The 117,231-nt window shown below is 37.5% G+C and overlaps 3 protein-coding genes across 3 annotated transcripts; 2 read left to right on the plus strand and 1 right to left on the minus strand.

Moving 5' to 3' along the window:
* The first annotated feature begins 9,741 nt into the window (after positions 1–9,741).
* Positions 9,742–67,141, plus strand: LOC135782605 (poliovirus receptor). Its single transcript, XM_065292983.1, has 8 exons — positions 9,742–9,934; positions 38,920–39,261; positions 39,521–39,823; positions 52,894–52,999; positions 53,903–54,045; positions 60,701–60,788; positions 60,871–60,904; positions 60,991–67,141. Exons 1-8 carry the CDS (start codon positions 9,886–9,888, stop codon positions 61,036–61,038), a joined length of 1,113 nt encoding a protein of 370 aa, XP_065149055.1. The 5' UTR covers positions 9,742–9,885; the 3' UTR covers positions 61,039–67,141.
* Positions 67,142–73,533: 6,392 nt separating this feature from the next.
* Positions 73,534–103,341, minus strand: pdxka (pyridoxal (pyridoxine, vitamin B6) kinase a). Its single transcript, XM_065292984.2, has 11 exons — positions 102,808–103,341; positions 102,639–102,693; positions 93,159–93,263; positions 88,934–89,017; positions 88,007–88,041; positions 83,883–83,968; positions 83,724–83,769; positions 82,265–82,376; positions 78,324–78,460; positions 75,055–75,121; positions 73,534–74,330 (listed from the first exon to the last, which is right to left on the minus strand). The coding sequence occupies exons 1-11, from the start codon at positions 102,898–102,900 to the stop codon at positions 74,218–74,220; spliced, it is 933 nt and encodes a 310-aa protein (XP_065149056.1). The 5' UTR covers positions 102,901–103,341; the 3' UTR covers positions 73,534–74,217.
* Positions 103,342–104,656: 1,315 nt separating this feature from the next.
* fgf9 (fibroblast growth factor 9) lies at positions 104,657–110,131 on the plus strand. The gene is made up of 4 exons (XM_065292985.2): positions 104,657–106,909; positions 108,751–108,870; positions 109,011–109,114; positions 109,316–110,131. The coding sequence occupies exons 1-4, from the start codon at positions 106,750–106,752 to the stop codon at positions 109,496–109,498; spliced, it is 567 nt and encodes a 188-aa protein (XP_065149057.1). The 5' UTR covers positions 104,657–106,749; the 3' UTR covers positions 109,499–110,131.
* The last annotated feature ends 7,100 nt before the right edge of the window (positions 110,132–117,231 follow it).

Consider the following 117,231-nt stretch of genomic DNA (forward strand, 5'->3'; position numbering starts at 1 on the left):
TGAGAAAAAAAATTGGGAAACCAATACACAAAATGACACAAAAAGATGCGCCGTATTAAGTGAACGGGAAGGACTGGCATTTCATATGCATGCAAAATTGGAATTTGGTGTATGTATTGCATGACTTTTCACACTGCTATTTATAAGCAAATCATGAGAATAGGCTGATATTTTTGTATGAAACTGATTGAAAACTGGTATGAAATCCATAAATCCTGCTTGAGGGATAAGATAAAAGATCTTTTTTGACTCTTTTGTTTGTCTCAGAAAACAGATCAGAATCTCTAAAACCGATATAACACCTCTACATTATCATCTCATGTACTGCAGTTATTATCATCTGTCTGATCATCAGTATCTGGATTAACAGGTAAGAGATCAACACATCATGAACAATGTCGACTGTTAAAAGTGAAATTATTTAAAACTTTTATCACAAAATATTAAAGCATTTAACAACATTATCTTAAAAACAAATTAAAACAGAAAGACCTGTGATGTGCTCAGGTTTGCATCTCATCGCATTTATTTGGTTTCTCTATGATCTCGTGGCAATTCACATGTATTTCAAGAAGCGTCCAATTCGTACAACAAAATTTGTACATTTTGTATTACTTTCATTTCTGTAACATTGGATTTAGGGGTGGGGTTGGGGTGAAATATCATTTGTGGATGATTTGTGTGCAAATTTGTAGGAATTCATTCAAATTAGCTGACTTGTACAATTTCCCATGAGATAAGGTTATAGAAATCAAATGAATGTGATGCATACCATTGTGACTCGAGTGATCGCTTCTTTAATACATGGACGATGAAATGATGATCCAGCACACATCCTTAATTTCTCAGCACTGTTGCACTTTAAACACTTTTTTCTGTGCCCGAAACTTTATAAACTTCTCCCGAACCGGTAGCGGTGTGCGCCGGGTCCTTCATGGCGAGTTCGGCGTCGTAACGCGTCTTTTGTTTTTTACATATGCATATCATTTTCTTCAGTCCGAAGTACAAACATAGCAGGCATCTTCCGTTAAACAGTAAATTACTGGTGATCCCGATTATTTTTAAAGTTTTAAATCTGCAGACAGATGGATGCGCATCTTGCCAGAGACTCAGATAAACTCCGCCTTTGACCTTTACCACTCCCCTAGCCCCGAGAAGCCCGCTCTGGCCCAAGGAATTCGGCGGGCCAGAAAAGCCGGGCCTTAAGCCCCAACGAAGCACCAGTGAAGCACGATCATGCCCCGGAAGTGACAATGCAAATGCCACAGACCTCGGCAGGCACTGGCACACCCGCTTGAAGCCCGATAGTGCAAACACGGCTAATGATTTCAACCTAAAATGGCCGCCCTTAACCTCTGAATCAGCCAATAGAAAGCCGGCAATGTTATAAAGTCACAGCAGCATGTGACACCATACATTGGTCTTCATGAATCATGAAGACATTCAAATTATATTAGTATTTAGGTATTTTAATTTAAATTTGCTTAAAATTTTTTTAACAATATTACAAATAACCATTTTGCACCATTTTGATTAAGTTTTTAACATGTTAATGAAATAGACAAACATAATGTTATTTAAAAAATTAAGATGATTAATCACATTATTTTAACTTCACTCACAAGCTGTTTATAAAGAAAAGACTAAAAAATACTTTGATGATCAAGCCTGAACAAGATGATCAAGTTAAGTTGGATTTCTCCACTTAAACACAATTGTAATATTTGCCATCTTTGTCACTTTCACCTTTGGCTTGCTCACTGCTAACATTGCTAATATTATGTTTTGGGTCAGGGTTTTATACTCTAATATCACTTTACATGTAATGATGTCACTGCAATCTTGTACTTCACATTTTTTATTGTAGATTTTATTTACATTTTATGGTATTTTATTTACCTATCATAAACTGTAAGATGTAAAAGTGGCTCTACTTAAAAAACTTATTTCAATTGTTAACACCTAATATTTAAACATTTTTAACTTTAATTATTTCACTTAAACTGAGAAATTTAAGTTGAAAAAACATTACATTTTAGGCATTATCAATAATTTGATCCAACTTTAACTTTTTACAGTGTATATTATTCAAATTTATATACCATTGCTGTCTTGATAATCCCATAAAAATTATTGGTACTGTGCAAGCACTTGAATGTGCTTTTTTTACTAATATACATCTTATACTGTATATTATATTGTGTAATATAATATACATTGTATAAAAACCCTATACTCTTTATATTTCATAATGTTATATTAATTCCTGTCTACTGTCTTTATACTACTAACATGTATTTATTGTACATTTTCTGCTCTGCAACAATGCAACAATAATTGTTTTCAAAAGTGCTATAGAAATACATTTGAATTAAAGTCATTCTAACACAGTCTTTGTTGTAAAGTGAATGATCCTCCGCCTCTCTGCTGCCCTCTTGTTACTCTTAACTAGTTTAAGAGACCTCTCCAGCTCTCTTAAATAATTTAGGAGCTGAGACCTAGTCTTAACACTTAGGAAGCTTTATAAATCAAACTTATTCTTAAGTCTAGGAATAAGAGTTAAATGACGTCATTCTTAGAATTTTGACACACTTAAGACTAAAATTTTACTCTGAGCGGCTTTATACATACGGGCCCAGGTCAGTATTTAAAAGTAAATTCTTAATTTTACGCAAAATCCAATACCCGATGTGTTATTCTGTCATCTTTTCTCCCTTTTTCCCAAAACGCAATAAATGGCACTCCTCCTTTTCTACAGAATGCAATAAATCCGCTCCACAAATTACAGCGCACCATTCCACGCATTGTAAACAAACAATGGCGGCGCGTTGAGTACACGGAGTCCTAGTTTTCCTGTTCTACTCTGTACTTCGTGATCAACAAACAAACAAATGCAAAATAATACTTTAATAGCATTTATAAAACGTTTTGTTCCAATCCTTGATTCTGATTGGTCAATAGGTGTGCTTTATTCACGAAAAAACGGCTATGACCGCTTCACCCAACAGTTCTGTTTATCACTGCGCCCTTAGCAACACCCTTAGCAACCACATGTATTGGTTTGTTGTTTTTATTTGAGCTTTCATGCATATTACACATTGGAACACATTTTTGTTCATGGTCAGGGACAATTTTTTCTAGCTGAAGGAATGCTTTTTATTGATTTAACTTCATGAAAGTTGCTCTTAGATTTTTTTTTACTTTAATATTGTGTGGTAAGCGTTTTATAAAAGCAATAAGGTACTTGAGGCAAGTGCTGTATCGTGAATAAGTAACGGCTGAAGGGGTTGCACCATGCCTACCAACGCCCTTCAGCCGTTACTTATTCACGATACTGCACAGCCTCTCGTACCTTATTGCTTACTGATAAACCTGTGGTGGTTTTCTGTGACGGAAAAGAAATGTAAGCCATCAACATCTTATAATTACTGCGAGAGGCACTCGGGAGACGGGTGCTTGTTCTCCCGACAGCATCCAGTTTCTGTCATGCTAACACATTGACCCCAGGGGATCTTATGAAAAACTTTCCATTATTTAATTCAAAGTCAACGAAAATCGAGCAGGACCAAAACATTTTACAGCTGCGTCACAGGTCAGAGCGGACCCGAGATAGCTAAAAGGTCATGCCCCTTTCCTAGGTTCCACCTCGAGGAGGTTCCCAAAGTCACCCCAATGACCAGACACACAAGGTAAGAATAATATTAAAATACACTTTATTTAAATTATTTAAAAGATAAATAGGGAAGGGAAAAAGGGGAACTTAAAATAACGGCCTCTTCAGGTTCGCTTTCTCTTCTTTTACAGGCAGTCATTTCCCTGATAAGCGTTCAGGGTTCTCTCTCCACAGGCTGCTGGCTCTCCAACTTGGGACGACGTACAGTAAGTACGGTGCAGGAAAAGTTTTCCTCGTTCTCTTTCTCTCTCTCCACAGGCTGCTGACTGGGACACAGAAGATCAGTTATTTATAACTGCTGGTTTCTCTCACCTCTCCAAACTTGGGATGACGTACAGTAAGTACGGTGCAGGTAAAGTTTTCCTCGTGCTCTTTCTCTCTCTCCACAGGCTGCTGACCGGGAAACAGAAGATCAGTTATTTATACTGCTGGTTTCTCTCACCACGGTAATGCTCACATCAGGGGCTCGCCCACAGCATATGTCAAGCACTATAACGACTGGTACCGGCAGTCTTTTCGTGCTCCCACGACGAAGGGGTGGAGGCGGGGGTTTCTTCTGACAATACACACACAGCAAGAGACACTGCACCACTTCAAAGTGTATTCTTCACAGTAAACACAGACTCACCCACCGCACTCAAGTGAACACTTAGGACGCCCCGTCTTCCTCCACTTCACCGGGACCCGTTAGGCGTTGTTAGCACGGCCCAGTCAACATTCGTCCTCCTCCGGCTCTCCCACCACACTGTTCAGGGGTAGGGCCGTCCTCCTTTTCCTGGAGTCGTTCGCTACGGAATAGGTTAGTGCACAGCATGTCCCAAAATCAATGTTTCATACTCACAATCCTGTATGATCTCTCTCTGATGCTCTCCTCTTTAGTACACACAGGCGATTATTTCCAGCCACACAGAACGAAGCGTTTCTTCCCCCAACAGAGTTACACAGCGATTTCACTAATGTCACAATTTCCTCATATAGCAAACACTCACGCTAACTCCGCTTCTCCTTCTGTTTTGTTTCAGTTTCCAGTAATCTCCAGTCGTCTTCCAGCCACTACGATCCGCTCTGTCCCACACAGCCACGCCAGCTACAGCCTGCAAGGATACCAGCCACAACAAGTACACAACAACAGCACCAAAACTCGAACCTTCTTCGGAGTGCTCCTTTAAATAATCCACGGCATGCCTTTCTTTCGCCTCCTGTGGCTCTGTCCTCTTTCCGCTCGCTTCCCAGCGATGCCCGGATCAATAGAGCCTTCAGGATCTTCAAAAGGTGCGTGTCTTCAATCTGCCCTTGGCAAAAAGGAGCTTTCCCCGTGTCAATCGCCGCTCTCCTTGTGTTCCTGCAGAGCTATTTATGTGTCTCATCCTCACACAGCCTCCAATCACAATTTGCTTGCTTAATTCGTTGCACCTGTGGCTCGTAAGGTCCCGATTGTGTTGCCCTGGAAACCAGGAAGTACTGGTGTGTCGTCAACTGCGGCCTGGGCGGAAACCCCATCTTCAGGCGGAACCAATCTCTGTCACTTTTGGTTTCGCCCTCCAATAGTCACCCTGTGACAGCTGATCACTGTGAAAAATGTTATGCGACGACGTCAAGTATAACCGCAGCAATGACAGTGTTCTTAAAGCAACACTATGTAATTTCCATGTAAAAATTACTTACAGCTCCCCCATGTGGTTGAAAAGCGCAACAGTGCCTGGTATCAGACACTCTTCTGCAGGCAGGGGTGCTCTACCCTTCACCGCCATTTTCAGAGTGTGCTTGTAGGAGCTAGGAGGCTGCTCAGGTTGCAGCAACAGTACAATTTGTCCAGTTATAAGTTGTTCTATCACTGAAATAATTACTGACATTATTTAAAGGTAAAAAAACTACATAGTGTTACTTTAATATGACAAAGTAAGTGTCTTGATTAATGCCATTAATGTTTATTTTTTTAATCAGTGTGTACAACTGTTCAACTAAATGAATATAAAATGGAAAAGATGAATGCACATTTATACATTGATTGAATAGATTTATAGAATTTTGAAAAATAATAATTTTTAAAAAATATTTGTTTTGATAAAAAATCTTTAAAAAATAAAGTTATGGATTTGAATGTTTCATGTTTTGTATATAAATGTAAACAAGGATCAGATATACGCTTCTTCACAAATGTGTGTGTTCACAGGCGCCGATTTCTTTTTCCGCCGCCAAGCAATGCTTAGGTTACTTAGCAACGACAGATGCTCTGGAGGCCCACGTGCTTTGAAAAGAAGGAATGCGGGATCGGCTCCTATGTGCGTGCTGTATCACGTCCAACATGAACACACAGTTCAAGTGAGAAATCTTTTTGGGGTTACAATGTTTCCAGTCAAGCTGAAAACACATTCTGATGGTGAACTTGTAGCACAGATTGAGACTTTTTTGCAACATTGAGTGACCAAGAAAGAATATCTTGGCTTATTGTTCCTCCCCCAAGCACCGGCTCATCACTGATATCAGTTCAGCCTCCCCTTGCAAATAGCGGAACAACTCTGCTGTCTGTTTGCTTTCACAATTTCTATTTTTCGTAATTTATATTTTTATTTTTTTTGTGATGTGGTCCCACTTTACCACTGTGGGTCGCATTTCACCACCGCGGTTGTGCGGTTTGATTTGGTTAGGACAAATGTTCCAGCCCTAGTCACAGCACACTCAATGTGTACTCAAACTATGTTTACAATTTGAGGTCACGGTACACTCACAGTGAGCTCATACTATGGTCAATATGTGAGGTCATGGCACATTCGTTGTGCACTCATACCTTGAACTCAACATTCTGAATTCACAATTAGCTTGCATATTACTCACAACATGACAATTGAGCATGGTGTGCCGTCACTGTGACCCTCCAGTATCCACCTTTTCCTAGTAAGATAAAGTAAGTAGAATGCCCTGCTTGTGACCTATTGCCTCATCTTAACCTGCTCAACATTTGAAATTACAATGAGCTTACCGAAGAGTTGGTAGCTGCTTACCTCTGCCCTTCATGAGCCAGTGGTTGGGGAGCAAAGCTGAACCACACAGTATCCGCTTTGCACATTATGTGCAGCAGGTTTGCACATTTGTTGCAGCAGGTTTACCAAGCTAAGCTCCTCCGAGATATGGACGAATCAGGACCTGCGTGCAACGTAGATTGCCACCCAAGCTGTCGGCTGTCCTATGGCTAGCCTCGTGGTCTTGAAGCGGCACCTCGCATAGGCAGAGCAGCATTGTGCAATGATTTAAATTTAATTCAAGATCCAGAGAAGAAGGAGAAACAATGTTGGATTACGTGGAAGTGCTGAGGAAATTAGCACATGACTGTAATTATGGAGATAAATTAACTGAAATGCCTCGTGATAGACTGGTATGTGGCATAAATGATGATCATATCCAACGTAGACTATTGTCAGAAGTGGATTTAATATATAAGGGTTAATATTAGTGTTATACATAACGGTGATTGATAGCTACTGTAATTTCTGGTTGTCTTACTGTTGTGTTTCATTGTAAATGGGTAATTAACTATTGTGTGGTATTATGCTTAGGCTACTTGGTTGTGTAGTTGGGAATAATTTAAATAGACTGGTTATTGTTATTGGGAAGAATTATTGTAAACTTAAGGGGATGAGAAGCAGCAGCAGCAGCAGAAAGACACAAATAGCAAGTCACGCTGATGGATGTTTTCAGGTGGACTCGCTCGTTCATGGTTTAAATGTCGGTAAGTTTCAATACCTTCGTATTTTTTATATAGGTTTCTCATTTTCTGTATTTGTTTGCAACAATAAAGGCTATTTGAATAGGTGATACATTTTTTAGGAAAATATCTATATGCATAATAGTAATAGGACACCCACACCCCCTTTTAATATGGATGTGTTATAGAGTGAGATTGTATGAGCTGCTGCAAGTATTCCTGTAGGGGGCAGTCTAGTGCTGTTCCATGGAAGTTTTAAAAGCAGCAAAGAAGTACTCATTAGCGTAAAATTCCACCTGTTATGCCTGTCTGTGATTTTCAGGATAAATCAACAGAAACTAATGTTACAGGTCACTTGGGTTCCAGTGCACACAGGTATTGAGGGTAATGAGAGGGCAGACAAGTTGGCAAAAGAAGCACTCAAAGCAGAACAAGTAGAAGTACAGGTTCGACTCAGCAAATCAGAAATGAAAATAATAATTAAAGATGGTATTCATAAACTCTGGCAAGATAAATGGGATAAAGGAGAAAAAGGTAGGCATTCAGAATGTAACAGTTAAAATGATCAGCTCACTTTCATGACAGGAGGAAACCTGGCTCACAAGGCTAAGGTTAAGACATACATGACAATAGGGAAACATGAGACAGGAATGTGCCCATATTGTACGGAAATAGAAACCGTGAAGCATGTACTTCTGATATGTAGGCAGTATTTTGAAGAGAGAGAAAAATTGAAGAGGGTAATAAAGAACTCTTTGACTTTAACCTGTTGAATCTATCTGGAACACAGTCTATTAGCAAAGCAGTGATAGAGTATCTAAAAGAAACACAACTAGCAAGACGACTTTAGCACAAGTTAATTATTATAATTTATTTATGTAAATTTTTTATATATACATTTATTTTTGATTTACCAATGTGATCACACCTCAGTAGATGGCGGTAATGCACAAGATTGTAAACTGCAAATAAAATTCAAAGAAGAAGAAGAAGAATGCCTGTTTGTGTTGTTGCTTAGAGACATTAAAGGACTTATCTTGATTCCTCTGTGGTATTCCGCTTAAGTTATTACAGATGTTTTACTACGTTTATTTCCGTGGGTAGAAATCTTGATGCTATATAAGACATTTTAGTGAGTTCTGCCTCTATTTTTTTTTTAGCAAAAATCTATTCCAACATTACAATGCTTCCGTGTTTAAGGTAATAATTAGTATAATGAAATAATACTTCTTGTGAGAAATTTGCAACTGGTGGAATGTTAATTATTTCTCTCATAATGTTTCATGAAAAACGTCTCTCAGGCATAAAGGTAGCCAAAGTGCCAGTAATGAAGACACATACAACTTAAATAATGTTTCATTGTGTTTGCTAAAGCACACCTGGCTTGAACTCCTTTCGCTTTAGCAAAAACAAAGTTGTGATTTGTGCCAACCATTTTTTTTCTCCTGTCAGTATCTTTGGGAAAGCCATACATCAGAATCTCTTTCTCAGAGTAATTGGTGCATTCAAATGCCACACAGTAAACCAGAGTAAGACAGAACTATAAAAGTGTTTTAAACACAAATAATACAGACTTTGTATGTTTGATACTCTACATTGTATTTGTTTATTCACATAATTCACATTACAAGTTAATATTTACTGAAAATAGCTGAAAATAGTTGTTGATGATGTTCTAAAGTGATAGTTTGCCCGAAATGAAAATTCTGTCATTGTTTACTCTAGGACATGTTGTTCAAAGCCTGTATAAATGTATTTGTTTTGATAAACAAATACATAAAATTATTGTAAATGTAGACTCATTTCAGACAGTATATTTAATATTTATGTATAAACCACCAATCTATATAAATGATCAGTGGTATAGACATATATATTAATTTTACAGCACTTTTAAGAATGTCTTTATTTTAATGTAGTAAGGATAACTTTAACTCAAGTACGTATTTAACTTTATTTTATTAAATATTTGGGGTTTTTAATGCACTTGATTATTTGATAACAGATAATAAACGTTATAAAGAGAGTAAGAAAAGAGGATATCATTTCACTTAATACTTCGTCTCCTCTGTCCTCGTGTCTTTCCTCGCTTGTATCTTAGAAGGGTGGAACTAAGACGCGAGGAAAGGAAGCAAGTAAAGGAAACGAGGATATGCACAAATAAGAATTGAGAAGCCCCCTTTGTATTGCGAGAGGCTGCCTCCTTCTCATTTTCATCAGGTTAATTAGCTGTACAGCTGTACATCCAGCTTTTCGGCATTATTCTGTTTTTGTTATAAGCCAGAAATGACAAGGAGGCAGACTCTCGCAATACAAAGTCAATGCAGACGGATGGATTGTTGCCCGTTGCCCCCCCCCGGTGGGTGTGCTTTCAGGTTATGACGAGGCTTTGCACAGTCAGTACCACTTTTGCGCGGAAGAAGAGACAAAATACATGGATATTACATACGCAACCTTGGTACAATATTCTTGAATATGTTTATTTTTGTTGAAAAGGAGCTTCCAAAACATGTTTCTGGGTGTATTTTTGATTTTCCAGTGCTTCATTAAAATAACAAGTAAGTAGGCGGATACTTCATCACAGTAGTCCTTTGTGCTCTATATTTTGTCTTTGATACATTACGTTGTGTCTAGGGTATACTATCGCACACCGTAGTCACGGAGTGCGCGTACCCTCGTAGAACATGGTATGTTCACATTTATGTGAACTGCGCTTCTCTTGCGGTGCTACATTATGAGAGCAGGTCTACATCAATGCAAAATGCAGTTGAATACTGTTGCTTTTGCTGATGATCGTGTTGCACGCACGCAGTGGTTAAATTGGGCCGGAGCTCACCGGAGCGCAGTTCCGCCTCCTCAGGTCCACAACACACCCTGCCGGAGCTCAGCTCCGTCTCCTTCAGCAACAGGGTTAAATTGGGCCGGGCCAAATATTTGTAATGACATTCGGGTGGCGGTCGGTCGGGTTGAAATAAAGATGCCATTTAAACCTTTGTAATTTTGGACGGGATTCGTTTTACAGGGGGACCTCTGAGAAAATCATGCTCCGAATCGGTCATGTCTGTGTTTTTCTTTGCAACCTCTGTAAAAATTCCAGAGGAATTTACTTGCTGTTTTTCGCCAAACTTAGAGGTCTTTTGATAAATGTAATCCCGCCCGGATGCAAATATCTGTGTCTGCTCGCAACAGGCACGTGCACACATAGACATCAAAGGGGGCTTGAGCACCTGCCCTTTTTATTCCTGGAGAGAAAGTGCCCTTTTTTTCTGGGGTGCTTTAAAAAAAAAAAATATGATCTTTATTCATGTAACAACTGATGTCTGTCTGTTTCTTGTGTTTTTTACTTGTTGCTTATTTAATTTAACATGAATGTATTCAGGAATCATTTAAATGAGATTTAAACTCTTATATAAAGAAAAATAACGCTATTTGTGGCACACAAACGGTTAACAGATGAGTCCCGCCTCCAAAATTCACATCGCTAATATGATTGGCTTTACCTTTCCTTAGTCCCGCCTCTCTAACTTATTTCGCTTTATGATTGGTTTGTCTACACTCGTGCTGCATCATTCGCGCTTCAAGCGCCGAAAGCTCAGCCTGAACGAGACGCGATCATGTGCATGATTATGCAGGCAGTCTATCGCTAAGTGTGTGAGGAAGAAAACATTCTTATATTAACAGTTTTATGCACAAAATATTGGACAGGTTGTTACACATAACGATTCAGGGACATTGTTTCCCATGGCAATCCCATATTAACCTGAAGAGTTGCAAACTTGTATCCGTATAGTGTATGTAGTTTAAACAGACTGCTCATAAAATAATAAAGCACAAACAATAAAATAATTGCTAACTGCAGTAGTAAGCTTTTTTGTTTGCGTTTTTTATAATGGCTGTTAAATAAGTATAATGTGTTATATAGTGGAGTGCTGGAGTAGATTGGGAAGAAATCTGATGGTTCAGTATTTTACTTGCCCAGTCTGAATTTTCACTGACATCACAAAAAAGTAAAATATAAAGACATTTGTCATTTTAATTAAATGGTCTATTTTTGCCCTATTTGAAAGTGTCATGAATAATAATGTTGAGCTCTGCTCTGCTCTGATTGCTCTGCTCTGAGGCTCATGCCAGCTCACATTAGTAAACAGACCTTATATTTTGAGCCCTTATTAGAAAAACAAAAAATACATTTTGACAAAAATACATTTTGAGTAACAACTAACAACTAATCAGCTATATAGCATTTATTGGAATGTAGCGCTAACTCAGCAGTCACAACTTTGTTTTTAGCATTTTAACAAATTTGTAATTAATGTGTAATTTTGTTTTTAGCATTTTAACAAATTTGTTATTAATGTGTAATTTAATGTTTTCAAAACATGCACATTGGCTTCCTTTGCTGCTGTATAAACCTACTACTAAGGAGACCATGGTGTCTGTGTGAACTGATTATTTTGTAGACATATTTTAAAAAGTAAACAATTGCGTGAGTTTGAGGAAGATAAAATTAATTAACTTTTTTAATCTTTTTTTTAAAAAGGAAGTCAGAATTGCGTTAATATATACTTTTTGTTTAAAAAAAAAGAAAAATATATACATAATTATGAGAAGTGCCCTTTATTTCACTTGAGCCCCTGCCCCTCAAAATGTCTGTGCACGTCCCTGGCTCGCAATATCTTTTGAAAAAGCGGTTCTTTTGGTGTTTTGGCCAACACAATCTGCCGTATAGGTCTTGAGTCCTATTCAGATATGGATGTTTTTTTTTTCATTTGGCGGAATTAAATAATTAAATCAAGACGAGCTGAATATCATCCACTGTTAAGACTAAACACTGTAATATCAGTAACGTTATAAGGTATAAACTCAACCTTATTTTGTTTCAATCTGGAATGGTAATGTTAATTAATAAAGATAATAAATTGTTACTAATCATTATTCTTTGTAATTCTTTATAATTTCTTAATTTATTTGGTTTTTTATAAGCAGCCAGTTATATAACACACGGCTACTTTATATGATTTGTATAAGTAATTTGATTTGTTAAAATTAAATTAATAAATGACATGTTCTGTAGGCTAATAATTTTACATTTAAAGCAAAAAATAAAACTTTAGGCTGCAAGCACGCGATCTTCTGCAACGCCAAAACGCATGAAACAGACGCTCCTATCTCAGGAATAGCATGAGATTTTTTATCCCGGCCGAATCGGCCAAAATCACAGACGTCTTTTTTGCGGTCCAAGTTGCGTGCGGGTGCCGGTTGTTTACATTGACCTGCGCATCACTGGTACGCAGCCCCGCGTCTCACTCAGATCCTCAAGAATGCGCATTCTCACAGGATGACATTAGACATTGTAGAGATGCAGATAGAGAGGTAAGAGTGGAGCACACGTCGAGAAAACTTAATAGAAGTCTAGAAACAAATGATTAAAGTATGTATAGCCATATCACTCATCTCATTACAATATGTTAAAAGATAACACTGAATTTATTGTATAGTTTAATAAAACAATGTATTTTGATTATACAAATCAATTAGTACAACATAACTAAAGTGATTGTTTTACTGACCAGCTTATCTCTATGGCTAATTTATAAGACATATTGATGCTGATTCAGGATGTCGTTTTTCTTGTTAATTTAATCTTTTGGGTTATCTTATGCTTAGAATTAGTCAAGGAGGTTGAGTCTTATACCTTCTTTCAAAGTTTGATCAATTGTGCATAATAACATGTGCAACAAATGCATATAGGGTGTCAGACTCATAGACTAGCATAATTTAAAGTTTAGGTTTTAAAGTTTGGATCAACCTCTGACACAGCTTTAAAGCTGAAACTTGTAAGTGAATTGTAAAGTATTTATCTTTGTTTGAATAACTACTCAACCTTACCTTACACATCAATACTGGAAAAGAGCCCCTTTAGTGTAAAACACATTACAGTTTTTTTACAATCACTTTGCTACTATTTTCAGAACCTTGATGTCATTTTTCACAACTCTAGATACAAAACTCAAAACGGTAATCACTTGTAACACAGGCTGTCTAGTGTTCAAAACATTGCATTGTGCATTCACATCTTTAAAGACATCTTGCACTTGCACAATCATTGTTTCAAAACACAAATTTACTGTGAAATACCATGGAAACATAACTATAGATCACCCACACACAAGCAACTGATAGTTTCACTAAGTCATTGTTTGTACAATCATTAAGTATTGTAGAACAAAATTGGTGATACAGATTTCATTATGGTACATGTAGAGCAAATACATATCTGTAAAAGTTCTGCAGTAGTAGAGAGAATACGACAGACACATTGGAATCATTGAACAAAGTTTGTAATGTATTGATGAAAACACTACAGTACAATCACAACATAGGTCACATCATTTCACAATCTGCACTCAATCATCAGTAACAAGTTGCTAGAATATGCTAGCAATTACAAGGGCCTGCATCTATACAGTACAGTGATAATTGGTTCATGCTCCATGCTTATTGGTTACAATGAACCTCATTATCTTGAAACTTTCATGATTTTCAGTAAACATGGAAGATTCTTTGTCTGTTTCCATACAACTATTACGAATAATGCAACTGTTACTTATCATTTTGGGCAGTTGTATTGATTGATAGTTAGATCATTGTAAGAAAATGAATAGACACTTATTTGAAATGTGATGTGTGAATAGCCTTTTGAAACAGTAGTACTTTGATGTTAAGTTGTGTCATATTGAACATGTGATTTTGGTTGAATGAACAAATGATCCAAGTTTTATGTGTATTGTATCCAAGCAATTGAGAAAAGAGTTAAGAGTTTTGAAAAATTTGCATTTTGATCTTTGGTTGTGAGTTTTGTGTCTAGAGTTGTGAAAAATGACATCAAGGTTCTGAAAATAGTAGCAAAGTGATTGTAAAAAACTGTAAGTAATTTTACGGTGTGATTTTGAATGATGACTATTTACCGTAAATAAGGGCTCCCCCTCCCTACAAAGCCAATTTAACCACTGCACGCACGTAATTTTCTCTGATATCCCAGCAGATGTATAATAAAGCTTTGTTTATACTCGCGCTGGTCCGCAACGCAAGCCTCCGCGGATCGCGCGCGCGTCTCACCAAACGGACGAGGCGTTTATATATAACTATATACAACTAAGTTGACGCGCTCGCTGTTGCACTATTTTTGAACCACCAGGGGGCGACGCGAGCAATAAAGTCAAAAACAAACATAAAGAAGAGGATAGAAGAAGTCGTCCGCTGGAACAACCCTGGGCCGGGTTTCCCAAAAGCATCGTAAGGCTAAGTTGATCGTTAAAACGATCGTACGAATCATTTTAGAATTACGGGCCGTTTCCCAAAAAGCTTCGTAGCTTAAGTAGCACTTGAAAATCATCGTAGATCTACGAGTGGTCTGGAGTAATCGTTCATTCATAAGTGCATCGTAAGACAGCAGTGTTACAAGGTCACCTGCAGGACAACCAGCAAATTGCACTCCTGCAATAACGATAATGTAATGTTTTAAATGTAGGCTATATTTATTTATTGGGGTTTTCTTTGTTTATTTGTTTAAATTACTTTAATATCATATATTTAAAATTAAAACGAGAAATCAAATTTAATTGACTAAACATAAATTAATAAAGAAGGAAAACATATTTGGTACAATTTTGGTAAAAGTTGGTACTAGCAAATTGATAAATGGTTCCTACCAATTGCTGCTATAATTCCTCTAGGCTACAGTAAAAAAAAAAATGTTTTTAAGGGTATGGCATCTGATTAAAGAAACCAAATAAATATTTACGGTACAATGCAATAATCCCTAATAATAAATATAACATATTACAAATAATAATAATAATTCTAAACTATAAGATAAAATGCAGGAGGCATTTTGCAGTGGGACGAGTCCTAACTAAATATGTAAAAGAATATTTCATTATGAACAATTTTAAAACATTTAAAAGGTCATTGAACAATAATAAAAAATATTATAAAAATATTAGTGCACATCGGCTAATGATCATTAGCCTAAACAAGCTTCTGCTACAAATTCGAGTCATTCTATTGGTGACATTTCAGCACTTGACAAACGGATAGCGACTCGTAAGTAGCACTTAAAACCCAGCTGCGAACGATCGTTATACGTGCATCTTTGGGAAACGCACGTGAATGAACAACGAATGTTCGTTAAGTAGCTCGTAGAAAGCGCTCTTAAGTGCTAAGTTTAATCGTTATCGGGAAACCCAGCTCTGATGCTTTTAACATCAGAGTTTGAAATATAAATATGAGAAAATGAATAAAACAACAATCTTTTAAATATGTCTTTATTAAACATTATCATTTCATTAACGTTTTTTACTAAACAAACAGTACAGATATCTTAAGGTTTGTATTTTATTCCTCGTCTAGTGGTTCATTGAATACAAATATAAGCCAAACATTCTGAATCAAAGAATTCGTGTTTTAAACTGCAAAGTTTCCATACTTTATACTTACAGAGTGTCAGATAAATATATTGTTTTGCTTGGATTGATCAAAGAGATACGTCACAGGCTTGCCTGCTTGGACAGAATCGCCTCGAGTTCGGTCATTTTCGGATGCGGAGCCGAGCGGAAAGTTACAAAAAATGCTGTGCACACCGCCACGCGAAATGGGGTCTCGCGCACCCAACGCGCACGACCGCCCACTCCGCGTTGACGTCATTTTTGCCGTGCTCACCAACGCGCCCTTGCGGACGCGGCGAGCATAAACATAGCTTTATTAGACGGCGGCTTCGATTATCCAAGGACCCCTGATGAAAACCTTTATTAGACCACTTACATTTTGTTATCATTATTTCACTCTGTGTCCTTTTTATGCCAAGAAGCAAGTGATTTATTTAAAAAATAAAACATTCGAGTAAATTCACTTTAGAACAAACCAAATGCATCTTATCTCTATATGCTGCCCAGTCTATGCACAGTTTGAACACGCCTGCTCTAATGCAAAAACCTCCAAAAGTGTTGACTAACTTTCATATAATCGGAATAATGACATATTGGTATCATATTTCCATCTAAAACGGCGTGTTTTATTTATTTAAGTTTTAATAAATGACTTGTTTAATTGTGTCATTAATGCATTTTGCACAACAACTGCATAATCGTGTAAAATTAATTTGTTTTTTTGCCATCTTTACTCGAATTTATGCAAAAAAGAACATCAAACAAGAAAATAAATTCAAGTATACAAATCACACAAAACATAAAATCATAATAATTAACAAATTATTCTATTTTTTTTAACTATATTCAATGTCATTTACCTATTCGAAAAGGAGTGAGAAGAAAAAAAAAACTTATTTAATCCCACCCCTTCTCCACAACTCAAAGCTTACAATAAACGACCCTCATTCCAAATATTCATACATCTTGCTTCTTATACCTCAAAACAATACAAAAAAGTAAAAGCACATCAATTATATAAACCAAAAAGAAATCTAAAATTATTTACTATGAAAAAATGACCATGGCCCGGTTCCCCAAAACGTTCTTATCACTAAGTAGTTCTTAACCTATTCCTTAACCTCTCTCTTAACTCTATGGCACGATTCCCAAAACGTTCGTACGCTAAGTATATCTTCGGTAAGTCACACTTTCGTAAGGTTGGTCTGGACCATTCGTAAGCTCTCTCTTAGCGTTGTTTGAGCGCAAAACACTATCTTTAGAAATCAGCGCAGCGCAGTACAAGTCAAACTATGTTATGCTGACAGTGATTTTATGTTATGGACATTTTTAAGACTTATAATAAAATATGTTTGCAATGGATACAGGACTATTAATGCAGTTGACTTTATTTGGTATCAGAACTAATGAATCAAAGACGGCGCCTCATTGAAGTCTGTTCCCTCTATGTTTATAGCATTTTCATCACGTTACATTTATAATTTATTTAGAAAGATTAAAGATTTCAATTGGTTATACTAAAAAGCAATAATATCATGTATTCTATTAAACAATTTATTAAATATTTCATATTTGACAGTTTTATGTCTTTTATATATAGCCTGTCTTTTTCTTTTCTTTTTTTTCTCTACTGTTTGTTTTAAAACTGTTATGTTTCCAAACATAATAAATATATATTATACATATAATATGATTCATACTGTAAAAATAATTGACTTACAATCAAGAACAGTCAAGATACATTACATAAATGCACACATATACATCTCAGTAGCCATTAAAACTTTCAATGTATATAAAGAATAAACGTATAATGTGATAAAAATGCTATAAAAACACTACACTAAAGGGAAACATAGGGGGACAGACTTCCACACAACACCGGCCGCGTAACTGTTTAGTCCATGCCAATTTTTTTATTCGTCAACCCTTAAACCTTTTGACATTTTGCCTGATGTGGCTAAATAAAAAAATCGCCTTCCAAGACAACTCATTATGGAGCTGCTAGATCTTCTCAGACCATATTCTTTATCTAACTAGGTTGCTTTTTATTGAAAACATTAATGGTAAGCAATACCGCATTAAACAGAAATACTGCAGCTGCTTGCCAATCAATTCTGATTGTTAAGTACCTAAACATTCGTATAAAAGTGTGTTACATATTTTTTTAAAGTCAAAACCCATGTCAAGAAGCGGCACAAGTGGCACACAGGATAAGGAGGGTGGATAAATAGCGAGGGATACCCTGTTCGTCTACCCGTTAGCCTACTGACAATTTGATAATTTAATTAATAGTTTATATTTTACGGATAACTTAAACTATGTTAAAATAAATGTGACTGGAATAATTTGAGTAATGTTCCATTTGTATATAACGTGTTGTCTTTCTTAACGTCGTAATGCACCTTCGCGTGAAGTGGAAAATCGATCCCTGAGTGATCGATCGCAAATAATTCAGCACCTTCACTTGGGACAGCGCCATTGTACGTCGAACTTAGAGGCAGCGTGTTAAGAAGCTTCCTAAGAGACACTTCGGGGAACACACTTAGGAACATAAACAACTTTGGTAAGATATATCTTTTTGAGTCTTCTTAGCACGCTAAGAGTGAACGTTATCGGGGAACCGGGCCCATATCTTTATACCTAAATTTAAACTGATTTATTTTTGGGCATTGTTTTAATTCCTTGTTAAAACTATTCCATATCCTTACTCCAGAGCTTGAGATACAAAAACTTTTTCTCGTTGTCCAAATTCTGTTTATTTTAAAATTATCCCCTTAAATTATAACCTCCATCTCTTGCCCTAATAATATTTGAATATTTAATAGATTATTTTTAGCTTTAAACATTTTTTGGGCTGTCTGATACTTCACAATATCTATACATTTTTATATTTTTGATTGTAAGAATGAGTATGATCCCTATACCCAGCGTTGTGAATAATTCTTATTGCTCTTTTTTGGAAAAAAACTATTGATTGTTATGAACTTTTATAATTGTTGTGACCCCAAATCTCAGCACAGTAATTAATATAGGGTGAAACTAGTGAATAATACAACATGTGGAGTGATTTAAAATGCAAAACCTGATTTACCAACCCAGTCTCACCCCATGTCGTCAATATTTGACGACACTTGACCATTCGTCAATATGTGACACGGAGGGTATACCTTTCGCGTCATTTTTTGACGAACTGGGGACTTCAATACTATTACGTCCGTTGCATTCTCTTCTCCTATTTTCTTACCAATTTCGCGTCGGTTTAGGGTTAGATTTACATAATGACATCCCTACCCAAACCTAACTCTAACCCCAACGCCAGGTGACAACTGTTTCTAACCCCAACGCCAGGTGACAACTGTTTAATTTCGCGTACACTGTTTAATTTCGCGTACACTGTTTAATTTTGCGTAATCTAACCCTAAACCGACGCGAAAATGGTAAGAAAATAGGAGAAGAGAATGCAACGGACGTAATAGTATTGAAGTCCCCAGTTCGTCAAAAAATGACGCGAAAGGTATACCCTCCGCGTCACATATTGACGAATGGTCAAGTGTCGTCAAATATTGACGACATGGGGTGAGACTGTGTTAGATTTACTCTGTTTAATACTGCAATTGATCTTGATAATTTTGATTGTACATGATTCATATGTGATTTCCAATTGAGTCTGTCATCTATAGTTACCCCTAAGAATTTGTTTTCATAGACTCTATCATTTGTAACCTCATCTATTTGTATATTCACCAGAATATTCCTATTATAATTCGTAAACAACATTATTTTAGTTTTATTTAAATGTAATGATAGTTTATTTATTTCAAACCATGTTTTAATTTGTTCATTTCTTTAGTTACATTTAATATTAATTGCTGTAAATTTCCCCTGAACAAAATATATTAGTGTCATCCGCAAATAAAACCATCCTCAACAACTTAGATACTGAACATATATCATTAATATACAAAATAAACAGTTTGGGTCCCAACACTGACCCCTGAGGGACCCCACACTCAATGTCCAAACATACTGACCTAAAGTTTCCCAACTTCACAAACTGGTGTCTCTTACTTTAAGAGTACCCCTGATACCATACCTATCCAATTTAAATCCATAAAATATATAAACAACGAAAATGACATAAGCTATAGCCACGTGATTGATTTTAATTAGGGATGCACCGAAATGAAAATTCTTGGCCGAAACCGAAAACCGAAAATGAGGAAACAAGGCCGAAAAACCGAAACCGAAACCGAAACACCGAAATAAATTATTATGCCAATTATTAGTAAAAAATACATTTATGGCTATCACAATGTACTAACTTTACTAGGGGTGTGTGACAGATCACAAAAGTCACGGTTCAGATCACATTACAGTTTTTGAGGCACGGATCGGATTATTTTTCAGATCAGCAAAAAGGGGGTGGGGAAAATCTAATAACAAATAAAGAAATTACAAACATTTATAAAAAATAACAAAGCTGCACATTAATAAGGGCTAACATTAGCATAAGGTACAGAAATCGAATTAAATGAGTCATAACACTGTCTTTATTGTATAAATTAAATATATTATTATTTTTAGAGCTATTTGTCTCTTTGTTAGACTTAAGTAGGTTAATTGAGGTTACTGTCTCTTTAAATAAGCAGAGACTGGTTTATGACTGTAATCTATACATATACTTAAGACATAAACAAATGTTTTTATTAGAAAAAGAATACTGTGGAGATCATTTTGTTTATATGTGCCCTGTCAATAACAGAAAGATTTTACGTTCACTTGTTTGCATCTCACTCATGTATGCACTATTGAGGGCACTTAAACGCGCGCGCACACAGAGAACGAAGGCGAATCCCAAACAGTACAGCATAAAAACGTTACGTTGTTTTTCATTGCTTTATTCGTAAGTATGAGACACATTTGCGCGACTCTCTCTAAAGTTTACACACCAAGAGTTCTTATCTTTGAAGGGCGTACTCACTGTGATGATCACGTCTGGACCGGACACAACCGCATGTGCCTCTGTGCGTACTTTAGCGCCTTTTTGCGGTTAAATACATCCACGCCGCATACATGTTGCTTCAGACAAGCACGTGCAGGTCGCGGTTTCTGTTTGCGTCATCACAACATTTCGGCCGTATTGTTTCGGTGATAAAAGTCTTTCGGCCGAAAGCCGAAAATGCTCTTTTGGGCCATTTTCGGACGAAAATTTTCGGTGGCCGAATATTCGGTGCATCCCTACTTTTAATATTTAATTTAATATTGTGCATATTAAACAGATTAAAAAACAAATAACAGATTAATGGACGCTTCCTGATTTTGAGGTTGCATGCAAAATCCATTTGGCTCAAAAAATTTTTTATATTAAATTAACTTCTACAGTGCAATGTGTTGAATGCATTTAAAAGAAGAAGGAACCCTTATTAAAAATGCAATTACACTTCACTAAAGAAAAGAAAATTATGTTTCAAGCCCCTGCCCTTTTTGTCTCAAAATCCAATGTGCCCCTCTCCAGTAATAGTAAATAAGAATTACTGACACTAACAATAATAAAACAAAACAATTATATAAATATTTTTATCCTTTAGCGGAGGTGAAGCAGTAGCCGGAGTTTCATTTGGAGCACGCACTAGGCAGCAGTTACCCTAGACTCAATTTAGGCTTGTTTGAGATGCTCCTTGCCTCGCCTGAAATGTAGGTCAATAAAGAAACATGAAGAAACGCTTGGGTCCAGTTCAGGATGTATACCCTTATAAGGGCATTTAGCCACTCTGCTGCTAAAAACATTCAAATAAAGATGTTTTGACGGATAAAACAAGAAGACAATAAACTTGATTGGGATTATATATGGTATATCTGTGTTTTTACAGTCAGGTTGGGTATTTTCTAGTATATTTATTATAATACTACACTCTAAAAACAAACGGTGCTATATAGCACCAAAAGTGGTTCTTTGCTCGTAATCATAGAAGAACCGTTTTTAGTGCCATATAGCACCGGTGAAGCACCTGTGTAGAACCATATAGTGCTATGTAGAACCATATGTGGTGCTATATGGCCCCTATATGGTTCTACACAGGTGCTTCACCGGTTCTTCACCGGTGCTATATGGCACTAAAAACGGTTCTTCTATGATTACGATTCAAATCAACAGTTTTGGTGCTATATAGCACCGTTTGTTTTTTTAGAGTGTTTTAACATAGCCTTAAGCAGTGTGCAGAATACCTTTTCTGTTTCATTTTCCGATCCGTAGCCACATCAGCTCACATATGGTTATACAAAACACTCAACATCTGTTATAAAGTAAGTTTGGAGCAAAAACATGGTCTTAATCCCACTATTGGTCTCTGTTTTGATGGTGTGCTAAGCTAACATAGCGGTGTGTTTCAGCTATTAAAAATATTTTTTAAATAATTTCAAATAGTTAAGCTTATTGAAATGTTTCTTTTTGTAAGAAATGCATTTGTCAAAGAAGGTGAAGTGAGCCATTTAATCAAAGAAATAAGGAATAAAAAAACTATGAGTAGATCCGTTAACTTGCCGATTTCATGATTGCTAACACTTTCATGGAATTAATACATATATAAAGTTTACAACATGAAGTCCTCAAAATGAACTTGATTCTCGCTGTTTTGTTTGCTAAAGTAAATAATATTTTCCTAACTTTCCTATTTTACTAGATCTGACATTGTCAAGCTTCACACTGCATTTTAATCATGCCAATCTAGCGAGTGTTTATAAAGAAAAACTAAGAAATGAATGCGAAGTGGAATTGAAAAACAGACTGGCCCTCATTTATCAAAAGTACGTACACCAAATTTCCAGCGTACACCTGGCGTACACCCAAAACCACGATGACTTTGAGATTTATCAATATGGACGTTGGCGTACGGCACACTCAAATCCTATGCCAGCTCAGGAGGTGGTGTACGCACATTTTGAGTTAGTTCAGAAATGCGCAAACAATTCCTAACACCACAAAACGCACTGACAAACTAAAATATATGATATATTATGACCCACTGTAAAAAAAAAAAAAAAACATAGTAATTATACATTTCAGTGTTTATTTTTATGCAGCATGTACTTCAATGTTTAATTTGTGAGACTTTACCAAAGCATTTGATTGGTATGGATATGTATTCCTTCAGTTGAGAGCCTGGGCGCTTTACCTGACGTTTCAGGGCAAAGCATGTGAGCAGAGCGGAGCGGAGCCTTGAGCAGTGCGGTAATATTACCATCAAAGCGCCTCTCTAAAAATTCCGCTCGCTCAGCACCGCTCGTTGAACCCAGAACGCCCTTTAATAAGGTAAGGTAAGGTAGTTTTATTGTCTCCCTTGGGAGAAATTTGTCTCGGACAAGAGAACCGCTGCAGCGTTCTCACAACACAATAACAAACAGACATCACAATATAACAATAAATTATCTAAAAAAGAAGAAATTAGGTAAAAGAAAGAAACCAGTTGTACCAGCAACTGCATAATTTGGCGTCTTAGCAAAAGCTTCCAGTTCACACACAGGTTAACAACCGGCCTATAGCTATATTTCTGGCAAGAACCTGGTGGTTCACATATTTGCAACCAGCATATATGGCTATACTCATTACAAAAACTCATTAATTCCTAAAAACCCATTCTATTGCAGTTGCTTATTAATCAATTTGACTGACAGTGGGACTAATGGGAATAATAATTTGCTAGTTCGAGAATCTTTAAAAACGTCTAGCAATAAGTTATGGAATTCAAGCCTTATACATAAATGTAAAGTAAAAATCAAAGTTTAGATTGGACAGGAAGAAAACATTGAAAGGAAGTGCCGAGAGACTGTAAAAGTTAGCAAATATTCATCCTGGAATCTGAAGCGGCACATTGCAAGAAAGCACAAGGATGTGCTACGAAAACATGGTAAATAATGCATCAAAAGGTAAGCTTGTTACATACCATTCGATGATAAATAAATAGCTACACATGAATAGGTAAGGTAAAATGCTTGTGTTGAATGGAGCCATAAATCCGATCATGATGACATGCGGACAAAATCATGGCCACAAATTATCTTTTATGCTACATTATGGACACTTCTTTTTCTTATTTAGTCTAAAGTATGGCCATTAATTTAGAATTCGTTCCCAATATTCAACAGTTTGTTCCTTGGAATTAATTATTATAATATTTCGTAATTACTATTACAATTATTATTACTTCAAATTATGAATTAGCCTAGTAAAACATGTGGATGTCGTGGAAACAAATTGTTAATTTGAATTATATCCGGAGCTCCGTATCAAACTGGATCTTAGCTAACAAACAACTGTATGTAAATACAGAAAAACACACTATAAAAGTTACTACATCATTTTAAAATGATATTTTAAAAAAACTTAACTGAACCATTAAGCAGACATATAATTTAGATGTAGGCAACAGTAAATAATAATAATAATAATAATAAATAATTATTCTTCTAAATATCAATTAAGTGTCATTAATAATAAAAATAATAACACAAATATTACAAAACGTCATGCAATTATTAATGTATCTTTAATCCCGCTCTTTAAACTCCCAAATAAAACAATTTTGTTTCTTTCCACTTCCCTGGTTTCTCCTCTTTGCCGTCTTCCATGTGTCAATGTCGTAAAATGAGTGCGTGGGGGAGGTGGAGACTTGAATTTATATGGGCGTGTAATTCTAATGACGATCGTTTTCAGCCGCCGCATTTATGAAGGGCAGATATTGCTTACACCTGAATTTCAGAGGTACGCACAGCTTCATAAATCAGGCGGTGAGAGGAGTGTAAGCGTAATCTTACGCCAACATATACGCCCGTTTCTACGCAAGAATGATAAATGAGGGCCATTCTGTGTAAATCGCTCCTTAGCCTTACCCTGGAGTTGATTCACCCTCCGCGGCTCCGCCTATGAGTGTATTACTTTTTTTACCTGGTTAGGGTCTGGCTGGTTCTTGTCAACTGTAGAAGGGTGATACAGAATAATGAGATTTAGTTACCAGTGTTGGGGCTAGTTTCTCAAAAAAGTAATATATTACATATTACATATTACTCTCAAAAATAGCCTTACTTTACTTTATTACCCCCTGGAGAAAGTAACTAGTTATATTACTAGTTATATTACTAGTTAAAAAAAATTTCTGGACAAGAATGTTTATTTGGGCAAGCCACGGCCAAGAAAATAACCAAACACAAAACTCCCAAATCAATAAAAAGTTAAAATTTTATTAGATTAAATTTGACAACAATTTACTCATTCAAAATACAGGGATGACAACAGGTTGCAATTCATTTTAGATGGACACCTTTAAATGGACAGCTGATGAAAGAATGACAGTTCACAATAAATTATTTCCTGATAAAGACTTCCAAGAGTTCTTCTGTATTCTTAGCAGGAGGATACCATGATGTTAGTGCACATTATTTACCCACCCACTATACACAGCAATGCACAGCAAATTCATCCAACACCCAAACATATAAATATATAAATTTAACAGCGCAAAGTAATAAATACACAATCAATTCAATAAATATCATTAATATCACTCAAGCTAAAGACACAGCCTTCGTCAATTACGGTAAAATTGATATACAAAATTGATGGGATAAACAACCTGCACGCAACCCCTGTTTACATACAAACAAACAATGAAATGAGCGCCGGGAGACCGTGGCATAACCTGACATTCATTAAGGTCACCACGGCTTACTTTGTAACGCGTTACACCCAACACTGTTAGTTACACAAACTTAATATAATGTAAGAACAATGTATTGCATGTCATGTTAACAAGATGAGAAAGTTTATGAATGATTATATTGCTGTTTCATGCATTAATGAAAGAATGATTAATCAAACTGGAAATAAATATGATGAAAGCTACCAATTTTAAATTTTAAAAAGAAAAATGCTTAAAATGTTGTCTGCCTGTAAAAGTGCATTTCCCCAAAATTTTTTAAGCATGTATGTTTTAATTTGAATACATTTTTTATTAACGTAATAAAAATTATAGATTAAAAAACACTGTAATTTATTAATTGTATAGCCTTTGTCTTTGTTTTGATTTTGGGACAGAGAAAATGTCTTTGCTACGACTGTAACCTCGGTTTCTTGATGCTGAGTCATAAAATGACACTTTGGGAAGAACGGCACGGTGTTTGCACATTTGAGTACTCTGTAAAACTAACCTGTCTTTTGGAGGCGAGTGATGACGTCACAAGTAAGACGGAACCAGAATGTATAAAAGGTTTTGTAGTTTTTTTTTACACCATGGTTAACTCTTTCACCGCCATTGACGAGATATCTCGTCAATTAAGAGAAAATGCTTCCCCGCCAATGACGAGATTTTCCGTCTTTCTGCAATACCGCTATTATCCACCATGTGGCGCACTTCCGCAACTTATACAACCCGGAAGTAGCGCCTCACGTGAAAGAGATAGAACTCCGTGTATGTTTTAAAGATCGCTCTGCATCTGATCTCTATTAAAAGTCCTTCGCAAAAATGGAATTATCTCAGCTTTTTGCTTAAAATTGGGTGTTTTTGAAGAAACCTACCCATGTTTGAGAGATGATTACAAGAGAACTAATGAAGGTAGGATGAAAGTTTTTTTTTTTTTTGAAAGCAGAGGGTCTGTTCTTTCATCTGATATATTATTTGTTTATATATTTAAAGAAGAACATTTTTTTTTTGGAAGGCATTAAACTTTTGTGAAAATCATGAAAAATGCTGGCGCTGGCTGGCAACTTTTTTTTAAAATGCTGACGGGGAAAGAGTTAACATAAAGACACATACACATAGGAATTCACGCTGAGCTTCTTTACTAGCGTGCATAGAACTCAACTCACCAGGTTGACAACATAGTCTCATTAATCATATGCTTTATGCTGATGATTTGGTGGTACTGTCTCCTTCCAGTGCTGGCCTGCAGCAACTTCTTAGAATATGTTCTCAATATGGACTAATGTTTGATATAAAATTTAACTCTTTGAAGAGTGTGGTACTAATCGCCAGAACCAAGGAGGATATGAAGTGTGCCTATCCCTCTTTCTAATTGTCAGGTGAACCTTTAAAGCAGGGACGTGCACAGACATTTTGAGGGGCAGGGGCTCAAGTGAAATAAAGGGCACTTCTCATAATTATGTATATATTTTTCTTTTTTTTAAACAAAAAGTATATATTAACGCAATTCTGACTTCCTTTTTAAAAAAAAGATTAAAAAAGTTAATTAATTTTATCTTCCTCAAACTCACGCAATTGTTTACTTTTTAAAATATGTCTACAAAATAATCAGTTCACACAGACACCATGGTCTCCTTAGTAGTAGGTTTATACAGCAGCAAAGGAAGCCAATGTGCATGTTTTGAAAACATTAAATTACACATTAATAACAAATTTGTTAAAATGCTAAAAACAAAATTACACATTAATTACAAATTTGTTAAAATGCTAAAAACAAAGTTGTGACTGCTGAGTTAGCGCTACATTCCAATAAATGCTATATAGCTGATTAGTTGTTAGTTGTTACTCAAAATGTATTTTTGTCAAAATGTATTTTTTGTTTTTCTAATAAGGGCTCAAAATATAAGGTCTGTTTACTAATGTGAGCTGGCATGAGCCTCAGAGCAGAGCAATCAGAGCAGAGCAGAGCTCAACATTATTATTCATGACACTTTCAAATAGGGCAAAAATAGACCATTTAATTAAAATGACAAATGTCTTTATATTTTACTTTTTTGTGATGTCAGTGAAAATTCAGACTGGGCAAGTAAAATACTGAACCATCAGATTTCTTCCCAATCTACTCCAGCACTCCACTATATAACACATTATACTTATTTAACAGCCATTATAAAAAACGCAAACAAAAAAGCTTACTACTGCAGTTAGCAATTATTTTATTGTTTGTGCTTTATTATTTTATGAGCAGTCTGTTTAAACTACATACACTATACGGATACAAGTTTGCAACTCTTCAGGTTAATATGGGATTGCCATGGGAAACAATGTCCCTGAATCGTTATGTGTAACAACCTGTCCAATATTTTGTGCATAAAACTGTTAATATAAGAATGTTTTCTTCCTCACACACTTAGCGATAGACTGCCTGCATAATCATGCACATGATCGCGTCTCGTTCAGGCTGAGCTTTCGGCGCTTGAAGCGCGAATGATGCAGCACGAGTGTAGACAAACCAATCATAAAGCGAAATAAGTTAGAGAGGCGGGACTAAGGAAAGGTAAAGCCAATCATATTAGCGATGTGAATTTTGGAGGCGGGACTCATCTGTTAACCGTTTGTGTGCCACAAATAGCGTTATTTTTCTTTATATAAGAGTTTAAATCTCATTTAAATGATTCCTGAATACATTCATGTTAAATTAAATAAGCAACAAGTAAAAAACACAAGAAACAGACAGACATCAGTTGTTACATGAATAAAGATCATATTTTTTTTTTTAAAGCACCCCAGAAAAAAAGGGCACTTTCTCTCCAGGAATAAAAAGGGCAGGTGCTCAAGCCCCCTTTGATGTCTATGTGTGCACGTGCCTGCTTTAAAGGCTGTAAAGAAAGTTAAATATCTGGGTGAAAAGAGATGACCTCTGTGATGATGATGATGATTTGCAGCATCATTGTGGAAAACTGTATGGGCAGGCAAACATGCTGGCATGCAAATTTCACATGTGTACTCCTGATGTTAAAATCTCACTCTTCAAAACTTATTGCACTCCATTGTACACTGCCCACCGGTGGTGTAATTTTAGTGAGTCGAAAATGAAAAAACCTTCGGACGTGGTCTGAGTTCAGTTCACTTTTGGGTCCTTTTAGGGGTGTCTGAGATCACTTGGTTTGTTTATATATACACCATGAACTGCTCCGGGAGCGCTTGGAGGGCTCAAACGAACTAGGTGTAAAAACACCCTAAATCTTTGTTCCCATTTTCAGCCAAATTCCCTGTCAGGGACAAAGGTGGCGGCAGATGAAGCATTTCCATTTTGTCTGTCTTGTAGCACGTAGGGCTCGCAAAGGATAATCCGGTAGTGCAGCTGTTTATCACTGTTCGTGTTATTCGGTGGATGCAGTGTCTTCTGACACCATGTTGTAGTTTTTGTCAAACTTTGGTTTACATAAAGACACATACACATAGGAATTCACATTGAGCTTCTTTACTAGCGGGCATGGAACTCAACTCACCAGGTTGACAACATACAAAAACCATACTGGGTCATACCAACTACACGAACTGTATGTGGGTGCTCAGGACAGTACCATTCACCGCATATACTACAAAAGGGAGGTGCAGACAGTGCATTACAGCTTCTGGAAAATGCAGCAAGTGCTACAGGCACAAGCAGTTATGGTACTGAGATGCATATCTTAGAAGCTCAGGGAACCAAGGTTACAGTCATAACTGAGACGTTTCCTTTTGAGGTAACTCGACGCTGCATCATAAAATGACACTTTGGGGAATTAATGCCCACTTTGCCATAAGGATTTGTGTTTGTCCTGTTGTAAAAGTGCACAGATCAGGACATAAGAACCTGTTTGGATCTCTCACTGAGAAGGAGGCCTCACCCTTAATGTACTCCTAGTGCAGGGGTAGGCAACGTCGGTCCTGGGGTGCCGATGTCCTGCAGATTTTACCTCCAACCCTGATAAAATCTCACCTGCCTGTAGTTTTCAGGTGACTCTTTAGACCTTGATTAGTTTTTCAGGTGTGCTTGATTAGAGTTGGAGGTAAACTCTGCAGGACGTCGGCACTCCAGGACTGACGTTGCCTTCCCCTGCCCTAGTGAAAAATAGTATGCTATAGTGTTAATTTTGTCACCTATTTTTAATTTAGTCTTAGTCTTAGTCTTGTGCATATCTTTTTTTGTTAGTCAAGTTTTAGTCGACAAAAAGTCTCATCATTTTAGTCTCGTTTTAGTCAAAAGACAACTCAAGGTATCTTAGTCAAGTTTTAGTCGACTAAAAGTCTCGTCATTTTAGTCTAGTTTTAGTCAACTAAAAGTCTTGTTATTTAAGTCTAATTTAAGTCAAAAGAAGACTTAATATATCTTAGTCAAGTTTTAGTTAAAACATTTTTGTCTTTTTAAAAAGAAATTATTTCTAAGATTATTTCTGATAACCATTTTAGTCAAATAGGGTTACACACATCTCAAATATTGGTTACACTTGTTGAATGATTTTTGTTGAATGCAACTTTGTTAATGGCGGTGACGTATCTCTATTGCGTGTAAATTGCGTCACCATTCATTCAGTGACAGCGATCAGTTACTAATAATAAGCTATTGTCCTCACAATATACTGTACATTCAGAATACTTGAATAATATAAGGTACATCAACAATGTTGGTAAATAGCGAATGTGGATCAGAAAGACAAGCCGTCTAAGTTACTGAAGACAACAGGTACACGAGAATACGACACAAAAACATCAACACAATGCTGAAAAAATGCTAAACTTTTTAGCTGTTTGTGAAATATTAATCATAATGTGTGTGGACTCATTTTACACACGAGACTCTTACTGACCTGATCGCTTATGCCTTTTCAATAGTAGAATCGCGCTGCATGTGCGTGCAATTGTTGAAAAACCATATGAAGATTACAAAAATGTAGTAGAGACGATTGAAGACGAAAATGAAGAGAGATTTTATCTTAGTTTTTATTTTATGCAAAACATTTTAGTCTCGTCTTTTTTCGTCAACAAAAATGCATGTTAATTTAGTCTTAGTCAGCGTTTTTGAATATGTGTATAGTCTCGTCATCGTTTTGTCTTAGTCATGGAAAAAAAGGTCGTTGACGAACATGTTTCGTCTTGTCTCGTCTGACGAAATTAACACTAGTATGCTAAATATTTAATTTTGATATACTTCAGTACTATACTTTTGTACTTAGTATATTTTAGTTGTAACTGAATTGTAATAAAGTACAACTTTAAGTGTATTTAGTTTACTTTTGTGTGCTAAAGTGGAAGAGCTTCAAGTGTACTTCCTACAATTTAAGCACATAACTGTGTTTGCGCTTGATAATTGAATTTAGAGTGTTTTATTCGTGTTAGAAGTACATTACAAATGTATTATGGGTGTCTTGCAAACATACAATCATTATACCTTGGTTATATTGTTTGCGTACATTCTATATCTATATTTTGGTTAATTCAAAATTCCAAAAACTACCCTGGTGAAAAGTTAATTAAGGATATTAATTACACTTTTGTATATTTTACCTGCAGCTAAATTAGTAAACAGTATACTTTAAGTGTGTTAATGATTAGTTCATTTAAAGAGTGCTATTTAGGGAATAGATTTCTTCAATTGGTAATATATCCAAATGAAAGTTTAAAAAAATAAATAAAAGCTGATTAAAATAGTCAAAAATAATTCATTTTAAATATAATTATTCACAGCATTCATGGTGTACAGTATTTGCCTATAATAGAACAATTACACTGTAAAAAAATCTGTAGAAATTACAATGTTATTGCAGCTGGGTTGCCGGTAATTTACCGTAGATTTACATTTATGTTATTTACTGGCAAGAGTTTGTTCAAAGTTAAATAAATTTTAAATATTAACAAGTCTTTATCTTTACAGAATAAAACTATACAATAACAGCCTTATGCAAAGCATTCTGGGAACCAGAACCTTTTTCTGTTTTTTGCTTCAGATTTTGTTTCCCAGAATGTTTTGCTTGATGCTTTTTTTTTAGTTTTACTCTGTAAAGACAAAGACTTGTAAATGTTTAATGTTCATTTAACTTTGAACAAAATATTGCCAGTAAAAAACATAAATTTAAATCTACGGTAAATTACCGGCAACCCAGCTGCAATTTCTACGGAATTTTTTTACAGTGTACTCATTGAAGAATGTAAAGATGATTCGGTTTTTCAATCGCTTTCTGAAAATATAGTTCCCAGTATGTATACAGTTAAAAGATGGCTGTGTCTCATATGACCTTGTTATTTGTACACGTATTGGGTGCAGTATGCTAGCTGGATGCATTTACTTTTAGTCTATGTGTTAAGCTAGGCTAGCAGTGGGTGCGTCAGACAGAGTTACGGCACGCTCCGAGATGAAAAGGGTATGTATGGACTTATCTAGCTACTTAACAGTCAATAAATGGTTAAATTTCCTGCAACATTAAATATAAACGGAGTCTGTGATGCTTCCTTTAATCCTACTCAAGGTTTTGAACTGGTTTACGGAACGAAAACGAAAACCAGAAACTTTTGATGTTTTGCAAGGAACAGAAATGAAACCAGAAACTTTCTAAAAATATATGTTCCGGAACAGAACCGTTTATTGAAAATAATGGTAAACGGTTAATACGGTTATTTTTTCCGTTCTTTGACAAGATTTCTGTGCAATGACTCTGTGAAGTTTACTTCCTGTGGTCGTTGCCTCATCGGAGAAATGAGAAGCTTGAGTTGCCACCTGCAAGTAGCCTACTCAAGCCCAAGTCTATAAGGCTCAATCATAAGAGGTTAATATTGTAGGCTACCAAGTATCTTAAGATGTTTGTTTTAACTAATTAGTGGTGTAACAGATCGCAGTTGATCTGTGATCCGTACAGATCACAATCCACAGTTCGGCTTGCATGCGATTCGCGGATTAATACGCAAATTTAAATAGGGTGAAAGTTGATCATTTGCACGTGTTTCAAAGGCTTGCAAATGTAAACACTTAAGTGATTTTAAACAATTTAACCACTAAAAGACGCTAAAGTGAGCAATATTCTGTACGCACATGCGGTTGAATGTGTCCGGTCCAACTCCAATCAAACGTGATTATCCCTATGCCCTTCTAAGATCAAAACTCTTGATGTGTAAACTTGAGAAAGAGTTGTGCTACCGTGTCTCATACTGTAGTCCATTAAAATACATTTGGTGAATAAAGCACTGAAAAACAACGTAATTTTCACTTTATGTGAAGCGACCATTTATGCTGCATCTTCTTCCCAAAGCACCGTTTGGAATTCTTCCCCTGTCTGTGTGCGCGCGTTTAAGAGCATTCAACAAATGTAGGCATGTCAAAATTACAGTTTTGACGCTTAAATAGATAGAGATAGAGACTTAAGGAAATTTATGTAGACTAATAATTTAATTTAAATGTCTTAATGATCACACAGCTGACATGGAATGTTGTTAACCAGTTCGGGAACTTAATTTTTTTGTTCTAACCGGTTCAGGAACGTCAGCCTTAGGGTTGAACCAAAAACCAGAAACGTTAAAATACTGTTTCTGTTCGGAACGAACCAATTGGGAAAAAATTCTGGTTCAAAGCCCTGATCCTACTGATTAATCCTTTGAATTGATCCAACATTAATCAAATATATAAATTTTAAGATATGTTAATGTACCTTGTTCTGAATCCATCTTATAAGAAAAGTTGAACAAAATATATATGTGTCGTTACATCAGAACATGCGTCAGATGCATTGTTCAAATCACAGAATTCAGTTTTCTCTGAAATGCATTTACTTTCTAAGTTAATAAAACTGTTTAAGTTGATTAATGTGTACAGCAGAAAGAGGTATGCAATTGACTCAAAAACAATAATAAAACAAATACTCAGATTTACTTTTTACTGTAGGTACTATCCTACCGAGCCCCTAAGATGACATTGGAGTAAAAAAAATCTAAAGTTTTGTTTCGTTTCCAAAAATACATTTATTTATGTACAATATACATATGAAATGCTAAAGCACATGAAATGTTTCTTAAATTATATTCTGTAAGGCTTGATGTATTTGTCAAAGGAAGGCAGACATATTCATAGATATGTATTTAATGTTTTGAATCTTTTCATTTGCAGAGAAAGCATGGTAGCCAACATTTAAAGGTATGTTGCTGTAACATCATGGATGGATTGTTGGTCTGTTACCACTGAGTCTGGAGTGGTCCAGAATGCAAGTGGTGCTCAATATCGAGCCAATGACTGGATCACACACAGGAAGAAACATTCCTCAGAAATATAGAAAATTGGGATATTGCACCAGAGCGTTTCGTTCTTGTCCTAAGAGATGGGGAGCAATACATGGTTAAAGGGATGACTCTAGCTGAACTTCCTCATGTAGGCTGCACTGCTCACATCCTTCAGATCATTATCAATAATGGCCTATATAGTCAGAGCGCTGTCCTGGACATTATTGATATTTTGGAAAACTGTGCAACTCACTTGGGGCACTCTGTACTAATTCTAATCAAATGACTTCAGGACTTCAGTCTCCTCAAAAAAGCTCAAGATGTGTTTTGTGCCAAGAGAGGTCAAACTAAATACTGACTGATGCCTGAAGAAGACATTTAGTTCTGAAAAATGTTTTGTTTTTAATTTTGTGTACATATTTCCTGGATTTTCTGTTTGTATCTTAATAAAATAGATTGAAAAATAAATATAAATATGGATGGACATTAAAACTTTTAAAACAATAAGTCTGGTGGTGGTGGCCTAAGACTATTGCACAGTATTGTATATATAATTTTTTACTTAAAAGTACAAATTATTTTGTCAATTCTGTATTCTAATTTTGTAATAAAGTTAACCACAACTTTGTTGTGTTATGTCTGAGCTCAGTGAATGAGTCAGTGAACTATTGGTTATTTTTCAGTTATCGGCAGTAAGTGCCCATTATTGGCAAAATCCAATATCGATCGACCTCTAATCAGTTCTCTAGAACCCCAAAGAGCAGAACGATTGGGGAATTTCACTCGGTTTCTCTCAGAAGAAATTTTTCCCATATTTGATGGCTCAGTAACCAGCTTTAGGTTTGAAGTTGAGCTCGATTGTGACTGTCTATACACTAGACACCGAGCGTACTTGTATGGCAAAGTGGTTGTCGCCATCAAGTGGTCGGGAGTGTGCTAACGCTTCAGACTCAAATATAGAGCGGAAGTATATACGCGGTTGTGAGGTATCTGAAAAAATAGTTCCACTATAGCAAATAACACGGATTGAAATCATACATAACGCCAATATATTTGTTTTTAAACATCAACGAACACCACGAACCACTTGTGAGTAGTACAGTTTTGAAAATGAACGTTAAGTGTTGTTTTAATGACATGTTTGTGCATGGTCATTGACTTCCATTCTGAAGCAGTCAAGAGACGCTTCTAAACGAGTCAAAAATTCAAGACACGACCCATTGTCAAAATTTTAGTGTCCATCACTGTTGTTCATCCAAAACAAACCAGAAATGAGACTCAAAGTGTTAAATACCGGAATTATCCTTTAAAGAGTAACTAAACCCTAAACCAACTTTTTTTAGTTAATGATCTGTAAGAATGGGGCTTTATTAGTGCTATTCATTGATTTTAGTAAGTTTTTTGACATTTGGATGTAAAGTGTTTCAATTCTACAATATATGGTGTAAAAACGTCTGAGTGCTGCCCTCTTCAGGTTGAACGGTGGCTACTAGAGTTGAATTTTCCTATTGGATGATGGGTCCAAAAAATGACTCGTGACGTAAGCAGGTTCAAGATCACCACGCCCTTGTTACGATCTCACCACACACTTAGTTCGTCCCCTCTATCTCCTTGGGATCTGCCCACTTTTCTTGCATTTTTCAAATATTGCCAGTGGGTGGAGTCAGGCTCTGACCAGGGGTTTAGTTACGCTTTAAGTGGCTCATCTCCTGAGACACAAATTGGTCTGTTAGACCTCAGGGTGGAGTCTGCATTATGTAAATAAAGAGCTCTTCAGTGCGCTGGCATCCTCGTGCAGGCTTACAGGTTTTAACCAGGGATTTACCTCAGCCCCTGCTTCGACAGAATGTCTGCTCTCACGTTCTGGGCTTTTAAATATGCATCGCTCTTGTTGACAAAGAAACTACCATTTCTTCGGTGTAGACCAAGAATGAAGGCATTGTGTGTAACCCTGAACATACTGAATCTTGAGGGGGGAGACATACCCTATGGCCTCTTTAACCCGGAGATTTAAAACTTCTTGTAACACCTGAGCTTTCATGGGGTCCACCTCGGTGAAAAAAAACCCTATGAACCTGTAGGGATGAACAGAAAACTGCATCCTGTACTCTTTCTTTATAGTAAAAAGAAGCCATTGCTTCATTTATTATTTCTACTTGTAGAGGAAATACAATAAAGGAACCAGCCCATTGAGGCAAGGTTCGTGTGTGAGAATGACTGATTGGAAGGAAACAACTCATCTCTAAGTATATTTTTTCAGCTGATTCATCAGCTCTAAAGCCTGTTGAACTCGCAATTCAAAAATTAACATGCCCTGAAGCATTATAAACGGCGGGTTTAATGTAAATGTACCTGAGGGCTCTCCGTGAGAACAGACGTCTGTTCGTCAGGATCCTAGATGTAGCCTTATGATTCACAATGATAACTTATCTGAGGTCAGCTTATCCTCGCATTTATTTTGCAGCTGCTGTTTCAGCCCCCACGCACGCCACACTATGATGTTGTTGTCAGCATGAGGAACTGGATGCTAGACTGAAATTTAGTTTTAGAACACTGACAACTGTTTGGAAATTATCCACAACACCCTGCTGGAAATAAACAGCATACCAGCAAGACCAGCATATGTTGTGTTTTGGTGCTGGTTTGCTAGTGAACACCGGCTAAACCAGCAATAACCAGCATCAGCAGCTAAACCAGCACCAAACCAGAACTGGCACCAATATCCCATACTGGTTGCACCAGCAAGACCAGCATATGTTGTGTTTTGGTGCTGGTATGCTGGTGACAACCAGCTAAACCAGCATCAAACCAGCATAGACTAGCATAATTCCCATGCTGGTCCATGCTGTTTTTTTCAGCAGGGCAGACCAGACAACGTTGGTAGATAAACTAGTGGATGATAACAAAGCATTGAGAAGTAAGCGATTATCTTCTCTTTAGTGCCTGATAGATTTAACCAAAAATGTCTCTCTGTGGCGAGATATAGCGGACATAGAATGCCAAATGCTTTTGCCGTAGGACAGAGAGAGAGATCTGCCGTCTGTCTAATCTTGTTAAATAAATCTGTGTTCACTGGCTCTCCCAAGTTTATTTCCCCCAGTAAGTCAGCCTGGTACGCCTGAAAGATACCATAGTATGCAGGCACGCACCAGCCTGACCTGCCGCCTTCCTCTAAACTAGATGTAACGCAACATGATTCATTGAGTGTGATGTGTTGAGCTAGCTCCATTTGCGATCCTGACAATGCAAGGCGTCACGCTAGCCTGGTCCAACCAGACTCTCGTACATTCATTTCATTTGTACAGAGAGTCTGGCCACGCTCCATTGCAAAGCGTTACTTCCGTTAAGGAGGGTCCATTGTTGAAGTTTAAAACTATTGGATCTGCCCAGTCTCACTCTGAATCTGCCATAACCAATCGCTAACGTTTGGTCGTGACGTATATCATGCACCGAAACCGGCCGGAAACAAGTAAGAATAATCAGACAAACAAAACTTAGCAAACCTGGTTCTTGCTCCGGCTTTAACTTCTGTATATTCGGCAGTTTTGCAACAACGGACCGAATAGCTTTTCTCACGTCTTTCTCCGCTGCCATTACTGAACTACAACTCAAACTGACGCACGACCTCAACGTCATCGTTCTTAGCCACCCCCATCTGTTCGCTGATTGGTCCTGCAGATTTTTGCAGGAGAAAACGAAACTCTACAGAGGGATCCCAGACGTAGTACTAAAGCGAAATGAAAATTAAGCGGAAGCACGTAGGTGGGCGGAGCCAGGCTAGCGTCACGCTGCCTCAGCAAATGCGGACCCTGAGCCACGAAAAACGTTAATATGTCCTTTCATGATCAAACAGAGCTGCTTGTGATCTAAGTGACTTTAGTGAGAAGCTCTCGCAATGGCTACAGGCCTCTCCCTCAAGAGCTGCCTGAGCATGCTCCCCCAAAACACAGGGGAACACACACTTCCTAAATGGCTCACTGGCCATTTAAACTATTTCTTAAACCGGTTCTGACTAAGACACAGTTTTGACACACAATTTCATGTAGAGCGCTCGCTGAATGACAGAAAGCTTTAATGCACTGTATTGCGCCTCCCTTAAATACCTTCCGGTTCTATCGCACTCGTGACGTCATCACTCAGGCTAGACAGACTAGTTTTACAGATTTTTCAGATTTGCGAGTACTGTGGCGTTCTTTCCCATAGTGCCATTTCAATTGTAAAGTTATTTCAAAAGGGAACTGTTTTAACCAACAGCTGTATGCGGGATTTCAGCCTGGATTTTGCCTACCCAAATTCAAAAGTTTCCAATACCCACATGAGGGATGTACACACAAAAGTTTGGTATCATTTTACCGGAAACCCTTAAAAATTACACAAAACACTGTTGAAAGTGCTAAACATGGTTGTATGTGTTGTCAATCCCCTAATAAACAAAGGCGCTTTTTGATTTTTTTTCTAAAGTCTGTATTTTAACTCTGGCCCTGAGTGCTTTAGAAACCTGCAGGCAGTTTTGTTTGATTCCAGCTACAGAGGAAAAGGAAATTTGTCTCTATCAAAATCTATGCAAAAGTTAATCTATTCCAACTAAAGGGAGGAATAATACCCTTTTTTATCCAATTGCCGCCTAAAAACAATTGAATTGTCCCCATAACCATATACAGTGGAATATATGCAATATCTTTATATCATTTTACAGAAAACCTTTTGAAGTTACACAACAAGCTGCTGTTTGTGACAAATATTGTTATTTATGTTGTTTTTATGTTGTTGTTTTTTTGTGTGTTCTTAACACTGTCTTTGAAAGTGGATAACCTTACACACCCTCCGCCTATGTTGGTTAGTATAGTCTACAACATATCCTGCTTCAGATTGTTTTTAGCTAATTTATAAATGGTAGTAAAATAATATGTTAATGATGTCTTTGACTAAATTCTGATTGGGTGGCAAGACAGATGTTTGGGTGGGCTCAGCCCCTGGCCATGCCTACATCCAGCCCTGCATAGGGTACACTAAACATCAGGTTGAATCAATGCTTCTGTGCTTCCCATTTTTGTTTGTCCACCTTTCACCCTTCCTTGTTTTCTATTCCTATTTGGTCAGCTGAATATCTACTTGTGAAATGTTTGTTGATTCATGTGTTGTTATGTTTGTCAGGTATAAGGATTATTGGTCATGATACATCAGTCAGGTTGGGAGAAAGTGGCACGTTCTTTTCTCAGTTGACAGACACTGAAGAGAGTCTATCCCGGATTATATGGCGGAAAAAGACGCGAGAAGACCCTGTGGAGAAATCTTTTTTCATCATTTTACCAGATGGCAGAACAGAAAACATAAATGGATTAAAGGGCAGAATAAAATTCATTGGTAACATTGCAGAAAAAAATGGATCTGTTCAGCTGCTGGGAATGAGGCTCCTGGATGAAGGGATCTATACTTGCATCTTCAATTTATTTCCCAGTGGACCATTCGAGACCAACATCAATGTCACAGTTCTTGGTATGATGGCATTATAATATTGTCTGATATATAGGAATAATAAACTCATTTTATTATATCTGCATGTAAACACGATTAATTACCAATCCCATAAAATGAGTATTTATTATGTTTATAGCAGGCTTAATTGGAATTTCAAATGTTATTTGCTTAGAAAAACTTGTAAAAGTAAATTGATGATGATAAGACCAAGTATAATCTTTGTAAATTTGTATAGTTCACCAGTAATGCATTTACTTTTTCTTCTTTCCAAATATAGTTCCTCCTGAGGTTACCGTGGCAGGGGCGATGCCTGTTTCTGGTGATGTAAATGTTACTTTGGCATCATGCTTTGCTGCCAATGCACGGCCTGCAGCAAAAGTGTTGTGGAGTTTAGGAGATCTGCATAGCTCCCTGAGGACTGAAACCAGCCACACAATGCATTTGAATGGAACCTTTACTGTGGTGTCCAACCTGGTTGGTGTAGCATCCAAAGATTTAAACCAGCAGAAGGTCCAGTGTGTGGTAACACATGAGGCCCTGGATAACAAGCTTGTGCTGGACTACTCAATAAACATCCATTGTAAGTTATAAAAACATTTGTGTCCACATTTGTGAGATTTTGCTGTTTATGTTAAAGTATAAATATTCATATGCAAACAAGAGTAGGAAAAATTGTGCAACACCAAATATACATACAAAATCCAACATCAAAAGACTTACTGAGTGTGTAAATGTGACACAGCTGAGAGCTGCAGGAATGATCTGTTTTGGGTTTCCTATTTTTAGCTTTGGGTTCTCTTGACAAAAGTGAATAGGATTTTTTCTTAGGCTTTGGATTATTAAAAAAATAAGCTCTGTGATCAACAAAAGGTTACAATTACATGACCAACAACAGAATCTTCACAAATGAACACAACTTTTATGATTTTTGTAGTCTAAATGCATTTACTAGAAATTTAAAGCTAACCTTAGACTTTAAGTAAACTATACCATGGTCGCCGGACTTCAACAGCATCACCACCAAGCTTTTGTGTCTATATGTTTTATTGTTTTTGAGATTTTCATCCGTGATGATGTTTAAAGTCATCAACAAAGTCTGTAGTCTAAGTTCAAGTGAAAAGTGGGTAATATAAGTGATGTTTTATGTTGTACAATTAAACGCAAAAATAATTTGAACTTGTGTTAACAGAAGATATTATCAAAGGCATTTAAACCAAACCCTATTTAAAAAAATAACTGACTTTGGGATGATGATCTTACTTTTGTCACAGTCAATGTAGTAGAATAAAAACATTACGTAGTCAATTTCACAGCAACTGCATGTGAAATTGGATACCTGAGGTAATGCTCTTTAAAATAAAATGTTTTTTAAGAACTATTTTTAAACTATATTTTTGATAGTTATCGTTATAATGTGAACATCCATTTACTCGTACCTCATCGAGTCTTTATATTTAGAGTACTGAGTAGTGTTGGCCGATATGCCCCATTTTGTCCATAACAGCACGATTTGGATGATGATGATGATGATGGCAGGTAACCTGGGCTAGTTGATAACAGACAAATACTAAGACAGCCCAGCAGTTATCTATCTAAAATAACACAATGCTCATTATAGGTTGTAAAATATTGGAGTTGTGGGAAGTACATTAGACTGTATGGCAGTTTGTTTTCCCCTAAAAGTGGGCATGGATCTATTTTGGTTGTATATTTTAAGTATATTTTGGTTACCCATAGTAGAAGATGCAAACCTCTCTGTGTCATCTTACAATGTCTGCTGTTCTGCATTTATAGCACCATTATCATCTCCCTCTTTCTTGCTGTCCTGCTTCTTTTCTCTCTCTCTATGTATTTTTTTTACAAATGTTGTTGCGAGTGTACTGGGCTCCAGTAGGTGATTCAACCGTTATTTGGTTCCTGGCTTTTCTGACCACTGTGTGAGGTGTTGCATTTAACAGTGTGGTAAACTTTGTCCTGCCTCAGAATAACTCTGCCTCCAACCCCTACATTTGAGTAATCTGTTCTGCGATGTTCATCCGCATACAGTTTATATTTCCCTTTTCTTTGCATCATGGTTGTGAATTTCAAGATCATTATCCACTGATGTAAGATCAGGTAGCTTGCTTCTCATCTTTCTTTTGAACAGAAGCTCAGCGGGATTTCTGTTTGTGGATTGTGCACAATTCCTTTGTACACTGTCTGACTGTGCATTTCTGATTCGTTGTATGATTGAAGCATTATGGCACTCAACAAAAGTTTTCAGGTGCTTGGTTCCATTCACCTCACAGAAATCCTTGAATTCATCTGACCTGAATTGAGGTCTGTTATCGAACTTCAGGGTGAGTGGAAGTTCATGTCGGCAAAATATATCCTCGAGGATATGAATCACTTTTGTTGCAGTGGTGGAGGTCAGTTTGTCATATTTATAGTACCTACTGTAATAATCCACTACAACTAGGAATAAGTGTTTTGATGGAAATGGTCCAAGTAGATCAACTGCTAGATCTTGCCATGGGCCATCTGGCAATGGTAAAGGCCGCAATGGTTCTGAAGCATCAGGGCAAGATACTATTTGACAACCATGACATGATTTACAATATCTTTTAGCAGCATTGTCCATACCAGGCCACCATACTTTTGTTCTCAGATTTTGTTTAGTTACAACAATACCTATATGTCCTTCATGTGGCAGCGAAATTGCTCATGCTTGTAGTGTTTTTGGAAGAATAATATGTGTTCCACGTAAGACGAAAAACCCTACAACACACAGCTCATTAGCCACAGGTGCATACGTCATACACTTTTCTTAGATCTATGAGTTCTAAATCTTTTTCCGAAGCTTCCTCCACTACCCTTGTAGTTAGGGCTCTCAGGGTGGCACTAATGGCTACAAATTTCATATACTCATCTGATTCATGCAAGTGTTTTTTTCCCATTGCTGTGCTTTCCAAGAGTCATGATAAGGGATCGGCAATGTTTTCTTTCCATGAAACATAAACAACCTTATAAGGTTAAGGGGTGCAAAACCCTTCACTCAACACGGGCACAGGGCTTGGAGCGTGGACCATACATTGACTCTAATGGCTAATGGTCTGTGACCAAATCAAACTGTCTGCCATACACATAGGGGTGTAGCCTCTTGCAGGCCCATACAAGGGCAAAGGCCTTCCTGTCAGTCTGAGAATACCATCTCTCACAGTCTGATAGTCTGACTATCAGTAGACAGTCTGACTGTCACCATTTATCATTTTTTGCCACTACGTCAATACAAAACCCCACAGGGCTGCGTCACCCAACCCTACAGTGCTAACATTAGCAATTACCTGTGTTGAAGATTACTTGTCAAAGTATGGGAAAGTCCCTGCTCTTGCAAGTTCCTTTTATAGATCACTGAATGCGTTTTCTGGACCAGAGACAAACTCAGAGGGCTCTGCCAGTGTTGTTGAAAATCGTGGAATAAATCTACTGCTGTAATTGACAAGACCAAGAAAGCTTTGATCTTCTGAAGCATATTGTGGTTCTTGATCCTCTGCCACAGCTTTAAATCTCTCAGTGGAACCAATGTCTTTCTGTGGGAGCAGAATTCCCATAAAATTTAAGTAATCCATGCCTAACAGACATTTTGAAGGATTCAGGGTTAGCCCGCATTCTCTCAGATGCTTCATGATGGCATGTAGACATTGCATATATGTTTCATGATCAGCTGCATGCACAATTACATCAACTATGTTTTCAACTCCCTCTATTCCAGCAAGGGCAGACGCTATATCATGTTGGTATTGCTCACTTGCAGACGATTCTCCAAAAATCAAACTCTGATCTGTATACCCCATTATGGAATGCAAATGTTGTAATCTGGCAAGACTGTGGTGTTAACTCCAGTTAATGATATCCCCACTTGAGATCTTGCTTGTTAAAGAAGATAGATTCTTTCATGCTTTGTAAAAGCTCATCGACAGTGGAGATGAGGTATCGTTCTCGGGTGATTGCTCGATTGGCTTGCCGCATGTCAAGACACATGATTTCAGAATTGGATTTTGGCACTATAACAAGCAAGGGCAGACTGGGACAATAATTCAGGATGGGAATTTGACCCCATCCCAGGCCACCTTGGCTGCTGCTGTTTATGTAATCATGTTCATGTAATCTACCGGATTTGCTAATCTTATACGTTAATATTATTAGTTGATATAACAGGTAGACTACCAGGCGAAATATAACCATAACTCGGCCACTCTGTTCATCTGACTGGGAACAAAATTATACAGATTTAAAATAAAGAAAAGGGGACTGACCAACAAGTGGTCTATCTTAATAATGAGTTGTCAAGATGCAGTCTAGAGTCTATACTGTAGACTGGAACCCTCAAAAACTGCAGTTCCAAACCACAGACAAATACACAGTTGGCTTCGAGAGACCACAGTTCAAATGTTGAAATATTTATATTTGAAATGAAATTAAACAAATATTTAATAATCTATACTTAACTTACACTCACCGGCCACTTTATTAGGTACACCTTCCTAGTACCGGGTTGGACCCCTTTTGCCTTTAGAACTGTCTTAATCCTTCGTGGCATAGATTCAACAAGGTACTGAAAACATTCCTCAGAGATTTTGGTCCATATTGACAGGATAGCATCACACAGTTGCAGCAGAGATTTGTCGACTGCACATCCATGATGCAAATCTCCCGTTCCACCACATCCCAAAGATGCTCTATTGGATTAAGATCTGGTGACTGCGGAGGCCATTTGAGTACAGTAAACTTATTGTCATGTTCAACAAACCAGTTTGAGATGATTTGTGCTTTATGACATGGCGCGTTATCCTGCTGGAAGTAGCAATCTATTGTCATGTTCAACAAACCAGTTTGAGATGATTTGCGCTTTATGACATGGCGCGTTATCCTGCTGGAAGTAGCAATCAGAAGATGGGTACACTATGGTCATAATGGGATGGACATGGTCAGCAACAATACTCAAGAAGGCTGTGGAGTTGACACGATGCTCAATTGGTACAAATGGGCCCAAAGTGTGCAAAGAAAACATCCCCCACCACCACCAGCCTGAATCGTTGATACAAGGCAGGATGGATCCATGCTTTCATGCTGTTGACGCAAAATTCTGACTCTACCATCCGAATGTCGCAGCAGAAATCAAGACTCATCAAACCAGGTAACGTTATTCCAATCTTCTATTGTCCAATTTTGGTGAGCCTGTGCGAATTGTAGCCTCAGTTTCCTGTTCTTAGTTGTCAGGAGTGGCACCCGATGTGGTCTTCTGTTGCTGTACCCCATCTGCCCAAGGTTCGATGTGCTGTGCGTTCAGAGATGCTCTTCTGCATACCTAGGTTAAAACGAGTGGTTATTTGAGTTACTGTTGCCTTTCTATCAGCTCAAGCCAGTCTGGCCATTCTCCTCTAACCTCTGGCATCAACAAGTTATTTGCGCCCACAGAACTGCCACTCACTGGATATTTTCTCTTTTTCTGACCATTCTCTGTAAACCCTTGAGATGGTTGTGTGTGAATATCCCAGTAGATCAGCAGTTTCTGAAATACTCAGACCAGCCTGTCTGGCACCAACAACCATGCCAAGTTCAAAGTCACTTAAATCACCTTTTTCCCCATTGAAACTGCAGCAGATCGTCTTGACCATGTCTACATGCATAAATGCATTGAGTTGCCGCCATGTGATTGGCTGATTCGAAATTTGGATTAACGAGCAGTTGGACAGGTGTACCTAATAAATAGCTGGTGTCTGTATATTAATATTTTTTAAGACATCAGCTGTGTCCCAATTCAATGGCTGCAACCTTATAAGCATGAGACCTTAAAAGGTGAGCACTCGGTCTTTCAAGGTGGAAGCCTCAGAAGTTCGCGAAGAGAACTGAAATGAAACGGTCTAACCTTCGGGGACCCATAATTGCCGTCACCTGCTGCACGCGCCCACCGCGCCTGTCAGCAGGACACAGCGGAGACGTTTCTATGAAATCAGAAAAATATTAATTTATTTTAGAAAATATGACATGTTGATGTAGATTAAACTATTCAACAGCAGGGACGGAGCCAGACATTGTAGACATTGGGGGCTTAGCCCAAATCTAGGGGTTTCAATGGTCCCCTGCTAATATTTTTTTCTCGATTTACGGCAGCTTTATAAAGTAATTTTTTTTAATCCTATCCTTTCCCTTTTTTTTGGATAAGAGAAGTTTCAAAATGACAATACAGAGAACACAGCAAGGTTCTCTCTATTGTAATTTTGAAACTGTAACTAACAAATTTTGACACTGACACTTTAAGTTCTCTCATCCAAAAATAGGCAAAATATGTTTGATGTAGGCTGATCCAGTAACTATAAAGCTACATAAGCAAGAATAACAATTTTTACTTCACTAGCAGAACAATTTCTGCTTATGGAAGCGCGCATGTACAATGAGCAAGGTTTTATCAAAGTTTTAATTCACTGTGACCAACGACAGTGTGCAGAGCAGGCAGAATAGATCAGAGCGCTAACATTAGCCATAACTCTGCATGCACACCAGCCGCGGAAGAGGCGGCAAGCGCGGATGATTTACATGTTAAGTCAATGCAAACACGCGATTAGGCATCCTGCGGCGCGGTACACGCGGAAGCCGCGGCGCGGATGGCGCGGAACGCGCGGGGCGTTCCGCACGAATTGAGCGTTGCCGCGGGAAACGCGCGAGTTCAAAAATCTGAACTTTGGCGGAATTCCGCGCCGCGTTAACCAATCAGGAGCTTGCTGTAGTAGTGACGTGATTACAGGAAGCGAGCGGAGTGGTGTAGTCTCCATGGAGTCGCAGAAGCCCCTCCCATGACGCGGATTTCCGCGTGAATTTCTCGAATGACTAGAATTTCACCCGCGGCTTTCACGCGAGAATGAAGCGAGTGAACTCAAATGTTCAAGCGTCCAACTACGCGTGAATAGCGCGTTTTTGCCACCTCTTCCGCGGCTGGTGTAAACCCACAGTAAGCCATGCAGATAATATATCAGTTGACACTATTTAACAGTATTTACATCACATAACTATTAATATACACTTACAGTAATAACGAAGGCACTGTAATAATAAAGACACTTTGAAAATGCGTTTACTGTTGGGAGATTCAGAATATTAATTTGCCTTCAACTCGCATCTCCCATTTGTTTTCACTGGAGTGGGGTACCGGAGAGATTAAAGCTGAATGCAGCATACTGGATGAATTCATTTTACAGATCTGAAAAGATTCGTGGCTTTTGACAAAACATTTGGGGCTTGAGCTCCAGAAACCACCTTGTCGCTCCGCCCATGTTCAACAGTAAATCAAATTAATCAACCTTAGAAATATACGCAACATAAAAAGAATATTATTAACACAAAACACAACTTATTATACTAAAACAGTGACAAGAAAATTTTTTTTCTGACAAATACACTTTTATTTAATAAAGTTTTTAATTGTTTATTTTAGAATATCCATCCATTATATGCAGTCGTTGCAGACGCACAATGACTCTTGGGATATCCTCGGCTGTTAAGGATCCATTCATTCTATCCTTAACAGCACGGAGAAATGAGGACACATTTTGAGGCTTCATTCTAAGCATTCTTTGAATTGGGACGGCCTTATGCTGCGTTCCAGGCAGGCTTTTGAACACGTGAATTACGACTTCAAAACCACGACTTACGACTCTGAACTGGGAGTATGCATCCCAGGCAGACTGTAACCCGTGTTTTTACAACCTTCTACCTGTGAAAGTGCACTGGAACGAGAGTCAAACCCGTGACTTCCCACCCGTGAACTCGTACTAGATCGATGTACTCCCAGTTCAGAGCCGTGAATCATGGTTTTGAAGTCGTGAATTACGGGTTACAGGTTGCCTGGAACGCAGCATTACTAGCCTCAAGTCACGCTGCTGTGACGCAATCAGTCTTAAAATACGTCCTTAGAAGTTTGCAGCCTTTGAATTAGGACACAGCCATCATAAAGGGCTGCATATTAAAAAGTAAAATGACTGTAAAAAAACATGATTTGCACAGTTTTATAAAATTAAAAACTTCATATATCACCCTTTCGTATTTCGCTATGGTTGCATAGAAAGCTTATTGAAAATGCAAATTAATGATCTGCTTGAAGCGTTCGGAGTGGCAATATAGGGGTTTCCCGGGTAAGGACTTTAAACAAAGCAACGCATCATGCAAGCACCTGACTTTAAAACATGCAATCAGCAATATTTGATTTTACTGGTAACTTGACTGACCTGCTCCCTTCTTGGCGAATATTTCAAGCTTTCTCTTTCTGCTTCCCCTTTGCGTTTGTGCTGCATATTTGTCAGATATAGTCAAAAAGGCAGGGCGCTGTCTGCGTAAGGTCATGTGGTGGCATTGCCTGATTCATAGATTTTTTGGCAGCAGCCTCCGGAAGGTCGCATTTGTAGGCTGCATACGTCATCAATATGGAGCTAGAAGAGTCTCAATAAAGATAAATGCACACACTACATTCACATATGCACACACAGGATTCGTACATACACATGCAGGATACACAAATGCACACAAAATTCACAAATGCACACACAAAATTTAAGAAGCACAGAAGATTCACAAATGTACACAAAATTCAGAATTGCACACAAAATTCATAAATACACAACCAATTCAGAAATGCAAACAACATTTACAAATGCACTCAAGATTCACAAATGCACAGGACAAGATTCAGAAATTTATTTCTGATGCACACACAAATATATCTTGATTTACAAACTGTTTTGGTCTGTGAACTTTACTGCATTTGTGTGTGAATTTTGAGACTCCCCTGACTTGGCTCGACACACAAATGCCAACCAACTTACAGACAGAACTCCACCGCGCTAACATTAGCTCGCGCCTGCACCACGTGCATATCACGCTGTGTAAACTTCTTCTTCTTCGGTTTTATTGGCGGTTGGCAAACCAGCTTAAAGGTCATGTGATTGGCTTATAAGTAAACAATCCCCCACGTAGGGTGCATTCTTGTGATTGGCTAAAACAAGGGAGATATCTAATTGGTTGCAGATCATGTTTTAAAAAAAGGCATTTGTATGTCGAGCCAAGTCAGGGGAGTCTCAAAATTCACACACAAATGCAGTAAAGTTCACAGACCAAAAACAGTTTGTAAATCAAGATATATTTGTATGTGCATCAGAAATACATTTCTGAATCTTGTCCTGTGCATTTGTGAATCTTGAGTGCATTTGTAAATGTTGTTTGCATTTCTGAATTGGTTGTGTATTTCTGAATTTTGCGTGCATTTCTGAATTTTGTGTGCATTTCTGAATCTTCTGTGCTTCTTAAATTTTGTGTGTGCATTTGTGAATTTTGTGTGCATTTGTGTATCCTGCGTGTGTATGTACGAATCCTGTGTGTGCATATGTGAATGTAGTGTGTGCATTTATCTTTATTGAGACTCTTCTAGCTCCATACATCAAGACTGTCTTTTTTCAGAATATTAACAATTATAAAGTTTACTCTTACTCTTAATCAATCGTAAATTGTTGTGCTAATTATGACTTATGCTCAGTTAACTGAAATAAACCAGGCTTGATTACGTATGTAGCCTGCATATGCGACATCCGGAGTCTGCAGCTTTCGGATTGAGAAACAGTTCATATCACGTCAGCCTGAGCTGGCTGCACGGCAGGCCAGAACGACCGCCAGGCCACCAGGAAACGTCCCTGTGCTCCAGATGGCCAGTCCTTCCTTGTTTACAATTAGATTACTCCATTGTGTAGGCTGTTTCACTTCCTCTTTGATGTCCATTTTTAGAAGCTTCTTTTATCTTTTCCTCCATATGACCCCTTAAATTAAATGTATTCGCCTTAAAGGCTGTGCCACTGGCTGAACATTCGGGTGTATCAGGGGCGTCGCACCCGTGGGGGATGTGGGTGTTTTAACACCCACACTGTTCCCGGTGAGAGGGTTCAACACCCACACTTTTTATGCAGTTTTGCAAGAACGCCTTATTAAAGTCGCTCCTCCGTTTCTCTGGACGCTCTCTGTCTGCTGCGCTGCGCTGCATTCTCTCCCCCTCCCCTCTCAAACATGAGACCGGCTTTGAGTGTTACCGGCTGATGATTGGCTGTTCTGCCTTAAGTCCCGCCTCTTTTGGTGGGTTAGATTGATCGGTCAGCTCGCGCTGAGGAGGCGGGAACTTTGTTTATTTACATCTCCCTTTTTCAGGTAGGCTACTTTGAATGAGTGTTTAAAAAACTTTATTAAACACTTTAATCAACTCTATGCTTTTGAGGTTTTTGAATAAGCTTGATATGTGTTTGGGACTAATGCTAATTGGGTTATTGTTCAGCAGCTGGCTAAATTCGGTCATGTGTAGACAATCAATGTGGCATGCAATGTATAACCTTTGATGAAGAAGGCAGGGAATTGACGAGGATGAGGGACAAATTGCAATCTATTTGATATTTTGAGCATTGTTTGTTGATTAGCTGAATACTTTGTTAATACTACCTGTTGTGTATGATTGTACTTGTTGAGGAGAAAAAAATGATGACATAGTTCTTCAACAGGTAACTTATACAAACAATGAAAGAAAAGTGTAGCCTATATTATTTTAATGTAAAAACGGTAAATTGTTACATCATTTAGACCACCAGAGAAAAAGCTTTTCAGGGCACAAGTAGCAAAATTTAGCAGTCACAGTCCTCTCAGACCCATGTCACTATCGAGCTTACCATTATCTTTTTGTCACGCAGTATCAATAAGATACAGAAAAGAAAGAGGCAGGAGAAGATTGACACCTTTTTCAAGAGAAATCCTGTAAGTGAAGTTAAAAGCTGGATGTTGATAAATGTTGACATTAAACAACAGTAGCCTATTACCATTATATATTTTTGCATTAATTTAAAGGAATAGTCTACTCATTTTCAATATTAAAATATGTTATTACCTTAACTAAGAACTGTTGAATCATCCCTCTATCATCTGTGTGTGTGCACGTAAGCGCTGGAGCGCGTTGCGACGCTACGATAGCATTTAGCTTAGCCCCATTCATTCAATGCTGCCATTTAGAGATAAAGTTAGAAGTGACCAAACACATCAACGTTTTTCCTATTTAAGACGAGTAGTTATACGAGCAAGTTTGGTGGTACAAAATAAAACGTATCGCTTTTCTAAGCGGATTTAAAAGAGGAACTATATTTTATGGCGTAATAGCACTTTTGGGAGTACTTCGACTCGCCTGAAAAGTCCGCTCCCCTTCTCACTCTCATAATGGGAGAGGGAGGGTGTTACTGCGCCAAGTCGAAGTACTCCCAAAAGTGCTATTACGCCATAAAATATAGTTACTCTTTTAAATCCGCTTAGAAAAGCGCTATGTTTTATTTTGTACCACCAAACTTGCTCGTATAACTACTCGTCTTAAATAGGAAAAACGTTGATGTGTTTGGTCACTTCTAACTTTATCTCTAAATGGTACCATTGAATGAATGGGGCTAAGCTAAATGCTATCGTAGTGTCGCAGCGTGCTCCAGCGCTTACGTGCACACACACAGATGATAGAGGGATGATTCAACAGTTCTAAGTTAAGGTAAAAACATATTTTAATATTGAAAATGAGTAGACTATTCCTTTAATATATTACTTTTCAAGTTTCAATAAGGTTTGCTAGTACCACAGCCTTATTCCTTTATCACCTTGTTTAGGAGATGAGGTTGCTGGAGGCATCAGTTTAAAGAGAGAGAGAGAGAGAGACACAGAAAGTTTCACAGGTGAGCAATGAAAAATTAATGTTACAGTTTGTGAAAGAGGTCTATGAAGGAAGAGAGGGTGTGTTTGTGTCATGGGTGGTGCTTAATTCCATCCCAGGTGCACATACGCGTGTTTCTGGTGCGTTTATATCAAATTTAAAATGATATATATCCATCCCCCACACTTTTAAAAAGCTTGCTACGCCCCTGGGGTGTATATATAAGCTGATTTGTTTGGTTTTCAGCTTACAAACTCCTGGGAAAACTTCTGGGTATTGTGAATGAAGTGTTTGTTTGAGGTCCGTTATTTCTGCAATGGTTGTGTCAATGTCACTCCAAGTTTCATAGCACTATCTCTCCCTAATAACAGTTCTCCAGTCTCTTTGATGACAATGAACTCACAGATACCCCTTGGGTGTCTTTTCTAGCGTCACACTCAAAAGCTCCCTTTATTGGCAATGGCTTATCAGATTTCCTCTCAGTTTCTGGTATGTATTAATGACATTTGATATTCATTGATGTATTCATTCAGTCTTTCCCATGTACTTTCGTCAATGATACTGCTGGTTGCACCTGAGTCTACAAGATTTTCAAATAGCAAACTTGGTTGACTGTTTGCTGCTTTACATTTTCAGTGATGTTCCTCTATCTGTTTGCAGAGCACAGCAGCCTCCAATGCGCAATTTAGTGCAAGGTTACTGTAGTTGACGAACATTTGCCTATAGTATGGCATCACGAATTTGATTATTCATGTCATCCGCAAATGCACAGTCTCTTGCTGCCTACTGCTGAACTGTCTCTCCAGGGTGTTGGGAACGTAAAAAAAAAAAGATTGCCTTGCATACTCTATACAGTATTTATGCGTAGCAAAATATGCATTAAAAACCTTGACATCTGCGTTATAATACGTCCTCTCCCGTGTTTGCCAGGGTTGAGAAAATATCCTGAACATCAGGTCCAGAATAATGCAAAAAGTGCTCTGCGTCTCTGGCAAACTGCCGCTGCTGCATCCTCATCGATTGTTTGTCATTTTCCGTCTGCATAAAGTTCTCTCCCTAAGTGATTAGTTTTATGACATCGATAGCACTGTTTATTCATCTTACTTCATTCTGCTTCTTGTCTTTCCTTAAGTTTTTCTTTCATTTGCTTTCCTCCTTTATTCGAGATGCGATTCACAGACTCTTGTTCAGGTATAGATGTCTCACTAACTGATGATTTTCCTCTATCTGTTTACAGAGCACAGCAACTTCCAATGCGCAATTTAGTGCAAGGTTACTGTAGTTGACGAACATTTGCCTATAGTATGGCATCACGAATTTGATTATTCATGTCATCCGCAAATGCACAGTCTCTTGCTGCCTACCTGAGAGGCAATGTAAACTGCTGAACTGTCTCTCCAGGGTGTTGGGAACGTAAAAAAAAGATTGCCTTGCATACTCTATACAGTATCGTCTCTGGCAAACTGCCGCTGCTGCATCCTCATCGATTGTTTGTCCTTTTCCGTCTGCATAGAGTTCCAATGATGTCAGCCACCTCTGCTTTATTTGTATAAAACGCTTACACAGTCACTTGCTGATTCACAAAAAGTGAATGTGCTTGTTTGGTATGCCCTCTGCACTTAAAAAACACTGTATATTATATCAATATTGAATTTATATTGTGCTAAATAAATAAAAATAGATCCTAGTAGTCATAAAGCAGATACTGTAACAACAATGTACCGGACAGAGGTAGAGAGAGACCAAAATGGTCAGTGGAAATGATGAAAGGTTAAAAAAAAGTGAAGGGTACAACTACAAACCTGCACATACACAGACATAACCCAAAGAGAAAGAAAAAATGAAACTTACATTTATGTATAATGTTTATTTTATGTGAACAATGAAATAAAAATTTTCCTTCGCAGATCCTCCAGAATCAGTGTTGATAATTCCAGACAAGCCAACAGCGCCTAAAGAATTTCAGTGTTTAGTTGAGTCTAATCCAAGACCGACCAACTACACATGGACTAGGTAATTCATGCATGTTTTTTAAAGTCTTCACAGTTTTATCAGCCTGATTTCACAGGAATTTGTACGTATTTCAAAAGTTCAAAAATTAATATGAATTAGTACGATGTGAATCATACCAAAAGGTACCATTTAAAAAAAAAAACTTGAAAACCCACCCCGATCCCCAATCAGTCACAGAGGTGGAAGCAAATCGTACAAAAACGTGTGAATGTGGTCGTACGAATTAATGTATATTAGCCACTTTGTAAAGTATATGAATTGCCATGAGATTGTGTTGGTTTTAAAGATTATATTACTTATCTACTTATCTAGTTATATTTAAATTAATTCGTAATAAGTTTGTGCATCATATGTTTGACCAATCACAGGTTGCAGCACTACCCAATAATTCCTCTGCTGCTTGAAAGACCAGTTTGTTGGTTTGTGGTCTTTCACAAAACTAAAAACAGTTTGTAAAGGTAAAGTTAAGCAAGATTTAACATATGCAGTTCATAAGGTTTGCAGGTGTTGAAATAACAATGTCATTTTAAACAGAAAAATATCTGTCACTGCATGGCAGGGAAGATATAAGGAGAGTATCTATTTGTACCACACTTTAATTTAACAAAATAACAAAGAAGAGCCAGAATGACAGGGATAACAAAAAGACAGCAGAGAACACTGCAGCAGATTTACATTCACACTTGCAAAGACAGGAACCAACAGAACTAAACTGAAAACACCGAACTATATATACACAAAAGATTATGAGATCATTCAAATGATGTTCTCAGAGCTTAACTTAATGTCCTCCAGGGAATATCTACCCTTTACCTTTTCATGTTGCCTGTGTAGATTTAATATGGCAGACTTCAGCAAATCACCTTGACAGAGTAATCATAAAGTATGTCTCTCTTTGAACAGAGTAAATAAAACTACTCTTCAACTTGAAGGAAACAAGCTTCTTGTCGCAAAACTGTCCCCTGACTTTAATGGCCTGTACATCTGTAAAGCTTCAAACCAGTATGGAAGCTCTTCAGGTTCCCTGTATATTCATGTTCATACTGGTGAGTCGTGTTGTTTGTATATTTTAATGAGACTGTAATGTTTAATTAAATTTTTTGACATGGTTAAAGGGATAGTTCACCCCCTCATGTCAAAGTTTGAGGATGTTTACTTTGAAATAATTTGTAACAATTAAAACTATTGTAATTTTTAAAAATCTGTGCTTGGGTTCTGAAGGACAGTGAAAGACATTGTGAGTTCCAACAACATGATTACAAAGTTATCATGTCTGGGTGAACTATTCCTTTAGATTTCTCCTGAATGTTAAATGTTTGCCAATATTGAGTATGCCTTACACAAATACAATTAAAGTACATTAAAAAGTATTTGTTTATTCTTTGTAAACAAGGGTGGGTGGTGCACATCCTAATGTGGGATTAAATGTAACAGAGACCTGAGACCTTTCACATATAGCCCTATTCAGATGGTAATTGTTTTTCAAAAGGATGTCTATAAAACATATATTTGCTTGTCTTATTAGTGATAAAACTCATGTGTTCTGATGAAGATAAATTCATGGTGGATATGTGAGTTAATAATTCTCAACACCTGGATGTAAAATTAAATGCATTTTAAAATGTTATTTGTACCTCTTGCTGGTATGATAGACATTTTAAATGTTTTTGTGATTTTCTTCTCTAACATATGGTTTCATCAGACGCAAGTGCATATTGTCGTGGTTACGCGTCTGTGTGGAACTTAACCTCCGGTCTTTGTTGATGTAATGGTCTGACTAGTTGCTAAACTGAACTCTGGAACAAGTACTTTGTCGAAAATAACAAATCTTTTCCTTTCCTAAAAATGAGGGAATATGGCGATCATGGATTATCGCTATTTGAAAGGAGGTTTGGCAGCCGATCTGCAGTTAAGATTGCAAACATTATAAACATTTTACACAGTAACGTTAGCTCAGTGTAGTTTTTGAAAGATTACACAAGTGAACAGAACATGCAGTTTTTAAATAAAGGTTTTTATTATTAAGGGAAAACAAAATCCAAAACTACATGTGTGAAAAAGTTTTTGCCCCCTGTTAAAACATATCTTAACTGGGGTTTATCACACCTGCGTTCAGTTTTTTCTAGCCACACCCAGGCCTGTCTGCCATCAATAAATCACTTAAATAGGAGCTGCCTGACAAAGTGAAGTAGACCAAAAGATCCTCAAAAGCTAAACATCATGTTGAAATCCAAAGATATTCAGGATGAGAAATGAGAAAGAAAGTAATAGAGATTTATCAGTCTGGTAAATGTTATGAAGCCATTTATAAAGCTTGGGATTTCAGCGAACACCAGCAAGAGCAAAATTATCCCAAGAGCGCAGCGATGACTCATCCAAGAGGTCACAAAAAACCTCACAACAACATCCAAAGAACTGCAGGCATCACACAACTCGGTTAAGGTCGGTGTTCATGACTCCACCGCTAGAAAGAGACTGGCCAAAAATGGCCTGCATAGCATTTCCAAGACCAAAACCACTGCTGAGCAAAAACAACTTAAAGGCTTTTCTCAGTTTTGCCAGAAAACATCTTGATGATAATCAATATTTAAATTTGTAAGGTGATTTGAAACATTACAACAAGTCTGACAAATATGGAAAAACATAAAAAATCTGGAGGGCCAAATTTTTTTTACACCACTGTATAAAAGGTGTCAATGTATAAAGTTTATGCAACGAAATTCAGAACAAAGGTAAGTGCGTGACCTTTTCAAGAGGATGTGCAGAATCACTTTTGCATTGATCCCATTTTAGAAGCTGAGAGATGTGGAGTCGGACGGCAATTAAATTAAAAACAATCTTGGTATTGTGAGAAAACAGTTGATAATTCAACTGGGAATGTTTACACATGTGGTCGGAGAAAAACACTGACATTTTGGATTTGTATGCCAATAAATCAATGACTACCCCCTATAAATGTTGAAAATACTTCACGTTCCCATGAGAAGCAATAATGTCCCAACAGAGCATAAAAGTGTTTTGCTTAAAGGCGCAAAAGAGGATGTTTTTCGCGACCGAGAATCCAAAAACGGTTACTGAGTTTTTTAAATGAGCGCATGCGTAAGAACAGCCTCCCGCCTTCACAGGTCATTTCTAGGGAACGCCTTCCTAAACTCGTGCACGAACGAGTGTTTGGGCGCACTCACATTATCCAAACCAAACCGCGCTCGGGCGCGTTTGACCCCCAAAGCCTGGTTTGTTTGACTAGTGTGATCGCTTCGTTCCGCGCCCGGGCGCGGATTGTTTAATCGCGCCGCGGCCAGGTTGCAGAGGTGGGCCGGAGCGCGGTTCACTTGGGCTCAGGCGCGGAAGGCTGTGGTGTGAGCGCAATCGCGCCTGAGCGCGATTCAAAAGGTGAAGACGTCAGTTGCGCGACCACTCACCTTCATCTGCCTCCGTAAAAACCTTTTGCTGCGCGCCGCGGGGTTACGTGAATGTCCGAGCTGCGCACGTGACAGATGAACTAAGCAATATGATGACATGTGAGAGGGCTGTCTGTAATCGCGCACCAAACGACTCCGAATGAAAAACACAGACTTATCATTACGGTGGGTTCCAGTGTTAAGAGAGCGCTTTACTTCCTGCTTTTTCAAAACAATCGCATCTTAATGACGAAAGCGCGACCTGACTCGGATCGATAAGAAGTACAGTGTGAGTGCGTGCACCTGGGGGAGTAGGGAGGGGTGGCAATCGCGCCCAGGCATGGTTTGGTTTGGTTGGGATAATGTGAGTGCGCCCTTTGTTTGCCACAGGCATATGCTGTGTCGCGTCAGTGAATTCATTCTATGATATGATAATAAACACATAAGACGTTAAAACGTTAGATCAGTCGACGCTAACTTACTCCCATTTCAACTAGCATGTAGCAGACTGGTCACTGCCTTACAACTACAGTACAATAACAACGTCAATATACCTGAATAACAGTACAACAATAATTACATTCACAAAGAAAGAATAATCACTGTTACCTGTTGAGAAGATTTTTTGCGAACTGCGCGTCTGTCTTGACACCTCTCTGTTCCTTCATTGCTCTCCAGTGTTTAAATGTTTCTCCAATAACGACTCTGGTTACATTACGTTCTTCTGACAATTTTCTCCTATTCCCAGAGGTTTTAAAAAAGTCTTTCTTTTGCATCCTACTTCAGGTTTTTTCTCTTCCATGGTGCAGATTCGAGGAGGAAAGCAGGATCGACAATGAAAACAAACCGAAACTAAAGACGGAGTTTCATGCGCTATGCGCATGCGTCGCCTGTGTAAAGTTACTGGAGCGCGCACGTATCTCACAAGGATCGTAATGGCAGTGATTGACAAGCCAGAGGGCCAATGATGATTGCGATGACCGCAAGAGCAATTGGCTGATGTTTTTAAGGCCTTATCTTGTGCACAGATGACGTATATTAATATTATTACTTTCAGTGCACCTAATAAATAGTTTTTTATCATTTCGTTAAGACAGTTACAAGTAATATTGCAAAAATGTATAAAACAAACATCCTCTTTTCCACCTTTAAAACACCATTTTAAACATGTCAGCAATTACCAGCAACTGTCAGTTTAACGTAAATACATTTTCACACATCAGGGTTAGTTATAGCACTTTTTTTACAACTGAGCCATCAAGTGTACAACTGTATTGAAATAAAAACAAATTTCATAATTTTTAGTAAAATGAAAACAGATACAATCTAAAAAAAAATGTGTGTTAAATAGCACTAAAAACTTGTGATCATAGGGGAAACATTTTTAGTGCTATATAGCACCTATAAACCACCATAAGCGCTGATATATAGCACCACTATAGCTCCATTTATGGTTCAATAGACCCTTTTAGAGCCTACATCACAATAATGTCACAGTCAGCTGGAGGCAAACAAAGGAAAAACTGCAGGCAGACAAAGCAGCATAGAATCTGCTACAAAAGAAACGCAAATGTCATGCTGTTGTGTAAGTACCGGCTCAAATTTTACATTTTATTTTATACCTACTGCCAGCCAAAGACGACGACAGCTGTAATTAAATGCAACGAAATGAGCAGACACAAATGATAATCAAAAATACTTGCAATTGCAGTGCACACTTATATCATGTCCATGCCCGTCCAGCAGATAGATATGGACATCTAATGATTTATACTCCCTTAATTTCTCTTTAATATACACACTCAATTTCTCTATGCAGATATTAGGCTACTAACTTAACTGAAGGTAATCCTGTGAGTGAGGTCAATCAGTCTGGTTCCATCCATTAAAAGTTAACGTTTTCAAATGGCCTTTATGGTCCTGGACATTGTGTGCCTTACATAATCGTTATTGTTATTCTTTTTTGACTTTACAATAAGTTTGTATTGGTTAACATGACTTAATGCATTAGCTAACATGAACTAACAATGAACAAAGGTTATTTGTTTAAGTTCATGATAATTTTAGCATTTACTAATATATTATTAAAATGAAAAGTTTAACTAAAATGATCATAACCGCAGCGGTCATCATCAGTCCTTCTGCAGGGGTAACCACACTATTATAAGTTATGTTCGAATTCATGTTGCGCTGCAAGAACCGCAAGTAGATGACATCAAAATAACGCGATTCAAAAAATCATACAGAAGAGTTTGCTTTTGAATCTCTCTCGCAATGCTTTGATGTCATTTGCCTGCTGGTTCTTGTAACGTAGCAAGGGCAACTGCCATACTCTGCTTGCTATGCAAACAGCACCTCTGTGAACCAATCAGTGGTCTTTCTGCCTCCACGTAAAACTCTGCCCACAACAAACAACACAATGTTTACTAAGGGGCTGTTTATACGTATGAAGATGCATTTTGGTTGATGAGAGACACATTCACGTTTACACCTGGAATTATAGTCTCTTTTGTCCACTTTCGACCACGATTTTCTGAGGTGATTGTCTGTTCCTTTGCTTTCGTTTAAAAGCAAGCGGGAGGAATGACAGGTTTAAAGGGATAGTTCAGCCAAAAATGATATTAAACCCATGATTTACTCACCCCGAAGCCATCCGAGATGCATATGTCCATCATTTTTCAGACGATGGCATTTTCATTTATTTTAGAAAATGTTTTAGATCTTTCAGTTAATCAAATGTGAAGTTATAGGGTCCAAGTCCTATACCTTCAAGTCCAAAAAGTGTGCATCCATCCTTTACTAAATAAATCTAAACGGCTCCACGATGATAAAGAAAGTCCTTCTGAGGGTAATCCGCGCAGTTTCGTTGTAGAAATATCCACATATAAAACTTTATTAACCAAAATAACTTGCATCCGGTAATGCCGCCATGAAAAAACAGATGTACTGTGAAATCCTTAAAGAGAAGATGCTACCATCACTCTGTGCCCTTGGTCACCGGGCAATCTTTTTAAATGATTGTGACCCAAAACACACATCTAAGGTCACTAATTCATTTTAGAAGAAGCACAGGGTAAAAGTGATTCAGACGTATGGAGAGTTCTAAAAGACAAGCAGAATGTCATTCTCCATCCAGGATCTAAAAAAGGTCTTTGTTCAAGAATAGAGAATAAAAGATGGAACTGTATGTTGTCAACTTCTTTATTCAATGTCTAGAAGAATTAGTGCTGTTTTTAAAAAGGAATGGAGGCCATACCAAATATTAGATGGAATTTTTGTAGGGTGTACTCATTTGCATCACCTCTTTTGATTTAAATGTGTTATTTTTCCTATCCTTAAGATGGTAAGTGACTTTTACTCTTATGTTAAGAAACATAAATGTTTAATAAAATTGGTGTGTAAAAATACAGCAAATTGGTCTCATATTTACTGACAAATGGAGAAAAATCTTAATTTTCTAAGGGGGTGTACTCATTTATGCTGTGCACTGTATACAAACTGGAGATGTGTACTTAGTTGTTGTCATAGAATATTGTATTGTTTCACTATATTGGTGTTTTAAAGAAAAGTAACATGCTTGCAACATGAGAAATAAGTGATTAGCCAACAAGCTTGTATCCAAAACAGATATTATGTACACAATGGTCTATTGTCATTTCAAATGAGGTCATATGTCACTTCTTATTTAACAATCCACATTTTCTGAGGTTCTTGTCCTGAGGAAATTTGTAAAATTATGTTTTTTCTGTGTTTTGATGTCTGAATGACCAGCATCACAGTACAAAATGATACATTTAAAGCACACACTTTTGACATCATCCCTTACAGCTTCGGTTTGGAATTAACATGGCGGTGGACTGAATAAGGTGTATAGAAGGATGTTAGGTGGATGTGTGGATCTTTATTTCTTAAACAATATCCACCTCACATGTTTCAACAGAATATTATTCAATTATTTTTGTTTAAATTGACATTTTTTAGCTCTAATCAATCTCAAATATTATTGAAGAATTGAACCAAAACTTGTTGTGGTCACTAACATTATTAAGACCTAAATATTGCATACAGCACAGGATATGTATTTTAGTGTAGATACGGAGAAACAATAATGAGATATTTTGAATGTGTTAAGGCCATATTCTCATATGTTTTACAACATGAACATTACTCTGCTCTATTGTAGTCTATACTGTTAAAGTGTACCGGTAATCATTGTAATGATGTTTGGAATAACATTGTTATTGTAGAAGTGTGACCTCTAACAGCTCACCAATCTTTTCTTATTTCTTGTTTCCTATAGAGTCCAGTAGTGTTTGTTGGGGTCTGTTTAGTTTCAGCATTATTAGTGCTGTTCTTTGCCTTCTGGGATATTATGCATTTAAGGAGTGGTAAGTATGTCCACTTTATTTCATCAGGGTTTACAGTTTTGGTATAGATGTGTTTTATTTACTAACTTTATTTTTACTTTAGGAGAAAGAAGCAAAATCCCCGAAATGAAAACCAGGTCTGTTTTTACATCAGATTGTATGAAACCATTCAATTGTTGTTGATTATTCTTTTAAGCTAAATTTGCAAAACAATTATCTCTAGGGTACCAGTGCAGGCAGCCAAGAACCTCAAGAACAACCAATGTTATAATGTGCACAAAGCATGGATGTGCATCATACGTCTTGAAAAATGAAGCTTCTGGCTTATTTATTGCCCTCTCCATGCAAACGAATAGGACATTATTTACACTTCCAATACACTTTTCCGAAAGTGTCTCAGCCCCTCAACAAAGATATTGGACTTCCTTCTTTTAATGATGCAAAATGATAATTTTTACATAATTGAAAGACAGAAGTGCAAGACTGAAATCTGTATTTCTCCTGTCTCAGTGGCAACTGAGGAAATGATGCATGACCATTCAAAAACATGACTGGGGTAACTATACAAAGCTTAATGCAAATGGGTGAAGTGTCCCTTTAAAGGAAGCAGTTAGACAAGATAAATATTTTTAGTAAATTGACTTCTACTCTATTAAAAGACAATAACAAATACTATAAATGTAAACATTTAATAGAAAAAGGTTTTGTTACAGTTTTCTACGCAAGGGCGTCACCATCTTGCAATACCGCAGCATGTGACATCACAGGCTTGGTTGCCCTGACAGTTGAGTACAGATAAAAAAAAGATAAACACTGTACATAAACTGCAACTGAAATGGATAACAGTACTGATTCACTCACTGTCTGTAGCAAAACTGATAAGAAGGAGCCATCGATGGGCAGGGCATGTGAATGGATCAGTAATTTTCCACCAAAGCATAAAGTTCCTGTATGAATCCTCAAGTATACTTTAGTTGGTGCAGCCCTGAAAGTTGTAAGAAATTGAAGTCTGCTTCGACTCAAATTCCACTCTAAAATATATTATGAACATGGTTAGAATGCATGGTTGAGTTTCAAAGCGTATGAGTGTGCACTTGAGATGGCCGTAGAAAGTGAACCAGACATGATCTGCTCGATGCTCTGCTTTGCGTGTGTGTGATGTCTGCTCAATCATGCACACACGCACTGAGGAGTGCGTTCGAGTGGAGTGCACTCGTCAGAAACATCTTCTAAGGTCTTCTGATGCCTTGTTGCTTTTAGCGTTTATCTTTTTTCTGTTGGTCTAGCTTGTGGGTTGTAGTGTTAATTACATTTCCCAAGACACACACAAGTTTGACCTGACGTCCTCCATTTGGACAACAAAGCACCTGAACACAGCAAGCTCTTAATCACGACTCTTAATTCAGTGGCGGTGGATTATAATTTAAAAGAATCTGTTGAAACTGATTTTATGTCTTTAGTTTCTCACACAGTAGTGCAGTAGGCCCGATTTAGGTATGAAATATTTATATATTTATGTTCATTTTGCGTGATCCATAGCAGTGAGTGTTTTTTGCTCATAACTTTTTATAGTCATATTAATGAGTGATTTGTATTTAGGATTGAGTATTTAATCACCACAACCCGCATTACTTTAGTATCTCAAAAGATATCAGTTCTGTCTGTTGAATATCATGACAAACCAAAGATGAAAATGTTACTATTAAAACAGCAGAAAAAAATATTAATTGCTTTATTATTTGTACTATTTTGTCGATCCTGCACCCGCATTTTATTTGAATGTGCTTGAGGATTCAGTTTCTCTTTTTTCCTCTTGCGTGGGAACTGACATACACGCAAAATGAGGCTGGAAATATGCGATGTTGTGATCTTTAATGGAAGAAAGGCCTTGCATGCTTTATAAATGAAACCCAGGGTCTTTCATGTTGGTGCTATTTTGTCATGTTATTTTACTTTTTTCTTTTTTTTGCTATTTTAATCATAACATTTCCATCTTTGATGTCATGTATCTTTTTTTATGTAAATATTTTTATAACTTTTTAATACTACATTATTAGAAATACTTGTGGACATTAGAAATACTTGTTTTACATACAGGGCTTAGATTAAGCCAGGAGTAAGTTAAAATAAAGCAATAAGCCCCAAGAAGCAGTGGGTTACCAGTGCATTTTATAACAGCTAAGGGGCGTCGTTAGGCACGACGCGAAGCAGAGTGCCTAAAACCCCCTTAGCTGTTATAAAATGCACTGTAACCCCACTGTTTCGCGGGACTTATTGCTTTTATAAAACGGTTACTTCATATACATAGCAGGATTTCATAAAATAAAACACAAATAAGTTGTAATTATATTAGTACAAATATTACTCTTCCGCCAAACAAAGTAGTTCCTCAGAATCAAGAGTGGCTGCAACAGATGGCAGTTCCCAACCAACACAGACGTAGCAAAGACACAATGAAAATATGATTTAAGACTGGGGTGTTTATTTTATAAATCAACATTCATCTAATTTAATTTAATTTATACATTAACATTTATATCGTGCAACTGTTGAAGTGATGAACAAATATGCTTGGAAGCATGCTTAACTCTTTCCCCGTCAGCGTTTTTTTTTAAGTTGCCACCCAGTTTTAGTTTAATGCCTTACAGAAAAAATTATCTTCTTTAAATAAACATAAAATATCAAATGAAAGAACAGACCATCCGCTTTCAAACAACAACAACAAAAAAACCTTCATTTGTTCTCATATCAGTTATCACCTCTCAACTTTTCAGCTAAAAGCGGAGATAAGTAAGGGATAATGTAGAGGCAGCCGGTAGTTATCGGGAAATAAGCCCCGACAGTGTGATCAGGACCCGACGCGAAGCGGAGGGTCTTGTATCACACTGAAGGGGCTTATTTCCCGATAACTACCGGCTGACTCTACATTATCCCGCTTATTACACGGCTACTTGTCACATAAGAAAAAAAACTGGACATGAATATGAATTTGAAACATTTTATTGGCATATTTGTTTTAAATTAACATTTTTATCCTTCCGCGAAACTTTGCACAGATGCAAAATGATCGTAATACCTTATTAAGATCCTCTGCTTCATACTTGTCTGTCTCCATTTTTTCTCTTTAACCAGTCTTTGAGAAGTTTTAATGCCCATTCTGTATTTTTTTGTGTGTTGGCTTCGTAGCTGTCATGCTCTATTTTGTCAAGTTCAGTCTCAGTAAGCTGTCTGTGTCTTGTCGTGGTTGTCGAGTGTTTGTCACAAGATGGCGCCAAACAGACAGTAATCTTTATTGATCTTTATTGGCGCGGAGCGATCTTACTCGTAAAAGTAGTACCGGCTATGCGTTATTATTTTGGAGCGGTTATTATTCGAAAAGAACGAACCTCCAAATGTCTCAACTGACCAATCAGAATCAAGCATTCCAGAGAGCCGTGTAATAATTCCATTTATGTGAAGAACTTTTGTAAGAGATCAGATTCAGAGCTCCATTAAAACTTTACACGTCACGCTAAATCCACAACAACGCTGTTGTGTCGAGTGAATGCGTCAGTGTTTAAGTTGGGTAAGATTGCCATCTAGTGGATAATAACGGAAATATCAATTTAAGACAAAAAGAACTCTGAGAACGTTTTCTCTTTATTGACGAAGTGACTTAACACTATCTATGACATTTATCTGGATATCGCCATAATTGTGCAAATGTAGAAAAATAAAAAAATGATTAAAGACTGTGGTGTTTATTTTCATAAATCAGTGGCGCAGTGATACTTATGTAATACGGTCTGAACCGTGGGTTTACCGGGGTATTTTATCACGGCTTAGAACGCTTTTCAACCAATCAGAATGAAGAACCAGAACGAGCCGTTTTATGTTTTATGATTTAAGTTACTTTAATAAATGTGCCAAAGAAAAACATTAGTGTTTTTAAAGCTTTGATTGTGTTTACAGTGCTCAATATAACGTGTTAATATTTCACTTTTCACACAATTGACTTATCTGTATAGCGCTGTTTTCACTGTCCTAAAAACAGGCTGATGTCTTCCTTGTTCTATGAAGTCCCTCCTTCAGAAATACGTATAGATTTCTGATTGTGTAGTTTTTTTAGTGTTTTGTGATTCGACAGCAGTTTAGCTTGCGGTTAGCTTAGCTGGCGACTGACTTATTCCTGTGGGCGGAGTCTAGTCAAAAACTCTTATATTGACGTCATTCAACCGAGAAGTAGAGGGCTGTAGTCCAAACCGGCCGTTCGCTGTAGGCTTTGAAAGGCGAATTCTGTTAAAGAAAGTATATCGCCTGACAGTGAACTTTGAGCTTTATCATTTTACAGGTATTATTTATGCTCTAACAGCAACATTACACACTAACTAAAGTTTGAAAAATGGCATAAGGAAGAACGTGACCTTTAATAGTGTACATGTTCAGACAAAACAATGACACTGATATATTTTAAATTAACTTTGCAAGGTTTTTTTAGTTAATTATGCATTTAGTTCTGGCCCTGTCTGCAATACTGGCCTTGAATTTTGTTTAATAGTTGTTTAATTAGCAAGCTTTTAATTGCTGTAAATTTATGGATAGCCTACATCAGGGCTATTCAAATCTTACCCTGGAGGGCCGGAGCACTGCATAGTTTAGCTCCAACCCTGATCACACACACCTGAGCAAGCTAATCAAGGTCTTCATGATTACTAGACAATCACAGGTGGGTAAGTTTGATTAGGGTTGGAGCTAAACCATGCATGCAGTGCTCCGGCCCTCCAGGGTAAGATTTGAATAACCCTGGCCTACATGATCAGTGTCATCTCAAAAAATTATTAACAAATGCAAGAAAAGGATTGTACCTCAAAAATGCTTTTTCTGTAAAAAAACAGGAGATAAAGAATTTACAAACGTGGAAACCGAAACATTTCAGCACTCGACAGCTGTGTTTTAAGATTACTTAAGATTCTCATTTCACCATATCCACAGGTACAAAGTCAGGATATACAATAAATCTGTGGGGTAGCATTAAAAAAAACATTTCAAAATAGATGCAATATTTGCATTTTTTTAAAGCAAAACCTTTAATTATTTAAAGGTGCAGTGTGTAAATTTTTGCGGCATCTAGTGGTAAGGTTGCAAATTGCAACCAACGGCTCAGCCCACTGCTCGCCCCTTGCTTTTGAAATCCATAGAGAATCTACAGTAGCCGCCACCGGAAAAACATGTCATCGTCAGAGACAAAAAAGTTTGTCCGTTCAGGGCTTCCGTAGAAACATGGTGTCACAAAATGGCGACTTCCACGTAAGGGGACCCTCATGCATATAGATAAAAACATCTCATTCTAAGGTAATAAAAACGTAGTGATTCATTATAAAAATGTCTTTATACACCCATAATAATGTAGTTTTGTATATTATATTGCATTTATGTCAAGAGATCCTTCTAAAAATTACACACTACACATTTAACAGGCTGCAGGTGAAGCAGCTCTTTACACTTTGTAATGTCTTATAATCGGTCCTCCTTTAAGATACTCAATAATAATCTTTTATATTTTAATCCTTTAATTTTTCATATTTAAAAACGTTTGTGTGACTTTAGACTAGGTTTTAGTTGATCAATGGCGTAGTTTATTTTAGTTGCCTCAAAATTGCAACGCGCCAACAATGCGCCTGAACACACCTCGTTTTCAGATCAGAACGCCCATGGGCGCAAAATTGGGCGCATATGCATTTGCTATTTAAACAACGTGGTGCTAAACATGAAAAGGATAATTGCGCTGGGTTGAAACTAGCAAAAGACACTTGTGTCGTGCATTGCGCCGGTTGTATGATAGGGCCCTTTGTGTTTGTTGGTGTTTTTAGGTCGAGTTAACTCTGGGTTTTGGGGTGGCCGAGTAGCTTATTTTATTAGGTTGGGTCAACAGGTTATTTTACAGTACTTTATGCCACACTATATTCAAAACATTACCTTGCTTTTGTTGTGTCCTGATTTTTCGGTACTTCCCTTTGTTTCTTTTCCATGTAAAACTGCTTTGTAACAATGAATGATTGTAAAAAGCACTGTGTATACACATTTCCCAAGGGTTTTTTCCTCCTAGGACTTTTTTTCTTCCGGCTAAAAAAAGTACAGATTTTTTTCTCCTATGGGGTTTTCCAAGCCGGGGAGTCAGCTTAATTTAGCACTTTCTTCTATACGTTACATTAGTAATACGCTCGCTTATAATGTTGATTCATAGCCGCAGCAAATTCTGCTGCTTATGCTATCTGTATTATGTTATGCTATCTGTCGATTTTTCTGTGTTTTTCCTTGCTTCTATTAATGTAAAGCTGCTTTGAAACAATTACCAATTGTGAAAAGTGCTATATAAATAAAATTGAATTGAATTGTTTTATAATGTTTATTGAGTTGGCTTGAGCCATTTCAAGCTTAGTGGATTCAGAAAATGTCATGTGAGGGAACACAGTGGGCTTTGTTTTTGCAGTGTAATGTGGGAATTTTAAGTGAACAAACAATTCATTGGAGGGTTTTGTGATTAAGACAGTCCTTAAAAATGGCTGCCTCTCGGTGCCCTTACTGCTAAACATAGCAGCCAATTGGGTGGCACCCTGATGCATCTGTGGCTTGTGTGAGTTTTGATATCATTAATAGGCCCCAAAATTTAATCATTTACTCACCAACTTACCAAGAATTGTTTAAAAACTTATTTCTGGGTTTAAGTGAATGGTATTACCTTTTAAAAGACACAAAAACTTCATAAAATAAATCCATGCAACTCCAGCTGCATACCCTAGGTGTGGTAAAGGCATGAGTTAGTTAAAAAAAAAAAACTATACTTTATTTGAGAAAAATCTTTATCTGTAACACTGAAATAGATGCTCACAACCTCTTTATGCCACTGATGTGTTTGCTTCATTTGCAAACAATCGAAAAATTATTAATTTGTTTGGATAAAAGCTCCAAATCTGTGTTACCGACAGTGGGGCGACAGTGGTTCAGTGGTTCATGTAGGTTGTCTACAAACCGGAAGGTTGGTGGTTCAATCCCCGGCTCCACCGGACCAAGTGTCGAGGTGTCCTTGAGCAAGACACCTAACCCCAGCTGCTCCTGACGAGCTGGCTGGCGCCTTGCATGGCTGACACCGCCGTCGGTGTATGAATATAAATATACTTTATCTATTTAAAGTACTCCCTGAAGGTAAAACACATTAAACAATGGTATCATCCAGATAAACTTAGCATATTTTCCTTGTAGGTCAGGGCTATTCTAGTTCTTGAGGGTTGGTGTCACACAGAGTTTAGCTCCAACCTTAAACGAACAAACCTGAAGAAGCAAATGGAAGTCCACAAGATTATCTGAAAATTACAGGCAGGTGTGTTTGGTTAGGGTTGGAACTAAAGCCTCCGGGACCAGAATTAAATAGCCCTGTTGTTGGTTATCAAGACTGAATCTCAAACAAGGCCATGACTGCCCCAACCCATGACCATATGCCAGTAGCCTTTGTTGAAGCAGCAACTCAACAACAAGTTTTCCATGATGCCATTTATCTTTGGCACAAATTTAGTTAGTGAAGCCTAAAAAGTCAAATCAACATATGGTTTAACATTAGCAATTTCAGCTTTTTTTAACATATGTGTTACTGGGGTCCATGACGGAGCATTAAAGATTAAAAGAATATTTTATATTAAGTCAAAATACGAAATTTTGGACCCGGGACAGGGTCCTCAGGGTTGAAGAGGTAATTAGATTAGATTATTATACAAATATTATTATATTATTATAAAGTGTCATATTTATCTATATATTAATGATAGGATATCAGTTCATTAGTAAAATTGATTAAATATTGTACAATTATTACATTACTCCAAATACTTTATCCTAGACTATACATTAAAGGCGCAAAAGAGGATGTTTTTCGCTGACTGATAATCCAAAAACTGTTACTAAGTTTTTTAAATGAGCGTATGCATAAGAACAGCCTCCCTCCTTCACAGCTCATTTCTAGGGAACGCCTTCCAAAACTCGTGCACGAATATTTGAACACGAGTGTTTCTTTAACACCGGCATATGCTGTGTCGCGTGACTCACGTCAGTGGATTCATTATGTGAAATGATATGATAGTAAACACATAAGACGTTAAAACGTTAGATCAGTCGACGCTACTACCATTTCAACTAGCATGTAGCAGACTGGTCACTGCCTTACAACTACAGTACATGAACAACGTCGATATACCTGAATAACAGTACAACAATAATTATTCCCCAAAGAAAGAAAAATCACTGTTACCTGTCGATAAGAATTTTGCGAACTGTGCGTCTGTCTTGACACCTCTCTGTTCCTTCATTGCTCTCCAGCGTTGAAATGTTTATCCAATAACGACTTTGTTTACATTACGTTCTTCTGACAATTTTCTCCTATTCCCAGCGGCTTAAAAAAGTCTTTCTTTTGCGTCCTCCTTCGAGTTTCTTCTCTACCGTGGTGCAAATTCGAGGAGGAAAGCAGGATCGACAATGAAAACAAAACAAAACTTAAGACGGAGTTTCATGTGCTATGCGCATGCGTCGCCTAGTTACTGGAGCGCGCACGTCTCTCACAAGGATCGTAATGGCAGTGATTGACAAGCCAGAGGGCCAATCGCTGATGCGATGACCGCATGAGGAATTGGCTGATGTTTTTAAGGCTCTATCTTGTGCACAGATGACGTATATTAATATTATTACGTTCACTGCAGCTAATAAAGTCTTTTATCATTTAGTAAAGACAGTTTCAAGTAATATTGCAAAAATGTATAAAACAAACATCCTCTTTTGCACCTTTAAAAAACTGCCATGCTTTGTTTTTTTCCATTCTCTTTTTTCTTTGTTTCCATTTCAGATGAAGCTGCTTTGGTACGATAAAAATTGTTGAAAGCGCTATATAAATAAAACTGAATTGAACTGAAATCAACATGAAATACCACCAGAATCTTTTTGTTGTTGTTGGAAAGTACCTAGTTTTTCATTTTATATTTTGAGAAGATATTATTACAGTTTAGAGTCTATAAAAGATTGCAAACAATGCTTAAGAAGTGTCAAACTTTTATTATCTATATAACAGGTTTTTACCACCAATCTGTTAGAGTTAATAATGCTAAGTAAACACAGATGGTATATCAACATCCGTGTTACAACAAAGAGTTGGAGTCAGTAAGGCCGGCGTCTGTTATTTCAGTTGGCTTGGGGGAACCAGGTGTTTCCCTGCAATAACCCTGCTGTCTTTGTTTTGTTATCTGTGAGTTTTCATAGTAACGCTTTACAATAAGGTTGTATTTGATAACCTTAGTATACACTAGCTAACTTCAACTAACAATAAACAATATAGTTTTCAGCATTTATTAACCTTTGTTAATGTTAGTTAATGCTAGTATAGTTGTGCATTAAAGTCTCCCTCATCTTTGAGCATCAAAACAGCATATTTAAAAGTTTTACATGTCACAGTAATTTCTTCATGCTTAAAAACAACTTGAACTCTACACCTTTGCTCGCACGCTGACCTATCAACATGCAAATTGGTCCCCACTCTTTCACACTACCTCAGACCATAGATATACACTCTTAGTGTTGATAAGCTTCTAACACCTTATGTGTAATTTTAACACATTATGTGTCATTTTGTGTTAAAATAAAACCCAAGTTGTGTTAAAAGTAACAAAATGTGTTGTTTCAAGTGTGTTGTCCCAGTTGTTTTTATCACATTTGTTCCAAGAGTGTATAGATGCTACAATTGGCAGTTTCAGACACATAACTGCTAAGCTCGGTTTCACACAATGCATATGTGAACTAGGGGTGACCCCGAATAGTCGAAGATTCGATGCATCGATAGGAGAAGCCTGATTCGACTACCAATTTCACAGTCGAATTGTCGCAGATGTGTTATGAAATGAGGATCATTCAATTTTGGCCGTATATGGGTGCACACATTATCTGATTTCACATATAACATCTTTCTCACAATATATTAATATACTGCATATTATGATAATACTGCAAATAATATGTGAAGTAGCAGCTTTCAATAAATATTTTTAAAATGCGTTTATAAATCCAAGAACCCCTGTGACCGGGCTTCACGTCCATAAGAGGTCTCTATGTTAATAAACCATTGCCTCTTTGTTTCTACATTTAAAAGACAAAGCTGGCAAATTATATTATGCCTTTCGTTCTCTTAATAATTTCTATATTTTATTTTATTTATGAATGACTTTGGGTTATCTGATTTAACTATTTGGCTTGTGTTTTGTTTCCGTGCACTTGAGGCATTTTACATATTTGTTCTGCACTTTGTTACTTCTGACCTTATTTTATTTAAAAAATTGTATTTATTATAAACGTAAATTCTGATCTAATTTAAGTATGTAAATTTTGGATAGCTTTTCGTTGTATGGATGTTGCACTATTGCGTGCTGGCCATGCTTGCGCATGTAATTTAGCCGAACGGGGTAGGTGCTCTGCGTCTCATATTTAGTTCATCAAACTAAACATTAAAAAACGGATGTTTTTCGACGAGTATAAGTTTTTAAAATGTATTTAAAACAAAGGTGTTATCTTGTCAAAAGTTAAACTACAAAACAGGTAAGCAGTTTTTTTAAATTTCGGTAATGAAACGGAAACTATCTGCATGACTGCACCGAACCTATTTCTGCCTGACACGAATGTCTTTCTTGTGATTTAATATTATGGTCGGGCGGTGTTCACTTTCAAATGATAGCAAAGAGATTCCTTAAATAAATAATATCATCCGGTCTTTCTGTATCTTAAGTTAATACAGAGATGATCAAAGTCAAAGCAAGCAAGCAGTATTTCTGTGCTAAATAATAACGCGTAGTGTCTATAAAATCATTAATTTCAGTGTTTTTCTTGTTATAAATTAACGTTTAATGAATTGTATATAAAGATTAGTTTTTATCATTTACAGTCACAATCACAAATTATTTGTCATTTCTCATTTGTCGGGTTTTTTTGGTCATGACTGCTTTGACGCTCTATCTCCAAATTAAATAAAAACACTGAATTGTAGCCGGAGTTTCCAAGGCAGGATCACCTTTGTTATTTTTTTAGGTTTAGTTATCAAAATGTATTTTTGTGTGATGTTCTGTAGATCGTGGCTTTAAAATGTTGTGAGGAATAATTAAACAAATGTTGCCTTACATTTTACCTTAAAAAAATATAAATGCATCCTCAGTTTTGTCTTCGTTTATTACTTGAAAGACAGTTTTGGTCACTTTATCAGAAAGTTGTTTATGTGTGCTGCTTGTGAAAGAAAATAAAAGTTACCAAATTGTACCTGGTCTGGCCCCCTCCCAACCCATGCACACAAACATAGATGATTCGACTATCGGTCGACTATGGAAAGATTCGACAATTCTGATTCGAATATGTAAATCCTTAGTCGAGGACACCCCTAATGTGAACTGGTCTATATTTAAACGCTGATGTTAACAGATTATAGCACTCACGCTGCATGTGTGAGCAGCACAGAAGCAGAGCTAAAGCATCCATACATTATATCAATGACTCGAACTGATCCACACATTTAACTGGGTTGACGTGATTGTTTACATGTTTGTGGTTACAAGGCGATTTTTAAGCACATAAATAAGACCGTCTCCAATTTTATTGAGAAAATACTCAGCAATAGTGTTTTATGATGAATTTGCAAATGGGTTGTCTTAAAAGCATATTGGGTTGATTGCCCAGACAGGGCTTAACCTAGTCCCAAACTAACATTTATTTTTGTTTTAAAAACATCTTGCACTGACATCTTGACATATCAGTGCCATTGTTGGGTCTCTAGATCAATCCATCAATCTTTATTTATAATGCACATTTAAAAACAGCCAAGGCTGACCAAAGTGCTGTACATAAAAAAACATAATTCAATCTCTGTAAAAACAATTTATAAAAACATAAAAAACAACATGCTAGGAAGACAAAAAATCAGGGTGTAAAATGCTAAGGAAAAGAACTATGTTTTCAGGGATGACTTGAATGTGGCAATAAAAGCTAGCCTGATATATAAAGGGCTATTACATAATTTGGGTCGCACAACTGCAAAGGGCCAATCACCTCGGTTTTTAAGTAGAGATCGAGGTACAACAAGTACTGTAGGCATTGGTTACACAATCTTAAGGTAACAACAAAACCCATAAACAACAAAAACCTGATTTTCCCCACAGGGAAACTTTAATATTTATCAGTTTTATTTTAAAAATGTGTTCCTAAATGCAGAAAAGAAAATGAACCAAGAGTAATAAAAGCTGTAGAAGTATTGTTCATGTTAGCTAATGTAAAGTGTTTTTATTCATAGTTTGCAAATATTTTAAAATGTTTGTTTGATTTGGTGCGGTTTAAATGCGGTAAAGTTTTTCATCAATGTAATATTAAACCGTTAATTAGGGTAAACCTTACTAACTGAAGGTCATATTGAACTGTGTTGAGTCAATATTAGTTTGTATTGTAAACAATAAAACCAACTGTCACAGCGGTTACAGCCTGGGTAACAAACATTATACGTTTGTTTCCCAGGCTGTAACCGCTGTGACAGTTGGTCAAATGTTTAGGCGAGAGAATGGACTGTTTATAAACAGTCCATTCTCTCACGTAAACTTTTCTTGGTATTGTACTTCATTGAAGTAAACAAATTTGAAGAGGTAAAACATTTAAAGCTAAAACTCAATAATCATTAAAAAACATGTTTTTTTAAACTGTGTAAAATAAAAGTCCTGAATATCAAAGATAAGAGAACTAAATTCATTTATTGAGATCAGTGTTATTAAAAATACTCTTAATACAGACATATTCAGTTTTATAATTTAATAGATTTTCTACAACTTTTAGACTATTAAAGTAAAGTAAAATTTGACTCCTGTTAAATTTGGACTCCCCTGCTTCTGATTGGTTCATACACTGGGAAGGTTGCCCCTTTTTGGTCCCTAACAACAAAGCCCATACCAGGAGGACAAGGGAGTCAAATTTTAATAACACACCAGAAGTGCAAAACATTCACTGAGATGAATGACTGGGAGAGGAATCAAGTTACAGTGAGGCTTTAGTAAACATTATAATACGTGTCAATGTAAAACTACAGTAACCCTCGTTTAAGAGGGCTTTAGACTGATCACATCAAAACTTAATACTGATATGTTACAAGACATAATATGTTAATTTTAAAAACAATAATAAATGCTAAACATGGACATGTGTAAAATCAAATCATAATAAAATACTAAAAATAATGGTCAACAGGTTGAGTACCGTACAGGTGCAACGTACACAACATAATGTTAGTATTTAGCAACAGCTGCACTGAGATCAGAGTAGGGTGTTATTCACGGTTTCAATTTCAAGCTCACGTTAAGATTGTTTCAGTTGTGCCTGCGATCATTTTGAGGTTACTATATGACATTCATATTGTCGAAGACTACAGTACAACAGCATCCACAGTTATGGCAGGATCTTCGATATCTGCTTTACTTTGTACCATTCGCAACTCGAGTTGAGCAGCATTGGGCTTTCGATTTGGACCCGCCATCTCTAAGAAATAAAGAAAGGGGAAAAGAGTTTATAAAGCCATTCATTGAAATGTTAACTCTTTCACCGCCAGCATTTTAAAAAAAAGTTGCCAGCCAGCGCCAGCGTTTTTCATGATTTTCACCAAAGTTTAATGCCTTCCAGAAAATGTTTTTCTTTAAATATATAAACATACAATATACCAAATGAAAGAACAGACCCTCTGCTTTCAAACAAAAAAAACCGTTTCATCCTACCTTTAGTGGTTCTTTTGCAATCAGCTTTTGAATATGGGTAGGTTTTTGCAAAAACACCATATTTTGAGCAAAAAGCAGAGATAATTCCATTTTTGTGACGGATTTTTCATAGAGATCATATTCAGAGCAATCTTTAAAACAGACACGGCATGCAGCAGCTTGCCATAGGGCAATACTTCCGGTTTTAAAAAGTTGCGGAAGGGCGCCACCTGGTGGATAATAGCGGTATTGCGGAAAGACGGAAAATCTCGTCATTGGCGGGGAAGCGTTTTCTCTTAATTGACGAGATATCTCGTCAATGGCGGGGAAAGAGTTAATGGATTAAAAGAAAAATATAAGAAAAAATAGTCGAAAAATGAAACTCTTGAAACAGAAACGAAACTGAAGGAAGTCATATAGGTTCAGAACGTAATACGCATTTGCAATTGAATTCTGAATAGTGCACATGACACAGACATAACGTTTGAGCACATCTTAGCATCTGATCTTACCTTTAGCATAGATTATGGTCCTCTTAATGACATGCTGCATGACTGAAACAGTCTTTTCACAAGCGGTCTGTCAAAAACACACAAACAGTGTTGCATCAACATCACATGCAGAACAATTACAGAAGTAGCTATCATTTATTTTTGTGTATTGAACCCAAAGTATTTAAACCTTTAAGACACTTTTAAAATTTAACATAGTTTGGTATTTGTTTTGCATTGGCTTGATCTAAATAAAGACACAATGGGCTAGATCCACAGCTTTTCTCACAGCTGTCATATGTGGCAGATGGTCTTAAGGTCATTTTTAGTTCATAAATGATTTCAGTTTCCACTAGTATGTCATAGTTTACAGAAGTGTCATGGTAATTACTTATGTAAATTTATCACAATATGTATACACACTAGCAACACTTGAAGTGGATAAAAACCTTAACTCTTTCCCCGACAGTGTTTTTTTTTTTTAGTTGCCAGTCAGCGCCAGCATTTTTATGATTTTCACAAAAGTTTAATGCCTTCCAGAAAACCTTTTCTCTTTAAATATATAAACATATAATATATCAAATGAAAGAACAGAACCCCTGCTTTAAAAAAAAAAAAACATTTTATTTTACCTTCATTTGTTGTCATTTTATCTCAAATATAGGTAGGTTTCTTCAAAAATACCAAATTACGAGCAAAAAGCTGAGATAATTGTATTTTTGTGAAGGACTTTTCTGCCCTACAAAGCCAAAGCGCAGTAACTACGCATTTGGTCAAAATTGAGTAAATGGTTGAAATAGGCTTTGTGAGATCTGATCTTGTGATAAAGTGTCCTGGTTCAATTTTGTCCATTTCAGAGAAACGTGTGTGCCAAAATTGCAGTAACATGTTTGACTGGCTGGTGTAAAAAACTTCTCAGTTTCAGTGTTTGCGTTGTTACTGCACTTAGCCTTTCAGGGCTTAACATTAACTTTTTGAGGAACATGTCCTTCGAACAAGTAAATTATTGTTTTATTTGTCCATGCACAAAAGTCACTTGTCCGGGTAAAGATTTATAATATAATTTACTTTTGTGTTAATCAGTGGCGGAGCCAGGGATTTTTCATAGGGGTGGCCAGGCAGGGGCCAGCAGTTACTTTGGGGTGGCACATAAAATCTCTATCATCCAACCTTAAAATACTTTAAGTTTTATAGGTGCATTAATCACAATGATGTATAACATACAATTGCTACAACACTTTAATTTTAATTAAAATGAATTGAGATTAACATACAATTTAGAGTCATAATTCAAACTCATGTTTTTTAAACTATTTAATCAAATAAAACTTTTGAAATTTATTTAAAACCAGAAATAATATCTCCCATTACTGAAAAAACTATAGAGACCAGAAAATCATGTGAATTTTGTAGGCCACTGAAATGTATTTTACTAAGATTCATTTGACTGCTTCTTGCTACTCTTTCTGAAGAAGGATGCTAAATCTGATGCCTTTCCCTTCATTTTTCCCACATTTCAATCATTGTCTGACATTAAAACACTAAAGCAAAACATTAAGACATTACCATGTTTTAAAAAACTTATTAGGGTAAATGTATCCAGATTATCTGTTATATATAAAATCAATCTTAATCCTAGCATTTACGCTGTAATGTTCATTTTTAATGTACAGTGACAAACTCTGTCAGATTCAAATCGGCTGTCGCACGCACGCACGCACGCACACACACACAGGCGCGCTGAAAGAGAGACAGGCGGTTGAAGTGCCTGTCATTTATATATTCACGCCGGAGCCTGAAGAAACATCACTCTCCACTCCTGTCTTTTTTGCCTTGTTTTAATGACTTCCAGTTGCGCGCGCAGCTTGTTTTGTATCAATACAGTAAGGTAAACGTGTGTGTGTCTGTGTGCGTGTCTGTGTCGGCGCGTTGCGCTCTCTGTTAAATATTCTGCTCGCTGTTTGCGCTGCGCATTCTGCTCTGTCATTGACGGCACATAATGTTATGTAACATACCATTTTATTTTGTTTGAAATTAAACTTGTCCAGTCGGAAAACTAATTTTCTCTTACACTTGTCCTACAAAAAATCCACTTGTCCCGACAAGCCTTAATGTCGAGCAGTTTTGTTAGAGATCAGATTCAGAGCGATGATCAAAACAGAGTTCTTACTGTTTGCCCTAAGGGGATACTTCCAGGTTTTATAAGTTGGGTAAGAGCGCCACCTGGTGAATAATAGCAGAAATATGGATTGCCATAAAAACTAATCATTGGCAGGGAAGCGTCTCTCTTAAGTTAACTTGTCAATGGTGGGGAAAGAGTTAAAAGTTGTCCTAAAATTTAAACAATATCTTTGTCTTGGACATATTGATGAACATTTTTAATCCACTTCAAAATGTTAACTAGTGTATATAGACCGTTTCATCGGACGCACAGGCATTAATTGTCGTGATGGAAGGCGACGAGCATGGATTACAACTGTGCGGAGAGGGGATTGGCAGCCAGGCAAGAATTCAAGGATCTGTAGTTAACTTGTATCCATTAATTTTTCACAGTAATGTTATCTTTTTTTTGAGGGGGGGGGGGCATTTTTGCCTTTATTGGATAGAAAGTAATAAGGAAATGACAGGAAAGTATAGGGTGAAGAGAGGGTTATGGGATTGGCAAAGGAGCTCGAGCCCGTATTCGAACTCGGGTCGCCAGAAGTGCGCCTGCACCATGTGTCGGGGGAGCACCGTCCACTACACCATCGGCTCCGACGACAGTAATGTTATCTTAGTGTAGTAGTTGATATGTGCTAGATATGATGTATGAACAACGGTAATGTACAGTAATTGTCATTTATTTCCCTTGTTATCAGAAATAAAATACTGTAAAAGGACTCTGTTGTTATTGATTCTATGTGGAAGTCTACCAGAAGTTGCATTCAGTTCACAAAGGCTGTTTGTTTGTTGGACGGTTTCATCGGACACACATGCGGTGACGCGATATGCGTCTGGTCCAAACTTTACTTCCGGTTTCAGGTTTTTTTTATGTTCTTAGTTAGTTGCTAAACTGAACACTTGAACAAATACCTCGTCAAAAATAACAAACGTTTTGGTTTCCTAGGTAATCTACGTGTTGTTTATTTTGCTTGTCATATAAAAAAAACTACGTTTAAAGTACTTTGTTGTTATTTATTCTTAGCAGAGTTTACCGGACGTTACGTGATGACCACGAAAGCCGCTTGTTTATGTTGTTACTGCTGAAACCGTCTAAAGGCCAAAGCAAACTGCATAATCATTTTGTGTACCTTCAAATCATTTGGATGGTGGTGGGTCCATGCTAGCAGCAATGCAGCAAACAGGTCTCCTGTTCCAACAAACACAGCTTCCACCTTCGGTATGTCCAAACGGATCTGCTGAGTTGCCCTGGTACCGTCTGGTCTTACTAAGAAACAGTACGAGTATTAGTCAGACTCTAAACTGGTCTAAACCAGCTTAACTGTAACGTATTATAAATGGCATGCTAATCCTAAAACACTAATTATAAATGGATAAAATGTTCACAAAATGTTTTAACGGCACCTACTAAAACATACTACTGGTCAAAAGTCTAGGATGCATTTAAAATATCAAAGGATTTCATCTCTTCTGGGATCTTAATGTCTGCTTTGTCTTGAATCTTCAGTCTAGGTCATTAATTTTAATATTTTTTAATTTATGTTTCTCTTAAATCTGATGAAAGACATTCACCCGTTTAGCAGAGCTATGTGTAAGTCTACAACATTATGACAGGCCTTATATCAGGGGTGGGCAATTCTGGTCCTGGAGGGCCACAGTCCTGCAGAGTTCAGCTCCAACCCTTATCAAGCACACCTGAAAAATCTAAATCAAAGTTTTCAGTATCACTTGCAAATGAAGTTTAGGAGTGCTTGATTGGAGCTAAACTCTGCAGGACTGTGGCCCTCCAGGATAAGAATTGCCCACCCCTGTCTTATACAATTCATATAACATATGAATAATAACAAAAAATTAAGAGTAATGTACATTTTGTACAATTTCTAAAGCATTTTTCACGACATGTTTTTCCCCTAATCATCTTTACAAACAAAATACACAAGCCAGAGGCAATAATGGCAAGGCACTAAAATGTGGTGAATGCATTATTCATTGCTTGGAATAAAAGCATCTGTAAAATGGGAAGTGGGCACAAGTGCTAGGGCTAAACCACTGTTTCTTAACCAGAGGCCCCCACAGATGGGTTAAATGGGAAGTAAACTGGCTGTTTTTGAAAGTGAAGTGAAAGTGGCATGCTTGTCAAGTATGGAACGCATACTCAAAATGTGACCTATACATTTAACCCATCCCAGTGAGTAGAGAACACACTGTAGGTTGTGAACACACACACACGCCCAGAGCAGTGGGCAGCAATTAGGGTTAAAGTTCCTTGCTCAAGGGGACCACAGACGCAACCTGCCAACCAACCTGTGAGACTCAAACCGGCAACTTTCAGGTTACAAGCAAGACTGCCCAAGGATTGCTTGTGTTAATGGGGTGTAAGAATTTATAGTCAGCCTTGACAAAGATTCCACTCCAATTTAGCTGTTGAATAAATCTCATCCCTCCAAAAGGCTTGATAATCATAAATGGTAATCTCAGTTCAAGCAATACAATAATATAACCTGAAGTAATACTTTCTTAATAGTAGTATGGGAGCAAATGTGAGACTTCTTGAACCAACACAGATCAAAGAGGGTTCATGATAATAAAAGACATCTATCTAAACATTATCTGACCACTTGGTTGAGCACACAGTTGGATACTACAATGACGGATTTGGGCACAGTGGGAGATATAGAGGTCATTTGTAGTATTAGTCTTAATTTACATTTAAAGGGATACTTCATTAGCATTAGGGGTGGGAAAACAGGTTTGAAACTATAAAGTGTTAAGACTGACTTTGCTCAGGGTTCACTCCAACTCCGATGAACCCAGAGTGCTTCATGTACTTTGCTACTGCTTCAATTGAATAAACGACTTTTTGATTGAGACCTTCAATGTCCTCCTCATCATTTTTTTCTTACAGGGGTGCTCTGAAACGCGTCCATGCTTCGTTTTAGAAAAATGCATTATTTAACCTTCATTCTGCAAAAATCCTCCCCCTCCTTAAAACGGGCTGTTGAGTTTCTCAGAAATATGCAATATGCTCAGATTAGATATCAGGCCCAGTGTGTTGCAATTCGCTAACCACTTAACGGACAGTGTCCAAACACATCACGCCCCTTACTTTTACGGGTCTAACAGGACGTTTAAGAATGATAGATTGAGAATGCTGTTATTTGCAAGATGTGGATTTACAGTGAACGCTATAATGACTGTATAGCACCGTTAGTTTTGTCTTTATAGAATGAAATATCTGTCGCCAAAACTATGAGGCTATAACAAAAAACAAACCATGGCTTTACTACAGCCTAATAATATACACGGAGCACACAAACGCCAACATTCGAAGTTCGCTGGTGGGATTAAAAAGAAGTTTGCATGTGTTTGTAGGCATATGAATTAATTAGCATGAAGGTAACTGGCTAGCGAAGCAAAACAAAGATGTTCTTTGTCTACATCCTTGCTAAAACATAAAATGCAGCCCAACATGGCCTCACCCTTATGTTATGTGTTCCCAAGGGCAGGGTTTATTTGGCAGTGTGATGCCACAACACCAGGAACAGGCTTAGTTGCAGGCAATTTTTTTTAAGCGATTTATGCTAAAGCAAATATCTCCCGTTGCATTGCACTTTGAGCGTTGTAAATTTGCAGATGGTGTTCATACTCAAACAGCAACATTGCACACTAACTGTGATTAAAAAAGTAGATTAAGAATCAAGTTCTCCTTTAAAACACTTCCAAGGGGACTTAAAACTAAAGCAACAAAAAAATCTAGATATTTCTTAATGTTTAGTTATTTTTGTAACAACAATCTGGTAGTTATGCCAAGCTCAGGTATATTTTATTTGTTAAAAATAATATCCTAAACATGAAAATATCTTAAAAAACAATATATCATTGGAGAGCTTAAAGTGTAGTTTCATATTTCAAAGCCATTTGATGATAGAAATTATGTACTGACAGTCATTTTGTTAAATGTCACTGACCCTACAGAAATGCAAATTAATTATTATATAATATTATATAAGCATAATACTTATATCCACGGCTGGAAATGGGAAAACGCAGGGGGGAGTGAGTCCAGGAAGTGAATTTCAAGAGGTAACTGAGTTGTATGTAAACAACTTAATAACATTTAAAAATGACTCCCCATTACAAGTCTCAACAATAAGGACTGAAAAATGGTCCATGACCAACGATGCTTATCTTCAAGGAAGTTTAACTTTGCATGGTAATTTAAATATTTACTCAAAGAGACGTGAAACAGATGTCACAGTAGTATGTATATGTACTGGGGGAGCTGTGTTTTTCTAGATAAAAGCACAATAATATAGAAATTTGTCAACTGATTTTTGTGGCAAACAACAATGTAAAAACTTTTTACAGTTAAAAACTTGTGCAAATACAAATGGCAAAGTTTATTTGTGACCCTGTTTGTGAGACTTATATTCTTGCATTAATGCATTACAAATTGGTCTATGTAAAAGAGCAATAAATTTAGTTTCTATTATAATATATTTTATTTTCCGATATAAATCCCCACAAAAAACATCTGAAAGGAGGGCACTGCTACTCTGTCTTGCATGCTCCTCTTAAAACCAGGTCAGTAGATAAAGGGATATACAAATTACATGGGTTAAGGTTACCCAGCAACGTAATAGATGGCATGGAAAATGTATTAGTGTTAGTCACGAGTGCACGATCACCTGTCATTTACAACACAACCCTCATCCAATCAGAATTTAGAGTCAGAGCATGTTTTATAAACAGATGTAAACTGCCAGACACGCATCCATGTTTAGGATAAAAAAGCAAACCAGACCCACACATATTTTAACCTTTACACAACCCAGCTGTCCCACAGCGACTCCTTCAGATCTAAACCCAATATATTTAAAATTATTAATTACCTTTTTTTGTATTTACATTTTTTATTTTATTTAAAAACAGATGCTTCTTTTGGCATTATAATGCCACCACTCCTTGTGCGACCAAGGGAAAAAAATCAGGAAAGGTAAACGTGTCCCACACCAACATTTGTATTGTGTGGTTGGTATTTTTAATATAAAGTAAAAATGAAATGATTTACCCGTTATCTGGCTACCCATAGCAACTAAGTACTGGTCACCAAGAGGAGAAGGCAAGTCCGAACTTGTGATGACTACTGTGTGTGGACCCTTTGAATGCAGTAAGTTCATGACCTGAAATACAACCAACAGTTTGAGTTTACATACTTGCAGTTTAAGTTAAACAGAAGGAATATTTAGGCTTAAGGCCGAAGTATAGTCCATTTTTGACATTCAGTGTTTTATAAGTTGGGTAGGAGCGCCATCTAGTGGATAATAGCGGAAATATGGATTGCTGTAAAAACTCTGCAATGGCAGGGAAGCGTTTTCTATAACGCCAGGGAAAGAGTTAATTGAAAAATTTAAGGTGAAAACTTTTTTTAAATTACTGAAATTGGAAACAACTAAATAATTAAACATTTTCAACTTAAATTTTTCACATAAAGTGAGGTGTTACCAATTGAATTAATTTAAAAAAAGTTTTCACCTTAAATTTTTCACTTAACTCTTTTCCCGACATTTTAGAAAACGCTTTTACTTTGTTAAATTGATCCAACTTTTACTTTATACAGTGTAATGTTACTGTTGAGTGCAGTAAATGCAATTAAAGTATAATTTTCTTTTTTCAAATATTCCTCAAAACCACAAAGCATCTTTTATCTTTAAAAAAACTAAAATCATTAAGGCGTGGTTCAATGGTATTTAATGCATTCTGACCTATTAACACTGTTTAAGAGTTGTTTCCTCATGCTAAACGTAGGCAAAGTGTCAAAAAAAGCACTTGTTACAGAGTATTTCTGTGCCGAATGCACTTCGCCAGGGTTTGTACAAGTTTCGAAAGTTTTTTTCGATTACGGGCCCAGCTGACGTTTCAGGGGTAAGTCATACATATCACTTATTTTTATGGACACTTCCCCCGGAAAACCCCACCCACCCGTCAATCAACGGGAGCTGCTACAACTTACAAACATCACATCACGCGACAGCTTTCTTTAATTTCAAAACAATGGCACAAAAGAAGAAGTGTGTTTTTGGATGTTAGGAGAAGAATGGATATAGTTTATTATCCAGGATAGCAGAGTTTTGCACGTGTGTTTGATGCACTGGATTTCAATGAAAAGTCCCAACCGGGTCATGAGTTGTATGCGGTGAGTAGGACCTTGTGTTATGTTGAAAATAGCCGCGTGCATATTATATAAATAACACAAACATGTAGTGAATCATAAGTTATCCAGTCAGTGTTGTATAAAGTGTTGACTCGTGACTCGCTCCTCCCGCAGTTTGTAACTCCTGAATTTTTCTGTAAACTTTTATCTATAAAGTTAATCTTTCTTTTATAAATCTGATTAAACTAAAGACTCTTCAGAGATATAAAGGATGTAATACTACTCTATAGGTACATCAGAAATGCAAATACTGTGTATTATGTGAGCTTTATGTAAGACTGACTGACATTTTTAGGATCAGCTGAAATTGACTTACTTCAATTGCATCTTTTTCAGTTCTGATGGTTCTGCCCGTAAGTAGCCTGTAAGAGAAAGGTGCAATACTCTTTTAACAATACTATATACACTTGTATTAATGACATACAGGGATGTTGAAAATGGGATGGACCAAATGTTGTACATTTAGATGTCTTACTCTGCTTCAAACTGATTGGGTGTAATGATATTAGCAGCTGGCACTACTTTATCCCTGTAGATTGGTACCAAGGTCTCAGGAACATACTACAAACAAAGCAGAACATGGCAAAGTCACAAACTACTGAACTACACACAGATGTTTCTTCTAAATAAAGCATTACATTTAAGCACTGAACTAAAGTTGTCTTTATACTTCTATGTTGATTGTACGCTGTTGCCTACGCAGAGATGCAAACCCTATGCAGTAGCCTTATGTGCACCTCTTTCCAAGATTAACAATGCGTCAATGCTACAGGACTGCAAGCACTTTGATTGGTCTGCTAGAACCTCTCCCTTGGGTCAAAAAGAACTGCATTGCATTTTCTTGCAACCATTTCCGCTTACGATGGTAAAAACAATGATGGACCAAGTTGAGGAGCTATGTTTAACAACTCCAGTTGTAGCAAAAGTCAGTTTTATGTTCACCACTGCTGATGTTTCTATAAAAACTCTTGATACTGTCCAACGAAATTGCCTCATAGCAACCACATGTGACACGAAAGACCATGACACAGAAGTATAAATTCAAACTGCAGCAGAACTATAAAGCCAGCTTAATACCCTGGGGTCCAAAAACGTCAGGGCGTGTTTTGAAGTGTTTTTTTTTATAAGACATCATTTAAACCTGTGAAGGGTCTACTTTTATTTGTGTACATTTATAACAACAAATCTTTGTTTGTTTGTCAAATAAAGAAAACAAATATGGTTCGTTTACATGCACCTCTGTCTTTGCCAACTGTCTTTCAAAAGAAAAATTAATTGGTGTTTATCTTTTAAACAAGCTGATTACAAATCAAAAACAAATATTGCCCGTTTATGTAATCTGTATAAAAGTAAAGAGAGGTTTCTCGTTTCTCTTGTCTGACCTCTTATCTGTAATGAGGTCACGCCCACAGGTGGAACCTGCTATTCATTTAGAAATTAATAGGTGACCAATCCAGACGTTATGAACACGTCCAAACAATGACAAAGAGAGGTATCGTTTCTCCTGTCTGACCTCTAATCTGTATTGAGATCACGCCCACAGGTGGTACCTGCTATTCATTTAAAAATTAATAGGTGACCAATCCAGACGTTATGAACATGTCCAAACAATGACAAGTTTTATTAAATCTGAAGACTTTACTGCGTGTTTGGATGATAAAAATTATACACACACATGAGAAAGATCTTCAGTTATGTCTGGAAAGGCAATGGAACTCCAGCTGCATGTTAAAGAGCGATTGGAGAAGGATATTTTTCCATTTATTCTCATTTATATTTGCTATCATGTTGTCCTTGATGGCCACTATTAGTTAGGCTCCTTTCAAAGTAGTACTACAGGACATTTTAAGTGTGTGTTGCATTAGGATTCCATACATTGCGCTATTGTTTACACACGAGTGACGTGATGCCATTGTTTACACGTGAGTGAAGTGATGCCATATGCGACCTGTTTTTAAAGAGTTTATAGATGGTTTCAGCAGTAACAACATAAAATATAGCTTTTGGTGTCAATCGCATGAATATTCTAGGAGGAGTATTTAAAAGAACATCGCATGGAACTGTCAAAAAAAATCCACCTTTGTGACTGACACAATTCCTGGCCCCCGGTGGCGGCGCTATACCCGGAAGTCACAATAGGCACAGATGCGATCGGAATCTTCAGACGAACAAACACCCCGCATGGCATCACAATAAGAAATTTTTCTGCTTCCGGTTTCTCTGATTTTTATGTTTGTTTTTGCATTACAGGGGGCGCTACAGAGCTACCCTGCCACGCCCGTGTCCCAACCTTTCCCTGGTCCTAATGGCCGACGACTCTGACGTCCCAAAATGCCCCAAAATATAAAAAATAAAAAAATAAATCAGAGCAAAAACAATAGGGCTATGCACCTTTCGGGGCTCGGGCCCTTACAAGGGGCTTTCGTGGTCAACATGTAACTTCCGGTAACTCCACTAAGAATAAATAACAACAAAGTCCTTTTAAAATAGTTTATTAATATAACAAGGAGGGATGGGCATGAGTACTCGATTGCTCGAGTACTCGAACGTGATCGATCACAAAAACGATAATCATGTGGGTTTATTTATTTATTGTGGTTATGATGGCATATGGATGTCTGGTTAGCGTTACAAGCACCTGTGGTAGTAAAGACTGGGTCCGGAGATGCGTGTTTGACGTCGTGTTGAGCTACGCAGACCGGCGTGTGACATCAGTAACATTACCATGCATGATTTAAAAACAAACAGATAATTCTGTGCACCTGCCACGCGGCCACCCGCCGATCCGCGCAATGCACGGCAGCCCGCCAATCCCGTGAAGTCGACCACACCTCACATCACTGAGGCACTATGGTTTAAAAGGATGCCGTGATTTTCGGAAATACAGTCGGTCAGGTGCAAAATGTACAGCGCCGTCAAAAGTTCAATGGGTTATCATCATATATTTAAGAATCAAATGCCAAGAGATACCAGAGAGCCATACGAGCATTAACATTACATCTTGACTGAGAACAGGTAAGGGGACGACACGACACTGCTAATCACTAAAATGATAGCAAAAGACTTCTGCATTTGCTTAGTGCTGTTGCAGAAGGCTACACGTGTCAAGCAGTGGTGCTCTCAGATGAGCCTTTTTAAACGCATCGGTCCAGCGGAACGCGATCATATTTTAAACACAAACATATAATAAACACGAGGGATGTATTGCTACAACTTCTTGAATCCTTGAAATGCATATCATAAACAGGATTAATACCTAGTGATCTGACTTCGGACAGAGCGCAGCTCTCTGCACGTACGCGAAAGTGAGAGAGGCGCCATGCAGCGGGTCATATTTTAAACAAAAAGTAAAGTTTGCCTCAGCTCGCATGAAATGCATTAAACTGAACAAAGACATAAGGATTACTACTTTATTTTATGTTTAGACTTCGGACAGACGCGAGAGCGCGTGCACGTGAGACAGAGAGAAGCGCAGCTGGTCATGACGCGGGTGCTAGAAGGAGTCCAAGACGCGCGCATTAAGTGCAGGTACGTGCAAGAAGGAATTCTCTCTTTACAAGCCTTCCGCGTAAAGTGAAGCCCACAAACCCTCATGTGAGGAAAAGCATGCATTGTGGATGTTAATGTAAAACTATGATGATAATAATAATAATAGTAACCATTCGCCAACTATCGTCATGACTATCGCCATGAAAGCCTGCCGTTGGCGATATGTCTGAAGATCGTCGATACACGATACTATCGTCTATCGGCACAACCCTACCGCACGTGTGTCCGATGAAACAGTCTATACGTGCTTACAGAAACACACTTATTAATACACCGTTAAGAATAGAAGTTGGACCATCTGTAGATGGGAATCTGAAAACAGCTTTTTAAATAACTTAGCACTGCAGAACAGGCATGTGATGTTCACTTGCATCTTTAGGAACTGTTTTCCAAACTGACACAAAGTTGTCTACTAAAATGTTTGTGTACGAAAATGTACATATGATCCTAATTATTTAGATTTTATTGTACACTATTTTGATATTAAACTACGAGCAAAACGTTTTCTCTTCAATTCTCCTCAAATTCCTTCAAGCACAAAATTCCTCATTGACGCATTGGGGGTTTGGGTTTTAACTCCTCAGGTATGAATCACATCAATACTTATGACCTTGCATACTGCGGTTACACAACAAAGAGCGTCTTACAAAAGATAAATCAATTGTTTCATGTGAATGAGTGGGTAAAATGGTTTTCTTTTTGTAGCATATTCCCAACTCTACTAGTTTCAGTACATTCCTTTTTTGATTGTGAACAAATGTTTAGTATGTGTTCCTTGGCCTTATTTCTGCAACTTTTAAAATATATTTTTTAAAACCATGCATAAACAGCATTTCTCTGAAAATACCAATATGTTACTCACATATAAGTCTAGCACAGTTTGTGCTGAATACAGTATTAGGTGATATTAGCCACGTGTATGTAAAGGCATGTCAAAACCAGTGTGCCAAACGACTCCGGCCCCAGAGGGTTTAAATGCAAATGTTGTGGGCTTTTTTGTGGACGGTTTATTTCCAGATAAAAAGAAAAAATATAAAGAGATGTGCTTACCAAAGCCCCATTATCTCCCAATACTGGATCACACACTAAAATGCAAATAAAAATAAAAAATCAACAATCTGCACAATATGTTACTGTAATGAAGGTCAGTGCCCGGTTGCATGAAAGTCCTTAAGCTAAGAAATCCCTTAAATATAAGGTTAAGGGTACCCTTAATAAAAAATGGGTTGCAAGAAAAACCCTTAAGTGAACCTTAAGGCTGTCAATAAGTATTTACCCTTGAATGCTAAAGTATTACCTTAAGGGTCTGCTATGCGTTGCTACAAAGTCCTTAAGTCCCATTTTCCCTTAAAAACTTAAGGGACTAAAACAGGTCCCTTAACGTCACACGCGATGGCTGATTTTATGTTTTTTTTAAGAAAATGAAGCACAAACGCGCATTTCTAACAATCGAAATAATCCCTAGAGAAAAGTGATGCGCATTTATCAGAAGAATGGCGGTTTGATCGTCCGTCAAAATAAAGTGTTTCCAGTTTGAATTACTTTGAGTTTTCATGCATGCGGCACTTTACAGTCTGTTATTTGCAATGTTTCATTGTACACAAATTCGCCGTCTGTTGAGCTGCGTGCGTTGATTTGTTTACGCTGTGAGATTTTGTAACCGTAGCAACTGCTTCTCCGCTGCCGTGTTTTGGCAGAGACTATCGTAAAATACTTAGTATCAACACTTAGGTAAGGGTGACAGTTAAGACCTTTGTTGCAACGCTCTTAAATAAATTTTCTCCCTCAGGGAAACCCTCACTTAAGGAGTTTCATGCAACCGGGCACAGGCCTTCATCTGCTGAGCTCCACACAAGACTAAAATACAAAACAGATTAGATCACTTACTTATGTTTAAAATAACTAGTGCTCCAGAAATTCTTGTACAGATAAACAACATAAGATCAATTGAACTAGTCACACATTTATTATACGCACCATACACTAGACTGGGGTTTGCTTCCTTTAGCTCCTGTACAATGTCCACCACCATACGCAGAAAGGAATCATCTCTACTGTAACCTGACAACAGGTAAGAAAACATTTATCTAGTTATACATCTAAAAATTATACATACATATACATACAGGGCCTGAAACGAACACCCGACCACGCACCAAATGCGGGTGAATTTTGCAATTGCAGGTAACACTGTCAATCTACTGGCCAAATTGGTGGGTAGCCAATGCAAATCAGTGATGCGCGGGTCAATGTATAAACAACCCGCACCCGACCGACGTTTTCAACTAACCCGCCTGCAACTCTGACCGCAAAAAAATAAAAAATTAATTTTGTACCCGAACTGCTCCCTGGCCCGCATTTTTTAAAAGTAGTAACTGTTTAAAATAGTTAATTGGCATCTTAATTTCAAACGACCCGACCGACCGCGGCCCGAATATCATAAAAAATATTTGTAAATCCACCTGCCACATTAACCAAGTTAACTTCAGGCCCTGAATACATACATACATACATACATACATACATACAATCACTTTATTTGTCACCTGGTCACAGGCACCAGCAAAATGATCCATCAACCTGTCCATACATTCAATACATAAAATCTGACAAGGGGGTAGACAGAACAAATCGACAGGGAATTGAGGAGGAAGTACAGCATTACATGAGGGTGGGGAGGAGAAAAAAAAACAGACTATGCTCCAAAGGGACTACAGTGTGGGAACAGGGAAAAACACCTCAGCAACATAAGCACATAGTCAGTACACTTTACAACAGGGTAGCGGGGAATGGGGGGGGTGGAGATAGCCCAGCGCAGGCAAGCAGCCATCCGGTCTTGCAGCCGTTCCTAGTGCTGGTCACATGCCCGCCCGTCAGGCTGGGGGATAGAAAGCGGCGAAGGCGAGGGATAGGGGTACTGGGTGGTAATTGCATATATATATATATATATATATATATATATATATATATATATATATATATATATATATATATATATATATATATATATATATATATATATATATATATATATATATGAAACTTGTGTATGTCCAAAACGGTTACTTTTCAGGAAGTGAAAAAAACACAGTATTTCAAAAGCAGTTGAATGTAGCGTTGTCATACTTGGTACGGCTTCTTTACGTTTAACCATATTCTTGTCAGTGTAATGATATAATCCACATTTGACCAAAATTTAGTTTAAATGGACATACGTGGATATTTTACAGTAACGGTGGTCGATATGTGTTCTTCTGATCCTTAATTAGGCCAAGTCGCGTTTCATATTGACAGATGAATACGCTCAGTTTATTAAATAGCCTACGTCTTAGTTTATTAAATACGCTTAGTTTATTTAATATTAATTATACATTTATTAAATGTCTCTTGCAAACTATGAAGGGACAATGAATCAATACACTGATATGGTAATGCTAGACAGATACTTTGTTTGCACAGTCCTACCGTAATTTTGTCACTCCTAGACCTACGTATGGCGTCAGGGGAAAAAGTTTACCTCGATGAAGGAAAGTCATTGGCTTCGATGAAACTTCACGAGACCGGCGAGATGCTTCCACAGGGCGGGAGATACGCGGCGTGATTGACAGCTTTGACACCAAATGGATATACGTGAAAATCAGATGACATGATTTCACAACTTTTCATTGGCCATTTAGATATGTGAAACATACTGTCGAAAAATCTCAAAATCGGCATAATGGACATACGTGGTTTTCATCGGACAGCGACGATATATTATATGTGTGTGTGTGTGTGTGTGTGTGTGTGTGTGTGTGTGTGTGTGTGTGTACCTGGTAATTATCACGTTGTGGGGACAAGATAGGAATACCAGTGTTTTTGTGACCTTGTGGGGACATTTTGATGTCCCCATGAGGAAAGAAGCTTATAAATCAAACAAGATGATGTTTATTGAAAATCTAAGGTACAAGAAAGGTTTTTGTGATGGTTGGGGTTAGGGAATGGGGCAGGTAAGGGGAATAGAATATACAGTTTGTATGGCATAAAATGCATGTGTGTGTGTGTGTGTGTGTGTGTGTGTGTGTGTGTGTGTGTGTGTGTGTGTGTGTGTGTGTGTGTGTGTGTGTGTGTGTGTGTGTGTGTGTGTGTTTGTAAAAGTTTGTGTGTGTGTGGGCCTGGAGAGAGACGCTTCGCCTGGCATCCAAATCTCGGTGCCTCTGCCCGCAGGATGTCAAAGCATTTACACAAGTTGCCATGGGGACAACCTTTATTAGGTCCAACAGAGTCAACAATCAGCAGGTGGGGGAGGGAACGCAAGGGCGTCTCGCTGCAGTGCTCTTCCGGGGGAGTTGTTGTTCCAACAGCGGCTTTGGCCGAGGCCAGTGCTGGTTAAGGGGAACCGAAAGCAGATAAGATTTTAATTATTTGGTCTTCGGGGGAGTAGCTGCATTCCTTTACATGACTACTCTCTTAGTCATTCTGGTCCATCAGCTGTTTTAAATCCGTGAGCTTCTCCATGATGTTATCCATATTGCGGGTCATTTCCATGTTGTTATCCATAATGCGGTTAATAGTCCCAGCCTGAGTGCTGACCGCTCTTGCCCACTGCTTCAATCATCCCGGGTAGCCTTTTTGGGCTTTGGACAGCTGTCACGCTCTTCTTAATTTCTCAACAAACCAGGGCAGAACTTAATCCGGCAGGGCAGACAGGTTCCCCCGAACCCAAGCTTCTCGTCGAGAAGATGGTGTCAATTGTGTTGAGAGACCAGTTGATCAAATCCATGATTTTTAGTGTCGAGAGCAGTGGGGAGTCTCTCAAAGCTAAGACAAAACTAGACGAGACGAGACGAGAGGGAAAAGAAAGGAAGGTAATGGGGAAGAGAAGGAGAGAAAAATGCAACCTCCTTCGTTGAGAGCCAAACGAGAAATTGTTGTATGCACATACATACATACATACATACATACATACATACAAACCATACATACAGAATGAGAAGAAACACCATTTTCATTAGTTTAATCTTTATTACCCCAAAAATTTAGACAATAACAAGGATAGCCCCAAATAACAAAAATTGACAATGTCAGTAGCGGGTGTTACCACCATTTGCTGCAATTACAGCTTGACAACGATGTCTCTTGCTCCTCACTAGCCTCATGATGTTGTACTGAGGCAATACATTCCACTCTTTCACAAGTGATACACGGAGTTTTGCCAGGTCACATGGGGGTGGGGTACGATCATCCAGTCTCTTCAGCTGGTCCCAGACGTGCTCTATGGGGTTCAGGTCAGGGGACATTGCTGGCCATACCATATGAGGCACTCCGGCCACCTGAAGTCAAGCGGTGACAATTCTGGCACGATGTGGTGGAGCATTATCATCCATAAAGAAAAAATTGGGGGTGTGCTGGCGGAATTGGGGGATGATGATGGGTTCTATGATGTCTCTGAGGTAAGAACGTGCAGCGACTGAGCCATCTACAATATCTGTTTTGTGCTGACTGATAATGCCTTCCCAGACTGTTGCACCTCCTACAAAGCTAAAGCTGGGGACCACGCTGACCTCAGCATATGGCTCACCTTGCCTTTCCAGTAATGGTGACGACCATCATTTCTGTGCAAGGCGAGTCATCAGTAAACAGGACGGTAGACCACTGCTGCAAAAGCCAGGAGGGTTTTTCCTCCTAGTAGATTTTTTCAACCCCTGGGGAGTCAGCTGACATTGGCATAGCTTAGCACCTTCTTCTATACATTACATTATTACTACACTCGCTAGTATAGTTTAACCTTTGGTGCTGTATCAAGTGTAAGTGAAGTAAAAGTGAGTGAAAGTGAAATGAAGGGTGTGATTGTTTGTTGTTTTAGTTTCAGCACAAACATCGCTCTGTACATTCTGATGTTTAACCGGGTGTTTGTACTGCACCCTGGCAAAAGCCTCCACCCTTATTCTGGTCCATAAATATGGCTTAGATCTCTATTTTAGTCCAAATGTTATTATCAATTAGGGGAACACCACAAGTATCACAGATAAAAAGTAGTAATTTTACATCTCAACAAATGTTTAGCACATACAGTATAGTGCCAGAAAAAAAGAACATTTTTAATACTTTAGGTTTGTTTAGTTCCCTTATGACCGTAAGATATAGAAATAGTAACTTTGCAAGCACCAATGATAAGATGAATGATATTAACAGACAGAGAAACAGGAGGTATTGACTATACCTGTTAGTACATAGTCGTAATGGTTCACATTGTTGAGCTTGATCCCATCGTACAGCACATGCAATTCTTCTGCATTCAACACTTGACCTTTCCAGTGCTCATATCCTAGTAAAAAGATTGCAAACCGATATCAGATTAATCTGTGCAGAGTAGCGAAGTGAAGCACAACACACATACACAAAATAACTCTGCAAATAAATGTTATTTTATTCAAACATAGATGGCGATAGAGAGGCCAAAGTTACAGACTGCTGCTTTAAAATAGTTAAACACTGATAAAACTAAATTTTAATTAGTCTTTAATACCTAATAAGGGATATTAATTTTCAATGAGAATCAAAGGATTAAAGCGTATAACACTTTTCTCTCTCCTTCTCTCATGCACACAGTGGGTCTTAGTCACATCTGCACATCACAAGATCATGTGGCCGTGATGTGACCAGACAAGCAAAGAAATTTGACCAAAGGTGATGTGTAATTCGATTAGTGTACATGTCAGCAAGTCTCCAGTGTCTCACAAACAGCTGACCTTGTGGGAGTCATTACAGTAAAAAAAAAAGAAATGTACCGTATGCTAAAAAATGTACAGTGAGCAGCAACTCACATGGATTTAAGCTAGTTTTAAGAGGAGCCACACAAAAACTGCTGTTTTCTTATGACGCCTACTGTTTAAAGGCGCAAAAGAGGATTTTTTCGCTGACAGAATCCAGAAACGGTTACTGAGTTTTTTAAATGAGCGCATGCGTAAGAACAGCCTCCCTCCTTCACAGCTCATTTCTAGGGAACGCCTTCCAAAACTCGTGCACGAATATTTGAACAGAGTGTTTGTTTACCACCGGCATATGCTGTGTCACGTCAGTGGATTCATTATGTGAAATGATATGATAATAAACACATAAGACGTTAAAACGTTAGATCAGTCGACGCTACTCCCATTTCAACTAGCATGTAGCAGACTGGTCACTGCCTTACAACTACAGAACAAGAACAACGTCAATATACCTGAATAACAGTACAACAATAATTATTCCACAAAGAAAGAATAATTTTTGCGAACTGCGCGTCTGTCTTGACACTTCTCTGTTCCTTCATTGCTCTTCAGCGTTGAAATGTTTCTCCAATAACGACTCTGTTTACGATTACGTTCTTCTGACAATTTTCGTCTATTCCCAGCGGCTTAAAAAAAGTCTCTCTTTTGCGTCCTCCTTCGGGTTTTTTCTCTTCTAAGGTGCAAATTCGAGGAGGAAAGCAGGATCGACAATGAAAACAAACCGAAACTTAAGACGGAGTTTCATGCGCTATGCGCATGCGTCGCCTGTGTTTAGTTACTGGAGCGTGCACGTCTCTCACAAGGATCGTAATGGCAGTGATTGAAGAGCCAGAGGGCCAATCGCTGATGCGATTACCGCATGAGCAATTGGCTGATGTTTTTAAGGCCCTATCTTGTGCACAGATGACGTATATTAATATTATTACTTTCAGTGTACCTAATAAATAGTCTTTTATCATTTAGTAAATACAGTTTCAAGTAATATTGCAAAAACAAACAAACATCCTCTTTTGCACCTTTAACAATGATAAATGTTAGTTCATGTAAATAAGGGAATCAATATCTCAAAATAAAAGGAACAGTTCACACACCACAATTTTACTGTGAAATTACATGAGAATTTGATTGTTTTGAAACTAAAATCAGTGGGGATGATCAGTGAGCTTTTCTGCTGACATTACTGGCTGCTTTATTCAAGGTTTAAGAAATATTTTACCCCAAAGTGAGACTGACCCTCAAGCCACCCCTAGGTGTAGGGTTGTGTCTATCGATGATAGAGTGGCTTATTGCAAGCCTTGATGATGATAGTTGGCATGTTTGACTATTATAGTTTTTTATAATTAAATTATTATTGTTATTATTATAATTTTTATTATATTATTACTACCATCATAATGTCACATTAACTCTTTCCCTGGCAGCATTTTTTTTACAGTCAGCGCCATCATTTTTTATGATTTTCACAAGTTTAATGCCTTCCAGAAAATGTTCTTCTATAAATATATTAACATACAATATATCAAATTAAAGAACAGTCCCCTGCTTCCAAACTAAAAATACAAAATTTTGAGCAAAAAGCTGAGATAATTTCTTTTTTGTAAAGGACTTTTGTTAGATCAGATTCAGAGCGATGATCAAAATATACACAGAGTTTTAACTGTTTTTGGCCTTAGTGGATGTTTCCATGTTTTATAAGTTGGGTAAGAGCGCCATCCAGTGGATAATAGCGGAAATATGGATTGCCGTATTTCATCATCGTTAGGGAAGGGTTTTTTTCTTAATTGACGAGATAACTCAATGGCTGGGAAAAAGTTTACATTCCCGCATAACCAGCACTTTCAAAGTTATTAAAAATGGTATTTGGACCAGCTCTATTTATAACGCAACTACAGTTACAAAGGACAAATACAGAGTGGTTTTGTTTTTTTGGTGAAGACACATGACAAAAGCCCTATTCAACAGATTTAGAAATGCCTCCTAACAACCTCATGAAAAGAGATATCACATCTGGTGGAGGCAGCCACCTTCAAATTCAGACAATCAACACTATTGACCATGAACAAAAAAAAACATGAACTTTATCCAAGTTTCACTTCTAAATTTAATGAAAGATCCATTCACTTCAGTCTGCATGCTGAATGAGGCTTCAGTTCTGCAGTGTTTAATAATAAATTTAATAACCATGACTCCAAAAGTGCTGGGGCAAAATTGGATTAAATGTAATACAACTTGAGCTATCAATATTAAAACTTATGTTTTAAACCAGGGGTTTTAAATTTACACTGTGCCCAGACATCAATGACGCTCTCAGATTAATGGCATCAGGTTGAAGAAGGTTACAGTTATGACCGTATTGCCAGGTGCCCTTAAAGTAAAACATCATCTGTTTTTTGTCCACCAAACTAGTGACTTGTCATAGATAAATTAATAAAAAATATTATAAAAAGCAAATAAATAATCAAACGATTACCCCTGCACCCAATGCAGAACTTCGGCAAAATATTTTCAATAGTTTGTGCTGGTTTGTGCCGTAAAAATTTTTGTTTGTGCTGCATTGGTTTTTATGAGATATTAAAAGAACATTTATAGGTCATTTTAAGTCACTCCACCCGCCATGCTCCAAATTTACCCAAAATAGACTTAAACATTTGTGCTGCTTTGGTTTTAATAATATTGACATTAAATTAAGGCAATGACGTCACTCTGCCGCCCGCTTGCTCTGAATTCACCAAAATTAGTCTTAAACATTTAACTCTTTCCCCGCCATTGACGAGATATCTCGTCAATTAAGAGAAAACGCTTCCCCGCCAATGATGAGATTTTCTGTCTTTCCGCAATACCGCTATTATCCACCAGGTGGCGCCCTTCCGCAACTTTTTAAACCCGGAAGTATTGCCCTATGGCAAGCGGCTGCATGTCCGTGTCTGTTTTAAAGATCGCTCTGAATGGGATCTCTATGAAAAATCTGTCACAAAAATGGAATTATCTCTGCTTTTTGCTCAAAATGTTGTGTTTTTGCAGAAACCTACCCATATTCAAAAGCTGATTACAAAAGAACCACTAAAGGTAGGATGAAACGTTTTTTTTTGTTTGAAAGCAGAGGGTCTGTTCTTTCATTTGGTATATATTTATTTAAAGAAGAACATTTTCTGGAAGGCATTAAACTTTGGTGAAAATCATGAAAAACGCTGGCGCTGGCTGGCAACTTTTTTTTAAAATGCTGGCGGTGAAAGAGTTAAACATTGTTTGTGAAGACTCATGCATGCTCACTCATAATGTCTTTGTCATGTCCGCTGCACCTCTACAGTTTCCACAGCTTAGAAAATGATTAGCAGAATCACAAATGTGATGTATATTAAAATACTACTGTATTTGAAGTCTTCAGGAACAGACTAAAGAAAGGCTTTGCTCTTTCTCTCTTTACACAAAAATGTTTAGCCAAAAACAAAATACTATTGATTAAATAAACAACATCTGACTTCTTTCGTATAATATCGAAACCAAGAATAGCAGTTTCATATTTCAAAGGAATGTCAAAGCATCATCACAGAAAATTTGATAAAAACTATCCTTTCCTTATAGAGTCCTGCAGGGATGATGTACCGGTATTTCCGGACTATAAGTCGCATCAGTCAAAAATACGTTTTGAAGAGGAAAAAACATTTAGAAAATGGTTTTACAAAATCCAAGCCAAAGAACAGACCTTTATTCTGGACCTTTATTCAACTAAACAATGGCACACAGAACCGCAGGCTAAATAGGTGTCCATACATGTTAACGTAACATTAACATTTATTCGGCTAACACAATACCATACAGAACATACCTGGGAGGGTGAAAAGGCTAAATTAATAGGACAAGCCAAATCAAGTTCAAAAAGGTCCCGAAGTCATTCCACATCACTGAATCCATTGAATTACATAAATACAGGAGCAGCATATAGCGGACTCTCCCAGTTGTAGACATTAAAGGGTGACTTATAGTCCCGGAAAATACAGTATTTTTGTAGGCCAACATGGAAGTTAGCGGGACACTGGTTTTTTCACTATTCATTACTCCCAGACTTTTGCATTATCACAAAAAATAATCTCTGTGCTTAACAAACGTTTATGACACTTACACAATTTGTCCAACAAGATAATCTTCACAGATGAACACAACTTTTAGGCATTTTGAAGTCTAAATGCCTTTAATTGAAAAGCTAGGCTTAGCCCACCAGCAGTCTCTCGAGATCAATGTCATCCCCATAACAAGCTTCTGACAGTTCTGTTAAACTTAGTTTAAACACATTTAAAAACATAATTTCGCAAAGAGGATCTTCTAATAATTTCACCCATTAATTTGAGAAGGAGAGCGAGATTCAATTTCAACAAAACACCATCATGATTGTGTTTGCAATAAGAACACACCCAAAAACAGCACAATTTTGCTCACACCTACAAAGTGGATATTTTAACAGAGGCGGACACTACTTGAGTACTTTGAGTAAATTTTCCAAGCATCTGTGCTTTATCAGAGTGTGTCGTCTTGGGAAAACATTTGTTTACTTTACTAAAAATGTTCACTACATTCTAAAGCATATAATCATATTCCTTTTGTATTGCATACTTAAATTGATTTAATACCTAATTACATAAAAATTTTGTACTTTTTACTAAGTAAAAAAAAAAAACACTAGAAGGTGCAATTAGTAGGATTTTAAGTGTTTTATTAATCAAAATCAATGTCTTTATTCATAAATACGTCCTCGTTGGTGTCAAATGACCTCTGCCAGTGATCTGACTTTTCTTTGTAAGCTTAGAATTTCTTCTCTTTACTTACATTGAACGGGTAAATCCAAGGAGGCTTCCATATCGTTCCGCCGTATTGATAAACCATAATAGCAGAGAGGGAAGAAAAGCACTAGCCTACCAAAGCGTTTCTACAACGCGTTTTCATTCAGAACATGTGAACCAGCTGCAACGGACAAGGAGATCAGCGATTACATAACGGCTACCGTAGTTGCAACACGCATTTGGAAAGAGGAGGAGCTGGTAAGCACTGTTCGTTTGAATGCAAAATACAATTCCACCACTAGATGGGGTTAGATCCTACTGATTGCCCCTTTAAATATTAAATATAAACCAGACACTTGAAATTATTAAATGTAGTGGAGTAAAAATTATGATAATATGCTTTGGAATGTATGTTTTCATGTTTCATGTATGTTTCTAAAACGCTATCTCGCTTCCGGGTTGGTCTACAAAAATACATCATCCCTACGGCACTCTACTGTCGAGCCCTGAACAGAGTTATTCAACAACGACATTAGTTTTTAAACAATATATATTTGTTTTATTCTAGTTTATTTCACTATAAAGAAGTATTCTTGGGTGATATCATGTTGGAGAGGGTTTTATTAGTATGAAAGTATTACATATCAGGATGTTTTTGAGAGAATTAGGCATGAAGAGCACAGCAGTTTCTCTGTAAGTAAGAATCAAGTGTTTTCTGGCATTTGACCCAGAACGGTGGGAGAGGGCTTCTACAGAGTTCTCAAAATAAAAGAGAAGGGTGAGATTTAAGATTGCATGGGAAATTAAGCGGATAAACACTCCCACATATACACAAGAGGCCTACTGATAATCTTGGAAAATTCAGCACAGCTTGACCTAAAGTAACAGCACCCATTTGCAACGTTAAACCATCAACCTCCAAAAATGTTAAGATGGTCGTACTAGGAGGAGTGACTTAACTCAATGTGTGTACATACTGCCGTTAAGCGGTCTGCATGTGTAAGTGCACATCGACACAGAGATTTAGAATGAAAACGGATGCGTAGCCTATGGTGTCAAGGTTACGGCGTAGAACTTACGCAGAACTATAATGAGCCCTTTAGAGTCCTGCTCAACATTTAATAGGATGAGACGGTCTAGTAAGTGTCCATGGCAACGTCATAACGGTTCCCGTCCCCATGGTCATGACATTAAAACTTTAAAGAGAGGAGCTGAAACTAATGCAATGCATCACCACAAAAAGGTGTTTCAAATTTCGATAAATGCAGTACTGTGAATGTAAATCATGTATCAAACGTTTGTGCTCTCCCAGTTCTCTCAACAAGGGCGGTTTAACATTATGTGAATACTTTACAACAAAACAGAAAATAACATGCATGTCTTCATCTCTACAGTAAATATATATCTCTATATGTCATAACAAAACTGGGTGAGCTCTGCGCGGACTAGTTTGCTACCATTTTAGGCTTATTTAAAAAAAAAAATAAAGCAATGTAAGTGCTGACTCGAATCTTACAATGTTTTTGAAATGTGTGCAAAGAATTGTTGTTGATTTGAGGCTATGATATATACACTTCATGTATCGTTCAAAAGAGGCCAAATGCTGATGCATGATGATGTGGCAGCAGAGATATGCAGCCTTCCTTGAGTTAGAAAAAACACACTGTATTTAATTTATACTACACACCTTATACTACACACCACTGGATAGCTTAAGGGCATAGTGTAAATTTTGCCACCTGGGATGCAAATATTGTGTATCTCATGTGTGTGCTGTATAAATATTTGTATCATAAATAAAACAGTTATTGACCAATCAGAATCAAGGACTGGAACGAACCATTTTATAAAACTGTGTTTATAACATGCTCTGTCTGGGGTATACACGACTTTCACCTACTTGACTGTATGTTAATGATTTGATTTAAAGGTCACATCCTTTGTGATCCTATTTTTTAAACCCTATTTAGTGTGTAATGTTGATGATATAATAACATAAATAATACCTGTAAAGTGTAAAAGCTCAACATTCACTGTCAGGCGATATATTTTCTTTAACAGAATTCCCCTTTCAAAGCGAACAGCTGGTTTGGACTACAGCCCTCTACTTCCTGCTTTAATGACGTCACTAGAACAGTTTTTGACTAAACTCCGCCCACTGGAATACGCCAGGTCCCCAGCTAAGCTAACAGCAAGCTATGCTGCTATCGAATCACAACACACTTAACAAGCTACACAATCAGAACTCGATACGTATTTCTGAATGAGGGACTTCATAGAACAAGAAAGACATCAGCCCATTTTTGATGACAGTGGGTGCATCCCAATTCAGCCTTTAAGGCCGCGGACTTTGAAGGCAAGGCTCGATGTAATGCCACAAAGCGAACTGAAATTAGATGGTCTAGCCTACGGGGGGAGTTGCGTCACTTTAATAATATTAATTCACATCACTAAAACTTCATTTACATTATAAAACAGTCACAAGGACCTTTAATTTGCAAAATATTCACTTTTATTTAACTTCAGTTTTGAATGTTTATTTCAAAATACCCTAACGTCCTGGGCGCGCATTGCATCTTGGGATAGCCAAGGCATGGTGCATCCCAATTCGGGGGCTGAAGGCAAATTACATCCCGGGGCCGCGACGAAGACTGTCCCAATTCGAAGGCTCCTTCACATACATAGATTTATACACTAGATGTCGCCTTTGGGTTCTAAGCATGCGTCAAAACCGTTGCCATCTTGGAATAAGGGGTCTTGTCATTGGAAGTAGCTAGGTAATGCTGCCATCTCCGCCTGTACTTCGAATTCATGGACGATGGTGGACGTTTGTGTTGCGTATGGATGTTACGACTACTAGCACTATGCATTATAGTTAAAAAAAGTAGATTTTCAAAATATCAAAACTTTAATTTTTTTATGGTCAATGCTAAATGCATGTCTGACTGTTGAAATGAACCTAAAGAACAACGCATTTTATGACGATTTATGGTGATTTTATTTCCGTTAAAACATAGCCTATGATGACGTTGATGCGGGGTTCCCCTGTTTCAAGATGGCGGCTCTATTTGACGCATTCGGTACAATGAACTGCCGTAGCCAAGGCGACATCTAGTGTACATATCTATGCTTCACATACAAGCCTCCAAATGTGGCTCTTTTCCCCCTGAAACCAAGGATACTTCTATAAGTATCCTTTTTTCACACGTGAAACATGAACACGTTATATTGCGCACTGTAAGCAAAATCCAAGCTTCAAAAACACAGTTCAAAGCTTTAGTGATGGGAGAAACTAAGCTTTCGAAGCTTTGAATCAATTGAACCAATTGCTTCGTAAATTGACTCGGTTTTTCGAAGCGTTAGAAACACCATACACGCTGGCGACACCTCCTGGTCAAAATAGTGTAAAAGCAGCAAGATCTCTCCAAACATTTTACACTTTTTACAAAATAATAGCATGATTGTTCTAAAAATATGTTTTTATGAAAATACATTATTTAATTTAATTAAGACATCATTAAAAGTGTATTCTGTGTTTTTAGTTTTATTTATGGCAAAAGCAAAAACTCCCTTTTTAATTATGCACATTTTCTGTAATTAAATCTGTCTATAAACAAAAAGTAGACAAAATGTTAGTGTTATTAGTCAGAAGGAAACAGTTATGACGTAATGAAGCCTCGTTTGCTAAAATCACGTGACTTTGGCCAGTTTGAAACAAGCTCCGAACCAATGATTCGAAACAAAAGATTCATAAATGTTTCGAAGCCTCATGAAGCGTGCTTCGAAATCACCCATCACTACAAAGCTTCAAAAACACATGTTGCTTTGTATGCCTGCCGGAGTACGTGGTGTTAAACACAATACAAGTTGAACTTTGACCTGGAACCTTCTGACATCAATAGGGTTAAACAATACTGTGATTTCCTAGGTTAATTATGTGAATTATATTGGATTTTTGCTGTGCACTTTAAATATTATGTTACAATTTACGGGACTGCCCGTATTGTTTTAAAATTATAACTAACGTTAACGTTAATTTGCAAAATGCTGTTATTTTCAGAAACTATCCTTACATACATTAACTAACTAGTATTACTAGAAACGTGATTTGAATCAGACTCAGTATTTATTTTATATTTAGTTAACTTTTGTTACCTGTGTGATTTGAGAACTGCACCGAGTTTATGGAATCAATCTCAAATCCGAGCACCTATGAAGAAATGTAAAGTCAGTAAATCTGATGTGCTTGTAAAACTAGCAGCTTTTAACTACTAGCTACGCTAACTTGCAGGCATTTAATGAACTCTATTTTTTCTGTTCTTACCTGTAGTGGAAAAGATGCCGCTTTGTTTCCAACATATCCCCTAACAACATGGCTTTGAATGGAGAGAACTCTACGATCCATTTCTGGTAACATTTAATACTATTAAAACTATAATGTCTGACAAAGATGCACGCAGCATGTGACGCTCGCTGTCAAAGCAAAGTACAACCAGTCTTTTAACTCGTTAAAACACAGTTTTACAAGAGCCCAAAAGAAGTGAAAGCCCCAGCAAGTAAAATAAAAAATACTAAAATAAAACACTAATGACAGACATTCAACTCTCAGCTCAGCCTGCTTATTTATGTTCAGGGCAGGCACTTGAGGAGGACACCTATGATGCCTCTCAGCGTGTGTGCAGGGCTCTGACTGTGTGCAGGGAATAGAAATTGGCCAGTCGTGTTATGGCAATAATAACAGGAATGAGGATGTCAGGATCCAGGATGATTGCATGCATTTCGGTTTAAAAAGGTACTTAATGCATAAACTAAATACTTTGTTTAAAACTTTGTGTTCACACTTTCAAAATAAAAGTCCGACCAGGTTTAGCTCCTGACACAAGATGCAATTCAAGTTTCTCGCTGCTATTTATTGGCTAATATTTAATAAAAAAATATTTATATATGTAATTTGTAATAAGTTTCATCATCAATTCAACTATTTGAATAAATGTTTTAGAGCATTATGCAACCCACCCAGTGCATGCAAACTACACAAGCTGCATTGAGTCTAATGCTGTTACAGTTTGTACAAGTAATTTACATGCAAATACAGGAAAAACAACGAGTTAGCTTTTACAAGCAGGATTTATCCTCCAACTTTTCTCACTTCAACGCCCCCCTATTGCCCAAAACAATATTTAAAGCCCCCCTTAGGGTGGTCCTTATTATGGGTAATTTTTTATGTTCAAATCTCACCCCCTAAATGTGTTAGGATATACACTGTGCAAAATTTTGAATTGTTCCTACAATATTTATTTTTTTGCAAAAACTGTACCATTTAAAAACACAAAACACACATAAATCTTGCTTCTTGGAGGGTAACTTTGTTCCAGTTATTTCAGTCTCTTCTGATCCGTGTAACCATATAGCGGACTTGCTTCTTGTTACTTCAGCCATTGTCTCAGTGTATATTGTCTATTGTGCTTCATTCACATTGAAGCTTTCTTGCTTTGAAAGACATATCACAACTAAAACAGGAGTTTTAATTGCATGGAGCATGGTCAAATAAGTCCATTGCTGCCATAAGTATAAATTATTAAACAATTATACATGCAAGCACAAAGTATCACATAATACGCAAATGTGTTAAACTTCAAAGGTCTTGAGAAACCTCTAAATATTAATACTGAAAATTAATATTTATTTATTCAAACATATTGGTGGGGTGAGAGCATGAACTTTTAAAAGTTGAAAAATAAGGACCACCCTGGCCCCCCTCAACTCACTCTATTTCTACCCAATAAGGCCTCCCTGTGGGCCCCGGCGCCCTGGATGAGCAACACTTGACCAGATGCAGTAATGTGGCCCTCCCTGCTGGTTTATCCCAAGGTTGTTGTCCACATATATCTAGTCCGTTTGTTGCCTTTGACATGCTGACTGGAAAACGGCTCACATTACCCCTGTTAGGTTGTTATACTTTGCTTATATTACTTTGTATATAATGGCCCAGCTACAGTCTAATAAACAATTCACCATATATTTTCTCAGTATAATGTACGTTTTATTTGCATTTTAAATTTGTGAAGCTGCTTTTTTTAACTGAAAACCACATGCAAATGTAAGTCTAAACTTAGAAAGAAGTACCCTATCAGGAGCAAAAAAATGTTTAACAAAGCAACTATATATATATTTGCATATCTGTTTGTCTGGAAGGTATTATGTTAAATAGGCCAACCTATTCTCTACAAGCAAGTCTGACAACCCGTTTTAAATGTAAAAGAGTATGTAAGAGGTTCCACAATATTGCCCCCTGCCTTCTATAATAAAACCTATTATCAATTGGGCTAATGTTGACAAAACCTGAGATATGAGGCATATCATTTACGATTTAATGATTCAAACATTTTGTGCTTTTAGAGAACAAGAATTCCCATACGTCAACTCCCTGCCGCCTGGGGCTTTAAATTCTTACTGTATCATTTTGTCTCTTCTTGCTTCAACACCATACTGTACATTTTTCTTATCTAGTGCAGGCGTGGGCAAACTTTTCTTACTCAAGGGCCAAATCAACACTCAGTTACTACGGGCTCATTTTCCAGTCGAGTTTTTCCAGGGCTAGCGACATCTTTTGGATGTTGATGGTATTGCATCAAATGAGTAATTCTGGACCAAAATCCTATACTGTTTAATATAATTATAAACTGCTTCGCGGGACAGATAAAAGTGCCCAGTGACCTTAGTTTGCCCACCTTTGATCTAGTGGATAAAGACTAGGGAAGCTCTGATCAATCTGCCGTAGATCCGTAGTAGGGCTGTAACGATTAATCGCATGTCCCATTAAAAATGTCTGTCTAAAATCGATTCAGAATCAATTTTAAATCAATTCTGTGTTTCATGCACAGCCTGCGTGTGTACTACAGTGTTTTGGTCAGTACGAAATCCTTATCAATCTAAAATCATTATGAGTCGGAGTCGTTAATAACGTGCATTTAAAAAAGCAACACTTGTTAAACAAAAACATTCAAAATATTCTTTATTATCATGAAAATACCTGAAACAATTTGAAAAACAGAAATATAAACATCCTTGTAGACATTTCCTGGAATAGCGTTTGTAATGCTACTTCTTCTGTGGCACAAAGGGAGTTTCTGCACGAGAGCGCCCCCTGGCTTTGGGATGTGCCGAGATTACACAATAAATAGAATAATACAAATGTGGCCATTTGTAAAGGACATTATAGCATTATATTTTTAAATACACCTTTTGTCAAATATCAACCATTTTCAGCAGCCCACAAGAAGATGCCTTTTAGTAATTCTAACCTAATACATAATGAAAAGAGATAACAATAACTGTACATAATAGTGAATCAGATGTTGACAGACACACACTGTAGCCTTTATTCAGATCGCTGTCCTTTTGATAAAAAATGTCATTATTTATTTATACACTACAATTTGCTTCAAAACTGTAACACCAATTATTTATTGTCACGACATTCTCAAACATAAAACAGCTTTCAACTTTTACCTTTATTTATTTATATGGAACATTTAAACACAACTTTGTTGCCCCAAGTGCTGCACAATGAAGAAAAAAATCTAATACATAAACAAATCTTAAATGCAATTAAAAGGCCATACTGAATAGATGACATGTCTTCAATTGCAACTAAATGGATTCTATCGAATGTGAAGGGGCAGACTTTTCCACCGCCCCACTGACAGCTAGGGATTATTATAAGCCACTAAGAATTTTTACATTTGTTGTTGGTGACGTATATTAACCCTACTGTAAACCTTATTTTTATGTCTCTTACGTCACCTCGCATCACTTACCGTGTAAGATGTGAGATATCACTCTGATGATAATGCTAAAAATGTCACAGTATGTGAACAACAGTTAAAGTATATCAGCGTGGGCACACTTGTTCTTTCCTGTGCGCATCTTTTCAGATTGTTCATTTGGTGTAGCTATCAGAGCTAAGGAGATATATGTACAAAAGATGGAGATAGGAGGATCGTGCAAAACACAGAAATGCGAAATGTTAAGGCATGCTGACCCTGTAGAGTGAACTCTGTTTATGTTAAGTGAAGGACACTTTGTTCAGCTAAGTTTTTATGTAGAAGAGACTCTAAAGCTTATATTAGGCACAACACTGGTGGTTTCGGGAATGAAACAGGCATAAGGGCCTCAGTACTATAGGTGCCATTACGATCACAAGTTGACAGCATGTCCATGTGGTTCACATGGAGACACTGTTTGCATTTGCGGACTTAATGACATGGATTTCCACTGGATGGTTTTATGTTCATCAGTTATATTGTCATTGTGTATGATGTGTGACTGCACAGATATAGATACTGAATTCTCAGGTGATGAAGCAGACCGACTGAGACGCCTGTGGCTGCTCTCAATGAAGGGAACGAAGGTGAAAGAGAAAGGTATGTTGACATAGGTAGATTGTAACGAATTGCTTGAAAAATTATTGTGAATCTAATGTTAGTCTTCAGTGTTAGCATTTAATACTTTAAACATTAGAAATGATGTATTTATGTATTATATTATTAGCATTTTGCTAATACATTTATGACATAATGAACATTAATATTAATAAGACTAATACTTTTTATGATAAATATAATAAATACGGTAATATTATTTTGTAGATGTCAAATAAAAGCAAACAAGGCACTCAAGGCCTTATTTCTGAATGCATTTATAGACAGCAAACTGCATCATGAGAACCACAATGTAGTTTATATATGAATATTTTTAGAAATAGCACAACCAACTCACCCTATTTTTGCGTAAACATAAATCTCCTATCACGTGATACTTTATTGTTAATGTCAGAGGGAGCAGTGCCATGTGATTGTGTCCTAATAGTCTTATGATACTTCTGTAAAGTTTAGTCACTTCAAAGACACAAGGCCAGATCTGTGATGCATATCAATAACTTTATACAGATAGCAAATCATGCAACGCTAACTCATGGCAATTCTATTTCAATATTTTACGAGGTGACTAATTCGTGTTAATTCTCGCGACCTCATTCGTACAACCACATTTGTAGATTTTTGTATGATTTGCTTTTGCCGCCATTAGGGTTAGGGCGTGGGGTTTCGTATGATAATCGTACATTTTTGCGCAATTAAAGGGATAGTTTACCCAAAAATGAAAATTTTTTCATCATTTGCCCACTCTCATGTTGTTACAAACCTGTATAAATTTCTTGGTTCTGATGAACATATTTTGTAAGCCCCATTCACTTCCATAGAGAACTGTGGAAGTGAATGGTGCTCAAAAATAGAAGCTCTGCGTATTTGTGCCGGAGGGCTGCGGATGGCCGGAGCTGTGACGGATTCGGAGCGCAGTCAGTGGAAATACACACATTGACTTGAATGGAAACAGATTGACTCCGCCGCCGTTCCGCAGCGGATCCGCAGCCTTTCCGCAGTCGGTGGAAATTGGGGGTTACAAACATTTCTCAAAGTATCTTCCTTTGGGTTCATCAGAACAAAGACATTTATACAGGTTTGTAACAACATAAAAGTAGACAAATGATGACAGAATTTTCATTTTTGGGTAAACTATTCCTTTAGGGGTTAGGGACTGGGGTAGGTAAGGGGAATAGAATATAACAGTTTGGACAGTATAAAATGCATTGCATCTATGGAGATGTCCCCGTAAACCACATACACCAACATGTGTGTGTGTGTGTGTGTGTGTGTGTGCGTGCGTGCGTGCATTTGTGTGTGTGCCGTGGGAGTTTTTTGGTGTGAAATGTTAGCTAATTTGTTAAGAAGTTAATAAATTAGCTTCTAGGCTCTAATATGTTTGAGAAATGATTTCAAGACTAAATGACTATTATAAAAATGTGACTTGTAGCTTAACTAGTAGGGCATTGCATTAGCAGCGCAAAAGGTCACAGGTTTGATTTGCAGGAAACACATGGTGGTAAGCTACAATGCACTGTGGGTCACTGCAGATTAAAACATCTGTAACTCGTACATGTAATATGTTTTGTCACTTCATTGTGTTTTTCTTTTCTCATATAAATATATTTTAAAATCAAATAATTATTTCATATCCATAAGGTTTATAAGAATATAATAATTTTATGTTTAAATGACCATAAAAACAAACAGTAAGTTTGTAAATATTGCAAAATCATATTTTTCATAGTGATACAAGACACGATCAACTAGTTGTAACAAGTGTATGAGCATAAATGCTGTAATATTATTTTATTTTGCTTAAAAAAATCTCATTTATCTGGCAGTAAATCCAGCTGGAGGGGCTAACACACATCAGCTTCTCTATTGTCGTATTGGAATTGGTTTCCACCTGCAGATTCTGAGGAATGGAAGTGTGTGCGGTGTACATGAGCCATCTGAATACAGTAAGATTTATATTCATTTATTTACTAAACAACAGCAGAATACTTTAATTTCATTGCTATTTATTTTAGTTTAGTTTAGTTATTTATGCAATCTTTCTATCACTTATAATCTTTCCCCTCATTCTCTGTGTATCTTTAAGGCTTGTTAAGAGTGTTTGCCACGAGTCCTGGTGTTGTGGGTATCTATGGTGTGAGGAGTCAGCTGTATTTGTGCATGAATGAAAAAGGAATTGCCCTTGGAATGGTGAGAGAAGCCATCAATTACTCCATCTATTATTCAGTCATACTCTCATATTACTATCATCTATTTATATCTTATAAACTAAAAGGCAACAACTTTACACTATCTATTTAAAAGGTATATCAGTATTAATATCAAGGGCAACTTGAAATAATGAGACATTTACAAGTATGCATAAACATATAACATGTATCTTTGTTGTAGAAACAGTTTTCAAACGAGTGTCTATTTAAAGAGCACATGGAGGAAAACTACCACAACACCTATTCCTCTCTGTCTTATCCACGGCTTTACTTGGCACTGTCACAGAAAGGGCGGATGAAAAGAGGAAACAGAGTGCGACCCCACCAGACCTGCACACACTTCCTGCCTCGCAAATCACACTAAAACCTTTGTACAGTGCCAGACTAATGTCAAAGATTGATTTCCAGTTTTTATTTTAAACTGTCGAAATGGTCCACAGCTGTCACTGAGGCAGTACCCTTAAAAACGTCCTAATATGTATCATTAAAGGGGACATATCATTAAAATCTGACTTTTTTCATGTTTAAGTGCTATAATCGTGTCCCCAGTGCTTCAATAAATCTAGAAAATGTGACAAAGAACAACCCAGTTACTATTCTCTGCAAGCATGTAGAATATAGGTCATTTAAATTTGGCTCCCCTTGTGATGTCAGATGGGGATAACACTCCACCAATCTGCACTATCCAACCACAGCACTGCCATTTAGTACAGAGATCATCTTATTTTCATTTAAAGGACACAACCAAAAACAGCACATTCTTGCTTACACCTACAAAGTCTTATATATTATTAATACAAATATATGCATATAATTTGTACCAATATGTAATTCTGAAGTACTAATATGAACTCTTTAGGTGCAAAGGTGTACTTTCTGAAATGCTACCACCCAAGTGATAACAAGGGACCTTTTTTGACCATTTCATTCTGACAGTGTAAACGGCTGAATGACTTGAATGTGAATGTGATATAGTTATTTATATTTCTTTGCAGTTTTTTTATGAGTGTTTATAACACAGAATTTATTTATTAATTTCTCAAATGTGTTTATAACCGAACTATATTCTTTATGTGGTAAGATTCTCTGTAGACTTCATTTCTTGCAATCTATAAATTAACATGTATTTTGTATGTATCATGTATTTAAAATGCTGTGCACTTTATAAAGCATGTCCATGCCTAATAAGACTAATAAATTAATCTTATTGTAAAGACGTAGCCTAATCCACCTGACAGTGCTGAACCCAAAATTGTAAACATGTTGAATGAAATAATTTGCAAACTCAGCTTCTTTAAAGGTGCTTTATGTAAATGTTAGTGGCATCTAGTGATGAGATTGCGAATTGCAACCAATGGCTTCAGGGTTGTGTCAGAAAACAAAAGGCCAAAGTATAATCCTGTTTTTACGCATAAGCAATGGTCCGCAAATAGTGTGCATGACGCAATTTTTGTCATCAGAAGAGTGCGCGCCTACTGTATTTGCACTACCGGATTTTTCAAGGCATAGGTTGCGCATGCACCTACAGGAGAATGTACACTAGTCAACATTTGAAGTGGATCAAAACCTTTCCAAAATATGAACCCATTATTGTCAAAGGACAACTTTTTTATCTACTTCAAAAGTTGACTAGTACAGGCTCAACGTTTTAATCAAAGATACCCCAACCTACCCTTAACTCAAACCCTAACCATTTTTAAACCCTCAAATGAGTGTGAAATAATAGTTTGATGAGTACTTCTTAAAAGCCCCTAACCCAATCCTAAACCTAAATCTAACATACACACTAATCCTAATCCTGCAATCTGATTGGTTAATGAAAATGTTGATCCAGGACCGACAATGGTGTTGATCCAGGATCACCTCCCACTTGGTGAAACCACGTGATGATGGCTGTATTGCAAATACATTGCATTTTGTCGCTATGCGTATGCGTCGAATGTTTGTGTATGTACGAGTCAAATAAACTATACATTGCAAGGCAGTGCTTCAAACGTGCGCGTACTTTCGCGTATACAATTTATGGCAGCTGACTTCTTGTCTCACTGCCTCATGAGGCAATGACTTTGGCAGCATGAAGGCAGCTTCGGTAAGAGCATTTGGACAGCCTTTATAGGCAGCGTAACAAAATTCTGTTTAAAATATAAACAGTGAGCACCTTTGTGATAACTAATCCCATATTTGAAACTACAATACAAATTTCTTGCTAGAAATGCAATCAAATGCTCCAGCCGCTTTCTTGACCACCATTTTATTTTTCCGAACTTGACCAGGCTCAACCAATCACATTCTCCGTGCCCAACAGCTGGGTAAATATACGTAAGAACACATGCTGAGCTAACTTGACCCATCAAGTTGGGTTGTTAATTTTAACCCAACAAATGTGTTCTTTTTAACCCAAAGGATGGTTTCATTTTTAATTGGGTTAATTTACTACATAAATGGGTTAATATTATTTTGTTTTTATTTTGTTTTATTTTGTTACTCTATTGCAGATGCCAAATATACGACATAAAAAACCCATGCCAACATGGTATCTCCTTTACTTTTTATTGATAATGTCACAGGGTGACTATTGGAGGGCGGAACCAAAAGTGACAGAGATTGGTTCCGCCTGAAGATGGTTATTCTGCCCAGGCCGCAGTTGACGACACACCAGTACTTCCTGGTTTCCAGGGAAACACAATCGGGACCTTACGAGCCACAGGTGCAACGAATTAAGCAAGCAAATTGTGATTGGAGGCTGTGTGAGGATGAGACACATAAATAGCTCTGCAGGAACACAAGCAAGAGTGCGTTTGACACGGGGAAAGCTCCTTTTTGCCAAGGGCAGATTGAAGACACGCACCTTTTGAAGAGCCCGAAGGCTCTAGTGATGGGCAGTCCGGCTCTTTCCATTGATTCGGCTCTTTCGGCTCAAGCTCCGGCTCTACATTTTAGTGATGGCAGTCCGGCTCTTTTCAAAGATTCGGCTCTTCTGGCTCGGCTCCCTTAGAAGAGCTGGCTCCCCTGCCTGCGTCTGAAGATTCGGCTCTGCTCGTTCACTACAAAAAATCAGCTCTTAGAGCCGCTCGTTCGCGAACGACCCATCACTAGAAGGCTCTGTTGATCCGGGCATCGCTGGGAAGCGAGCGGAAAGAGGACAGAGCCACAGGAGGCGAAAGAAAGGCATGTCGTGGATTATTTAAAGGAGCACTCCGAAGAAGGTTCGAGTTGTGGTGCTGTTGTCGTGTACTTGTTGTGGCTGGTATCCTTGCAGGCTGTAGCTGGCGTGGCTGTGTGGGACAGAGCGGATCGTAGTGGCTGGAAGACGACTGGAGATTACTGGAAGCTGAAACAAAACAGAAGGAGAAGCGGAGTTAGCGTGAGTGTTTGCTATATGAGGAAATTGTGACATTAGTGAAATTGCTGTGTAACCCTGTTGGGGGAAGAAACGCTTCGTTCTGTGTGGCTGGAAATAATCGCCTGTGTGTACTAAAGAGGAGAGCATCAGAGAGAGATCATACAGGATTTGAGTATGAAACATTGATTTTAACCTATTCCGTAGCGAACGACTCCAGGGAAAGGAGGACGGCCCCACCCCTGAACAGTGTGGTGGGAGAGCCGGAGGAGGACGAACCTGGGCTACTACAGTGGCGTGAATGTTGACTGGGCCGTGCTAACAACGCCTAACGGGTCCCGGTGAAGTGGAGGAAGACGGGGCGTCCTAAGTGTTCACTTGAGTGCGGTGGGTGAGTCTGTGTTTACTGTGAAGAATACACTTTGAAGTGGTGCAGTGTCTCTTGCTGTGTGTGTATAGTCAGAAGAAACCCCCGCCTCCACCCCTTCGTCGTGGGAGCACGGAAAGACTGCCGGTACCAGTCGTTATAGTGCTTGACATGTGCTGTGAGCGAGCCCCTGATGTGAATATTACCTTGGTGATAATCAGCAGCCTGGGAGAGAGAAAAAGAAACGAGGAAAACTTTACCTGCACCATACTTACTGTACGTCGTCCCAAGTGGAGAGGTGAGAGAAACCAGCAGAATAAATAACTGATCTTCTGTGCCCCAGTCAGCAGCCTGTGGAGAGAGAGAAAGAGAACGAGGAAAACTTTACCTGCACCGTACTTACTGTACGTCGTCCCAAGTGGAGAGGTGAGAGAAACCAGCAGAATAAATAACTGCTCCTCTGTGCCCCAGTCAGCAGCCTGTGGAGAGAGAGAAAGAGAGCGAGGAAACTTACCTGCACTGTACTTATTCAGCCTGGGAGAGAGAACCCTGAACGCTTATCAGGGAAATGACTGCCTGTAAGAGAAGAGAAAGTGAACCTGAAGAGGCCGTTATTTTAAGTTCCCCTTTTTCCTTCCCCTATTTATCTTTTAAATGATTTAAATAAAGTATATTTTTAATATTACTCTTACCTTGTGTGTCTGGTCATTGGGGTGACTTTGGGAACCTCCTCGAGGTGGAACTTAGGAAAGGGGCGTGACCCTTTTATTTTTTGTACGCTTAAATAGATGCTAAAACGTACAATGCAGACGTATTTACAACATTTAAACGTAGCATTATTACGTTTTGACAGCTTAAAAACGTAAAACATTTACGTATCTTTCATTCCATAAAGATTACTGTATAATTTTCTTTTAACCATTTTAGCGATATGTTACCACCTTAACCCTACCCCAAACCTTACCCTAAACCCAAATCTTACCCTAAACCCAAACCTTACACTAAACCCAAACTCTTTTTATACAAAATGTTTAAATACGTAATGTATTCTTTTTATATTATGCAACGTAACGGACAGATATGTTTAGAAACATATTAGTAACAATATAGCATTCAAAAGATATTTTAAGGTGCTACAGTCCTACGCAAAACAGTTTATTAAAATCATTTAACGTTACTGTTTAAAAAAATCATAACAGACAGACAAGTGTAATCACAACAACTTATTTATTGCGAATATTAAAATCAGTACCAAAAGTAGTTAAAATGACGATGTGCTGCAGCTGCAGTCCTCTCTGGAGTATATGAAGTAAAGTAAAGAGAAGTATTAAAGTTATAAATCCAAGAGTTTGATCAGCGTTTATCCTGCTTCCCTCTGTCATGGCGCGCCTTTTTCATTTCAAACATACACAAACGGAAATGACGCAAATATGTCACGTGGCACTCAAAGAGCCAATGAGCTTTTGATATCACTGCCGTAAAGCAATGTGTCGTAAAGCTACTTGAGGCGGGATATTTGAATTCACATTAATGAACGCGCGGTCTGACTTTACGGTTGCTGATGAGAACTCTGATCAATATCGCTGGATAAAGGGCTGATCATTTGTATCTGTTCCTCGCAATCGTATGAATTTTGAAGATGTGGATTACAGCAAATGAATAAAATCTTTTGTGAATTTATGTTGTAACTATTGCTTAGTAGTATTAATAACGTATTGCATAAAAGACAGGAGAAAACGCGTTTTTGTGTGTCATGGCAAACAAACTTATATAAACACAGAAATGCTATTCATTTTAACGTTTTAAAATGTTAAATATTGTGAAATTCTCTGAATATCATAATCATTTCATTAGGTAAATGGGTAAACTGTCTTAAATAAATAAGTCAGAAAATATGACTGAAACATGTCATTGTTATGAGTAAGAAACGCCAATGCCCGCGATTTTAATATTTATGAATAGAGATAACTTACGTACAAATTTGAACGTTTGTAAAGCTGAAAATACGTAAATAATTTACGTATTAGTCCTGTCAAAACGTCGATATTGTACGTTTCAGTGTGTTTTAAACGTAAGTAAATGTACGTATTGTACAACCACACGGAAACGTAAAAATACACACGTATTCTCATGAGATCACATTGGACAGTGCCGGGTTCTTTTTCATTCAGAAAAAGGACAGCTCCCTGCACCCATGTATTGATTATCCTTTACCTTTAATGTCTTCTGTCTTTTAATTGTTGCAGGAAGCCAGGGTCTTAAAGGAATAGTCTACTCATTTTCAATATTAAACTATGTTATTACCTTAACTAAGAAGAGTTGATACATCGCTCTATCATCTTAGTGCGTGCACGTAAGCGCTGGAGCGCGCTGCGACACTTCGATAGCATTTAGCTTAGCCCCATTCATTCAATGGTACCACTCAGAGATAAAGTTAGAAGTGACCAAACACATCAACGTTTTTCCTATTTAAGACGAGTAGTTATACGAGCAAGTTTGGTGGTACAAAATAAAACGTAGCGCTTTTGTAAGCGGATTTAATAGAGGAACTATATTGTATGGCGTAATAGGACTAATGGGAGTACTTCGACTCGGCGCAGTAACACCCTCCCTCTCCCATTATGAGAGGGAGAAGGGGAGCGGATTTTTCAGGCAAGCTGAAGTACTCCCAAAAGTGCTGTTCCGCCATACAATATAGTTCCTCTATTAAATCCGCTTAGAAAAGCGCTACGTTTTATTTTGTACCACCAAACTTGCTCGTATAACTACTCGTCTTAAATAGGAAAAACGTTGATGTGTTTGGTCACTTCTAACTTTATCTCTGAGTGGTACCATTGAATGAATGGGGCTAAGCTAAATGCTATCGAAGTGTCGCAACGCGCTCCAGCGCTTACGTGCACGCACACAGACTCCAACTCTCGTAAAGGCCTGCAGCACTTCCTGGGATTCGCCAACTTTTACTTTATATATATATATATTATAAGCTGAATCATGGTTTCTATTAAGTGATTTAAGACTTAAAGGCTTTTAAGACTTACTGACAAATGTCGAGAGGGCATTGTTGTTGCCCAAAAGTTGCTTACATTAAAATGATGCGTGGGTTTCCTTTAACTTCGGACAAAACTGGGAAGTGTGCTTTCAGCTATGCGCAATGATTTTCTCTCTGCTCTTGGCCAGAGAGTGTGCACACACTTTAAATCTCTTCAATCACTTCCATGCCATTGTTATAACTTTCCCGAAGTGTGCGTGTATGCGCTCAGACTGCGTCACGTGCATTTGCAATCAGCGCTCGAGCTGTTTATGGTAAATAACCCTTACTGTACGTTGCCCTGGGTGCAGAAAGTGCTCATGGGAGTTGTAGTTTCCCAGTATCGCATTGCACATTGTTTCTCATTTTGCATAATGCATAACTAAAAAAAAATTATTTAACCTGCCAAAGTGGCTAGTGGGATTGGCTGTCTTACCTGCCACAGTGGAAATCTACCTGCATCTGGCGGGTTTCAAGGTCAAGACCTGGTTGTAATTGGCCTGAAATTTGTGATGTCAGCCGGAAATGTGACGCTCCTTACCATGTTTGAGAGATTTGGTCACAATGCAATGCTAACAGGAGTTAACTTAAAGGCTGTGAGTCAAAGTGGGAGGAATTATAATAATGTCAGTCTTTTCTACATTACCAATCCCAGGAAGTAAACTGTAGGCTTGCCGCGATAGTCGGTGGAACGGTGATTACCGGTGCTTCAGACTCTCACCGGTTAGATCACTTGCCCACCGCGACACCATCTTTCACCATCGTTTTGATATTTTCGTGTAATTAAATCATTTAGTTTTGTTAGAGAGTATTCACACTAACAACTGAATGTGTCTGCTGCCTGAATTCAGTGGAGCTGAACGCGTGTCAAGTCACAGAGCAGCCGGTGTCAGGTTTCATTTATTTCTGTCAGTGTGCGATAATAATAAATAAAATAATAAACCCATCATTCAAGCAGCGCTTTATGGAGAAGTAGCTGGTTGCTCTGCTTGGGACTGGTGGGTTCTGTGAGAATTACCTGCGCACACTGGCTCAAGCACTTAATTAAACCAGCTGTTGCACTCGCATTGCATGCAAATTCATGCGTACGCAAGCACTGCATTTAAACACTTGTGTAATTCAAAAGTGAAAGTAAAATGTGCACGTCTGCATGCGCATTTATAAGCCCCTACCACCCGGTGAAACCGGGATCACCGGGTTTGTGACGCGTCGATTAACCGGTGGGAAAATTCTTCCTATCTACACTTATAAGGGATATGCAACTTTAAATCTTTACCTGGACACAATATGTTGTTTAAAAATTTATTGTCAGAGTGGATTCAGCAGTTTATCAATAAAATGGTTAAAGGGAAAATACAGCAA

This window comes from Paramisgurnus dabryanus, chromosome 15 (assembly GCF_030506205.2).
Source record: "Paramisgurnus dabryanus chromosome 15, PD_genome_1.1, whole genome shotgun sequence".
NCBI classification, from domain to species: Eukaryota; Metazoa; Chordata; class Actinopteri; order Cypriniformes; family Cobitidae; genus Paramisgurnus; species Paramisgurnus dabryanus.

Coding starts and splice junctions, on each gene's coding strand:
- LOC135782605 (XM_065292983.1), top strand. CDS start 9,886: ATGTTTCTGGGTGTATTTTTGATTTTCCAGTGCTTCATTAAAATAACA. Junction 39,262..39,520: donor CATCAATGTCACAGTTCTTG/GTATGATGGCAT, acceptor TTCCAAATATAG/TTCCTCCTGAGGTTACCGTG. Junction 39,824..52,893: donor CTACTCAATAAACATCCATT/GTAAGTTATAAA, acceptor TTTCCTTCGCAG/ATCCTCCAGAATCAGTGTTG.
- pdxka (XM_065292984.2), bottom strand. CDS start 102,900: ATGTTACCAGAAATGGATCGTAGAGTTCTCTCCATTCAAAGCCATGTT. Junction 89,018..93,158: donor TTACGACTATGTACTAACAG/GTATAGTCAATA, acceptor ACCTGTTGTCAG/GTTACAGTAGAGATGATTCC. Junction 82,377..83,723: donor CTGAAAAAGATGCAATTGAA/GTAAGTCAATTT, acceptor GTTGTATTTCAG/GTCATGAACTTACTGCATTC.
- fgf9 (XM_065292985.2), top strand. CDS start 106,750: ATGGATTTCCACTGGATGGTTTTATGTTCATCAGTTATATTGTCATTG. Junction 106,910..108,750: donor AACGAAGGTGAAAGAGAAAG/GTATGTTGACAT, acceptor TTTATCTGGCAG/TAAATCCAGCTGGAGGGGCT. Junction 109,115..109,315: donor AAGGAATTGCCCTTGGAATG/GTGAGAGAAGCC, acceptor TCTTTGTTGTAG/AAACAGTTTTCAAACGAGTG.